Source organism: Centruroides vittatus, unplaced genomic scaffold, assembly GCF_030686945.1.
Source record: "Centruroides vittatus isolate TY-2023 unplaced genomic scaffold, ASM3068694v2 contig_2747, whole genome shotgun sequence".
NCBI classification, from domain to species: Eukaryota; Metazoa; Arthropoda; class Arachnida; order Scorpiones; family Buthidae; genus Centruroides; species Centruroides vittatus.
In genome coordinates this window covers 1,787,826-1,932,004 of record NW_027121750.1, presented here as the reverse complement: position 1 = coordinate 1,932,004, position 144,179 = coordinate 1,787,826, and the positions used below count along the sequence as shown (strand labels likewise).

Below are 144,179 nucleotides of genomic sequence, written 5' to 3'. Positions count from 1 at the left end.
TTTGAATCTATATTTTTAGGATGTTTCTGTGATAATAAGTCAGGTGCCACAAAGAGAAAATTGTTTAACACCATCTTTTAGACTCCAAAACTTCCGAAAATCTACTGTTTTTTTGGTTATGTTAGCATTATATCATTTTGTTAGCAAAGAAGAAGGTGACTCGTCTATCTTTTTTGTTCAATTTATAACAATGCCACTTCCAACTCCATCATTTGTCACTGATACCTGAGATAGGTATCATTAATCTGGATGGTGAGAGTGGAGTACAAAGGTTGATACAAAGTCGACCGAGTGCATCTTTTAAGAATGATCCTACTCGCTTAACTCCCCCTTTTTAAATATTTAATGAAGCAATTGACTTTTTTTCATACAGACTTAAGCTCTCTGTTCAAAACATCGTTAAAGAGATGCAGTTTTCTTAAGAGATCTCGTTGTCTTTGTTGTAAAACGATGCAAAATTCCGTTGTCTCATGTGTTTTATTTAATTAAATATAATTAGATGAATCCACTGTCGTCTATTGACTTTCATATATGTGTTTACTTTCAGTCTGCCTCCGCCATTTTCCTATAACTTGGTGATAAGTCTAATTGATTTATCCATTCTATAAGCCGATTATCTCATCTCCTTTACTGCTTCATTTTGCTTCTACAGAAACACTCGAAATAATTCTCATTGAAAAAACTCAAGAGATCTTCTTTGAAAGCGTGAGAATGTTAAAATCTTTTTCCGTCCTTTAATCCACCCTTCAAAATAAGTGGAATTATAGAAAAATGCTGGTGAACACCCCACCCTTTGATATGCTCGTTTCTCTGATGGAGAGTTGGCGAAAAGAGCAGTTTTCGACCTTAAATTTACACTCCAGTTGACAATATCCACTAAATTGGCCCGTTTTCGATCGTTTCCAGAGCTGGCAACACTTGCTAACCACGTTCCGATGTCGATGCTTATAATGGAATGCCACAATCTGCATGGTGAACACGTCGCTTCCTAACGATGACCTTTGACGTCTCGTGACGACTCTATCACATTTCGTACGTGCGATTATCCCAGTTTGTGGGAAACTAGCTTAAGTAGTGTTTAAAGCGACAGAACGAACCGTTTTCTGTAAAAGAACTGATACTTCTTTCCATGTGATGCGGTAGAGAACTCGGATAAATCTTAGGATGCTGTTACAATATCGTCAAGATAAAGCATTTATTCGACGAAAGGGTCGTCGTGAGACCGTTTAAATTTTATAGAAGAGTATAAAAATTCCAAAATACAGTAGCTGTAAACAATAGCGAGACATCCGGAAGCGAGCGGCATTTGTATCCCTGGAATATTCTCATAATCCACATCAGCACGACACTGTTTAATGAGATTTCAAGCTCCAGTAATAACGATATACTCAAAATTCACGAACGTCTCTTATGATGTAAGTTTATTGAAAATTTTCTATCAATTATTAAGGTATATACACAGGTTTATTTATTTAATTACCCCAAGTTTAGATGGTTTACGTAACCAACCTCATGAAGGTTGACATACAAGCCTGAAAGAACACGCGATTTTTTTCATAAAATTCTAAAAGCTGGGGAATAAAACGAAGTCGGGACCCTGCTACTATTCATTTGCAACGCGTATGACGCGAAGGGATGAAAATATAACGCAACGCACGCGAGTATGACGCGGAATCAATTCCCATCCCTCTACCGATACGTCATCATTGCACTAGTCGTTTTTACTCCATCGTCACGTCGTTTCTTTAACGACGAGTCGTTACGAGTCGTTTCTAACGTATTCGTCATCATTACATCACACATATGACCACATTGGTGTGATGGAAACGGCTTATCTTGAACCGTTGCGCATTCCATTAAACTAAACAAAAGGTGCTCCTGTGTAATGGCATATTTTACACCCCATTTTTCCGCGAAGAGTAACTGCAAATTTCGTCTGGTTACACGCTATTGGATGCTGTCAGGCCACTACCGGATGGTGACAATGATGTCATTCTGACACTTAAAGCTAACACGGGAGTCGAGGTCAGCTCCGTCGATGGCTGGTCAGCTGACAGATAACAACGTCACTCCGTCCTACGCTTTCAGAAATGGCAGATAATTCAGTTTCTCATCGCTTTCTGAGTTTACGTTCTCCGATTTAATACACAACATCAAATTCTCTATTCATCCAGCTTTTACTTAGTGAATTAATTTTGTTTCTCTAACGATAAACAACACACTCGAGATAACGCGGAGCAATCCAGAAGATGTATGAAGTGTTCGCATTTAATGGACTATATGTAGTAATCGAACAGGTTGTTGACTGTTAGGGAGTATAATTCTTGACGTAACGACGCCATTTTAACGATTTAGATCATACACGTCGTCGAAATTCTTTCTGTGTCACGCTGCAGAATCCTCACTCATCTGGAGGATCGAAAAGCTTTAAGGTGAAACCAGGAGGATGCAAACTTTATCATTTTTTAATAGGAAATTTACTAGATGTTCACTTATAAACGGTGGAAACGTATGCTTATTACTGCAATCCAGAATAAAGTAAATATTAATTATATTTAGTTGAATAAATTAATTAGATAATTATAACCGAAACCGAATTCTTCACAGAACAAATACAAAATTTAAAATAAATTAGCCACGATACAAATCAATTTATTTATTAAATATGATTATCATAAGAGCTAATCACTCACGGCAGAGTTAGATATCGATCGGTTGATAGATACTCGATTTTCTGATAACCCCCAGATCGATATGTCGTTAATTTTTGCAATTTCTCACTTAAATCAAACTATATTTTCCTTAAATTTACGCATAAGAGAGCATTTAAGATCCATAACACACGTATTTTTTCATATTTTCCAAAGGATGCGGGAGAGCCGGATGCTAGAGGATGGAGATGAAAATTTCATCTCCAGCATCCTTCGGTGTTTATCATCAGTAGTAATTGATGTAGAAGTAATTTTCTTTCATTATATTTCAATTTTTTTTTTTTTAAATAGATAATTGAGGTTTTTCTTTCATGGCTTAACTAAAATTCCAGTTAGGTTTGTTAAAAAATTCAGTAAATGTAGTATCGATGTCAAGATGAGATGACTCGACACGGCTCCTTAATTTCAATACGAAAATCTTAAGAGAGAGGCAAGAGTACCTGGAGTGGAAGGTTTCATCAGTAAAGCATTAATCGGTAGAATAACGATGGTTTTCTCTTTTCGAAATCGTAATTTACTCAAGATGTCCACTGGAATAGAATGTCGATCGAGCTGCAGATGCGGGAGATGATGTATACATTCTGTGATATAAATGGACAGGAAACTGAAGCCGTAATTCTTTTACTTTACTAGAAAACACTGAGCAGGCAACTTATGCTATTTCTCTAAACGATACTGCACAGTTTCCTTGTGTTTTTCTGTCTACTTCCATTACTTTTCTCACCACCAATCGATCGATAGGAGATTCGGATTTTCCAACAAAAATTCCTTATTTCTAGCCATCTTTAACTCTTGATTTCGTGTTTTTATTGTCAAGAGCGACGTAAAAAATGCCAAATTATAGAGAAATTACATTTAAAAAATCTCTCTGTAATTTGTCCCCACGACCTGCTTCGTACCACTGGCGCTCTATGGCTTCGCGAGGCCCAGGCCGATTTGTATTAGGAGGGGGGGATTTTCTGGAGGAAAATACTTTCTTACAAAATATTGTTTTGGGACCACTACGGAGAGGGGCAAACGGAGCATTTATCTCCGAATCGTATAAAAAATCCCACATAGTATCGTAAAAGTGACATTCTATACGGAATTTCTCCAGGCAGTTGAAGATTTTTTGGCATTAGTATAGGGATCCACTGCTCTAACAATTGCCGACATTTAGATTTACATTGGTAGAATTTGAGGTATTCGCCCATACGCAGCGAATAGGAGGCCCGAGAGGAATCCTTTTGTGGAAATATAGTACCCGTTAAGCGCAGTTGAAGGAGAAAATTACGTTTTCGTCGTCGCCGGCACGCAGCCCTTCATCACGCTACAACGTGTTAAACACCCGGTTGGGTACGTTAGTTATAAATCTAGTGTTTGGCCAATTTACGCTTCTCGATTATTTGCTACATCTAACGTCTCCTACTTCACGCATACATTACAGGAGTAATGATTATAAGATTCTTATTGTAAACGAGCACGTAATTTATTTAGCCAATATCTTCCTACTTTCCCTGTTAACCTGGTTTCCTTTAGTGCATTCTCGCAAATTCCGATACCTCGTCCCTCGCGCGCGTTACGCCAGACAATTATCGAGCGCATCACACAGAGGAAGCGCTCGTGTATATTCGTCTGCGCCTTTTATTTAGCCACAGAAGACAATGGCCTTTCCTCAAAGGAGATAATCCCCGCTGGCGTCTTCTTAATTCCCACTACCGAGAAGGAGGAACGCCAGAAAAATTGGGAAACGGAGCGCGAAATTAAAGACATTTCCGCCGCGCGGCGTTAGTAGGCGCCTCCGTCGTCCGTAAACATTTTATTAAATTGTTTTCCTGGCAACACTGCCGCAGACCCGACGGATCACTCTGGGAGGGTAGTCGCACGTGACGGCCGTTCGACGTGTTGCCAGCCGCGGAGACAATTTTTTTTTCGGAGAGAACGAGAGGACGCGGCCGTCTGTCAAAGTGTCGGCTTTCAATTTGCGCAATCGAGTTGCCGCCATCCTAATTGGATAAGCGAAGCGTGCTCGACGCCTTCCATTCCCGGCGCAATCATTTAGCCAACGGTGACGTACACGTCCTCCCATTCTTCACTCTCCTCTGCCGCCGGATCACGTACTGCCGCGTAAAGAATAACCCCCCTTCACGTCAGCGCTAATCTTACGTCATAAGCCACGCGATAATCTCGCGTGGTTATCCGGTAGGGAGAAGAAAAGCGATCCCGGATCAAAAAAAAAAACGACGTGCGGATTATACTACGTTCCGCATTGGCGCTAGAAGTTAATGGCTCCTTCCGTAGCGTAAAAAAACGCCACCAGACGGCAGTTGGTGGAACTTCGTCTGTATGAATTGTGACTGCGATTTGTAAAGGTAGCTGTTGTCCGGACGGGGGGAATCCGCCAGGAAAAGTGAGAAGGAGGAGGAGGAGGAGGAGTTTGCCTCACACTTCCCCCGTTTTCAGGGGATTAACGCCAACTTTCCGGCGCTTATCCTTCCGGACGGAGCGAGAGCTAGCGACTCGACTCGGTCCGGTGATCGATGGTGGTGACAACTAGCAACTGGAGCCGTACCGATCGATAAACGAAAAGCAAGATGGCGCCTCCTGGCTAGAAAAAGCTCTCCTCGTTAGCTTACCCGTCGTGGAGAGACGCACGCCAGCCCGCAGTTGCGAGGGACGGCGCGCGCGCGAGCTACCGGATTACGTTGATCCCGCATCCCTCCTCCGGTTGGAGCGATCTTTCGGATCGAAGGGGGAGGGAACGAGAAGCCATCTAGAGTCAACAAGTGGACCGGGCCGCGTCAGAAGAAATATCGACCATATTCTCTCTCTCTCTCTTTCTCTCTCCTCTCCAGCTTCTTACACAGAAGGGCCCTGTTAGATGTATCCTGTTTTCTTTATCGTTTTACACTAGAAGGTGGAAGATGCGCCAGCCAAACTCTCCATTCCCGGGGTGGAGGGTGACGAATTCCAACCGCGCGGTGGCAACTGCAAAATGGAGAGCTGTCCGAAAAACGATTTGTCACGTGGTTTTTTTTCGCCTCCGACGTCTCTGGAGATGCGGCGCCTACCGTTGTCGTTTCATATAAACAACGACTGCATTAATATTGACCCGATTTGTCGACCTCGTATCAAGACCATCCTTTTGGCGCGCGAGCTCTGTTGTCGGGGCAACCGCGCTGGGAAAATGGCGGTAGGAGAGACGAGACATTCTTGTTTTCTTCCTCATCTCGACCTGTTCTCGAGTGAAGAACTTTCGCCAGACAGACAATTTAGCGAGATGGAGAATAGCTTCCCTCGTGACTCTCGACCGGAACCACCATCGCTGTCTAGATCGAATTTACCGAAATTTTCTTCAGTCTGTCCGGAAATTAAAATAGGATCTCCAAGTTCACTTTCGAGAGAAGTTTATCGAGGATCCGGATTAATTCGTCGATACTCTCGCATCCGAATGTAACATGCAATGCCCTATTTTCCAGCAGGAATATGTTCGGATGAAATTAAAATTGCATCTTCCGAGAGTTTTTCATCCTTCATCCGAACGACAGAAAAATCTGCAACAAGGAATTCTGTAATCTCCTTACACATTGAAGAAAATTTGTTGCAGAATTTTCTGTTATGTGAAAGGAAAACCCAAGCTGCATCCTGTCTCATAATACAATTATCGATGTCCCCCACCTTGCTATCGATCGTTACCTCTCTCCTTGGCTTTCTCCTCTCCGTTCGTCAGATATCCCTGCCCATTCTCATCAACGAATCGACAAGGGTACCGCGTTGGGACCACCTCTAATCAGTCGGAGCTCGGTAACATCCGGGTAGGATGTTCCTGCTTTCGACATCTCTCTTTCCACCCAGCAAATTGCTTCGCATCCAAATGATGCGGACCGGAGCAATCTGGTTCGCATTATCTTCTCGTGATGCGGAGAGCGAGTTAAACGGATCCTAAATTTTAGTATTTAAGTATCACCGCAGCACGCAGTCTCCTTTATATTTATCGTACTTAAAACTCGTAACAGCATCACTAATTTAAATATCAGACTCTGCTGCATCCTCTTGCTCTTCGTTTTCCACAAGCTTCTCCGCACAGCATCTCTTACGAATCTTCCACTCCATTAAAAAAATATGCGACATTCTATAAGAATAATTCTCTTATACTTCACTTTTAAAATTCAGTCTGATTATTTTCCTGGTGCTTCTAGAGAAACTTGGCATCGGGAAAATAATCAGGCTGCATCACCCCATGGAAAAGAAGCTATAAATCTAAGCTAAAAAAGCTCAACCGAGTGGATTTCTTACTTATTCGGCTCCGACTTGGTGTGTAAATGTTGTTCGAATGACGTGATATGGCGTCGTAGAGACGCCACAACACGCGATCCTTTCTGTTTTTTTTCGAGTTTACAGAATTTTTTATCGTGTGTTCGGGGAATCAGAAAAGAAAATCCAACAGTTCAAACTTAAGAGTATTGTATTGACTTTCACGTTTGTAATCTTTCAGAGAATTTATTAACCCCACAGCATCTTCATCTTTTGAATATTTAACTAAAATATTTGTAAAAAAACTACAAGAAAAAACCGTTCTTCTGTTGGAAAACGATGGATCTTTGCACGCAACGAAAACACGTTTTCATTTTTACATAATGTCCACCTTAAAAAAAGGAGACTAACTCTATATTTATATAATTTTTCTTATAAAATCGAAGTTTTAGCGACGGAAAATCTTTCTTTTTTTATTATAAATAAATGTGATTTTGATGTACCGCACTCAGATATGGATTTTTATATTTAAAATATATTTTGAAAATGTTCAAATCTCGATACTCCCTCATTTTTCGCTCTAACATTACTCTCTCCCCAGCATCATTCCTTCATTGTATGTCGTTGCTGCTTATTTGAAACAGCATCGGCATCATGATGCGGTTTCGGATTCCTCAATCTTCTAAGGTACATTCCATTGGTACAGACTGGTACAGAACACTTTGAATGTCAAACTAAGCCAGGCTGTTTCGCGGTTGCCCCGACAACTCTTAAATATTTATAATCCAAAAGGAATTAGTGAGCGTAAGAGTTGTAAAGAGCATGATTCGCGATGGAAGGGGGTGTTAGGTGAGATGTAATGAATGTCTGGATATTTTTTCAGAGTCCAAGCAAGGTCCGCACGAGAAAAGACTGCTCAACAAACTGCTGAACGACTACAACGTGCTGGAAAGACCCGTAGCCAACGAGTCCGAGCCTCTACTACTCAGCTTCGGCTTAACGCTTCAGCAAATAATTGATGTGGTAAGTACTCTTTCCGTCCGTTCGTTCGTCCGACTAATAGACCACGCGAAACTAAGTGAGTCGCGCCGATTGTGTTGAAAAAGGATGCGAAAATGATTCTCGATTCTCTTCCTCTTCTTTAAAATACCCCGTCTTTTGTTAATCTCGTGAATTTCCTAGAGATGTCAATTCCAGATTCTTGGAGGAAGAACTTGAGAAGCAAAGTGGAAGAGGAAGAAAAGAATCATTTGGCAGATCCTCCGAGATCTCATGAAAAGTCGAATGTTATTGCAGAGAATGGTCTGCTTCTTTTCCGCCATCACCCGGCTTTAATTTTTGAGTTAATTTCTACCTCTTATGAAAGAAACCATCGATTTTTCTCCTCATTATCTGGTAGAAAATTCGTGGAGAAAATGAAACAAAAATATTTTCCATTTCGCTTCCGTTAAATCCATTCTAAGATATACGATTTCAGAAATGATACGAAAGAGAAGACGAAGCGCGTGCAACATCCGACATCCGTGGGAACGTCGAAGGATAATTAACAACATGCCACCCGCTCGACGACCGACATCCAGGTCAACTGGTTCTCTCCACCTTCTTACCACGTGCCAGAATGAACGAGGAATTTATTGGTCTGAGAATTCTTTGGCGGATAATCCGATGTTTCGACGTTGGACATTTACACGAAGGAGCGGGAAAATATTTTCGTTTTATCCACTTTTCTGCCAGAGAGATGACCGTTGAGTTTGGGAAAATGTGCGCGAACGTGAACGTGAACTCTTCCTAAATCCAAATTTTGAATTAATTTTTATATTTCTCTCGATATATTTGCTGATTCGAGCCAAATTAAGCAGCAACTAATCAGAAGTTGCACTCGATTCTTCCTACTTCATCACATATTTCACTCCATTTTCGTATGCAGAATTTTTCTATTTTCACTCGGAATATAAATTAAAACGATAAAAAACGAAAACACCATCCATTTTCATTAAAAAACACTCGTAAAAATTATTTAATTGCTTAAAATTTACCGCAACGAAAGTTTTTGGTTAAACAATTCAGCTGAAAGTTACGGCTCTAGCAATATTCTTTTCGATCTTCACGCTGATTGGTCGAAGCGAAACGTTTAACCAATCGGTGCTGCGGACGATCGACGTCATTCGAATAGTCTCGCTCACAATAAAACAACGCGACCAAAAACATTTTATTGAAGATTTTTATGTCAAAATTCTTCAAAAGATGTTAATTTTTCGGCTTAAAACTTTATATTATTTGAATAATAATTTGTGATTTTATTCAGAAAGTTACAAAATTGCAAAAAAATCGGAAATTTTGAAGTATTTTCTGCATTTTTTCCTGTTATACTTTGCTGAAATTCGAGGTGGATGAAGAGGAGAAATTCTTGAGGGATTTAAAAATATTCCGTAACATTAAAAATCAATTGATTAACATAATCTTCTGTGGATTTCTCCATTGATTTCTGCCTGGATCTTATAAAAAGATCAATATGTTTAATGGGTCGCGTTTGTCAATATTTTTTCCATCCGATCATCCATCATCAAGGTTCTTTTTTGAATATTTATTACCCATCAAAATAATATGGAGAGATGTTAAACACTATCATCAAATTTCATTCTCTTTTACGTGACAACAAGTGTAAACTGAGTTAGAAAAATATAGAAAGTTAACAAATAAATATGCAAAACATTGAGTTTTTAAGAAATGGCTACTTTCTATTATGGAGATTTTCAAATTATTTTAATGATCTTTAGTTTCTGAAGATATCAAGCAAGAAATTAACGTTTTCGAGATCACAAAACTGCCATTTACAGAATGTTTTAAAGATTGAGTGCCACGTCTGTGATGTTTTCTAGATGAGTTATCTCTCTCGATCTCTCTTTGCGTGCCATATCAGAACATCCTGACTTCGGCGAGCACCTGGCACAGGTTAATGAGTGGTTAGTAACGCGCCAAGGTGTATCCTGAGAAAGTTACATCCAGAGTGGTTCCCCGTTGCCTTCTCTAGAACGAGGCGTTACGCAAGGGGAAAAAATGCCTTCCAGAGGTCTTGTAAGGGAAACTGGCTCCTATTCAGGTGTTACTGATAGAGAGAAAACCCGGAAAACTCCACATGGCCAACCCGTCAGAGCGTGGCGCGAAGCCGCGACCGAACTCCCAGTGTTTAATGACAGAACCGCTCGGCCAGTAGTCGGCACGAGTTATCTCTAAAAGTATAATAAAAAGAACTCATCTGTACTTTTGATTGGATTGATTGATGCAGCACGTAGACGATCTGCCGAGGAAGGGGTGCCTCCTGAAGGATTTTTATGTAAAACTGACCTCATTTAGGTGTTAGAAAGTAAAGAAAATCAGGAAAACTCGGATTTAGTCAGGCACGAATCCACGACTAGTATTTAGTGGTATTATCCACTCAGCCATTCATAAACTCGACCGTGAAAAGTACCATCGTTGCTCATTAATCCAGTTGATACCGGGCGTATATCAAATATTTTTTCTTCTTTTTTATAATTGAAAAACACATACTAACGATCACTAGCCTTTAAATCATTTAAAGGGTTTCCACCAGTGGCCGAGTGGATAAAAACCACCGAACACTGGTCATGGGTTTGCGTCTGACTAACGGGTTGCCTCACGGAGTTTTCCGTGTTTTTTACATTTGTAATACATAAGTAGGGGCTAGTTTCCTTTAGAAAGTCCTCTCGGAAGGCACCCTCTTTCGGCAGATCTCTGACGTGTCGCGTTGACGTGTACAAATAAATCTAACCGTTCGTGAAGCGTGTTGCAAAAGGTTTCAACGTCTCTTGGCATTGTTGAGGGAGCTAAATACGGTGATTTTCAGCACATAACCAACGAAATCCTCACCGTTTACTGTTTTATAACGTGTAAACTTACGTTTTTCAGATAATGTATTCATTTGCTGAAATCTTATGAAATTCTGAGGAACACAAACTGTGCCACTCATGTTATGTCATGTGTTACTTCAGCACGAATTGGATGAGGTTTCAAGTTATATAATGATTCTCTTTTCTGATCCTTTTGTTAAATAATGTCTCAAGAATATATCCATGAATTATTTATTACGTTACTGTTTTGAATGCAATTTGCATAAGAAACGAATTCATCTTGGAAGAGATTGTTACATTGTTATTCACAGCTTCCTATAAGGATTTTCTTATATAAAAATATCATATTGTTGTATTATATATTATATCGTCAGCTCTAAGATAATGAATTGCCAAATTTTATTCAAGTTTAAATCGTACGAAGAACATACTCTTATGGACGCCATATTGAAAACTTAATATTGTGAATCGCATATTGTTTGCTTGTATATGGCAGATCGACACGAGGGCGAACTACCGAGGTGAGATACCTCCCGAGGGGTAAGCATTCCCCTCAAGATGGATTTTCTATAGGAAACTGATCCCTATTTAAGTGTTATAAACGCGAAGAAAACCGAGAAAGCTTCACGTGGCCATCTCGTTGGTGAGGCGCGAATCCACGACCAACTGTTTTGTAATTTTTTTCCACTTGGCTACTGGTGGGTTCCCGCATATTGTTATCATTCTAAAAATTTAAATAAAAAAATCAAGATAAAATTCTCAGAAAATATAATTAAGAATATGAAAGTATACTGTAAAGAATGTAACAATGCTGTCTTAAAAAGCTTGTTCTATGCCCCGAAATGGATTGGATTGACGAGAGAAGGCAACACATGGGCGTTGTTTTCCAGAAATCACCTTTTGTCTCTAATTAGGTGTTAGACACGTGAAGAAAGTCCGGGAAATTCCACGTTGGGAGGCGCGAACCCACGACCAATTAAACAATATTCAGGAACTTTATAAAGATGCTGTGTTCAACAGCTTGTTTTACGTCTACAAAATGACGAAAGCTAATTGCGCTGCAATTTGAAAAAAAAAATGTAGACGTATAAATTCTCACTTTCGTCCGTCCGTCTGTCCGTCTTTACTTAATCTCGAGAATGACAACAGAGAATTAAAGCTAAGACTAAGTATGGAATGCTTGGAGGCAGTAAGTCCCGATTAACTATATATAAACTTCCGATTTTAAACAGAAGTCAGATTTTAATTCAATAATTTTTCCCTCAGCGGAGTTAAATACATGACCGGCACGACTCATTTGTTATCAGGAGAAGTATAACGCAAGCCACTACTAATTTAAGGTGGAGAGCATATATATTTTAAATTAAATAAATTTAAATAAATATGATTAAAAACTGCAGCCCGGAATTGTGACTATGTCACAATAAATAATACGTTTCTTATACGTCACTTTTTCTAAAGTAGAAAATAAAAACAAATCAACAATTGAGATTTTTAGTTTGGTGCCGAGCCAGAAGCTGTGAAAAAAAAAACAAAAAATTGACGTCAGCGAAGATAAAAATGTAGAAAGGAAAAAGAACGTAGAACATTTTAAAATGCCATGAATATTATTTCAATATTAGAAAGTGGAAAAGAGCATTTTTAAATTTTATGTATCATATCAAAAATAATTCTGTTAAGTCCTTCAACGCGAGAAATCAAAGTTTCCCTCCGAACGATTTTCAACTTATCTTAAGGATGGGGAAACAAATTGCTTTTGACAGCCACGTGATCCAGAAAGTAGTATCTTCTCTCCCCTCCATTTCCAGCGCATGCAGTGGATACAGAAAACATTGGCGAGTCAATCTGATAAGTCAAAAGTTAGTGGAGCTGCCATTCAGAAATATAGCAGACATCCCATCTGGAATCATTCGAGAATTTAAATTCTCTCCAACAAGAAGGCAATGGCGAGTTTATTTTAACTGAAAATAAAATGGGAAATTTACAAACCGCGCAATAAATTCACTCCCTTAAGATTTCGACTCCCGCTTCGTATCGATTTTGGATCCGTCCGTAAACAGACTAACTCTTTGAATAGGAATGAATGCTTGCAGCGTGCCGACGGGAAACAATGCGGAATTTCGTCTCCTATCGACGAGTAAAATAAAATTGAAATGACGTTTTTTTAATTAAAAAAGAAAAAAAAACGTTTACAAAAATGTCTTACAAAAACAAAATACCGAGATTTTCGTGGGTTTTTCGGTCCATCCTAAAGAGGATGAACCAAAAAACCACGAAACGTGGTTGCGAGACTAAGCTTAAACCACAAACATGGCCGCCAGATTGAGTTGAATGATGACGTATGAGTGAATTCGGGTGAAAACGGGGTAGTAACTTCCAGATCGAGTTAAAAATTCTACAAATTATCGTAAAAGTGATATTCTATACTAAACTGGCCCCTTATTTAGAAGCTAGGCAAGCGAATAGCATACCCGTGAGCACGCGAACCCACGACTTCAGTAGTGTTATCCGCTAGGCTACTGGTTGGCATGTTATATTTTGAACTTAGCTCTGAATAGATCTTTCAAGTTTGATTTAATTTTAGTGAAATCGTCACAGCTTCGATCACACATCTCTCGTATACTTGGCACGAGACGTTACCGCAGCTCAAGGCGATTCAATTTTAGTATACTTTTAAAAACTACGAATTTTTTCAGATTTGTTGCCATATTTAAGGAGAAAATTAAATATTTTGAACGTTTTCTTTTTAAAATGAAAATTGGTGAGAGGTTGGATGCGGTGTAAGTGAGGTCGAACGGCGCCATCTGTCGCACAACATTCGAAATTCTGTTTACTAGGCTAACGATAAGCATATTATTAAAATTATCACTCGATATCCTTCAGTAAATATTGAATATTTTTAAATATAATTATTTGGCTTTAAATATTCGAATTTTTTTAAATTTATGAAGGTAAAGTTTTGTGGAAACGTTTTACTGCTTTGTATCGGTGTTGACAGGCATTTAAGTATACAAAAGTGAGGATAGGAGGGTGAAGTAGCTTAAAAATCGATCATCTTCATCATAATTGATAAAGAAATTTGATTAGATGCTACGCATCACTCGATAGATCCAAGTACAATGAGGAGTCGAAGAGGTGTTTTGGCATTGTTAACTCGATAAGCGATCTCGTAATTGTAACATTCACATTTATCTACCAAATTTTGTCGAAATTTAATAAGATTTTAAACGAGAGAAAAATTCTGCCAACGAGAATTGGATGAAAGAAGGAAGAAGCTGGATAAATATCAGCTTCTTCCTATTCCAGAAGCATCTTTGGATTGAACATCGTTGTTTAAAGTGGAATAATTAGATTAAAAGAGGAAGAAGACGTAAACATATTCGGAAAATAGGAAAATCTCAAACAAATTAAGCAACGTTTTATGTGAAAGCTGAATAAAAGAGACTCGCTGATTTTCCACATCATAAAAGTGATAGGAGGAGAAGTAAAAGACGGGTGAGGGAGGAAATAGAATGGGGTAAAAACGTATATAAAGGTTGAGAGAAGCGTCATTTACTATTTTAAACGTCTTCCTCTATTTCTATTCTATAAATAGGAAGAAAAGTCGCGTGAATAAAGTGAATAAGTTTCACTCCATCCCTATCGACAGTATTGATAAGATGGAGTTTAAAAAATGAGGATGGTGGGATGCGGGGAAAGATAGGGTAAGATGAGCGGAATTGATTACTGTACACCACCATAAAATGAGGTAAGATGAGAGAAACGTTTGAAAAATATAATAGTGTGGCCCCTTTTTAGGGCCCTTCCATAAAAAAACCGCCGTCGTTGTTAAGTTTACGGTACTTAAAATGTCTTCATTTGTTTTTTTAAAAAAGTGTCATTCTGTTACGAGTTACGTCATTTAATGAACAGTTACGAAAATTTCAATTCAATTTTTTTCAATAAAATCAGGTAAAGTATTCTTTTTAATGTGGAAATAAATTTTCATTTTATAATTATTATTTTCAATAAACGGAACCATTATTTATAATCGATTTTTGAGAATTAAACGACGGTCTAGAAATTGCTGACGACAGAATTGCTACGTCTTTTTCTCCTTTTCTCCATTGAAAATTGCTGATTGTGAGCAGTTGGAAGCGATACGATCGCAAGGAAATACAAAATTTTAATGAATAATTCACATTTAACGATATAATTTCTTAATTTCATGGTCCTAAAATGTGTTACGCATCTCGTTTTCCCCGTTTTTCCCCGCTTTCCCCTGTTTTCCTAGCGCGGATGTCCGGGATGAGATTTCCTCACGTGATGGACCTCTACGTTAATAAATAATTTTTCTAGAGTTCTAGAAAGGTGCGAGACAATATAAAAAGTCTTCACTTCGTTTAAAGAACTCTCCCCGTGTTAAAGAGCTAATTTTATAACTTAATTAATTATCAGATTGCGTAGGGAGATGACTCGGTATCAATCGCAGAAAAACCGGAACTTGTCATCCCACGCGCTTGCGAGTGATACGCCGTCGTCGCTAAATATAGAGGGAACGGACGATGATAGATCGCGACTCGGTAATAAAACCTCGTGGGCCATCTGACGTCATTCTTTCGTGGCTAGAGACGTGTGACTCGAACGGAAATTCCCCGAGGGACCAATGAGAAGCGAGTTTCTAAAGAAGATTTCCGCTGAAAGCCGGTGGTTTCTCTTCCCCCCCAAATCTTTCTTCCACCAGTCCTTTTTTTCCTTCCTCCACGAGGTTTTACCGTACGATGCCCAAAGGGCAGATTTCGATTCGCTCTCCCTCGTCGGTGCCTAAAAGTAGACGCGTTATTGGGACCGGGGCAGAGGAAAAATTCGATTGAATGGAGAATTTGCCTCGGGAGGTTATGTAACCGGAAGTTACGTTTTAACACATTTCCTGTCACGTTTTATTTGTGACTAAAAGCGTTTAGATGGACGGTCTACGTCACTGATGGAAAGAGGTGCTTCTTAATGGATGCTGCAACCGTCTTCTTATCTGTTTCTTACAAACGTTTGTAGATGGATTTAGCTAATCCTTGATCTTTAATCCTGAAATAAAGATATCAGAAGTTTTATTCAAATCCCGATTAAAAAATCAACAGAGCATCTTACATACTTTTCGGATGCTGATCTCCCACATCCTTCTTATCCAAACTGTTCTTTTAACCCTCAGAAAAAAAATTATTGGATTTATCTGATTTTTCATCGATTCTAAAACTTCAGACGTCACAAATATTAGACCATCGTGTGGGCTAATAATTTTTATTTCTAGATAAAATTTATATTATGAGTTCAAAGAAGGAGAGATTACGATAAAGTGTGTAGCTCTGTCTCATTTCTTATCTGTAGAAAATGAAATAAAATGGAGTAAGTATTTTGCTTATTTACTATATTAAATATAAATAAATAAATAAATATATATATATATATATATATATATATACATATTCTGTTAATATGTGAAAGAAAATATACCATTCTGTACTTAATCTTTAAGAAATTTCTCATTTTATATTAAAATATACCGAAAATATGGTATATAAAACGAAGAAAAATACATGACATAATACACGAGTCTTTCCAATAAGGTTCTCTGTCCTGAGACCTATTATGACGTAAATTTATAGCGATATAAACAGCATTCCCTAAATGATAACACGTCAACACGAACCTTGATCCAAATTCCTATAATTTTCTTATTTATCTTCAGAGACAAACGTCAAACGAAATTTTGGATACAATTCTCTAGTGATTGGCCCCTTTGCAACATCCATAAACGTAACGTATCCTTGTCTATAATGAGATGTGAAATATTTTCTTCTTCTTTTATTCTTCTCCCTCATAAAAAAAAGTCAGGATATAATACAGAACAAAATCTAAAAATAAATAAACAAAATTAATTTTCGACAGTTTCTTTTCTCCATTTTTGAGTTTTCACGCGAGCAGCAAAGCCTTAAAATAAGGTAGAAGACGAATTTTTATAGGGAAGATGGCCTACAGTTTGATGACGTCTTCGTCTCTTAGTGCACCCTCCTGAAGAAGCAAGCGGGTCAGAGGTCAGATGACGTGGGAACAAAACGAATTTTTCCTCCGCCTCTCGGTTTCTTAAGAGTAAATTAAGAATTAAAATTAAGGCCAAGTGCCGTAAATTAAAAAAAAAAGAGTAGTATACCGGCTGACCAATAGGGAAATGTTTGTTATGTGGTTTTTTGTCTTCCGTTTAGGATGAAAAGAATCAAATAATAATAACAAATATATGGTTAAATCTGGTGAGTACCGCAACTGTTTATGGCACAAGATATGTCCCCCTCCCAGCCTCCTTCCCTCCTCCTCTTTTTTTCATCTGAATGGAAATGATTTTTCTTCTTTGCTTTCGTTTTCTCTTTAGGACGAAAAGAACCAACAAATAATAACAAATATCTGGTTAAAATTGGTAAGTTAAAGCTAAAATATTGATTAAAAAGTGAAATCTAGAGGATAAAAGATGTTTCCCCCGATTAAAAACCTCTAAAAAATAACCTAAAAAGTATATATATATATATACATGTATATATAAATTATGATTTAAAAATTAAAAAAAATTAATAAAAAATACTTCTAATAAAAAAATCCCCTGTAAAAATAACCAAATTTAAAACAAAACTAAAGCAAAACTAAAAAAAAAAATGTCTTAAACTCCAACTTTTATCCTCTACAACGCTTAAAATATCTGCATGAATTTTTGTTTCTTAAATTAAAAGATTAAAATCCAATTAATTTAATTAATAATATTTCCTTCCGGTTTTAAATATTTTAATTTATTTTATTTGATAAAACAAAACTGACCATTATGTCTAAAAAAAGAGAAAAAAAAAGTTTACTTTAAATCGTCTCGTAAATAAAATTTCATATACTTAAAACAGGAACTAAAAATTCGACGGGTGTGACTCTAAAATAAAACCTTGAATAACATTCGAATTTTAACATTCGTGACGTGTAAACTTTTCTAAAAAAAAGGAAAAAAAAAAACAAGCTCGAGACGTCCTCCAGTGTGGAAGCATCTATAATGTCAGTTGTGTTTCTCGCTCACCCCTCTCCCGCAGGCACCCCCCTGCTCTTTTGTTGTATCCGCATGTTTCAACACTATCTAAACTCCTCCTCCTCTTCCTCATCCTCCTCGCTCTCCCTGGCATGCTTCTCTTCGTTCCCTTGCATATTTTTCATATATTTCTATTTTAAAATCAAAGTAAATTTAAAGTGCTATTTTCTTAAAAACCTAAACTTAAAGCCAGAATATCAAAAATAATTTTAAAAAAAATTTTAATCCCTCGCATCCCGCCGACAGTTGCGCGCGCCGCTTCTCTTCCGCCGCTTTCGCGCGCGCGCCCGCACTCTTCTCTTCCTCCTCATCCGTGGTTCGGATGTTGCAACTGTGGCTGGTGAGCAAAAAACGGAATGGGCGGCCGAGAGAAGCGACTCGGAGCCACCTGTCGGCGGGAACGGCAAAACGTCACACCCGAATTAACTGGCTCTCGCACGTAGGAATGGGTAGATATCAACCTACGATGGAATGCCTCGGAGTACGGCGGCGTCAAGGACCTGAGAATTCCTCCCAGTCGGCTTTGGAAACCAGACGTGTTGATGTACAACAGGTGAATGATTTTTTCTCTATCCCCTGCCAAAGTACGAAACGCCGTCTGCTGATCGTCATGTTGAAATTCGCATCCATCACCGCGTGTGCCTCCATATTAAATGCGGGAGTTTCTTACTTTGGTGGCACTTTCCTCCATGGTCGGAAAGAAATTCAGGAACCGTAAGCGGAGAGCCAAACCCTTGTGACGTAGTCTTTCTTCTTAATACCGCAAACACAGTTCAGTGCACGCGCGTTACTCTAACACCCACCCAAAAGGTAGGGGTGATTCAATGTATTTTCTTAGATTTCGGTACAAACTGATCATTCTAAAATCCTGCAAAGTGGAAACACTAACCTCACGAATCGGCTCCCACCCCCCGTGCTAAAGATCCCGATTCGAATCCCCGATCTCGAACGAGTTCCGAAATTTTTTTCCGTCCGTAATTGATCATTTGAACGAGTGCTGAACCCGTGACTTTTCCAGCGCGGATGAGAAGATTGATGGTACGTATCCCACCAACGTCGTGGTGCGTAACAACGGAAGTTGTACCTACATACCTCCGGGAATCTTCAAAAGCACGTGCAAAATCGACATTACCTGGTTTCCTTTCGATGATCAGATGTGCCAAATGAAATTTGGATCATGGACCTACGATGGAAACCAGATAGATCTCAGGTTAGCCAGCGAAGACGGCGGAGACCTTTCGACGTACATCATCAATGGCGAATGGGATCTCATCGGTAAGGTGGAAACACTCGAAGAGTTTGAAGTCTCGAACCCGGATCCAATCTAACCCCCCTTTGTATTTCAGGGTTACCGGGAATTCGAAATGTAATATACTACGCATGTTGTCCGGAGCCTTATGTAGACATCACATTCACCATTCATATTCGTCGAAGGACGTTGTATTACGGATTCAATCTTATCATCCCCTGCGTTCTAATCTCTTCGATGACGTTACTGGGCTTCACACTGCCACCCGACTCTGGGGAAAAACTCACTTTAGGTAAGTGGTTCCTCCCCACGAACCGCGCGTAACCCGTTTACCGTGTTATTTGCAGAAGGAAGGATCCCTTGTAGGAGCATGATCCCCCGTACTACGTTTCCAGAGAGACGACATCGCTCCTACAACGCATTGCTCCGTCAACTGAAGAATTAAACCAAAGGTACTGGTTCCATTGACGAGCGCGGAAGCGGATTTTTGATTGGTAGAGGGATCATTCACGTTTCTTCCTTCTAAGCAAATCTCTGCTGGCCTTTCAAGAAGATGCTGAAGAAGACTATGATCTTTGCACTATCCTGGGATTTTCATAAAAATATATTCTAGGTCTTAAAAGATTTGATGGCCGGATGACCAGAGCGGTTAATGCATCAGTCTACCTGTTTAAGGAGTTCCTGGTTCGAATCAGAGCTAGAACTCCCAAGAATTCTTAAAGGATGGAGTGTACAAGATGTGTCAGTCACCATTCTTCAATACTCAGCTTCCCCATAGAGGTCCTGGCCGAACCCACGATATCTATGGCTAAAAGTGGCCATCTTAGTGCCCATAAAACACCAAAAATATTCTTAAGGATCCAAGTAAAATCTAAAAGTATCCGTGACAAGTAATTCGAATCATTCTTTGTATTTTACGGAAATTTTTAGAAGTTGTAGCCGCTTCCGCGTCGTTTTGAGGGACCAGTATCCACCATTTAGATCCACGAATGAAAGTTTGTCGAATGGTTAAACTATTCGATGGACATTCATGCATGTATTTTTAATTATTTATTTATATTTCAATTATTTAACTAACGAAGCCATTGTAAACATTAACGAAATCTCTTCCCCTAGAATCTTTAGTGGTGAAATGTTTCATCTGATTGAAATGCACCACAGCTCGCTCTCTTCTGCTCCTCACGCTTATGAATTTCATATCCATAGACACAATTACAGGAACCTTACAAGAAACTAAATCTAAAAGCCATCATTAACATTAGATTGATAAAGTCACGCAGCACTTGGGTACTCTAACAAGATTGGGTGTTTCTGAGAGAATTTCTATGAAAAACTGGCGTTAAAAGCGAGAAAACTACACCTGACTAGCCCATTAGTGGGGAGCGAACTAGCGACTACCTACCAATATTCGGTGGTGTTAAGCGTGTTGCTAAATGGAAGAATGGACTGAAGAAGTAAAGAGGAAAACCCCGAATTATCTGGATCAAGTCGTTGTTTTCCGGAATAATATTTTCTGGATTCTTTTAAATGTGGATGCATGCACAATGCAAGAACGAATAGAAAAGAGTAATTCATGTGCGACTCCACATTCTTGAATAGATGTGAAGAAGAGAAAGAAGAAAAGGAAAAAGAGGAGAAAGAAGAGGAGGAAGAGGAAAAAAAATGAAACCATCAGATTTTCAAGTACAGTATATGGAAAAATACGAAAATATTTTAAAAATTGAATTATTAAATTTGACATGAAATAATGTATTGATAATCTATCTTTTCGAATTTGAATTATTCATATTTTTATTTTCACCATTAGTGAGGATAATTAAAAAGCTATTGTTTTGGAATTAGCATATATTTTAATGTATTATAAATTCTACAACTTAAAGTTTTTCCTTAATTCAAATTTAAAGTAAAACAAATTGATGATTCTTCTATAAATCATTAACATAGCTTCCAACATGAACAGAATTACATATTATAATACTTTTCAATCATTTTCAAAAGAAGAAACCTCGATATAATGTACAGTACTTGTTAATGCGAATTTGTAACTGGATGTGATGTAATTTACAGAACTCGAAACATAATTGGAAGCGGTGTAATGGGAAAATAAAGAAGAAACTTTGTATATAATTATTGCGAAGTAAATCTACAAACAAATTGAAAGAGAAAAACAATGCGATTTAATTAATTAAACAGGCGATTGAGGGCGTTATGTGTTATTCAATAAACTGAATTAAATCATAGATTATAGCATATTCTGTTCTCCAGACATATTACAAACACAAGTATAATCCTGTATCAAAAGTAATAAACAATCATCAAATACGATCTTACTAGGAAGAAACACATTGGACTTTCAAAGAATAGTTGCAGCCAGGAAATATATTAGGATAGTTCTAGTAAGGAGATGTATTGAACTTGCGATGGAGTTTCTAGCAAGGAAGCATGTTGCACTCACGAAGGAGTAGCTTTAGCAAAGAAGCATGCTGCAATCACGAAGGAGTAGCTCTAGCAAAGAAGCATGCTGCACTCACGAAGGAGTAGTTCTAGCAAAGAAGCATGTTGCATTCACGAAGGAGTAGTTCTAGCAAAGAAGCATGCTGCACTCACGAAGGAGTAGCTCTAGCAAAGAAGCATGTTGCACTCACGAAGGCGTTGCTCTAGCAAAGAAGCATGTTGCACTCACGAAGGAGTAGCTCTAGCAAAGAAGCATGCTGCAATCACGAAGGAGTAGCTCTAGCAAGAAAACATGTTGCACTCACGAAGGAGTAGCTCTAGCAAAGAAGCATGCTGCACTACGAAGGAGTAGCTCTAGCAAAGAAGCATGTTGCACTACAAAGGAGTAGCTCTAGCAAAAAAGCATGTTGCACTCACGAAGGAGTAGCTCTAGCAAAGAAGCATGCTGCACTCACGAAGGAGTAGCTCTAGCAAAAAAGAATATTAAATTAAATTCATCAAAGAATAATTCCAGAAAGAAAAATAAGGAAATTATGTAACGATGAAGCGATATTCAAAGAAGGAATTCGTCAAAATAATTTAGAAAGGATTTTGATCGAAAAGAAAACAAACAGCGTTATTCTTCGTAAAAAGAAGATTCTTAATACTGACAAATTATAGAGCAAAAATTCTAATTATACGAATGTTACAGATGTAAATTACAACAATACAGCAATAGATTTTATTACAATAACATAAACCATTGTAAAGATTCAGATATCCTTCATCTTGGTAGAGGACCTTTCGTATTAGTAACAAGACCAAAATATTTCAATTAAATTACGAACAAAACTCTTGATTTTGCAGCTTTATTTTCCATTTTTAAACAGGATTTATTATCATCTAACAAATAGCATGACTGTTTGAAGGGTTTTAGTGTATAGAAACACGTGGAAAATCTGCCAAAGGGATACCTCACAGCTATGGGAAACTGGACTTTAATTAGGTGTTAGGCACGTGAATAAACCCGGAAAATGTCAAGAAGGTACCTCCCAGGAGGAGCTTCTATGAAAAACTGGCCTTTATTTAAGTGTTTTTCGGAGAAAATCCGGAAAACCCCACGCTATTGAAGCGCAAACCCACGACTAATTACGAATATTCTACGGTATTATCCACTAGGCAAATGGCGTGTATTTAGTGTTAATTCATTGATGCACGAAATAACGTATTACGTTTGGTAAATTCTGCTTAATTCCAGGTTTGGAACCGTAGAAGTTCCTACCAAAAATTCCATCTGTATAATTCTTTATACAATTCTTCTATATGTTGGCAATTCACTTTTTTTTCCAAGAAATGCGGTGATTCAACTGAAACCACAACAAAAGAGAGCATTACATTCAGATGTTTATGAGTACCATTCTACAGAAAGTGGATCTTTTTAATGCAAAGTACAGCACGAATCATCTCGTGCATTTAAAGTAGTCGTTTCTAACCAGTGGGTAGCATCGCTCGCTGTCAACTTAACACGAGGATACGAGAGATACTTGCAAATTAGTTAGACATAAATTCAAAAAATTCAATTGTATTTATTCTTAGAAAAACAAGTAAATGAGATGTGGAAGTGGAACAAAGTTTCCAAAGCTGTGTTAAGAGCAAAATATAAAAAAAAAGAAGTAAGACGAAAAAAAATCGAACGTGATTTTTGTAACTATCATCGTTTTGTTGAAAATCAATCTGCCATACGTCACAGAAACTGGGGAGTTTTATCACTTGGAAACAGCAACGTTCTTGTTTATTCGGTCTAAAAGTTTTTTTTCTGAACACTCGCATCGCTTGTTCTCATCTGGTAACAGTTTTGGAGTGGATCGTCTTCCATTTTACTTCCATTTAGAGAAAATATGGATGATGTCATAAATACAACAGAGTAAATATAAGCGGAAGTGACGCTTTACTGTTTACAATGGCATTTTAACGATGATATTGATTAATATAATTGAGAAAAATAAATATATATATATATATATATATTAATATATAAATGTATATATAACCAGCACTTTCCACGTGACCTTTTCGTGGTAACTGTATTAGTGACGTCGAATTAACACATGCCAGTCTTTACATGCTTACCTCTTTGGGGTGTTACACGCATTTAGTAACTTTTCAATTATGACATTGTCACGTGTTTCCAATTAACAAGTTAATAATTAAGTGTGAAAACACGTATGGAAATCGAACCCCTGATTATGTTGTCAGAGGTGCTGATTCTTTCTTTTTCCGGATGCGGGGAAGTGCTGGTTAGACTATGAATGTCGAGAGTTGTCTTCCACGTGGACGGGAAAAGTCACGTAGAGGAAACAATCGGCGAAAGAGCGCACGCGTGACGTAGTCACGCGTGCACTCACACTTCTGATGCGTGTGGCTTGTTTCACCGGTGTCGAGGTAAGTAAAGAAAGCGGCCGGGACGAACATTGCCTAGATTGGGAGGCCGCAGGGGGGGAGAAGTTATTTATCCACTGATCTAGATAGACGGTGGAGACTTTCCACGGGACTTTCGGGTATTATAATTCGATACTAAATTCCGCCTCCCCACTCCGTCCCGCCCGCTCACTAGTCGGCGGTTTGGGGGTAGAGTGGAGGAAGAGGAAGATCTAGGCAGTGTGTCCCTGAACTTTTCATCATTCTGACATGATTGTACTTGTCGTCCATAGGGGTAACCATCCTGCTCTCTCTGACGGTGTTTATGCTGCAGTTGGCTGAAGCCATGCCACCGACATCAGATGCTGTGTCCATCATAGGTGCGGACAGTAGACACAGTATATCCATGTTTTAAACGAAAAAAAAAATAAAAAAAAGTGCATGGGATGGAACAGAGTAGTTGAGACTATGGTGTAGATGTTTTTTTCTTTAACAGACAGGAACGAGAGACTTTATAATATTGCACTCCTCCCTAATTATCGCACGGTTTGTCCGTTCACAGGGATCACCATTCTTCTGTCCTTGACTGTGTTTAATCTGCTGGTCACAGACACCCTTCCGGTGACCTCTGATGCAGTTGCCATAATAGGTGCGAACAAAATAAATAATAGATAACTACACTGATGCGCTCTCTCTCTATCTCTCTCTCGACACGTATTCTTTTATACTTAGAATCTTAAATGTAAAAAAAAAAAATATGATGACTCGAGGCAGGACTGAGCTACTTTTCCTCCAAGAGAGCGATTTTTATGCAGGAGTCACCGACTGTTCGCTATATAACGCACCTAGCTTAAACGCGTCCCTCCTACTTATCCCTTTTTGTTAGTATTTATACGTTACTTTCGCCACGTTGCTTGTTTTATGTTCTTGCACCTCACCCACGTTTGGCCCAGGCTGGCCCCCCTTTGACCTCTCGTCTAAAAATCCTGCCGCGCGAGAAAACAGAAAGTACGTCTGTCGTCCTGCTCTGACCCGGTTCCGTGACCTCCTAAATAGAAAAAAAAAAGAAAAAAAACAGATAAATAAATAAAAATTCGAATACCCGCTTCCATTTTCCGGTTGGCCTACCGGAAGGTTCGATATCGGAAGTTACGAAAGCGCTACGTCAGCGTGACGGAACTTCCGCATTTCGTAATTTCTGACATCATCGAGTACTCGAAGAATTAGGAGGCCACGGACCCGTGCTTAACTCGAGTAGATCTATCTCTTTCTATCTTTTTAAAATTCAATTTTGTTTTTCTTAACTTACAAATTCCAAAAATTAACGTTTTACCCTGTGTTAGACACTGTGTTTTTTGGAGTACGAAGACAACAGAAAAATTTAAAGCCCCCCATAACCGGATTGGCAACCCGTCTAAGGTTTTAAGATGACATCTATAGTGGATTTATGTATACTGTATTTATTATATGTGTATACATTTACTGTCAGTCAGGCCGTTCCCGCTGGTGAGTTGCAACCGCTAGTTCCGAAAATTTACGACCCTACACGAGAAGTTTCGATTATTTTCTGGTGGCAGACAGAAGAAAAAAAAACACGACTTTTCCTATTGGTTTAAACGTACACAATGCCGGACGACCTACTTTTTAGGACGAAGGACACGCGTCACGCAGCGGGGACGGTGACGTAACACAATAAAAAAAATATGGACATTTGTCAAAATTCCATTACTCTTCGATGACGGATGCTTTCATCCCCCCTACTCGTCGGCGACGAAACTCACTTCCGGGAACGGCCGTGTGCAAATTTCCTATATTTCCCTGCATAAACAGTGACGTCACTTTAAAATTTGCATGAATGGAATGAAAAAAAATAAATAAATTTAATGATAATAAAGCATGCCGTATTGCACAGGCGCTTCTTTGTGTGTTGCGCACCTTTTAGATGCATGTCCACACCGAACACTTGCACATATTGTTTCTTGTATGTCGTGAATTTGCAGTCCTGCCGCTGTAATAGTCTGTCGTCAACCATTTTTTTTTTAAATACCAAACTCTTATAAATATTCTATGTGCAGAATTTGTTTTTTTGTTTTAGTATTTTAGTTGTTTACTTGTGAGTGGTAAGTACCTTAAGTTACGTAACTTAATTAAAGAAAAAACACGAGCTTACCTATTCCAATTTTTAATTAGAAATGTGGAAGAGGTATCGATTACATACGTTTACACCTTTTCTTATTTTTAGTTTTGATTTATCAGTTTTTTATTGTAGTCCGTTTGTTTTTTATTTCTTAATTTATGTCATACTTTTACACATCGTGCATTTCGTGATTTACGTCTTCCATTATTTGTTTTTTCGAAGGGTTCGTCTGCTGTTCTGTTGGCTTCTTCTTCGCACCCTTCTCGAGCAAACGCCTCGCCAGAAGGGAGATTTCGTCACACAACACCCGTCCACGTGATTGCAGAAAACGTTTCCACCCCTTAAACGTCTCATCACGGTGGCCATTTATAAGAAAATTGAATTTATAAACTGTAAAAGTGATGCGGAAGGGAGCATCAAAGAATCTTATTCATCGGCACAATAACGGGTACAGAAGCAATCCGTTGGTGGATTCTATATCTTGCTGATGCAACACGTTTTCGGTTATCCAGTTATCCGATAAAGCGGGTGTAGTGGTAAGCAGAAAATTCGTTCGATCCGAGGATTTCAAAAATGGGTCTTTCATTCGTTGTTGTAACGATCTACGGGCGTTCTATCGAAGCGAACAGAACGACAGACGGATGATTTTCGTTTCTTTTTTTACTGCACGTTTAAGTGTTCTTTCCCTCTTGAGTTATATATATATATTTTTAGTGCACATAGTTAAGTAATTTAAAGAAAAAATAAAGGAGATGACCATTCGGAATTCTATATTATCCTCTGTTGTATTCCAGGCACCTACTTTGCTTGCATCATGATAATGGTAGCCTTTTCTGTGGTAATGACCGTGGTAGTGTTGAATTATCATCACAGAAGTTCCGAAACGCACGATATGCCACAGTATGTGAGTATCGTTGGATGTTTAGAGGTGCTTAATTGAATGTGGAGATGAAGGAACGGCGCCGTAAAGTCGCCTAGTAGATAAATGATATTTATATAATATATATATATATATATTTAATGTTTTTTTTGCTAGGTGAAAACCATCTTTCTTATCTGGTTGCCGTGGATACTGAGAATGGACAGACCTGGCAGGAAGATAACTAGAAAACAGTTATTTATGTCGACGAAGATGAAAGAATTGGAACTGAAGGAAAGATCTTCGCGAAGTCTGTTAGCTAACGTTTTGGATATAGACGACGATTTTCGCCAACCAAATAGTACGGGTGGATATATTCACATGCCGGGCGGGGAAGACGCATCTACTCTGCACACGTGCATCAGAGCGCAAAGAGAACTGAGTTGCATCCTGAAGGAATTGAGGTACATCACCACTCGAATGCGAAACGAAGACGAAGTGAACGACGTGATTGCCGAATGGAAATTCGCAGCCATGGTCGTCGATCGAGTGTGCCTCATTCTCTTTTCAGCATTCACCATCATATCTACGTGCGTCTGTCTGTTTTCGGCGCCGCATCTCATAGCCTAGATACATCACCGAAGCCAACTAGCAGCAGTCTCTACCCCTAGACCTATACCACAGACTGAGAGCTTAGTGGCATTCTCCACGAGTCGAATCTACCTACTCGTGCCAAAAACAAAAAAAAAAAAAAAAATAATAATAATACCGAATCGGCTAGACGACTCACAACGCGCAGAAGTCTGCCAAAGATCTTTCATATCATAGTTACATTATTATTATTATTATTATTATTATCGACCACAGAGTGTTGGCTCAATAATCGAGGTTGATTACAATAGAACCGGTTTCGATCCTTTTTTCTAGAATTTTAGCGATTCCGTGCAGTTTACAATGATATACCTTCTCTTGCTCAAAGCTACCTTCTATCTTTCTTCTCGTTAAGGAGTCGTAGATCCGAGAGAAACCAAAAAACAAAATGTTTGGGCCAATCATTTCGCACGAAATTTCTCATATCTGGCCACGGACGATAGGATCTAGGCGAAGATTTTTCGCCACCTTTACTCGTGCCAAAAGTATGCCTTTATCGAAGCATACCACTTCAATCTTCCATAATACTCTTTAACTATTAGTTACATTTTATCGGAAGGGATCGGTAGAATTCATTTCCTTCTCCTAGATAGAAAAACAGCCGTCGAGACTCTTACCTTTATTTTCATTCTTTTACTAGACGAGTCAAAATATCGTAGAGCAGTCGTTTCGGTTACTATGCAAGATGGCGGATGCGGAGCGAGAGGAACGAGTAGACCTTAGACTCTTAGAAAATGCAGACGTCGGATCCGTAAATGATCAAAAATATACTGATACGGCTTATTATTATCAGCTCCGATAGAGGTAGATCCGTTCCCCGTACGTTTTTCCATCTAAATTTTAAGGACAATCCCGACTTGGTCGCAGCCTCTGGCTGATCAAACACGTAAACTGCCTAATCATTTGCTCAGCTCTTCATTCAGAGAATAATTCTTCAAGAGGTCTCTCGAAAGTCGATTCTCTAGCGAAATGTCTTAAAAGTTATGTCTTAGTGGACGAAATAAGTTCGGAATGTACGATAATAAGGTAACGAATAAACCGAGTCTTTTATAAATCGTTTGTTTTTTGCCTCCATTCTTTCTTATGTATCCCCTGGTTCCACCTTATGACTGGATTACTAGTTTAGCGAAGGAGTGTGGTGTAGCTAGAGAGCGTTTAATTAATTACGTTTTTTTCGGTCCGACGGCTCGTCACAAGGAAGATGGCGCTATCGCTATCGCTAGATGGCGCTACTCTGCTAGCGAGACATGTAGCGCCACCTGCTCTATCAGAGAGCTACATAGCGCTACCTACTCTACTAGAGAGCAAAGTAGCGCCATCTAGCAGTAGCCATCTGTAACTCAGGTTTTTTTCTACGGGACCCGTTCCAAAAATGTTCTAGCATTCGATTAAGGAGAGCGGGCAGTTGGCCAAAGCGCCGATCAAAAGAAAACATTCCTCGACGACATTATTTTTAAAATAGCTGGCAGATGGCGCCAAACGTATCGAGGAAATGGAAAAATTCCGATCTGAAAAATGCGACTGCACTCCCGTTATTGGTTCCTAACGACCGGACGGGGTAACACGTCGAAAGACTCCCTTTCGGCCATTTCCTCGGAAACAAATCCACTCCAACATCCACCCCTGGAGTAGCTGGGGTGGAAGAATCATTTTCTCGGATCGTTTGTCTAGCAAACGATACCCGTTCGACGATTGTTGGATATTGTAGTAAAGACTCTCCCGCCATGCCAATATTGTGTTTCCACAATGCCATCGACTGCACAAAGAAGTGTATGAGTTTTATCCAAAAAGAAAAGAGAGAAAATCTTTACGTAAGAAACGATGTACAATAATGCACATGATAATGGCATCCGAGATTGTGTACTCTACGAATGGAGACACTTAAAACGCCTTTTGTATACCACGATTTAGAAGATTGCCGAACAGTTACCCAGTAGGAAAAGAAAACACAAAGTAATGCGGAAAATAGTATCGTTAGTATTTTCCAAAATGGATTTATCCTTTTGCTCTTTCGTGTAATGCGGTGAAGGCGAACTACAGCCATAAAGAATACACGAGTAAATCAGTTTTGTTGGGGATATAAGTTATAAAAACGAATTAAGATGATGAATGAAGATGAAATTTATCATTTAGAATACCTTCGTGGCACGTTATTAATAATTAAACGATATTCTCTCACCTTTCCAGCTTCGATTCACTCCTTTGGTGAGATGATGCGAGAGAAGAAAGTGATGGCTTTTGAAGATCTTTGAGAAGAATTGCTGGAAGATAACGATTTAATTAATGAGAAACTTGAAAGTCGTTCGGTTTAATCGGTAATTTTATGCAGAAATTATAAAATTCGACTCGAATTACTATTAAATTATTGCAATGACGAGTCGATAAAACTTGAAGTTTTCATTTAAGTTATATACAATTGGCGAAACGTAGGATTTATTTAAATGCAGAAAATTCATGCAAATTATCTAAGAATATTACATTCAACTTCAAAATCGTATCAAAAAGGGTTTCACGGGCTGACGAACTTAATCAAAAACTGATTTGTTTATTCGCGTGTCCACATATCTTTTATCAAAAGTGTTATTTCGTTTTAGTCTCGATTATTCCCAGCTTCTATTTGTCACTCGAACACAAGCAATTCAGGAGAAAAAAGTGAGTGAAAATTCTAAAAGAAATCCGTCGACAGAGGAAAGAAGAAGAGGAAGAAGTGGAGGAGGAGGAGGAAGCCGCAAACCAATCTTAGATTTTTAAAGAAATTCCTTTCTGGAACAGAGAAATAACTGGAGTGTCTTCTTTTTTTAACGTGCTTTAAGGAAGATAAAGTTCTTACAACGACAATGTAAGAAGGGGGAGATATCTATTTTTCCAACCAAGATATAATACAAAGTTGGAAAAAGGGGGCTTTTATCTGTAGACGGCATTTTCTTCATAAAAAGGAATTATTTCCTTTTTTTCTACCGACATCGTGGAGGCATTTTCTGCATCGTGCCACTCCCATAATCCTCTATTAATTTCTCTGTACTGGAGTGGTTTTTGCCGGTTCGATAAACAGTTAACTTTCTACACGTTACGCGCTTTAATTAATTAATTAATGCGAGAAACGTGTAGAAATATGGTGACTAATGACAGATATAATTTCACTTCGATTGACGAAGATGATTTATCAGAAGTGTTATGAATTACAGAGTAAAGTGCACGTTTCGTCCAATTAGAATGAGTTCGTTTTAAGAAACGTCACACGTAACGACATCCAACACGTGGATTTAAATTAAATTAGTAAAGGAACTTTCAACATAACATGTTAAAATTTTCGGATTTTGTAAAAGTATCTTCAGATAATTATTTCTAATATAATTCTTTAGTTTCAAGATACTGGAAAAGAGAAAATTCCTTCATCAGATGCGGGAGGGATGAGACTCTCTTCATAAGATGCTGAGAAGAAAGAATCCTTTCATAAGATGCTGGAGAAGTGAGACTCTTTTCATACGATGCTGGAAAATAAAACATCCCTTCATAAGATGCTGAGAAGAAAGAATCCCTGCATAAGATGTTGAAAAGTGAGACGCCTTTTATAAAACGCTGAGAAGAGAGAATTTCTTCATACCATGCTGGAGAAGAAAACATCTTTATAAGATGCTGGGGAAGAGAGAAGTCCTCCAAAAGATCGTGGAGAGAAGAGACTTTCTTAATAAAACGTTGAGAAGAAGAGAATACCTTCACGTGTTGCTGGAGAGGAGAGACTCCCTTCATACAAATGTAAGAAAAAAGAGAGTCCCTTTATAAGATGCCGAACAAGAGAGAATCTCTTTTGTAATTCGAAATTTTTAAAGAACATTTTGAATATTACAGTAAAAAAATTAATGATCAAGTATCATTTTTTAAGCATCACTAATGCGGAGGAAGAAAAAATATTCGAGATAAACATAAATACGTTAAAAATATATGAGAAAATATACTTGATAAAAAACATTTTTAGTTTCAAAGCAGTGAATTTCGTAATATATTATCCATTTTGACTAATTTTGACTACATTTATTCATTATTCAATGCGTTACTCATCAATCTTTCGACAGTAAATTGTCGTTCTTTCATTAAGAAACAGCAAGAAACGAGTTGATTTCGTGATAAATCACCAGAAAAACTAAATAAAATCATATTAAACATAGTAAATTTATCAAAAGCAAATATTATATTATGTATTTTCATTTCTACACAGTCGAAATTTAAATTTTTATTTAAGTTATTAGTTAAAAAGCGTATCTCGCTGTTAAAATATAAAGAAAATTTAGATTCCAGATACTGTACATTTTTCCTTACACAGTCGAACTTACAATAAGGGCCACCTCTCAACAACGGACACCTTTAAAAAACCTTTTTCAAAATAGAAATATGTACAGAACAACCTCCAAAGAATGGACACTTTCCTTTCCAAGAAGTGTTACTTTATCCAGGAACATTTTCTGTTTTCTGAACAGAATGCATAAAAAATAACCTGCAAACAACGGCCTTTTTAGTGTTTCCGTCAGTGGCCGTTGTTGAAAGGTTTTGATAAACGACTGTTTAATTACATCAGAAATCAGGCACGTAATATATTTATTGTGTTACGTGAATCCACTCCGTTCTCCTCTAGAAACTCGGAAGAAATAACCAAACAATTAATCACTTTTCGTGATTCATCGTGTCAAAAGTTTAAATTATTTTCTCTCGAGTGCCGAACTTCAACACAAAATTGTTCTCTGTCTCTTTACTCTTTAAATTATTACACTTCTGTAACGTGGACAGATATAAATTGTGCAGCACAACAGCGCGTTATATCCAAGAACCATATCAAGATAACGAGTTAAAGCAACATCCAATATCTTGATTTACTAAGAAAACACCAAGTGATTTACTTCTATCCACGTCACATCAATTTAAAAATGGTGGAAACGTATAGAACAGGTGAATAACTTGTTGGGCTGCAATTTAAAAATATTGTAAACCTATAAACTTCCACTGTCCTTCCTTCTCGGTGTTAGATAAAATTCGAGATCAGATATGGAAAGTTTGGTGACAGGAGGCCCCCGATTAACTAACTATACATGAACTTTCGGTATTTACCGGAAGTTACGTGATTTTAATTCAAAATTCTCCCCTGCACGGAGTTACGTAGATGACCGGCACTACTCTGCTGTTATCAGAAAAAGTATGATTTACAGTGGCAAGCCATTACTAATTTGAGGTGGAGAGCATATATTTTAAATTAAATAAATTAAAAATTGCAGCCTGGCTTTTGCTTGAATTCTTTCTAGGTAAAAGATGTTTACAGGATGTTAAAGTAAGTAGGGAGGAACTAATTGCGTATATATCCATTTGTTCCATGTGTTTAATCAATTATATAAACAAGAATTTACTACCTTAGAGTCGTTTCTGTCAGCTGAATTATAGTTTAATTATTATAGTGTAACATTAAGAATCGCACCCCTCGCTGCTTAACACTTATTATACTTCATGTAAGACATTAATTCGACTGTTTCTCCGAATCTTACTCCTAAAGTTCCGTATAAAAGTATTAAGAAAGGAATAAAATTCAGTTTATGAGTAATATTTGAGGACTTTTCTGTTTATTTATAATGTTTTTTAGTGAAGCAGGAGGCTTATGCTTTCCTTTATCGCCCCTTTATCTTCGAAAGTAGAATTACTAGAGGATGGAATTCTTATTGACACTTCATAACTCTTAAAAGTTTGGTCAATTTAACATTGATTACGTTCGCATCATTTCCTAATGATTAGGTAGAGACAGAAATGTAATTGGATAACAGAGAATGCTGCCCTCATTTTCCTGTTTTTAGTGTTGATTTATTTTTTCTATTTTTGTAGGATTTGGCTCCAGATTCACTTCTTAAATTAGCTAAATTTGGCGCCAAGCAGTTAAATTCAGTATACACAATCGATTTTAAAGAGCGAGAAGTAGGGATGCGGTGGATGAGGAGTAGGGCTGCTCCATCTGTTGCTAACTAAACGAAACAACAGATAATTTTTCAATTATTCTGTTTAGTTTTCCGCTAAAAAACGAGAATATTTCATCTCTTATCTTACTAAATTGTCTTTTTTAAACTGAAAATAGAAGATATAATAGAAAAGATGCGGACAGTCTGAAAAGAAGGAAGATTAGATTATGTAATTTACTTATAATCTAGAAGATAAGCAAGATAACTGCAAAGAACGAATTTATAAACACTCCGTTTAAGAAAAGTTATAGAATTTTTCTTATTTAAAAGTAGAGAATAAAATTAAATGATCGTAACAGAGATGCTGCAGAAATAAAATAATCAGCAACCAAGAAGAATAAGAGAGAGATGATAATCAACAATTTTGAATAAGTTATTTACTAAAATTCTTTCATTTTAATCTTTTATAAATATGTATCAGTTGTTACAAATATAAATATCACGCACATCACAGACTTCTCTGAGTTTAGATGTATAAAATGCAGAGAGTGCTCTATCAATAAACGTTGAAACTCAGCTTGTGTGCCATTTTTAAGCTCTATCTTTGACACAGTCTCTACTCCCTTTCAGTTCGAGTGACGATAAGAAAAAAAAATATGTCAAGATTTCAGATAGGATATAAAGAAACAGTCAAACATTCAAGAAAATGCCAAGGGACGACTTTCATTTCTGTACGTTATGAATGAGTGAAAGTAGCAATATTGTATAGATGTTATCAGAAAATAGCTGCTATCTTCCATCAATAAAGACGTGCAAACTCCAAGTAAATAAATTTAAATTAATAACTTCTATCTCTCTTTTCTGATTTATCTTTCATCTATCACTCAAGGACGTATCATTCTGTATCTATAGAAATAATGTTTGTGTTATTATGTTGGGTATAAAATCTTGCCTGTGTATACTCGTGTTTCTTTTGAAACTCTAAGATTTTCAAGAGTTGCAAATTATCTACTAAATTCATGTTGTAATTAAAGATGTAAATAAGAAAACTTAATTTAATTATGTTATTGTAACGAGGATGTTACTTAAAAGCCTGCAGTATACAAGTAATGTTCCAAATGGAAGGGGTTTTCCTACAGCACACAACTGATGAGGGGAAAGATGCTCTAGATGGAGTGCTGTTGTTACAGGTTTTTCTAAACATTTCGCTTGTTCAAGAGTAAGTAAGAAATACAAAATGGTTCCTGAGATTTCGTTTCATTAAGGAGCCACAAATGCAGTTACGTTGATTACAGTAATTTTACGTTTTCTATTTTATCAATAAAGCAGATGTAAATTAATGATTAAAACAGCATTATTTTTCACGCATTGTTGTAGATCTTTATTATAACTTCATTAAAATACCATTTTATCTAATGATAAACAATTTAAAATGTTTAGCATAATGCTATTTGTAATTAATTAAATCTAAGGTACGTGATATTCACATTGGACGGACTCGAAGCTTAACTGTGCTCTCTTCCATCCTTTCCCGTAAGGAGAAGCTGCATGGGGTCGAAGGTCAAACCAGCTGTATCCGGATCGGGCCATCTGCACTGACCATAAAACCTTCATCCTGGAGCAAACTGTCGCATTAATGTCGTTCTCTCACATCTGGAGATACTTTTTATCGATGATCGCTCCAGGACAGATTTTTCTCTCACGTAACAAGTTACTTATCATGTTATCTACATATTTACTTAGATAAAACGATTAAAAAAATTTGCTGGTTATCAAGAAAATTAATAAAATCACAACAAAAATGCTGTAAAAATGGAAAAATTTATTATATTTATTTAATTCCTGACATCCCATGGCTCATTTATGCAAGAAAATTCTATGTGACATTGCAATAAAATTAAGAAAAAGTTTTCCATATTATTACTTTACAGTGAAGACAACTTTCATCCGCATCAAGGAACGAAAGACCAACTGAAGAGTCAAACTCTTGTAATTGTAGCGGTTTTAATTGTACTAGATACTGCAGTAATGATCATAATTTATTTCATAAAACAGTTCCTTAGCAGAGCGAGTCTTTTGCCTCAGTTTAACACGTATGTTTTTCTATCTTGGAAGCGATAAGAAGATAGCGATAACTACACTTTCCTTATCGCATTTCTTATCTTTCTCGCGTATAAAATGATAATCTGTCTTGTATCTGTTAGTTAATGTTTATGTAATTCTGTAAGAATATTAAATTTCCTTATTGAAAATAAATGTTTTTGTATTGAGAACCCAAAAATTTACGTATATCTGACCATAAGTTATCGAAAGTTTTTCCAAGTCTATGTCATTTATTCTTTACAATACCATAGAAATTGCTTAAAATCATCAATAAAGTCGTGTATAATTCTTTAATTCGAAAAAAAATAAATAAATTTAGTAAACTAAACTCCATATATTCGAAGGGCTCTTAGAGATTTGTGTTCAATTATATTTTAAATTATTTTATATAAAATCCTAATTAATCTGAATTAATTAATATTAATCCAGGATCTCTCCTTTATCTGGGGACACGAAATAAAGCATAATATATGGTAATTTATTATAATTTAATAATATTTCTTTAATAAAATCAACAAATTGACTTCTTTGACACTTCTAATTGATTTAGTTTTAAATCTTGTTTATCACAATTAAGTGTAAATGGATGAAAATATCTTATTTTTAATTGTCAAAATATGTAAATTAAGCGTTTAAATGATGAATTTATAAAGTAACGAAGCTTATAAAATGGATAAATCTTATTGTTAAAGATAATTGATTGATTTTTACACCTCAAACGAATCACCTTTTACCTTAATTGTAAATTTATAATTATTTTCTAATTATAATTAAATATTTTACTAAAAAAATATTATAAAAACGTAAATAATAATAATTTTAAAGTATTTGTTATCTTGTAAATTGCATTAAAAATTACACAGTATTATTAATTTAAACGTAAACATTAATTTAAAAAAAAAACATGCTTAATTAAATTTTTACGTCGTGTAAATATATAATTACTTAAAGTTACTGTGCCAAAAATCATTATTTTCAGCTACACGGGTTATTTTTTTTAGAAATAACGAAATTTTTAGTAAATTTATTCTTGCGAAAGTCATTAGAAAACGTTGCCCCCTGTAAAGCTTGCTTTGCTGCAAGGATTCAGAGCTCGAAGGGAAATACCCTTCGGCTGATTAATGGCTTATTTAAATAATTTAACTGTTTTAAAATATTTTTATGTGATTTATTATGAATTACATCAACGAGAAATATCTTTTAAATTATTAAAATTTATTATACAAATCAATATCGATAGATAATATAAGGTGTTTAACGTAGATGTACTGGGAAGATGAAGACGTGATAATCTGAGCAGTTTGTAACAAATTTTCGCAAATTATAATTATTCTACACTTCCAACAAATATATTTTACTTAATTTTAAATACGTAATTGTCTAAACCCACGTCAATAACAATCCTAAATTAATTTATCTTACATATTTAACAACTAACAAATATATTTAATTTTTTTTTTCTGTTACAATTGAAAAATATTTCCTGTTTTCTAACTCGAAATCCGCTTCCAAATTAATCAAATTTAGAAAATTAATAGTAAAGTAATGGCGATGCGACCAGAAGCTCATCAGTGTCCGCCGCCATGTTTGTTTCCAAAGCGGCAGAAGTCATCCCTCTGGTGACAGTTTTTCGCAAACTGAAATTCAATTTTTTAGTCACGGATTAATAATTGAGTTAGGCGCGAAAATAAGTCTTTAAAGTGACTTAAAATTTATTTATAAAGGAGTAAGATTAGAAAGGAAGTATATTTAAAATTATTATTAAATCCGTTATCTGTGAGGATTTTTAATCTTTCTAGATCAATTAAAACGTTACTGATATTCCAGATAGGAAAGTATTAGGAAAAATAGGAAGATAATTGAACAGAAATTTATAATTCCACGAATGGTATGCTGTGGATGACAAAACGGCATTGTTCAGTGAATTACCTATCCATTTTCTCTATCTAATTACATTCTCCATACTGTATTTGTCAAGAATATGGACACTTCTACCGCATTTTATGATGCCCCACAGCTAAAATCACGTGATACATCCATCCAGTAGGTCTTCTCTATCGAATACAGCGCGATAAAATGCTTACAAGATGCTTAATCGAAGCGACAATCCATTTCACTCGCATCAATCCCCGCATCAGTTTAGCATCCTTTATCAACGAATCTGTTTCTGCTGTCAACAAATTGTTTTCCTCAATCAATTCTCTTCCACACAAAGTGAGAAGGATGGAGAAGATGAAGATTTGTATAAGTGTTAAGGAATTCATGTCATAGCGCGTGATTCCTTTGACAGTTGTAGTGACGTAGGTAAATATTTACCTAATAAAACAATAATGGCTGTATCGGAATTTTATAAAATAGAGAAGTGCTACGATTTACTTTTACGTTCGCTTCACCTAAATCCTTGGAGGATTTTAATAATATAGAATCAAACGAAAGATAAATAATGGCGTCACGTCACGTTGGGAAACGGTAGAAGCGACAGAAACTACAAGGAATACAATTTTTCCAAGCTTTTCTTTTGTTACTTTTATGCGGAAAATCATTGAAAAAATCGTCAGAAAATTAATCGATAGACGTTAATCGCTTAAAATCACAATTAAAAATTGAATTAAATTATACGTAAAATTCCCTAGAATTGAATATCGATTGAATTCTTAATGGGAAACGAATCGATATTCGTCAACGTTTCATGCGATTTTCGTAAATTATAGCGATTTCTTCGAAATATATTTGCTTCAAATTGTCTAAAAATCAAAATTTGGTTCCTCTGTTGCCTAAATAAATAATCATCATCTCAAAAGACAATGTATTTAGATAAATAATAGAAAAATTGAATACGTTAGGAAGCGCACAACTTTATTTCATCCCGCTGCTCCAGCATCATTTGCGGATCTAACAGTTAACTTCTCAGAAAATTTAGAAGCTAGCGTATAAAATCGACAGATGGCGACACGTAAGTCGAAATTACATTTTAGTAACGTCGCATTTTTGTCTACATTCCTTCGTTTTTCTAACCAGAAAGGTGGAGGAAGTACTCGTACGTCGAAAGATGGAGAGGATTTTCATCACCGGTTTCATTTCGATTTTTCTCCTCTCGTGTATTTCTCCTATCTCGCCACAGATGGCGACACTTCGGGCAGCCCATGTATCTGTCACGAGGCGGGAAAAGTCACGTCGTCGTCGTTCTTAAGAGAAATAAGTAGGGAAAGTCGACCCGGTCTCTTCGACTATTTATTAGCTTATGTAGAAGAGGTCCATTTTTCATATCTGAAAGGATTACTTCCGGATTTCCATCATTCGTGGAAAGTCCTCCAAGAAAGTGGAGAGATTTTCTGAAAGCTTCCCATGCAGAAGAAGAGTGATGCTTTCTTCTCTTCTTAATAGCAAAGCAGAGAGAACCAAGTGATTTCCTCTTCGAAATCTGAAAGATCTTCACACATTTCTAATACTTCAGATTATTTTCCAGAAGCTTTCCTCCGCATCCGGAGGAGAGAGAGAGAGAGAGAGAGAGAGAGAAAGAGATCTTGTTCCTTCTCCATAAAGAAACGAAAATCCTCAAAATTTTTTGAGGGGAAAAATCGCGAACCGTTATATTCTGCAACTGCTAAATCCAGAAGATTAGAGGAAATCCAGATAATCCCCTATGGCGGATATTCCGGATATCCGATTTCTATTTTTCAACATCCAGGAATCTCAGGAATGTATTATTTCTTCCCGTAGAAGAATGTAGCCACGCTTACAATTTAAATTTACTTTCGTTAGTTAATCTCCTCCTTGTCTTCTTTTGTTCATTCACCAATTAACGGCCCTTCTCCTCTTAGTATCTTAGCCACTCAGCATCTTCTTCTTTAGTAGTGTAGATGAGCTCTGGCAAGAGTTATCTATCACCTTCGACTGGTGAGGAGACAGTTCAATATCCCTCTAATTAGACTAAGACACAACCGTTCCGTTGATGAAGAGGATACTTGTGGCATCTGAACCAACAAGTTATACTTCAGCAATCTCCAATTTATCGGCCATATTTAATTGCTGGATTATAATTAACCTAACAATGAATACAATAAGTTTTGGATGCTGAAATCTTGATTATCTCACGGCAAGTTTTCTTAAGATTTTAATGAGAAATTACGTTGGAAACGAACAAAAATTTTTTGTGACATGGTCACAATTTCCGGCTGAAATTTTTAATCATATTCTTAATTTATTTAATAAAAAAATAAATGCTCTCCACCTAAATTAGTAGTGGCTTGCCTCTGCACATCATACTTTTCCTGATAACAACAGAGTCATGTCGGTCATCTATCTAACTCCGTTCGGGAGGAAAAATTTTTCGAATAGGAATCGCGTGACTTCCGGTCTAGATCAATAGTTCGTATGCAGTTAATCGGGGCCCTAAGCTTTCCATATCTGGTCTTGACTTCCATCTAACACCATTCTTGAGAGTATATCTACAATTTTCAGCCCAATTAGCTTTGATTGAAGGGTTTAGAAATAGTCACATATAAAATAGTGAGCACGAATATTTTGACAAAAATTGTATACCTAAAAATTCTCACTGACATCCATCTGTTTGTCTGCCCTTCCTTAATATCGAGAACGGTGTTAGGTAGATGTCCAGCAGGACTCTGTTGTTATCAGGAAAAGTATGATGTACAGGGGCAATCAACCACTAATCTGAGGTGGAGAGCATATATTTTAAATTGAATAAATTAAAAATATGATTAAAAATTGCAGCCCGAAATTGTAACGATGGCACAATAATTTTTGCTCGTCATTTAAAGCGAATTGGTTGAAGAAAGAATTTGTGTTGTAAATAGATGAGTCATTTGTGATTCTGGCGACAGTTGGATCCACTGTCTGGAGATAAGGAAATGTTAAGAGGAACAGAAAGTTGGATGGTGATGAAGAACGGCTCTTCTACTTCAAAAATTTAGGTCGTTGGGCTCTCCTTCTTATCCTATTAACAGAAAGATTTCGGAAGATGTCCAAGGAGAGGAAAGACACAAGAAATAGCGGTTGTTAGTCTAACAAAGCTAATTATTGGAATTCCGTAAACTCCGAAAGCGGCTCGACTCGTAAAGTTCCTTCTCTAATTGAGATCTTAACGGTCGATATAATTGCTGGAAGCGCATTCCGACCTCTGGCATGCATCCGGGTCTCTCTAATCGAATAAATCCTCTTCGTCCTCCTCGGAATCTTCCTCCGGCACCGACTTTTCAAACGAGTCACGCTAATCACCCTTTGGAATTTTGCATTATGCAACTAATTATTAACATTCGCTGGGGGAGTTCTGCGAGTTTTCATCCTCCTCTCGACCTTCCTCCGCATCCTTAAATCTGCTCCACCTTTATGAAATCGTCTACGCTCGTAAGGATGCGGAGGAATCTAACGCCCAATCATGGGGGTGTCTTTCATTCGTTTCTTGCCGCACCCTCACTTGATATTAGCCACGTTTCGTTCTTTCTTTGAATAAAAAATATTTTTTTCCTAGTTAAATATTAATTTTGAGACAGAATATTCAGTTCTTGTTAAACTATTCAGGTGCGGTTGGGGAGGATCGTCAAGAGAAGGAGGAGAAAGATCACAAAGATTGGAAAGAGGAGATTAAGAAAGAGGTGATGTTGGAGGATGCTAGAGGAGAGAAGTTTCTAATTTAGGCTGTAGGGCTGTAAATCGAGTTAATTTTTGTAGCTTTACTTTGTAAAAATTGTATTAAGAAAGTGATTCATGAGAAATGAGGATCACGAAGACGAAAGGAGGTAATGGAGGAGGATGCTGGAGGAAAGAATTTTCTAATTTATATAGTTAACTGAGCCAAACTTCGAACTGTAGAGCTGTAAATCGAGTTAATTTTTGGATGGAGAGAAAGGAATTTATGTTCTCTACCAGAGAGATTCTAGGATTAAACCGAATTTCTCATTTGGAAGATGCAGCAGAGGATTAATTCCGGTTACGTGTGGTCCGGATGGAGTTACGTTTCGATCGGTATTTAGTTATAAAGCTCCGTTTTACGACGAGAGGTGACGGCTAATGGAAATCCGATCGATGGAAGAGAATCGTCTGTTCTTCGCCCCTCCCCCTAATTAAGATAATGATTGCTGTCGACCGAAAACCTGGCAATCTTTCGTGCAAATGCTTCAGGAGATTTAGCTTCATTAGGCAAAGTCGAATCGTGTAACGTTAAGAGTTTAGACGAACGACCTTTTGTAAATACGCTGTCAACTTCACCCACGTGACCTTTAATTCGTATCCTTAATTCACGAACGTAGACAGCATAACTTACATTCTAATACACTCGTTAACGTCCTCCAACGGCTGTTATTAAGTAACAAAATCAATAAGATAACCGAGAGTTTCCTAATATTCATCCTGGGATAACTCCCTCGAGCATCCTGGAAAATCTTACTCGCAAGGATAACTATAGCTTATAAATCTAAAATAATTAAAAATTTTTAACTGTTTATATTTATTAATTACAAGGAAAATGTACTCGAAAAGTGCAGGAACCACACGAAATTTGATAAAACGCAAGAGGTAGATGCGAATTTACGAGTCGGGAATCGAGTGATACTTAGCATCCAACTGGCTTATTATAAAGGTAACGAATTGCTACAAACTTCTTTACGTGATATTAAAATTTAACAGCGTTAGTCGTGGATACTTTCCTATAAAAGATTCGGAGAATAACGATAAATTTCAGGAGCCGAGACGAGAAACTTTCCATTCAACACGAACAGTTTTTGATATTTTGCCAGCATCTTTGCTGGATCAGCATCTGGAAACTTAATTAAAAGAACAAAACCGTTTTATTTCCTTCTTACAGCGAAAGATTGATATTGTAATATTTCATTTTTACTTATTTATTTATTTATTTATTTTACCTTTTTCCATGATTTCAGCTCTCCTAAAACCGAAATAAATTCGTATAACGATTTACCTTCGTTAAATGAATTGTTAGAAGAAAAATTCGAATTATTTTTTTTTTAAATAAATTATTTAATAAATTCTAAAAATAAATGTTTTTGAATAATTTTTAATGGGACTATATTAAATTTTTCATATATATATATATATATACATATATATTTTTTTTCTTTTCGAAGTTGAAGGATGATAAATGCGTTTAAGATAGACGTAATTCGGAGAAAGTATTTTCTTTATCAAATTTCTTTCTTTCGTTGAATAAAAATAATATTTTTTTCTAGTTAAATATTTATTTTTAAAGTCAGAATATTCAATTCTTGTTAAACTATTCACGTACGGTTAGAGGAGGATCGTGAAGAGAAGGAGGAGGAGGAAGATCACGAAGATGAAAAGAGGAGATTGAGAAAGAGATGATGCAGCAGGATGCTGGAGGAGAAAAGTTTCTAATTTAGGATGTAGGGATGTAGGTAAATCGAGTTAATTTTCGCATCTGACGGGCTTTAATTCGTAAAAACTGTATTAAAAAATGATTCGTAGTTCGTATTTTCATCTGGAAACGTATCAGTAAAGGAAAGTAACACCGTTAAAGACTGCATTAAAGTTCTACTTGTTTCCAGATTCTTTAATCAAAAAGTGAAATGGCGATAAGATAAATGGGATTTTTAAAGAGAGAGAAAAGATAAATTGATTTTCGAAAAGGTCTTTGATGGATGGAGATTGTCCGCATCGTTTCTCTTCTATTTTGCAAATTATCTAAGTAACCGAATGAAATTTTCAATAGAAAACACGGAACCGAATCCGTATCGTCGTAATACTTAATTAAATTAAATGTTCGAGTAATTAGAGTACGAACACGTGGAGTGAATTCCGGCAACGAACACCGGAAATCATGTTTATGCGCGAGATTTTTTCGTAACCCTTGCGCGTGGAATTCGTACAATAGACATAAAATAATTATATTTTATACGGTGTTTAATTCGACACTAAAAATCGTTCAGTCGTAACAATGGCTCCTCCATTTATAATGGATAAAATCTTCGATAAGTGCCAATCAGGAAGGTACTCGGTTTACAAGGGTGGATTGTGAGCTGGAGTGTTCGATTGGTATACTCTCGTATTACCTTCCCCCTTCTGTAATTGCCAGTTCTCTCTTCACGCAATCGCTCCATTATGCTAATAATACGATCGATACACCAATATGCAACAAGAGTGCATAAAAATAAGTGGGGTGACGTAAACAACAATCGTATCCGGAGCATCACTCCGACGTACTGTACTTTTTTTTCGTATCCACACAGGACTGTACAATCAATTTGTACGAATATACAGGAAAATTGAAGGGGGTGAGCATCGTAATTTGATATATTTAACAAAGTTTTCCCATTTAAGAATCGAGATCTTGCTGCGGAATGTATTTTTTAAAGTAACAAGATTAGGAAGAATACGGGATTTTGGATGTGAAAATTCTGCATTCTGCCTTAGAAAGTGTCTAATCTGCCCCCTTTTCTGACGCAGAAATTACGCAGACGAAGGAAATATTCCCATGCCGAATATGTTACGTCACGCGAGTAGGTAGAAACGTCACGCGTGACGTTTTTCGAATAAAGGGTAAACTCGTTGGAACCTTCCTATTCGTGGAGCGATTTACCAAATCGATCCAACGTCGAATGAACGATAAACTACAGACTAACGTTTCGCATTTTATCGATCGCGTGGCCAAGGAAGTGGCCAAGTAGAGAAAGGAGCCAGTTTTAGTTTATTACTTCCGCATTTTAAGCTTAACGATCTTTCGAACCCGAATGGTAAATCGAAATAAAGGACGATGCCTGGATTGATGACGTCTCCTATCTTTCCCGGAGATTCCACTCCGATTCGGCAGCATCTTCACCATCCGGGAGCACCGGGAGCGGTGAAGATAATTCTATACGAACGTCGCTAGTATAGAGAGATGGCAAGAAGACAATTGTATTGGAAGAGGATCTCGCTTCTTATCCAACATCCCAGACAAATAAATGGAGGTAAAGAGAGGAGAGATTACCAGGAAAGGGAGGAGAGACGTCTCTGTAACGAATTCTCTGACTTTCTGCAATGGAACTACACACGTCGACAGCGATAAAACGTAACAACTTCGACTAGAAAAAGAAAAAGAAAAAAACAGTAGAGAACGAGTGTTTATCGTCGGTGTGCGGGTGTGACGTCACCACTCTTTTTTACTTTTTTTCGCTTCTGAAAGGGGAAGAGGTAACTGTCGGGGGTCTTTCTCTGTCCAGAATCGAAATGCGACTGCGCGGAAGAGGTTGGAGTGACGGATCGATCCGGCGATCGATAGAAAAAGTCGATTATTCTCCGGGGGACTTTCTGCTTCGGATGGAAGCTTTAACGTCCCCTCGACAGTCCACGTAATCGAAACGTGCTGCAACTCTTTCCCCAAGCTTCTCCTTCACGACGTTTTCTTCTAGAAACACTTCGATCGCCTTCCTCTCGGGATGAGACGCTCGTTTGTCGTTCGGGATGGCCTCGTCTTTCACCCTCCTTTCCTCATCCCTACAGGAGAGTAACTTGAGATTCATCTCCTATACCGATTTACACCTCATCGTTAAAACTCTTCCCGCAATTTTCAGCTTCCCAACCTTTTTCGATCGGTGCTCATCTTAGCATAGAGTGAGCGGGATAAGCGGAGTCCGCGATCTACCAGTTGAGGGATGAATGTGGTTTATCTAAGAAAGGAAAATCATACTGGAAAAGTTTTTGACAATCCTACCAAAACGAAAGTTGGGAAAGAGTCCACGGGATGGCGCCACTCTCTCGTTCCTCATCCGGAGGATGGAAACGAAGGAACAGAAACGGAAATCGTACATTTTAAGGCGTTTTAAGGAGATGGAAGATAAATTTATGCAGAATGGAGGATCCGTTTGGATGAAGAATGCTAAGCTTCCGACAATTGTTCATAAATTGCGAAGAAGAGGGAGAGAGGGGAGTGAGAGAGGGGAGAAGAAGGGAAAAAAAAGGAGAGGGGGAAAGTTGCCAAGAATTTCGGAGATTCCGCATTTTAAAGGGTAATAAAAGAGAGTAGTTTTAAAGGGGGGAAGGTCGTCGGAGGTCGAGGCGATTTGTAGAGCGGCCAGAAACGTTGAGTCGGCGGAAAAACCCGGCCGTTTAATAATCCCCTTCTGGGAAATTGCCAAAAACTCGGGACGCGTTCGGAGTACAAAAAGAAATCCCTCGAGATTTTTATGGAACAAAACACAAGGAAAAAAACACAAGACAGAAATATTACTTTCGTGTGACGTCAGCCTAAACGACGTCCATCCCTCGTCTACTAAAAGCAGAATTTAATTTTATGACCGATTCAATTACTTTTGTTGGCACGTCCGTTTGTCTGTCACCCGAATTACACTCTTTCTCTCTCCCTCTCGTGATTTTCTCTACCGGAAAAATAGGTGATGAGGGAGGATAAGACATTCTCCATCATCGCTGGCGGTGTCACGTGACACAACAGTCCATTCCATTACAGATTATAACCTCGAGGAGGGGTGGAAAAGTCCGAGTCTGGCTCGGTGACCGTCTTTGGCGACCTACTTATCGAACTGCCGAGTTATGGACTAAATTCCGTCGTAAGTCGAGCGGAACACTTTCCACCCCATCGACGTATACGGGTTTAAATTAAATTTCCTACCACGTTGCATCTCCCCCCCGTTACCAGGGAGCGGAAAGAAGTCAGCCAATCAAAATGCGTGCGTAAGATTAATACCCCACCAAGCCACGTGATAAATCGGATGTTGAAATATTCTTGGTGCCCAAAAACCGCACGCGCTAGGGGTGTATGTGGCATAATTACACGCTTTTTCCCCCGTCTCCTTCCCGACTTACACTAATTGGGGGTTGCTAGAGATCTGATAAATCATCACTCATCCTTCACACGATGATGCGTTAACGTTTCGCTTCTCCCACGCTCGCTCGGGGGATGTAATTACATTAATCGTGAGTCTTGACGGATAGACAGTCGTAACGCACCAGAAAGTGAAGGAATGGAATCGGTTTTTTTTTAATTGGTGGAATCAGTACGAACCGCGCTGTCGTATCCTAACGACAGATGGAGCCTCCATCCTCTTTAGTAACAGTCATCCCCTGCTGGCTTTCTCCCCCTCTTGTAGGAAAATTAAATTGACCCCGTGACCCACCGTTGACCCCGTCTTCCCGCTTACTCCGGAGTGGCGGAGCGAGAAGCATTTGAAAATGCTTAAGTCACGTGCTTCGGGATGGAGGAATTCTTTCCGTCACGTGCACTGGGACACGTTTGGCACCGTAAACCATAAAAACATTCTGTAAACGGAGGGAGAATTTATGGGAAGTAAAGATAATCCGGCATAAATTAAACAAGATGGCGGAAGTACGCGCGTGGAATGCCGGATGCTCGAGAGGAGAAAATGCTCTGTTGCGGTCCTAAAGGACGATCGACCGCGCAACCACATCCGAGACTCCCTCTCCCGCAAAAACGGAGAAGTCACTCCCTTCACCATTGTTGAGGAGGTGATGCGGCAACTGGAGGATGCGAAATGTTTAATGTTCATCTCCATCCTCGCTCTCATCCACCGGATACGAGAGTTAGAAAGATGAAGGACCAAATTACGGAGTCGTGGGTTCGAACCCTCGACTCGTAAAAAGCCCAACAGCGAACTTCACTAAAGAGCAACGTCATCAACCCTTCACCTATCCAAAACTGGGACTTCTCCTCCTCCTGCTCCCTTCGTCGGCGCGTGAGGAGAACCGCGCGCCCTTTGTTCAACCAAAAAAAAACAACCGACCTTTGACCTCCGGGTGTTACGGCCGAAAGGATATTCGAGATTAGTATCACCACAGAAAAGGAGTGTAAGGAAGTTTCGGGTCAGCATCGACCGCTTCGATTAGGTTTTTGGGTGGGTGGCGGGCCCGTTTCCGGAGAGGTCGTTGGGTTCATCGATCGGGAGCGGTCCTAAGATGAGGATAATCTATACGCGGGCGCGCATTAATACAAACTTTGCGCCTTCCGATCGATTACCCCTCCTTTCCAATGGTATAAACAAACCTATTCGCAGCCACACACACATTCGCCTCCGACCTCTTTTCTGCCCTGTGTCTATCGAGAATTTAAAGGGAGGGCGCACGTGATAATGTCTCCGAACACGCGCGAAAATTCACGCGATGGTGGCAGTGACGTTTCAAAGCGGATCGTAACAGGAAGGTTTCCTCTTCTCCCGCGTATTTGTGTATCAGCCAACCTTCCAGCTCTTTAAGCTACGTTAGAGAAGAAGAATAGAATAATTAGGAATAATCTTTATTTTATTATTTGTGAATATTGTTTTTGTTTGGATGGGGACGCCTTTTGCTCCAAAATTACGAAGATTTCCGGTGAAAGAATGGATAGGGTGGAAGAAATTAAGGCGAATTGTCCAGCGGCATTCGCCCCCTCTCTCCTTATAAATTAGGCGAATCCTCGGGGAACCGCCGCAGAAACATTGCCGCGGCGTGTAAACCATCCGTCTCCGAGAGAGGTCGCTGCGCGCGTTCGTGTTGCCGGTTCTCGTGTTGCCACCCTTCTCTTAATCCACTTTCTCGCTCGTTTATCGACGGACAACCGAGAAATTGCCCTCGACCTCTCCTCTCTCTCTTCCTTTTCTTCTCTTCCTTCTCTCGGGGGAGGGCATCCGAATCTACCCTTTCGAAGATAAGCAATCTGACCTTCTCTCATTCAATTACCCTCCGGAAGGAAAAACGGAGATGGAAGGATGCCGATTCGGAAGAGAAGAGCGGGATGTAAATCGGGATTCCAGGGATATGGAAAAACATTAAAAGGGAGAAATTTGGAAGGATCTTCTGCGCCGGCCCCGGTCCGAGTGGGTTACGTGCTCGGACTCGGACCCGGAGGAGATCGATGGCATCGATTGTTCGACGGCCATCTTTGCGCCTTCGATCGAAAGCGTTTCGCCAGACGGGAACTTCCGCAAGAAGAATCCTTCTCTCTTCCTTTCCCCCCCAGTGCTCTTCCCGAAAGGGAGAGAAGTTCCGGCCGCCATGTTCCTTCCAGGTTGGACGAGTTATTAAGCGGAATGACAGACGAACTTTTAGCGAAAACTTTCGCATGGTTTCATTTTAATATCCGTATGCGATTTGTATCCCATCTGCCCTTTCCCCCCCCTTTCGATCGATACCCCGCTTGTCCTGTAAATCGGGAGATGCAAATATCAAGCCAACGCTCTATCGGGGGTCGAGAAAAAGTTTAACGCTCGCTTCCCCTCGTTTCTCGACCTCCTTCTGCGGTGACCAAATGTATACATACGAATGCTGCGGTGATTTCCTTCCATTCTAAATGCCCTTTTATGGGCGTATAGAGGGACTTAACGCACGGGAGAGAGAGAAAAATCGCGTGACGTGTCATACGTCATTTCCTTTTGCCGCTCGCTTCCGTTTAATGCGCAGTGTAAGAGAGAAGAGAAGTCGTAAATACTAATCGTGCACGGACGTGGCTTATTTATTTCCTCGGTTTATTGCCACTTTCTCTTTCCTTTTACTTCTCTTCCTCCCCGCATCTTTCGGAATTTACGGAGCTGCATCCCCGCGAAAGGAAGGGGGGACGAAGCGATAGACACGGCTTCTACGCAAGCTCGGTAGCGGGAGATTCCCCTAAAGGTAGGAGGCGACTTTTGACACCGGCAGTGTTTCGTCGTCCGCGGGCGATTACCCGGGCGCGTTGTAGGAAGAGGAGGAGGAGGAGGAATGGTAGTCGTTTGGCTGTACAATCCCGAGGCCACTCACCTCGCGTATCGATTGCGTATTTCTTGTGTGTATCTCCGCACAATAGACGATTGGTAAGACTCGACTGCATCGTTTCGCTGGTCGCACGGGGAAAAAAAGGAGGAAAAATCCCGTAATTTGGTCCTTTATCTGCCGCTCCTCTTCTTCCCTGCTGCAGAGTCATTTGCATAAAGTTCGATCGAATTAATTCTTAGCATAGTAGCTCCTCTCTCTCTCTCTCTCTCTCTCTCCATTCCATGACGAATGAGGTGGATGCTGCTCTACCTCTTCCGCTCGAAAAATCGCCATCATCCTCCTTATCCGCATCACTCCTCTCTCTCTCTCCTGTCTTTAATTACAAGAAAAATTCGGGGTAAAGCCACACATTCGCCATTTTTAATATTAAATTTCTACTCCCTCGTACTGTACAACACTCTCTGAACTTGTCTTAGCAGGAAAACTCACCCATCCGTCCGGGATAGAGAGGTGTTTCGTTAACGTGCACGTTCATTTCGACGCTTTCTATCCGAAACAGGAGACGCGAAAGGGGTAGAAGGAGAGTTAAAAAAGGGGTGTTCCTCCTAGGAGACGAGATAGATAAAGAGTGGGATTGGAAGAGGGGAGAAGCGAGCGCGACGTCATCATTAACCATTCGGAAGTTAACTTATTCAAATTTTTCCCCCATCTTCTTCTTGTGTAAACTAAACAAAGCGTGTCGCGGGGAGTCGGGATGCAGCGACAATTTAATTAAGCCTACTTCGTACCGAGACAAACGCAGTTAATTAAATCCCCCGTCTGTAGACTACAATGGCTCTTATCTGTATAAACACCCAATGCAGTTACTCGTCCGTCCAGGTGCATCCGACTAAGACCCACCCAACTGTTCTTAATTGAAAAATCTGTCGACTTTCTTCCCGTTTCTGTTTATCGAGGGGAGAAAAAAAAAACGGGGGAAAAGGGGAAAGCGACGTCGACATTGTTAAAAAGTTAGGCACGTCCAGGTGCAAGGTGACGACAAAATTCGTTTCTATTGACAGGTTTGCTGCCAAATCCGAGTTTTATGCGGAACGAGACGTGCATTATCGAATTTTTCTTCCTGACGACGTCAATCGACTGTTTTCTTCTCCGTTCGTCTCTACATCTTCTCCGATAATTAACCACGTTCCCTGCTGTAAACGTGTCGAATTTCGTTTGTATCCGGGAATCTTGAGGAGTGGATGATGCTCCCTGCTCTTCCTCATCAACTGGAGGAATGCATCTTCCAGCTGGACGATGCGTTATTTCCAGGTAGAGTCCTGCGTATTATATAGAAGGATTGTTATTCTATTTTAGGAACAGAACTGAAAGGGTGCGTTAGAATTTGCGGAGATTTAAGGGGGGTTACCTATAGAGTTATTGTTGCGGTGTTAAGTAGAGCGTGGAAACCGCTCACCATCATTTGTCATATCGCATTTCTATGTTACGTTTGCTAAGAATTTGGCAACGAATTGTGGAATGGTTTGCCAATCATAGAAGAATTCTCTTCTCGACTTAGATTTTTAGGTGCAAAAAAGGAGGAGTGTTGAATTTATGCAGGAAAGGAGGAGGAAGAGTGATTAATAAGACACAACGTAAGACTTTTAAACGCAGGAAAGGAAGCGAAAGAGGAGGAAAAGTGTTGAATAAGGAAATACAAAATTTTTAGGAACAGGAAAGAAGGAAGAGTGCTGAATAGGACAACAATATAAGATGCTTCTCGGGGTGACTTTTTATAGGAACTAGTCTTTATCCAAGGGGAGCCACTCAAGAGGATTTCTACAGAAACTAGTCTTTATTAGGCTGTTAAACACGCGAAGAAAACCCAAAAATTCCACATCGATGAGGCGCGAACTCAACTACCAGTGATTTTATTTGCTCGGAAACCTCACTCCTATACGCGCAGGCACAAAACACACCATTTTATTATGAAATTTTCATTTATATTGCGTGTAGAAAGATGCTTTCTCTATTGTTGGCAATTAACGTTTGAAGATTCGGATAGTTAAAAGAGAATTGTTCGAGTAGTTTCAGGAAGTCACCCCTCTACTACCATTTAATTAGGAAATAAACTCTGGTTTTTCTTACAAACAACGACGGCGGCTCTCGAATAAATTCAAAGTCTTTATCAGAAACGACCGACACTAATAAGACCCGCCGAATGACTTAAAGAAAGAGCCACACGTTTAAGTAGAAACAAAGCGTGACAGGATGCTCGTCCCCCTTCCCAGAACAGGTTGATTAAGCTTATTTCTTAGCCCAAGTTTGGAAGGAGCCGTTGGACTGCTTAATGATGAATTGGTGGGGTGAAGGGAAGAAAAAAGAATGTCGAACACGTGGAGGAAGATTGGATAAGGGACGGTGAGAAAACAAGGAAAGCTAACGAATTCGAAAGCGCCAGAAGGAAGAGCAAGAGGAAAGAAGAATCTTTGGAAGGTATTTAATCGACCAGTTTCTACTAGAACACCAGCTACAATCCCAAGATTAAATTTTACGAATACCAAAGTTAGAAGTTGTCGAAAACAAGAAACGGGATGAAGGAAAGGATTTGCAGCATCCCTCTCTTCGACAGGGGATGCTGGAGATGCTTCCTTTTCTACGATTACTTCGATTTCTTAAAATAAATCGCCGTTAAATAAATAAAATTTAGATTTGTTACCGTTCAGGAGGGGTCACTCGATAAATTTCATTCATTAAAAAGTAAAAATTAACCGAATATTTCGCTGGAAATAATGGAAAAGTGATGAGGGAAGATGCGCCATTTTCTTTTCGATCGTAATCTTTTTTTTCAAGAAATTAGGAAAAGGATTTATTTATTTAGAAAATCATCTTCACGCCTATAAATCATTTACAAAACAGGAAAATATCCCCCGATATAAGGCTATTTAAATCGATTTAATTATTATTATTACTTTTTTCAATTCCCGAGATTACTTCTGTCTTTATAAATTTCTCAGGGGGGAGAAAAGAGTTTAATCTTTCCTAGAATAAAAGTAGGATTAAAGGAATTATCGTTTGATCGGGGGCTCTTCGATTGCCACTGCATTAGGTCGGACATTGGGTACAATCTAAATCGATACTTTCCAAGTTAACGCCGTCTCCTTCAATCGAAACGACGTCACGGATTCTCTCCTAAATCCTACAATTAAACATTATTTATAACGTAACATCTTCCTACTCCCATTTCCGAGTTTTCCTCTCGTTAAAAAAAGAAACTACTGAAAAATTCTTTAATTGCTCTTCGTTATCCCGAGATTATTTTGCCTCGTTACGCACTAAGCGGGACCCCCCCCGATATAAGCGATATTTACAAGCCCGAAGCGTTTACTAAATCGCGACTTTTCCCCTCATCCATACCGATCTGTCGTGTGGCATAAGAGGAGCAAATCTTATCCCAAAAGGAGCATTATTCCGAGGTCCTCCACGGATTCTAAACGACGTTTAATTACGTTAAAGCGTTTATAGGGGGAATAAATTTTGCGCGTGTAATTTCCTTCGTCGTCTAACGTCCAGACACGTAACTAGAATACGAGTGCAAAGTACAGTACTTAGCCTCGTATAATTACGTACGGGAATAAATGATTAAATAAATATACCTACAAGGGGGAGAGGATGCTGCACCACAAAACTTGCTTAAATTCCGACTTTGCATGGAGAAATGTCTTCGATCTTCTTCACTGATCGATAACCTCTCCCAAATAAATGAATTTATTTAAATATTCATACTAGATACACAATTACTTCCATCGATCTCACCCCCTTATCGATCTGACACTGTTTATTTTTCTTTTTTTTTTTCTCCTATTCTTTAACATTGCAGATTACGTCGAGGTTTAAATTATTATTTATGACCCAGGATAATTCACGTGTTTTAAGCTAGTGTTTAGCAATTTGCAACACACAATTACTTGTAAAAATCGGTGTTCTTTCCGCACGTATTTTAGTATTTAAAAGCGGAGGATGACCGGAAACTTTGAGGATAATCTTGATGCTGCAGAGAAACTCTGCGTGCTGCAATGGAGGGAGAGACCTTTTCAAACAGTTGTCAAAGACAGATACTCTTAAACGAATATTTTTCTATAAAAGGGAAGGATCCAATTTTAAACTCGACGTTTCCTACCCCCCCGTTCAAAGTTTCCAGCTAACAAATGACGCAGACCACCAAAGGCGTTTCTTCCCAATCTCCGCGTAACAATAGATTATAGAGTAACTCGATACTCGATAATAAAAATCACTTTTTTAAAAGTAAATCCTCTTGTGTTACGCTTTTAATATTTACAGAATTATTACTTTTTTGCGGATTTATAACAGTAAATCATTAATAACTTCTAACATTTCGTAGCGGGGGTTTTTGTACGTCGCGTGCGAGAAGTCTCCATTTATCACCTTCTCCGTATGTGTTAACGTGGTTTTAAAAGCATCTTGTGTATAAATACACACACACACCTACACAGTGTGCAGTTGTGCTACTCACTCTCTAGCGTAAAATTCCAAAATCCTTATAGAAAGAAATCCAGCAACAAACGGGAGATGATTCCCCCTATCTTCCCGTTACGTCGATCTTTAACCACCAAAATTTAACAGCTCCAACCCCTCTAACACATAAATCTCCCTGTGAAATTTCAGAGAATTTAGACAAAGGGAACAGGAGTTATTAATCTACAAAGTAGAAAACACAATCGTGCCCCCTTATACACTAGCATCCATACATACAGGAAAACCCCAAATGTTTTTCAATTTTCGAAGTTTCAAGGTCTCCTTTCGGTCTAAGATCTTGGACCGAAGACACCTCGAAATTTTTCTTCAGTTATATATGACAGAGTGAGTAAAGGAAAACGAAAGTATAACCTTTGACACTACTAACGTCACATAGAAGTTAGAGAATTAAGGGCTTGAAAATTGTTAGGAGTGAAGCACCAATGGTACTGTACTGTACATAGGAGTAGAATACACGCCGATTTTCATACAACCAGAGAGTTTCCGAGTTAATTTAAATTCAGAGTTGCATAAAAGACACGATTCTGCAACACTGTGTCATATACAATAAGCGAGTCTCGAGCTAGAGATAGAGGAATGACGCTTTCATTCTGGTTGCCTCCTGTTTATCTGTCTCGTATTGTGGCATTTGCGTGGCTGATGTAAATGAGTTGGTCCTCGAGAATTTTCCTACAAATTAATTCACTGCGGGGATCCACGGTGACGAGTTAAATTCCTACTTATCTGAAGGGTGCAGATTTAAGAAAATAAATTAGAAATTCTTTCCAGTGTTATTCTTCGAGATTTACTTTAAAAACTTAAATTCGTAGTGTTATAATTTCGGAATTGGTAACGTACACCGTTAATTCTGTATCGTAGTAAGTGTGAATTTTCTGATAGAGAGAGACAGAGAGATGAGAGAAGAGAATGAGAGAGTAAAGAGAAAAAGAGAAAAGCAGATGAACAGAGAAAAAGTGAAGAGAGGAAAAAAAGAGAGAAAAGATACAGAGAAAAGATATAGAAAGAGAGAAAGAGAGGAGAGAGAGAAAGAAATGAGAGAGTGAAAAAAAAGAGAAAAACAGAGTGAACACCGTATAAGAATGAGCAGACAAAAAGTGAAAAGAGAGATGGAGAAACGATAGAGACAAGAAAGAGAGAGAGAGGAGAGAGAGAGAGAGAGAGAGAGAGAGAGAGAGTGAAAAGGGGAAAAGTAAGAGAAAGACAAAAGGAATAGAGAGAAGAAAACAGAAAAAGAAAGAAAAAGAGAGATAGATAGAAGACAGAAGAGAGAGAAAGAGAGATTGAGATAAAAGAAGAAAAAGAACAGAGAGGAGAAAACAGAAAAAAAAACAGAAATAGAAGAGAGGAGAGAGAGAAAGAAAGAAGAGAAAAAAGAGAGATAAGAGAGAGTAATTTTAACATCTGTGACACTTGGAAGCTGGGACTCTCTCAAATTATAAATTCCGTATAGAGAAATCAATAAACTGATAGAGTAGAAAAAGTATTCTGTCAAGAAATAAATAGGGATGCCCGAGAGAAAAATTTTACACTTATTCTCTATGCTTCAAGCTAAATATATGGGAGATTAACATACGAACACGTGGAATAATAAAAGCTGATGTTTAATTTTCTCTCTCCTTTGCATCACCGAAGGTTATTGTGTTTACTTAAATCTCACTCCTAATATTATCACGTGAAAAAATTTCCATTATTCTATCACACACGATTTAGAAGTGCTAATTATTATGTCACACAACAGAGAAAGGCACGAAGAAACTCGAATTTATTATTCATTCGAAGACACAATCGATCAATGTAACTGTCAGAAACTCTTACGATAATATCGTCGACAGAATTAGTGTAATATTTATAGAATACGTCATAAAACTAACGAATAATGCTGTTTGGGGGGTACGTTAAAGGTTAAAATCATAATTACTGTGTTAGGTTTTGTGAGTGACATCTCTCGTAACGCGTAACCAAAGCGTTAAGTAGCTTCTAAAAGGGGAAATTTAGCAGTTACACTGGAAAATTTCACGAGAAACTCGGCTGATACGGTGTGAATACGATAGTAATTAAGTTATAAACTTTGAACGAAATCAATCTTGTGAAGGTGAAAGCATAAAAAAATACACTTTACATCCTATAAATCAAGGGAGGGAGGATGCAATTCATTAATTTTGTCACTTACAATCGAATTATTTTTACATTTTTCTGGTCAAAGATTCGGATCAAACAGTTTCAACTAGCTCCTAAACTGCTCCATCATCGCACGAGTTTATTCGGAACAATTGGGTTCGGTACCGGGACACTGTGTAATTTATGTGTTCATTAATCAACAGTCGTAATTCCTGGATGATACTTATCATATTTAAATAAATATTAAAGAATTTAACAGTCATTTCTAATATCTACACTGTAGCAAACACTTTACCTTTCCAGTTGTTATATATTAATATAACACAGGGAAAGTATGGAGACTGGTAAAAAAAATGACCCCTCGAGATTTCTATATTGTATTTTTGAACTCGGAGACATCGATACGTCCATAAATGCAAACAAAATTTGGGAGTTTTTCTGTATGAATGGCCGTTTTCGTGAGTTCATACACACAAAAACGGCCATACAATTGGGGGCACGATTTTGTTTACCCCACTTCAAAGCTTAATAACTCACGTGCCCGCCGACAAAAATTTCTGAAATTTTGCAGGGTGGTTTGCTTTTTTGGTAAGTTTACGCTGTTAAATTTTGGTTCTTAAAGGTCAAGGGGGTGGGGAGATACGAGAGGGCCAGCCTTAACGAAGATTTTTACTCGTTATTAGCATATATTGTTGTTTATAAAATTCCTCCCTACCCAAAAAATTAAGCTGTTTTATAATAATTAATTGTATAAAACGTTTTATTAATCAGAGATGGCGCCACGCACAATTTTAACTATTGCCGGGAAAGTTAGGCAACTGGTTGCTGCAGTTCTTTTTCTATCTAATCGAGTGTATTTGCTGTGGTCCTGTTCGGAAATAATTGAAAAGAACGTTTGAAACACCTAAGAAACAGATAAAAAATTTCGCTCGGTAGTAAAGTTAAATAAATAATGTTTAATTTTTAAACAGGGCCTTATCAGACGAGACGTTGTTTACTCTTTACAAAATGCATTAACTCCATATTTCAAACGTTGTTTTTTCGGGTGATGCACGAGAAGAATGGCTCCGTTACGTCATAAACTTACAAAAAATCCGGTGAAGGTGAAGACGTAAAAAACGGATTCTAAATCCGGTAAGTTCGAGAGACGGAGGAGGCAATTTCGTCATCCCCCTAATCGAATTATTTCTATAAAACATTTCCTGACAGAAGATTCAAATCAAAAGGGGGTCAACTCGAACTTAAATTGCTCCATAATCACGCGAGTTTATTCAGAACAGTTTGGTTTTTCGTATCTTCTAAGATTTCCTGAATAATAAATAATTACGAAGCTTTAAAATTCCTTAAAATGTAAGAAAATTAATGCGCCTTATTGGCTTAAAATGCTGCACAAGCCTTATAAATTAAGGATGCGGCGTGTCGTACAGTTGAGTACGATGAGTTGAGTAACTTTCCCGGTAATAAAGTTAAACTTGCGTGTGGCGCCATCTGTTATGAGATTTTATTTTAAAAACTTTTACATTATTGGTATAAAATGACAAAAGGTTTCATTTTGAGGGTAGAGGGGAGTTTTATGAAAATTTCTAAATGCTAATAACGAGTATAATAATCTTCGTTTATACCGACCCCTCTCTATCTCCCCATCCCCTCAATCTTCAACCACAAAAATTTAACAGCATCAAACCCCCTAATATGCAAACCCCCCTGCAAAATTTCAGAAATTTTGGTCGGCGGGCACGGGAGTTATTAAGCTTCAAAGTGAGGTAAACAAAATCATGCCACCCACAGAAACATCCATACCTACAAAACCCCGCATTTTTTTGCATAGTGTTTTTAGAGGTAAGTTTTTGACCCCATCGCGTACTTTAACAGCCCGGAAAATGTTAAAAAAACGTAAAATTTCAACGTTTTTTTTACAGGAAACGGCGAGAAAAATCATCCTTAGAATACATAAAATCGTGTTTTAAGCCTTTGATGGAAGTGTTGAACACAAACACCACCCATGAGGAACAATAGTTATTGACAATTTAATAACGTAATTGAACGATTGCTGCATTGACACGAATGAAAAGAACGAGACGAGATAAAACTAGATGATATCAGCAAACACTTCCCTCTTTCACGGAATTAATGGAAAATTAAGAACAAACACGCTTCAATAATAATAATAATAACAATAATTTGTTTAGACAAGAAACGAGGAAACGTTTTAGCAGATTGACCGGGCCGAAGAGTTAAAAAGATAATTTAAATGTTGAAATTTTTACTCGGAGAGCGAGTTCGATAAAAATTAAATTATGTTAAATGCGACGATGTTTATACACTAATTTTAGTGTAATTATAACAAGCGAATGATCATGAATATGTTAAACTTTGAAGACGATAGAGGCAGAGAGCGAGGAAAATTATATATAAAAATTAATATTTATGACGAACGTAGGCGGTCCTCTGAGATATTTTTGAGAGAGAGTGCATTAAAAATTATTAAAGTTTTAATATCTGATCGGTGCTTGGCTTTGCTAGAAATTGATTTGATTTGGAGAACGATAATTGACGTATTTTTAAACGTCGAACGTTAATTGGAGGAGAGCGATTGATGTATTTTTAACCTTCGTACTTTAATTGGAGGATAGATATTGAGGTATTTTTAATCTCCGGATGTAATTGGAAGAGAGAAATTGACGTAATGTTAATCTTCGAATGTAATTGGGGGAGAGAAATTACGTAGTTTTAACCTTCGAAGTTCGATTGGAGGATAAAAATTGGGGTAATTAACCTTTGGACTTTAATTGGAGGAGAACAATTGACCAATTTTTAATCTCCGAACGTAATTGGAAGAGAGAAATTGACGTAGTTTTAACTTTCGAACTTTAATTGGAGAAGAACAATTGACGTAATTTCAATCCTTTAACCTTCTTCAACTCTTGGATTATGCATAGTACGACCTATGTTCGTGAATATTTTAAATTAATTTATTCTTAATCATTTTCCAAAATTATGATCTTTAATATTATTCGTCTCGTATAATATTAGAATGAATTAATACCGAGAAAATTTGCACGTATTTGTCACTAAATTGGAAACATTTGTGTCAAATCTCGACAGAGAATTAAATATTATTGTTACGTAGTACGTGACGCAATTTTAATGATAAAAGGGTAGACTAATTGCAGTAACACGATAGAAATTACGTAACTTAATGTAATAAAATTATCTTAATTATAAAAAATTATCCTGAATATTGGCGAAGGATTATCAGTTAACTAATTTTTGCATGATTTAGTGGAGTGGCGGGTGAGTTAAATTATGGTTTTCTCCGTACATAACGCCTTAAATTAAGTTTCTAAATAGAGAAATACATGGCCAAACCTCTGAACAACGGCTATTAAAATGAACCGTTGTTTTGAGGTTACTTTGTGGGGCTCAAATAAATTTCCGATGTTTAGAGGTAGCCGTTATTGGGAGGTGTCCGTCTTTTATACTCATCCTGTTGAATATAATATTTAAAGAAGTAACTAGAAAGAACTATAAGAGGGGCTATTGTTAAGCAGGGAAGAGATCGATAACAATTAATTTAAATTAAATACTTAAAATTCAATAAGTGTGTTGAGGAGCACCGTGATTAAATCTATGCTAAATACAGCCATGTAACTTTTTTGTGAAAGTAAATTACCAAGCAAATAGCATCCTATTCCAGCTATTTTCTGCAGACACTCTATAGGATGCAGATAAAGTTATTCACTGCGAAGCTCTTGTATTAACATATCAAATGTTCTCATCTGGAATTAGATTTTCCAAGTCGATTATCATCCAAAAGTATGTTCTATTAAGGCATACTTTTCGGTGATAACAGGTTTCGTGTTTTATTGATTTTTTTTATTCCTACTGGGGGTTGAACAAGCGCTGAAAGACCGGGTTGTATGCACGTGAGTGACCTGCCGAGGAGGGATGCCTCCCGGGAGGACTTTTTACGGGAAACTAGCCCCGCAGAGAGTCTTCCTGGAAGGCATCCCTTCGCGAAGGAAACCCGAAAACTCCCTTGACACTGGTGATGCGCGAACCTACGACCAGTATCAAGCCCGAAAGACAGGGAAGGTCTTCGTTCACTCCACCCAATAGGAATCAAAATGAAAGCTGCAAGAGCATTCTGTGGAATGAGACTGCGAATTCCTGTGACAGGATAAAGAAGACGTTAGTGTGAAGGTCACCTCAAGGTCACGTCACGATACGCGGGCGAGAGAAAGAGAGAAAGAAGGGAGCTTATCGTACTGGCGTCAAATTACTCGACCTTATTCTTCCGTGTTAAAATATCTCTAGACAAAGCGTCACGTTTAACGTGCAAAGTGGTCGTCACTCTGTGGGGCTTCCCATTCAAGTGGAGCGGAAAATTGGAAAATTGCATTAAACGTGTTACGTGTAAGGGAAGAAAAAGGCTGACGTGGTCTTCCTCTGTTAATTTCTACGATGACAGCGCCATCCCTCGTAGACAACGGAAACTTTGTAACGACCATTAATTTCGGGATTTTCTCGTCGTCGTCACTAATTCATAAAGCCAGTTTTTGCCGAAGTGTAAAGAGAAAAATAGGGGAAAAAAATCCTTAAATATTAATAGTCGTCGGTGGCAAAACTTTATCTGTTATAAATCTGTAGCATTCATAATTTACCCTTCCAGATAGATAAATAAATATATAATGTTTTTAGATCATTCGATATTTTCAGATTTTTGCCCTCCTCCCACCGTCATCATTTATATAAATTACACTTTGAAACATTCTTCAAGCTCCTCTCTCCTGTCTGAAGGTTCTTCTTACCTTAAAAAAATGATTTTTTTTCGAAAAAATAAGGAAAAGTCGAACCTACTTTGCTGTGTACCAGGAAATTCCATTGATCTTGACAACCGAGATACATCTTAACTGCATTTACTTGCCGCATCGGAATTTTATAGAAAACATCGCGTTATGGCATCGACAAATTTCTTAAAATAAGAATTGTCATCTAACAAAAGAGAAAAAATATATATATATATATATTTCTAAAGATACACGTGAAAATACCTTCACTTTGACCAATGGATCTTTATTTTCCGTGCGCCAAATTGAAGCATTTCTGTAATGCTCACCAGTGGCTGAGTGTATAAAACACCCGAACATTCGTGGGTTCGTGCCTGCCACGTGGAATTTACCGACTTTCCTTCACGTTTCACTCTACACCCTCGACAGATCCCCACGCGTATGCCCCACAAAATAGACCGGAAAAAACCTATAATAACTTGTAAGAATGGTTTTTGGGTCACTTACCTCTTAACTCATCCAAGGAATTTTACGTATCTCGAGCGAAAATTGTCGTGATGTCGTCGTATCTTTCGCGGTGAATGTCAGTATATTTGAGAGTTCTCGAGAAGACTTTAAAACTGACCCTTCTTTAGGTGTTATACATGTGAAGATACGAGAAACTGATCCTTATTTAGGTTTTAGACTCGTAAAGAGATCTCAGCTACTATAAGTAACGTGTAAAATTCCGTCAGAGGATTATGATTTAGGAATGGAAAATAAATGGGCAATTATGCCAAAAGTTCTGTAAATGGTGCTGATCCCTCTTGCTCAATAATTGCGAAACAAGTTTAAGAGTCATAATTAAAAACGAAATCATAACCTTACATTATTTTGCCTCAAAATTGTTAATGAGCAACAAGAAGGGGGATCATCACTCCATATATTGACACGAGCGATCTTCAAAAAGAGAGGACATTCTGTGGGGTTTTCCACAGAAAATACTCCAAAGAGTACACCAGTGGACGAATGGATGACATCTCTGAACACTGGTCGTGGGTTCGCGTCTGGCCAACAGTCTGGTCACGTAATATTTTCCGGGTTTACTTCACGTTCGTAACACGTAAACAGGGGCCAGCTTCCTATAGAAATGTCAACAAGTGAAATACAACGGGCTTTATCCCATTACTCCACTCCTTTAATGAGGTACCCTTCTACTACGAAAAGATAGATACAAGACGTGTAATGTCTACAACTATTTGTAGAGTCGTTACGTCACAACTATATTTCATGTATATTGAATGCCAATGACTTACGGATCTGTAGAAAATGACCAACAAAAATTGTCATTGGTTAACCTAGCGTTATATCGAGGGTGAGTGACGTAAAATTGTTTATGCAAATTACGAAAATTGATAAGCGCATTGAACAAAGGAGTAATATACCAGAAGCCTAATTTAATTCTATGAAGTATGGGAAAATGGCGGGCAGTAGACACTAGTGTGGTGTAGAAGAGGCACTTTAACACGTTCACACTCTCTCCGTAGTGAATGACGTAACTCAGAAACGCACTCCTCTAGTGAAAGGAACTTCGAAACTCTTCAAATTCGATAATTCCTCAACAATGATCTCGATTATCGTTAATTAATTATCGCGAATCTCTGTTAAAATGTTGAATACGGAGCTTCAAAATGGCGGAAGAATTATATATTACGCGCAAACACAAAACGAAATTAATCAAAGAAATAGTAAATAAACGACACAATTTTTAATCTATTTAATTCGAAATATACGCTCTCCATTTCAAATTAGTAGTGTCTTGCCCCTGTACATCATACTTTCCTGCTAGAACTAGAGTCGTGCCGGTCATCTATATAACTCCTTTCAGGGGGGAAATTTTTGAATTGAAATAACGTGACTTCCGGTACAAACCGGTAAAACTTTTTCAAATTTCAGGCCAATTACTGAATGTTTAAACTTTGGGGATATTGTAAACCACGTGACACGCAAGAGAGGAGCGTGTTTCGGACATGGAACTAGTTTAATTGATTTTTATCTCTAAATGGCAATTTTCAATTAATTTTCCTTCCACTCTGCTTCTTGTTTCCTTATTTTTTTCAGTTTTTATATCATCCTCGTCCTCGTCTATGAAGTCTTTTTCTGATATATCGAAGGGGGGAAAGTTTCGCCAGCTGTTACGAACAGCTGTCGCATCTTGCCCCTCGCATTGTTGCGACTTGCTCCCATCATTGTTTTATGTTCTCTTTTCGAAACGAGCGTCCATAACGGTTAAAAACAGCAAGGACAATATTAAGGACGGAAAATATTTTTTAACTATTATATAAATGATTTATATACCCCGCTCTTATTGGTGAAAGAAAACCGTTAACCCCGGACACCCGCCTTCTAGGTTAATGGTTCCTATTAATCCATATTTATAAAGTTCTCTTTACGGAATTCCGCAACTGTAAGGTACTGCAGAGCCATCGGGCCCGAAGGGACCCGAGTTAGAACGTTTAAATGTACTGTACTGTACATTCATCTCTATACAGTGCCACAGGTGTGAATGTATATTTGCACATTCTAATTCGGACCCCGTTAAGTTCAATTATTATTTTTTCATTATTTGAATATATAAGACAGTTTCATAGGGCCTAGATGTTACAGAACTGGTAGATCGTGCCGTTATCTGTTTTGTTATTACAGTTATTGATGTAGCAATATGCCTGGCGTGATTTAGGATGAGATGTCATCAACATCCGGGAGTAGATTCAAATTTATGGCTCCCTCGATCCTTGGATCTTACTCTGTTTGATTTAAAAATAGAGTTTATGTGTCATATTTAACGTGAACACTGATAGTAGGTTCGAACCACTCCAACGGGCTGGAAGTGTGGAGTTTTTTGATTTATTCGCGTTTATAACATTTAAATAGGAACCCCTTTTCTCATAGAAAACAGATCGCCCACGTGTCGAGTTGCCGTAACCAAATAAACCATTGGCAAGTCAGTCGCGAATTCGGGACCCACCAACAGGTTGGCCATGCGGAGTTTTCTGGGTTTCCTTCACGTGTGTAACACTTAAATATTTTCTCATAGAAAGCTCTTCCCTTTGCAGATCGCTCACGTGTTACCGCATACCATGAAACCAAGCCATCTTTTTCCATTTTCATTATACATTATACAACAATAAGTTTCTTTCCTTCGTACTCAATTTTACAGAATAAAGTTTCATGCCAAAATGTCGTGTTAAAATGTCTCATTCTTCATATTTCCACAACACCAAAGCATTTTAATCACTTCCTTGTATGAAAAGAGAAATAAGAAGCTCGGACATTCATCATACGGTAGTGATATTTATAGTGCAGACATCACTGGTATTTGATTAATACCCAATTACTTGAACAGCAACTCGCTGTGTTATCCATCTTACCAGAACACACGAGTGAGTGACTTCAACCGCTCGATTCATTTATATTACACTGATTTCATCAAACTTTCTCTGAAATCATCAGTGTTTAAATTGGAAATCACTTATTTACCGTTTTACATTTGTAAATTAGTTTGATTCTTTGCTTGGTGTTGAGTGACTCGGTTCCTATCCCTTGTCTGTTTGATACATGCCGATTTCCGGAATACCAGAAGTCTAGTGGATAAAACTGATGAATACTGGTAGTTGTGCCCCGCCACACGGAGTTTACTGAGTTTTTTCACGTGTCTAACTCCATTATCACACAGAAATTCCTCCAGGAGGCACTCTTCTTGGAATATCGCCCATACGTTGCAATTCCTCCTGAAGACACCCTTCCTAGAAGATCGTCCATGTGTCGCATTTCCTCTGGGAGGTATCCTCCTTGCAAGACCACCTACGTGTGTGAAAATTATTAATCGTAAACTCTGTAAAAAGTTAACAGGAAAACCTAAAAAGGACCAGAAACAATGCCTAAGAAGTTGGGTGCAAACAGCTTGAAGGGCGCTTTTTTATGCAAGTTTCAACGCCTATTTCAATAATACATTATTCATTGACGCCATACATTAGTGGTATTCAGAAACAAGCCTTCAGCTGACGAATCACTGTCCCTCTAACTCAGATTTCCCTCTGTAGTTTGTCCTCTCGGTTACCATGTAACAAACTAGTTACCCGAACACTGAAATCCATACACCAGAAATATAACAGAAATACTTACGCGTTACGCGCCGAGAAATTACTTTTCCGAACAAGAATAATGAGAGATTTTTAGCAACGTTGCTACAATAAAATAAGTAAAACACTTAAATAATAAATAGTGGTCCACTCTAATACGTTAAACCTAGATTAGCCGGACTAAAAAATTCATTTCCATTAGTGATAATAAGAAAATTAGATTTAACAAAAGTCCGGCCGAACAAGGGAAAAGTAGTCAATAATTTGGGGTATTTCTTTCACTCTTTCTGCTCTGTGAGCACTAAGTGGGTCTTTTTTTCATGCTGACGTGGGTTCGGCCAGGGACGGAAAAGGTGGCAAAAACATCGTTCGATGGCAGGATTAAAGGGATAAGGCAAAGGGGTCTCCCTCGGTTAGAGAGAAATTTCTACGGGAAACTGCACCCTATTTAGGAGAAAACTCAAGAAAATCTCTTTGGCGAGGTGACAGTCTGCGACTATATACCACTACTTTGTCCAATAAATGGTGGACGACATCAGAAAAATGGTGCATTCGTCCTTCCTGAGAGAATTTTGTATAAGAACCCTCCCTTTTCAGGAGTTATACGTGAGAAAACCCGAGAAACTGCGGCTAGCCGGTTGGTGAGGTTCGAACCCGCGACTATTTACAAGTGTTTTTACCAAACGCTGGTGGGCAACAACAGAGGAATGGCACAATCTTGGCAAAATGCCAACTGGGGATGTATTTGCTCGTGGTGGTTTACAGATTATCAAAGAAAACTATCAATGGGACGTTGTAGAATATATTTTAAAGATAGCGCGTGTTGGAATTTGAAATTTATAACGGTATTAATGCAGTCATTACCCAAAAAAAAGGTGGGGGAGAGTTTGATTCAAAAGGTCTTTGCAAAACGTCAAATTAGAGGGAAGGAAGTTTACTTAAAGCAACGTTTACACGTAATTAATGATAAAGTTTATCGACTGCGAAAGAATATTTTTATATTTAAAAAGAACAATGAAGGCGATAACAAAGTGCGATGCGAGTAATAAATTTGAAATAAAAGGGTGTTGTGACAGTTTGGAGAAATTGCCGAGATGATAGAAAGTCCTTAACAGGCTGCCTATTTATCCTGGCGGGTGGTCTTATCTCCCGTTGCAACTAAATACCAGTTTCTCTGTTACTCCTTTCGCGCGGAGGTCGAATATATGAATCTCGTTAAAGTACTCTTCCATTGTAAAAAAAAAATTCCGGTAACGAGTTGCTTAACTTTCACGGCAGCGTTTTCAAATTCTACGCAAAATCTTAGCTTTAATTTGCCATAAAAAGGCTAACGGTTACGCTTAAATGCCTACAATCTAATCTAAGCGTAACGACGAATTAAACGAATGAGAGATTAGACAATGGGAGTAAAACGTTGTATAAGTTACTGATATCCAAACGTAACCAAATCTGGTATATGACGTTACGGAAAATGCGGTAGGGCATTTTTGGCGCTGCAAACAAAGAAAATACAGTTTTATTTGCGAATAAAACGTGTGGTCTTTCGAGAAAATTTTGCAAATTCGTCAGACCTAAAAGGCGGTATCGCACTATTCATCGACATCAGGTTTTATACTTTCAGAATCAAGTTCAATTCTACATCTCGAGCATCCATTTGCAGACCTACATCATCTTCCTGAGCATTCATTTGCAGGACCGTACACTATTATCCTGAGCATCCACTTGCATTACCTCCATATCATCCTTCTGAACATCCATTTGCAGGACTGTACACTATCATTCTGAGCACCCATTTGCATTACCCCCAAATCATCCTTCTGAGCATTCATTTGCAGGACTGTACACTATCATCCTGAGCATCCATTTGCATTACCCCCATATCATCCTTCTGAGCATTCATTTGCAGGACTGTACACTATCATCCTGAGCGCCCATTTGCATTACCCCTATATCATCCTTTTGAGCATCCATTTGCAGGACCGTACACTATCATCCTGAGCATCCATTTGCATTACCCCATATCATCCTTCTGAGCATCCATTTGCAGGACTGTACATTATCCTCCTTAGCATCCATTTGCAGGACCGTACATTATCCTCCTGAGCATCCATTTGCATTACCCTTATATTATCCTTCTGAGTATCCATTTGCAGGACCTTACATTATCTTCCTGAGCATCCATTTGCGATACCTCTTAAAAAGTTTTCTATATAACAGAATATCTCATACAAATAAAATATTTGTTGCTTTAATCGCCAAAAACGCCCTAGCGAATAGTTTCGGTACTAATTTCTTTTACTGAAATGTTTTCCTCACGTTCTAAACAAATTTAATTGCATTTGGATTGCCAAAAACTCTATAAAACGTGGAATGGGGGTACTTTAATTACGATCATCGCGGATAAACACCTATTGTATACATCAATATGTAAATTAAATACGTCGAATTATGAGATGTTGTGTTTAAATTATCTTCGATAGAAAATCATTCAATGAAATTTCCGATATAAATAATAATTTTGCAACGAGCAAATAGATAATTTAGGCAGATAATGATGTTTGTAATAAGTTAATTTGTAGGTTGTATTTGATGCAACCATTGTAAAAGGCACGTACTGTACAGTACAAGAGGATCTTCAACTGGAATATAATTAAAGTACATACAAAATGCACATATATATCATATAATAAATGGAAGAGATCTGCTGAATATTTATTATTTGAATAAAGAAATAAATATTAATTATATGTGTATAAATTATCATCCATTACTTCTGACATCGATGATAATTGAAAATCCTTAGAGAATTTCTATCGATTTTTATAATATTAATATTATTAAGTGAAAATTTATATTCTTAAAGACGTTTTGGCATGATATTTCTCTTTTGTTTTTGTCAATATTGGAATTTTATATGATAATAAATTAAATTTAAAATAAAAATGGAGAATCAAATTCTTGGAGCAAAATTGTGTTAAGAGAAATCGAAGGTAATGGGCTCATCCTATAGTCTTGTAAATGGGTTTTGTTTGGTTACGGCGATGCAACATGTGGCAAGGTAATGGTATACCCCTCTGTAGATGCCAAGAAAGTGCCTCTCTGAAGGACTTTCTATGGAGTACCCCTCTTGGCAGATGTCAAGGAGGTACCTTTAAAAGAAACTTTCTATTGAGTACCTCTAATGGAAGATGCTAAGGAGGACCCCTTAGAAGGACTTTTTGTGGGGTATTCCTCTTGGTAGATGCCATGGATGTACTTCTCAGAACTTTCTATGGGTAACTGCTCCCTTTAAAGTGTTAGACACGTGAAGTAAACCCGAAAAACTCCAGACGGTCACCATGTTGGTCAGGCACGAACCCGCGACAACCTGCTAGCATTTTATCCACTCAGTCAATGGTGGGCACTTCTGTAAACTTTACTAAACTCGACACGTATCTATATGTATTTCATGCCCTTAATTTCCAGCGAGTGTAAGTTTTCAAGAAAGAACTTTTAAAGGAATTCGATGAGTGTTGCGCCTTTCTAAAATCACAAAAACCTTTCGTGCACTCGAAAAAAACGTACAAAATTTCGATTCTATCGATATTCGTTCGCTTAGAACTTCACATTTTCGATTCGACACCGAAAAAAACAGAAAACTCTCAATTCTTTTTGAAGAATAATATCAAAATAATGCTTACTTTTATTTATTTCTAATAAAACTAACAAAAACAACTGGGGTACGAATGCCTCGATCGCATTCATTTTAACAGTTCGATTCTAAATTTAACACTTAAAATGGGAGTATTGGGAAGAGCCCAACGTTCCATAAATCCGTTTTAATATATAGAAACCAAACTTAGGCAATTGGGAAGAGGCAACGTATTCTACTTACTACACTATTTCTATAAGGAAGTAGAGCCCATCCCGGATCCCCATTGTAGATTGGGCTAACACTAGTGGGCCAAAAACACAAGCTTTCACTCGATTTATTGATGGATTTGTAGCTCAAATTTTGCATTAAGAATCTGCCAGTTTTCTCAATAGTCTAAACTTACCACTAAGCAAGGCGGTGTGCCATAAATCCGCCTGCACCTTCTTCTGAAGTAAGCAAAGCCGTGTACCTCAAATAGTAGAGGATTTTATAAAATGTATTGTTTCCTTCTTGCATCCCCCTGTAAAAACTTTCGGACCGTCCATTGCTGTAAGCTCTTCCATTGTTTCAAACTTCTGGTAACGAAATCAACTTCCGATCTCGTGATATTATTTTAAAGTAACCGCTTCAATTCTTTCCATTTATAGAGAGAATTCTGTAGAGGAGAATCTCTCGCAATTTCAACATATCGTATGATGAAACTTATCTTTTCTTTTCCAAATCTTCTCGAATCGAATGTGAACCGAATTTCCTACAAACTAATTTTATCAACCGAGCGAATTCTCAAAACTTGCTAAAAATCCCGGTGATTAATTACTAGAATTACATTTAAACTCGTTGTAGAACGTCGATTTAATCAGGAATTTCTCTAGAATTAATTTTGTTTCGTCTGTTACATCTCCGTGGATTGTCTCTCGTCTCTTATTCCTCGTGAGGACGGAAACTAAACATTGCCCCCCTCGTATTTAGGTGTTAGACTGTTCTTTTTATTAAAATATAGCTCCTTTTTAAATGTTAGAATCGTAAAGAAAACCCGAAAAACTCCACGTTGGAGAGATGCAAACCCACGTGGTTTATCCACTCTAAAGGATACCAATGAGGAGGAAACCAACGACCATTATTAAGTGGTTTTATACACTTTAAACGATGCCATTTTCATTAGCATTTATGATAATATAACATCTTCAATGTAGAATGTCGATTCTATCATCTTCAGATCATCATAATCATCATCTCGCTCAACTCCTTTTACACTGTAGCAACATACACGGAATTAATTATTTAAGCATAAGGTTTACTTTAAAATTTCATATCGATCCGTCTAACTCCATGCCAATCAAGCTTAAGAGAAATTCCTTACAAGTAGTAATTCTAGTGTCGAAAATCCTTAGTTTAATATGGAGATGTCCTTCAAGATCTTCCTGTGTATATATAGAAAGTTAGAATAAGTTCGAAGTTATCTGTTCGTTTCTGGATTTTATTGGTGAAGAGAATTTTATTATATTATATTAAATATTTGGAGTTCTGTATTATTGAATTTGAAGCCAGATTACGTTTCTTCGTGTTGAGTTTTCTTCTTTTTTGTATTCCTCCTGCCATTCCCCTTTTTCGTAATTTTATTTTATTTTATTTTTTCCTCTAGTTTCCTCTATTCTTTCCAACTCAAATCATCTGGAAATTTGAAATTTGTGTGATTTTTTTAAATCAAAATTAATTCGAGAAACCGAAATTCTTCGTTCAAAAACTTCAATCTTTAAGGTATAAAGACACTCGCTTTACCTTATGCCAAGTGTATGCCAAGGATCTGCTTTATTTGACAAAGGTGATGGCACCTTCCTAAAGGGATTTCTATAAGAAATTTGCTTATATTTAAACAAATATGTGAAGAAAATCCACGTTGATGAGGTGCGAATCAGTGACCATTGTTTATTTGTTTTATCCACGCATCCATTGTGATGCCGGATTAAAAATTGGATGTAGAGACGGTTTGAAAAACACTGGTTTTACCTTACTCCAAAAATGAGCAAAGGTTCTGCATTATCTGCCAAAGATGATAGCACCTTCCGGGAATGATTTCTCCACCTATTTAGGTATGTATATGAAGAGAACCCTGAAAAAAACCACGTTTATTAGGTGTGAACCCGAGCCACCTGTGTTCCATGGTCTTATCCAAGCATCCATGGTGGCATCGCAATGCAGAGATTAAGAATTTCATGTCGATTGAGACAGCCTGAAAAAACTTATAGACAGTCGAATTAAGGCATGCGAATACTGAAAAATAGTTGAAATCCAACAACGTAGGAGGCCTCTTATTTCTAACGAGGAGGCCCTAACTCGAAATAGGATTACGTAGGTCTTAACGCCTTTGGAGGAATCTAAAGCGGTACCAAAAGATTCATATAATGATAGAATTGTTAAAGCAACGCCTTCCACGACTTGGAAGATGATCACGTGATCAACAATAGAGATCACGTGATCGCGAACACGAGTCGACAGCCAGATTTTCCTATAATATTAAGGAGTAGGGGATGGGAAAAGACGCTTGTATGGCGTCAAAAACAAAGGCCAGACGGCTAATTTATTGTTACTTCAGGTGAGGATCGAGTGGGCGGTTGGCTAATAAGTAAACAACACCAGAAAAATAAATATTTGACGAATAAACCAACACCCTCAAGAGCGGAAACTAATCATTCCATTGTCGTTTTCGGGTGGGCGTTTAATTTATTCCTCGACCTTTAACCTCTAGGAATTACCAGTCTGTTCACTTAAGCTCGTTATCTTTTCCTTGTTTTTCACAGGCGAATTGTTCTGAACGCATTCCTAATTTAAACACCACACGGTTTCCTTCCCCCTCTTCGAACATACACGTTTCTAAGGCTTATAAACCCGAAATTAAGCCTAAGAATTACCATTTATTAAGGTCTGAGAACCTGAAAAATTAACCAATTGTTCACAGACAATGGGTAGTTTTGCTGGAAGATGTGGTAGATCTGTCACAAACGTTCTACGCGATCGTTAAGCAGATGTCCGATAATATCTGCCACCTGCTTCACCGCAGCGATTTTAATATTGCATCACTCTATTCTATCGTATCATTAATTCGACGTAAACTAAAATGCGAAACACAGAAACAATGACATTCTTACAAGTCGATGTGTTACCAGATCAATAGGATGAAAGTTGAATACGTCACCGTCTTCAAAGAGAAGATCGGGCTAACCGACACTTCCGAGATAATCCCGAAGACACTTTCATTGTAAGGGGAGGAATTATAATTCAATTTTAAGAGCATCCATCACGTGCGGGTGCCTCCTAAATGCAGGATTATTGTCGTGTTTTTAAATTTAAATAATTGAATTATTGTTACTTTACGGGGAAATGTTTAGATGGAAACACTAAAAAGAAAAAAAAGACTGGAATTTCCATGGAAACGGAGGGATGTACATTACGAATTGTACACGAGAGAGGTATATGTGATAAACACTTGGAAAATGTCGTGTTATTTATTCCTTTATATTAATACAGAAAAAAAAAATGCTCAAAATAGAAGACACTCCTGGTGTTTTATTGTTAATCAAGTGTTTTCTATTGTTAATTAATAAGATTGAATCGTTAATTAAGTAAAAAATCTTACGTATCCCCTTGTGTTTCTTAAGTAACTTCAAATCGAAACACACCATTGTAATGTAAATGAACAAATTACGAAGTGACTCTAGTGTTTACTTTAAAAATGAATATTCCACACAAGAAAACACAAAGGAAAAAATCGTTTCGTGTGTTGTTTTATATATATATATATATATATATATATATATATATATATTTAGAACTTAATTTCCTGTAAAAGTAATTATGTATTATTGCTTATGACCTTTATGTAAACCTTTACGTAAACTTGTGTGTCTAGTGTTTTATTATTATTGTATATATATATATATATATTTTTTTTTTTTTAGTGTATTGACACTGAAAATCTAGGTTAGATAGAGATATAATTGCGGAAACATCGTGTAATCGAACGCTTCAGTGCCAAAATTTCCATTAGTTCCGAGCCAAGGAACATTTGGAACGACGTCAGAATTATACGGTGTCAATTTTGAATTACGTTTCCGGTTCCCGTATCAAAATCATCGACAATTTTTTGCCTGGAAAGGCAAGCAATTAACCCTTTACGTCATCGGGTGTAAGGTTAAAGTAGAAAGAGGGTGAAATCTACTCCGAAACTAACCCGTGTTTCCGGTTAACAAAATCGAATTTCTTAAGAAAGTTTCCGGAAATCGAACCCATCCGATGGCTAGATTTCGGTGTGGTCTACGTAACAATATACAATTCGCCAGTCTACTGTTACGCACTCCTCTGTTACGGACGTTTATTGTTTACGTATACTGTAATTCCGGATCGAAATAACACCGATTTTACCAGAGTGCAGCATGGAACACGACGTAATATGTTACGTTTAAAGAAAATATAATTACGTCTCTGAGCGTTACGGCGATAAAAGCCAATTTCGAACATTGTTACTATATAAAAATCTCGAGTTACGCGCCGATAAATTAAGCTAAACCTGCGAGAAGTGAAAAGGAGAGAAATCGCGTAGTAACTTCTAAACGATTTTGTTGTTACGTTACGCGATTTCATTAAAATTGACTTTAAAAAATTCGTTGCGTAACACGTCTTCCGCTTTATAATTAATCGATTATAGTGTTTTGATGGAGATTTCTCTCGTTTATATCTGATGACGTCGGCAAAGTAGGAAAGGTCACGACCCCTTTCGTGAGTTGAGGGTAAGCTCTATATGCAAATAAGGGGGGCGAGTTCGATAGCCATTTTAATGACGTAATCATTCGATTCCGCTTGCCCCAAACCACGTTAAAATCTTATTCGCTCCGCACGCTAACGTTAATTAATGTGTAATTCGAGAGAAATCGTTAACACGCCACGTCATCGCCCCCGGGTCCAGATGCAAATCGGGATCATCCCCCAAATACGCAGCGAGTAGGGATGATAATTATAATCCGGGTAGGAAGTATAGGGTATTTCCAGACACGCAAAACGAGTGCCGTTACCAGGAAACATGACGAAAGAGGGAGATATTTTTTCGTAAACACTTCGCCCGTGTTTTCGAATATACACAGGAAAATATTAAATTACGTTTGATATTTAGGGAATTAATTTCGGGGGAGAAACACGCGACTAGACGGTAAGTGGAAGCGTGTGTGTTACGCGCGAGCGACGTCAGATCGGTTACGTTCCACGCGTTACGTTTTACGACGTAATTCCCGTATTAAAATAACAATTGATTATAATCTGAGCTACGTCATAAACAATCTTCGCGACGCAATCGATACAAATTGTTAACGTTTATTTACACCCCGAAGTGGCAGAGGAATTCCCCCGTTTCCGGGCCGTTTCACGCTGGGAAGCGGGGGACGGAACCACCCCTGTCGGCGGGTTTCGCCCCGGAACCGGAAGCGAAAAACGTTCCCGCCGAACGGGGAGACTTCCGAGCCCCGTAAAGGAACGGCCCGCCTCCCGGCCCGCCGGAAGTGAGAAGAGAAACCGAAAGGAAGGCGGCGCCCCCGCCGTTCCGGCCCGGAATTTTACTCCCGCCGGGCGCGGGGGGCGGGCAGGGAGGCGGGGGAAGGGCCCGGCGGGCCCGGGAGGGACGGGAGGGACGGCGGGCGCCCGGCTCCTCCGGCCGTCTGCCTCCACTCCCCCGAACGAATGCGAAGAGCCAGCAGGAGTAGCCGATTCTCCGTGCAGTCGGAGGGCGACCATCGCGCCACTATCACGTCAGCGACAATGCGGAGACAACGCTAGCGACCGCGCCGAAGGAGTGGTGTGTGTGTGAGTGCGTGTTCACGTAGTCCCGGGGAATGACAGGACTGTCGGAGTAATGAGGACTGCGGGCTTCTCGGCCGTCTGGCTGTTGACGACGGCGTTGGTATTTCCAGGTGAGTCTGATTCCTCTGCCCGCCGATCGATGCCCAAAATGGCCGATCGTCGGCGGAGGAGGACGAGCGGCCCGTCCGTCGCGCCGGCGCTTCTCCCACTCGGCACCGCGGAAAATTCCCTCGGACCCGTCCGCCTCCCCTCCGCGCCGTGTGTGCCACCGGCCCGCACCCCCGCGCGGAAGGCGCCGCCCCGTCCGGCCCCCTCTCCCTCTATTTCTTTTTTTTTTTTTTTTAAATTTTGGCCCCGGTCCCCGGCGCCCGCCGTCTCCGCCCGACCTCGGCCGTTTTCGGGCCTCCCTCTACCCCAGCCGGGGCTCCGACGACGGCGGTTCCTTCGTCCCCGCCAAAGATGCCGGAGGATCGATAACTGCCTTCTTCCCGCATCCCAATGTCAGAGACGGATCCGGAATTCTCCCTTCTTCTTTCCTCTTCCCGTCATGCCCCGCGTGCGGGCCGCTCGGAAGATTCGGGCCCGAGAAGTAGCGCGCGCGGCGCCGAGTCGCGGGCCGACTGGCGGTCTCCGCCCCGCGCGCCGCTGCCGATCTGAAAACTAAGCCTTATCCGATTCTCCCCGCGGTAGAGAAATATCTTCGAGTTCCTCCGAAGGGTGATAGCTCGGGGAGAAAAGTTGTTTCCTCCCCTTACCGGGGGCCGGGTTTGTGGCCTCCACCTTGGAGTTAAATGCGCTCCTCTCGACCGAGAAGCGGCGCTCGCGCTCAGGCCTCTTCCCCTCGAAAATGGACGAAAACGTTGATTTTCTAGAAAGCGTGGAGAATAATCGGAATTTTTCCCGGATAATTCGATCGAGGGGTGGAAAACGCGCGCGCGTGACCGACCCGTTTTATGGCGGACGATACGGGATTTTGTTTACCGATACTTTTATAGGAACCGGGAGGAGACGGAGGGATTATCTTCCCCCGATTACTCGGATCATCCTCGACGGATTTAATTATGCTCCGGTTAAAAATAGGAGGTCGATCGATACATCTCGGCGTCGCCTCTCGAGAAGTCACTCTCCCCCTCTTCTCTTCGCGAGATTTGCTACCAAAACTGCAGTTTCGTCCGCTCTCCCTCGCGCCGTCCGAATAGGAGACGAGGGGAAATTGCCGGATAAACGGGAACGCCGACCGGTTAAAGGGGAAATGGGAGGCGTCGAACGGCGTCGGCGAAGGTAGCGGTGTGGCCCGACAATCGATACCGACGGCGTAAGAGCCGGGGTCGCGACCGGCGTAGACCGCGTAGCGCGCCACGCGCGCCGTTCCCGTATTGCGTGACTTTTGCGCCGTTAAATCGAGATTATCGGCCGGCGCACGCTCCTCCTTCGGGGTCACGAACCGCCGACGCCTCTGGCCGTGGCGCTCGGCAAAATTTGTTTGTAATTTAATTACCGTCGCCCGCCAAACTTTCCGACGGCGCGCTGAGCCGGCGTGTCGCGTCGCATCGCGCGCGCGCCAGAGTGAGAGAGGAATTAAGGAGAAATTGGTTTGGTTCCTTTCAGCGAACTGTTCCGAAGACGAAGAGAGACTGGTCAGAGATCTGTTTCGCGACTACAACAAGCTCATCAGGCCCGTGGAAGTGATGAAAGAGACGGTGGAAGTGCAATTCGGTCTGTCTTTCATTCAGCTCATCAATGTGGTAAGTCCACCCCTGCCTGTCGCGTCGTGCGCGCCGGAAGCGGAAGATCTTTCCACTTCCTTCCGCCGCCGGAAGTGACGGAAATGAGCCGGTGCGGGGTGTCGGGAACCCTTTCCCCCCGACGGGACGTCACGCCCGATTCCGGTCTGAACCGAATTCGCCCTTTAGACCCGGGCCAAGAAAGGAAGGATCCGGCTAAACTCGACTTTTTTCTCGTTTTACCTAATTTTTGGGGGAATCGATTTCCGCCCCCTCTCTACTGTTAACCGTCGACGCGCCACCGATCCAGCAGTATTGCGTTACGGACAGACAACAGTTTGGGATCTTCCTTTCCCTCTTCTAATACGTCACTTAAACGTCACTTCCTTTTTGTCACCACCTCGTAATTCGTCTCGGAATTACCCATTTTACAGGCTACACGACACTACCTTCGAGTAAACAGAACGACCTAATTTCCCATAGTAACTTCGCGTAACTCTTACATTATACACTATAAAGAGAGGTGACGATCTCGTTACGTGTTTACTTAGCAAACTTTCCCTTCTTTTATTACAAAAGTGTAGTAACTCGGGTGGGGAAATCTCGCTATTACTTACAGCGGGTGCCGAAAAAAAGCACGCGCTGTAATCCGCCATGCTGCATTTCCATGTAAAAATACTTGGGCGTACGCTTCGAATAAACCGAAAATTGGGTGTAAAATTGGCCCCATTCGAATTCGCAGCTATCACAGAGGATGTCAACCGCAGAAAATAACCGTAAAACACACTTGTCCTGTATATTTTCGCCCCATTTTCGCACCCGATATTGTAGAAAAACAGTAAAATCTATGTAAAATTTGTTGGCCAATAAAAGGGCTTCTTCGTCACCCATTCACTAAACACAATAAATAATTAATACGCGTGCGTGAATAAACGAATATCCTCGAGATTTAGGTTAATTGTTAATCGTAAATTCGTAATTTTGATTGTGTATAAATAAACAAGGGGAATCACTCCATCCTATAAGAAAACAATAGAATACTATTCGCCTCAATTCAGCAGTAATTAGTCAAGATTTTCATTGTTTTCCATTACACAGTTTAATTGGCAACACTGTTTGTATTGTGCGTTGTAATTGGCAACACTGTAAACGATTGTCTCTGGCGTAACCGCTGTCGAATCTAGCGGGGTAGGCGCATCTGTTACGTCACACCCTACGCAAATTATCGTGCGGTAGGAAATTAAGGAGTGGAAACGAATTTCCATAGAGAATGGCGAGTTTTTTTTTTGTGTGTGTTACGGACGAGGGCGAAAATTTGTCGCCTGTCGTGTACAAAACTCTCTTTTATATTCGGGAGTTAATCTTTTATTTACAATGGCATTACACGAACACTCCGCGGCGCATCATTTTTTTATTACGACGAGTAATTGTCCGACCGTATCGATCGTAACTTTTCCTAGTTTCGTAACATCTTGAATATTTATGAACGTCGAATCGGTTACGCTCTTTACGAACGTGTTCGGGGGAGGGTTGCCCTTGCATTATTTCCCGGAGACTCCGGTGAATGTGTTACGCTTTCGTCTTACTTAAACGGGGTCGTGTTACGATTATCCGTGGGGGGTAGGCGAATTAATATTGGCATTTCGAGTGTCGTGACGTTGCCGAAATTATGTTTTTCTCGTGATATCAAGTGTGCTGTACAGTTCTATACGGTACACGTACAGGTACGTATATTATTCATGCTTGCAAGTGTACTAACGAAGTTACGTTCGGTTCGTCCATGCAAATTTCATATCCCTGCTAAACGTGACACTATTTCCTAGCAAATAAGTCATAAATAATTTTTAAAAAGTCGCGAGTAGTGTATAATTAACCCTCCCCCCTCTTTTTTTCAGTAATTTCGACTAGTAATTAAACGGGGTGAACGTGCGGGGTGAAGTTATATACGAAAGTTTAATGGAGCATTTTTGCGTAGATGCAACCCGCTTAACACTTGGACCATATGAATTTTAATAACCGAGAGTTATTTGTATGCTTACAGTAAATGCCGGACAACTGCAATAAAATTCCGCGTAATTCCGCGCGGAGAAAGGAGGGTTACCCTTTCTCCGCGCGGAATTACGCGGAATTTTATGAAGGACTTAGACACCTCGTATAATTTAATACACGCTCTACCGGTGTTTACACCGTGCAAATGCGTCACAGATACGTACTTCTTACGTGTGTTTGTCATACTGTTTATCGAGTTTCTACGCATTTAACTAATGGATATTGTACGAGTAAAGTGCGGAATTATTCCTAGTGTCTTTATTTATCTTCCCTTATTAAAGAATAGAATGGCAAACACTTTCTAAATGATAATTCTTCTCTCGAATGCTATTGTATTTGAATGAAAGGGAGAGGATATTTATTCTAGTTAATAGGCACAACGTAGAAAATTCCTAAAGAATAGATTTTTCTCTGTACGAAACACAATAGTTTTCTTTTATAGTCGAGTGTTTTACTTATTTAGCCAACTTTTTCCGGTTTCTAATTAATAAATTACACTGTCTTTCCGGTGTTTTATACAATACGACTGACAGGTTTACACTAGGAACTTTCACTCGAACCGGGCGTTAAAATATATATTACGATTAGGTTTTTGTATCCCCTTAGGTGGTAACGTGTTAAACAGTCGGGGGTGGATGATGACGGATGATTTAACTTCGATAATTCTCTACTGTTGTAACACGTTTTCGAACCGTTCGGAATGACGAAGACGACGTCTTGTGGAATATTGATGTTTATTTTTGCATAACTCAACCCCTCTTTTACTTGATTTTGAGCCCCTCTACTTCTGTGGAGGGTGAGGATTTCTATTGTAAAAGTTGTTGGAACAATTATAATGTGGGTGATACTTCAAATCTGTTTTGTTTCTATTGAACACCGTCGTGGGTTCGTCCCTCGCCTAGGCCATGTGTTTTCCGGGTTTCCTTCACCCCTGTAACACCTAAATAGGGGTCAACTGTATACAACTCTTCACTTCTCTAACACCTAAATAGGGGCCAGTTTCCTTTTAAGCTCCATTTTTGTTTAGAAACAGTGAGGATGACTCGATGTTTGCAGTATTTTAAAGTAGTGACTGTGCCAAAGGAAGCTCAGGGTGGTGACTACTTATTACATAAAAAACCCAATGAATAGTGTCATTACAGGCAATCTACTGTGGCCTTTTATAAGCGAATGGGTTCCTCTGCAGGGGTGCAAACTCTGGGACAATTGTTGCAAAAATATAAACGGAGGAGGAGAAAGATTCGGAATAGGTTCAAGTTTATGCTAAACCGAAAATATTTTAGAAAAAAAACACTCCTAAATTCTAAATCTTTTACAGAAATGGAAGCAGAGACCATCGATTGGAGTCTATCACGTGCTACATGACACTAATTCGGGATTTAGTGCCCAGATTATTGCATTTATCTGCGTAGGAGCATCTTTGAGAACGTCGTTAGGATTTTATGTTGGCATCAAAGCTGGTGACGGCAAACATCAACAGCAAATACGGTTACGAAACGTAACGTAGTCGAAAGCGCGTGGTCATTCGGATAAAAATATTGCAATCTGGAAAGGATCCTCAACCTGTCTAGCCGTAAATCGAGATAGAGATTTTAAAGGAAGAGCGCGGGGGGGGGGAGATTTTGTGGCGCGTGGCATCAGATCGCACTTATTTTTCTTCATTTACATATTTTAGTGGGAGAGGAATTTACGTAATAGCTTTCATACGTTTCGATGTAAGGTGGGCATCAACTTGTACTTAGGGAGGAACGTGATCGAATTTTCCAGGATCCTTCTCTTTACTAATAAATTAAAGAGGGATTTAAGAGGTTGCAGGAGTAGAAAAAAAGAAAAATAACTTCTTTAACCTTCAGCGATTCCGAATTAAATTTTCGCTTCGATCACCTTCTCGCTAGGTGATAAAATGTCGCTTTATTGTGGAAAGAATATGGCGCGTGTAGAACGATTGACCCAAGATTTTCAGAATAAAAGTTGGGGAATTTTTAGCGCTCGATCGACGTAATGCGAATTTCCGTTTGGAGGGCCGATTTCGGTGGCCGAAAGACAGACAAATACTTTGATCCGAGCGCGATTTCGTGCGATAGAAATCGATAGGGATCCGGATTTTCTACAACAAATCCTCTTTTTTCTGTCCGGGACTCTTTTAGATCCGGGAAAGAAATTCCACTTTTTTCTCTCTTTCCTTCCAACACAATTTCTGCGACCAATTCGGTTTTCGCTTTCCACAAAACACTGCTACACTCGACACTACTTTTTCAGTCTCTTCTATTGTCGTCGTCTTCTCACTGTAGATTTAAGGTAGGAGTTTTTAAGGTCTTTTATTAAATTTCGTGTTAAAATATTAAATATTAACCAGTTTTTTAGGTGTAAAATTTAAAAATTGTGCCGAAAATAAAGTTGCAAATTCAGAAATCGTGCTGAAAATTTAAAAATTGTGCTGAAAATTTAAAATTGTGGTGCAAATTTAAAAATTGTGCAGAAAACAAAGTTGCAAATTCAGAAATCGTGCTGAAAATTTAAAAATTGTGCTGAAAATGAAGCTGTAAATTCGGAAATTTCGCTAAAAATCAAAGCTTTTTTCAGAGCTTTCACGATACCAAGACTGAAATTTTAGGTTTTATTCGGTCGAATAATTCGGCGAGTCTCGCGAGATTAAACAGGAGTCTCTCGTATATCGAATGAGGCAAAGGATATTAAATCGATATATTTAAAACAGTTCTTCCTTCTGTTTAAATCTTTTCATGTTCGGAGGGAAAAATATTCTAGCAAATCTTTTTCGCACGCGACTTAATCTTCTACTCCCCCTTCTTTCGGCCGGTAACGGTCCCCCCGCCCGAAATAATTACTTTTGGCAGTTTCTATGAGTTCGTGCCGGTTAACTTTACCCACCATTTGATACGGGTCACGTGACTGCGATCGGTAACGTCGCGTGGTAGAGCGTAGTATACGAGAATCCCTCAGATTTCGTAGGGTAGAGGTTACCGTTTTAGTATTCTAACGCCAGACACGAATAATCGGGAGAGACGTACGTTACGTCATACTGGCGCGTGGTGGAAGAGTCTTCGAAGCTTATTACTTTACCCTGTAGACGGAATGACGTAATTTGCAACTCGTACACTAAAAGAACGGGAGGGGGTTGTGTTCTCGCTCCATGTTTGCAGAACGTGACGGCGCACGCGAATTACGTCTACTCCCGAAATATTTCCTTCTCTGTAAATTGCCCCTTTTATAGACAAATGAAATGTAACAGTTTTACATTGCTTCTATCCGGTTGTGCTGTTCGATACTCTCTATTGTTTGCTTGTATGTAGAATTAATATTGGGAAGCGCGTGTCGTTAAAATTTCGACCCCCATTATAAACACGCGTGATAAAGCGCGTTTAGAGAATACAAAGCTTTATCTTTTGGCGTATTATTTGTCATTCTGCGACCCACGGTTCGAATCAGACAGACAGACAATCAGACAGATTACCATTGCACTTATGAATCAAAGTGCAAAATCGGTCCTCGTTCGTCATCTTCCCTCGTTTTGGTGGTCGTAACGCGCGCCTTCCTCCTTCGCGACTCTTCTTACTTTTGGGGAGTAGATGGGGAATACGTCTACTGGCTAGGGAGTAGCCGGGGCTATTTCATCTATCAGATGAGTTACTTATCCCACTCCTGACACCTCAACTAAGTAAAAGATGAGAAAAACCGCCAAGTTTATTAATTTATAGCACTTTATTGTGTTCGAAGCAGCATTAAAAGTTACTATGATCTACATCTTCTACCAGATGGGGAGTAGCTGGGGGCTACTACCACTACCAAATGAGGAGCGGCATCCTTTGTCCTTACTCCCCAACCATTCTTTACTGAGTCGAAAGTAGAAAGAGGGAATTTTCGATGGTTGCGCCACACAATCGATGCTACTCGAATGCGGAAAAACGCGATTGGCCCGCATGAGAAGGAATCCACGACGTCCATCCATTATTCAAACTCGCTTTCAATATCCATTAAACAACGCCCAACTTGTTTCGCTACCAACGCAACGTCAGCGTAACGCGAGTCGGGGTTAAACGCTTCCGTACCGTCGCCTCCGACGTCACACAGAACAACACCGGGTGGCGAGAACGTCATTGAGAGAAATTGGTAAATTGCCAAACTCTTTTTCTACGTAGTCGAAAACTATCCGAAGTTTGGAAAAAAGAGGGGGGTTTGGCATCGATCGCAATAAAAATCGCGCCGTTATTTATAGCGGAAGCGCATTATTTTATTGTATCTTTCCACTGGCGTGATGTTCTACGACGTCACGTGAATTGGAGGAATGGGGAGAATAAAAGAATCTGTTAGTCACAGAAGTAATTCACTGACACGTTTTAAAGCTCGCTTCCCCTCCGTAAATAATTCCCTTTACATAATTTCTTGTGTTAAATTATAATTAATCGATTTAAACCGATTCTTTTGAAGTGTTTCCTATAAGAAAAAAGGGTGGGGTGGTCGGTTACGTGCGAGCGTTTTAGCGATTATTATAAGAAGTAACGTCGATAACCCGAGGGAATTTGGCGGTGTGTTGTTAGAAAACGTGGAAGCCATTAAACACTGCTCGTTCGATTCGAAAACACAATAAGGCAATTGTCTGGCATCACAATAAAAGCTTATTTCTTAAATTCGTTACCGATTTAAAACGCTGTCACGTGAGTTTAAGGAAGAGCGGTTTTTTGGGGGTTGAAGGATTGATCCATCTATGGCGACAAATCGAAACAAATTATATTAGCGTGGCTTAATCGGGTGTCGTCACTCCCCGTGTATTGTCGAGAAGACGAGGTGACGTTTAGTTTCTATCGCTAATTGATCTTGTTCTTGTTACGCCAAATTGACGAATCATTTTTGTCTTTCACGCTGATGATACGTGGAAAGTACAGTTCTGGAATATTTATTATCCAATCTTTAATTACGTTGCTTGAAATGTTTCGTAAAATTTTAACTCTTAATAAAATCAATTATTCATCAAACGGGAGATGGAGGATCATCTGGATGATAATTCTTTGGATAACTTCAAGCATCGAGGGTTTTCATTTTATGTGAAGCTGCAAGAGGGTTTCAGCTTATGTGAAGCTGCAATAGGGTTACAGCTTATGTGAAGCTGCAAGAGGGTTTCAGCTTATGTGAAGCTGCAAAAGGGTTTCAGCTTATGTGAAGCTGCAATAGGGTTTCAGCTTACGTGAAGCTGCAAGAAGGTTTCAGCTTATGTGAAGCTGCAAGAGGGTTTTCATTTTATGTGAAGCTGCAATAGGGTTTCAGCTTATGTAAAGCGCAAGAGGGTTTCAGCTTATGTGAAGCTGCAAGAGGGTTTCAGCTTATGTGAAGCTGCAACAGGGTTACAGCTTATGTAAAGCTGCAAGAGGGTTTCAGCTTATGTGAAGCTGCAAGAGGGTTTCAGCTTATGTGAAGCTGCAAGAGGGTTTCAGCTTATGTGAAGCTGTAACAGGGTTACAGCTTATGTGAAGCTGCAACAGGGTTACAGCTTATGTGAAGCTGCAAGAGGGTTTCAGCTTATGTGAAGCTGCAATAGGGTTACAGCTTATGTGAAGCTGCAAGAGGGTTTCAGCTTATGTGAAGCTGTAACAGGGTTACAGCTTATGTGAAGCTGTAACAGGGTTACAGCTTATGTGAAGCTGCAAGAGGGTTTCAGCTTATGTGAAGCTGCAATAGGGTTACAGCTTATGTGAAGCTGCAACAGGGTTTCAGCTTATGTGAAGCTGTAACAGGGTTACAGCTTATGTGAAGCTGTAACAGGGTTACAGCTTATGTGAAGCTGCAAGAGGGTTTCAGCTTATGTGAAGCTGCAATAGGGTTACAGCTTATGTGAAGCTGCAAGAGGGTTTCAGCTTATGTGAAGCTGTAACAGGGTTACAGCTTATGTGAAGCTGTAACAGGGTTACAGCTTATGTGAAGCTGCAAGAGGGTTTCAGCTTATGTGAAGCTGCAATAGGGTTTCAGCTTACTGTGAAGCTGCAAGAGGGTTTCAGCTTATGTGAAGCTGCAAGAGGGTTTTCATTTTATGTGAAGCTGCAATAGGGTTTCAGCTTATGTGAAGCTGCAATAGGGTTACAGCTTATGTGAAGCTGCAAGAGGGTTTCAGCTTATGTGAAGCTGCAAGAGGGTTTCAGCTTATGTGAAGCTGCAATAGGGTTACAGCTTATGTGAAGCTGCAAGAGGGTTTCAGCTTATGTGAAGCTGTAAGAGGGTTTCAGCTTATGTGAAGCTGCAACAGGGTTACAGCTTATGTGAAGCTGCAAGAGGGTTTCAGCTTATGTGAAGCTGCAAGAGGGTTACAGCTTATGTGAAGCTGCAATAGGGTTTACAGCTTAACTTGAAGCTGAAACTGTCTTACAGTTATTTCTCATTTTATGCACTGTACATGGGTAGATGCTTTAGTACTTTTATACGATATTTTACTGTAAGTTTCCAAAATTAAGTGCGTTTTTACTTATCATTTATGAAAAAATCCCCCATTTTTTTATTTGTTTACTTAATAAATTCAAACATTTCTCCCGAAAGCGAATACTTGTTACATTGTTAGCAGTTATTTATTTATTACATAATACCTGGGCTCTACGGAGGATTTAGTAAGCATTGTAACTCTTCGTCGCTGTGTTCGAGCGGAAACGAATAAAAGAGATACTTACCATTGACGTTTCTTCCGCCGGAAACGATAATAATTAAACGTTCGCTCGACTGTTACGTAACAATACACGATGCCGTCGCGTGACAGTTTCGACTTCACCTTAATATTGTTAAGATCGGGTTAGAACCGCAAGTTAGTTTTTCGAGAGGAGTTCTATACAGATCGATATTACTTTCTCCCTGATACAAAGAACTGAAGGGGAAAACAGGCAACAAAGAGCAGGTTTTTAACTACTCCAAATACAGGAGAAGGTATTCAAAGAAAGCTCCTCATCCTTCCTAATTTATGATGTCCGCCGGCGATTACTACAAATGAAAGTGTAGGAAAGTAACAAAAATAAATCGCCCCAGAGGAGAGAATTTTCTAAATTAAGAAGATTGTCACTTTGGAGAAGAGGAGGAGGAATTTCTAACCAGTCGGTGGACATCTTCGGCTTCCTTTCTTTAAATAAAACGACTACTTTACCATAAAATATACATACTTTTAAAGTATAATGGCCGTTTAAACAAGTTCTACCCCGGGGTATGCATTTACAATATCAGAAAATCTCGTATCTTTGTCGAGATGTGAAGGTTCCTCCAGGGGGTGGGTGTAGCTAAATTTAGCCTGTAAGATAACTTTTTTGTGTTAATTTGGAAGATTCATTAACATAAGTACCGAAATTTGTGTGATTTCGGGGGAATGACACGGTGTTTTCAGTTTCTGCACACAAGAAAGTTTCCTTTCATCAAAAATTCAAGAGATTTCTGTCTTCAGATCTAGTATCTGGCCCAACTTTGTACCTTTTCAAGAAAAATAGAGGGTCGAGCAGCCGGGAAATAGAGCCAAGTGTGGGTTTGATTAGGGAACAGAACTTTTATGTGTCCGACGCGTCGTCCGCCATCGTCCGAGGCTGCGGAATCCCGCACGAGGTCGAAAAATAACCCAGGGCACCGAGAAGACATGACGTTAAAGTTATCGATTGACAAAACATGGCGCGAAAAGCCAAATCTTCAACGTGTTCTACGTCATAAATCTTCGTTCTTTCGATTCCCTAACCCGTGATTACGTCACAATACGGGAAAGGAGCGATGGGAGATAGTTTCCTCCTACACAAACACGTAAACCCCGACGATCAGTGGAGGGGGAGACGTCCAGTTTTTTCCAGACTTCGCCCTGTGTTTACTGTGTAATTTACGAATATTTTAGAGGGGATAGGAAGCCGGAGAGCCGGTGTAAACAGATGATAGAAACACAACCCTTTCCGCTCTTTCTTCACAACTTTCACATTAGTGGATGTGTTTCCTCTAAATCCCGACGTTAGTTGTTTTTTCCATTCTTGTTATTTGTGTTATTAGAAAAAGCAAGATTTGTATTGTTTTATTTTTTGTCTACATGAATAAGTAATGGCCGAATGGTAAAGAGAAATTCTCCATTAAAATCTGCTGTAGTGTACGTAGGAGGTGCGGTGGCGACGGACGAGGGCGAAAATTCTAGTTTCTAAGGCAACCGCCTCTTACGACGATCGATAAATTGGCGCGCCACATTCGAATTTTGTTCAAATTACACGGCAAAAATCCCCATTGTTTGAATCGGGATCGGGATTTGTGTAATAATTTCGGGGCGGGAATCGATTCGTTTCGTACGTTCGTCTCTTTTGTCTGCCCTATTTATGCGCGATTCAGAACGCGCGATTCGCAAATCCAGGGATGTTTTACGTTAAGAATTGAAAATTCGCACGTGTGGGTCCTCGGAATAACGTTTCCAACGTTATTTCGAGGGCCCACATCTGCTGTAACGTAAGTTTTTACCGTAGCATCTTTCTAGAGCATATTTTTTTCCACTGATGCGGATGGTGCAGGATCTCTTCATCCCTGCGAATGGATGATTCTATATAAATGTGTGTATGTGTGTGTGTGTGTGTGTGTGTGTGTGTGTGTGTATTGACCTTTAATGAAAGAAAAATTAAAAATTTTGTAAAGTACTGCGAGAGCGAGAGCCCAATAATTGTAGCGTTATATCGATTCCATACTCTTGCATACTGTTTATTTTTTTTCCTACCTCGAAATATCGATTAACGGCGGGGATGATTACCGTTGGTGGACTTTTGTCGCTGTATTTTATTCGTATTTTCGATCGGTCTTTCGAGAAAATTTGAAATTTGCTACCGACTTTTTCCTCCCGCCCTCCCTCCCGTGTATCGCGAATTTACTTTTCGCCCAGTGAAATCGAACAAAAACGGGTCCTTCGCGCCTATTTTGGCACACGCTACACCTCGAAAATCGAACCCGATTTATCGAAAAAGTTTCGGTATAGTTACGCAGGGATATGGAGTAATGTGATACGAATAATTATGTCGTAACGTCGCTTCGTCCAATCTGCTTTCGTTAGATTAAAGAAAATTCGATGGAAACGTCGTTACGATCGTAACAAGAAGAAATTTACTAAGAAGAAAGCCGATTTAATCCGAAGAAAATACAGAAATGATAACAGAGAAAAAAGAAATAAATAAATAAAAGAGATAACGATACGTATGATACATATTAATGAAAGGAATACTTTTACTAGTGTCTTTTCTATTGTTCCGAAATATTAAGGAATAATCGTTATGCAGAACAAGAGGGAAGATTTGACCATTATTGTTTTTCCTATTCATAAATATCGAGGAGAAAACATGACGTAAAGTAACTTTGATTACCTTACTGTATTACGTTACACTGCGGCCAGCCAGATAAAACCAGTTTGTCGCGGGTTCGAGCCTCATCGATGGTCGAGTCACGTGGATTCTTCACGTTTCAAACACCTAAACTGGGGGGCCAATTTCTCGTAGGGAGGCATCTCTCCCCCTCGGACGTGTCAGGCGTGTCGCTTTGCTTAATTTAACCCCCATCGATCCCATTCAACCCGCTTTCTGCACGGTTACGGACGATTCGGAGCTAATTGAGCTTTAATTAATTATCAAAAATCACCCCGAAATATTTAAAATTCTCTCTCAATATCCCGGGAAACCTCGTTAATGCGACTATTAGATAGGTAGAGAAGGAAAGGGGATTGCCCTAATTCACTGATAGATTGCTTCAATTCCTATAATTGGCCTTTTAGTGTTACGCTTTAGTCACACGTTCGCTTAAATTATTAATTACGTAACAACGAGAAAACACTAATTTATAAACTATTAGAAAAAGGATCATACTTAATTCCTTTTAATTCCCCTTTAACAACGATAATGACGCATAAATCGCTTAATTTTATTAGAAATTTCTTGTTTATCGTTCGAACGTTAATTCGAGGGCGTCAAAAGAAAATAATTAATTAGTTCGGCCATGCGACATTCAAATTCTTAATCAAGTTTCCCGAACAACTGAGATAATATAATCACACCGTGTTTAGCGTTAAATCGAGGGTGTAGTAGATTTTTAAGCAGCCACGATTCTTCTCCAAAGTTTCAAATTTTCCAAACCTCGATATAGCGCAACATCCGTCAACGTAACCTCTTTATAACGTACTGATTGTTATCATCGAATTTTAAACTCTTAAAACACTAACTCTTTGTGTAGACTTAGGTTACTTCGATTTAGCATCGCACTATAACGAGGTTTGGCTACCCATAAAGGAAAGCATTTTATCAACAGGCCTAAGGGAAAGAAACAATAATGCTCCTATAACAGATTCGTGAACAATACTCCCGTGTTTAATGTTTTTCTTCAGTTTATCCGATTGTTATTCTCTCGAAGTAACGTAAACAATTGGCAATCCCGAACCCGAGTGGCGAGCAGGGTCCATGTGGGTGGGTGCAACGAGATGCCCCACCCACGTGAATCATCTTAATTCTCTATTGCGGAAACACGAAAATAAACGGTAATCCAGCAACCGAGCGACACACACACACGGAACAATTTAAGTGGCTCTGGAGCAATTTTATATTATTTTTTACGAGACTGCTCCCGAATGTTTTAAATTGGATTGTGATGGGGGTAAAGTAGTGGAACAATCGAACTTCACTGGTGGGTGTGCATCGAGCCATAGTTGAAAAAAGAAATCTGGGATCGTTGCAGCAGCAGCAGCAGCAGCAGCTTGAAAACTGAAGCATTTTGTGGAGCAGTAATGAAGTCCCTCCTTGTTAAAACTATATTCCAAATTACCCTTCTCATTGCCATTTGGAAAATGGCAATGAGGAAGGGTAATTTAATAAGGGCCCCCTTCCTATCCTTTGTTCTAATTATGAGATTAGCCATGAGATTAAATTCTTTGCAATGGTTTCAGATAATTCTTTTAATGTTTTGCGCATGAAATTTCTTCTTTAATCATCCTAAATGGTGTAATTTTTATAGGATTAGAGATTTGTCTTGCTCATTCCATCTGGAAAATTTTCTTTCCTCTCATCTTGAGAGTAACAAAGTCGATTTTCACGAGTTCCATTAGTTTCCTCCTGAAGTTTCCTAATCGAGACGAAGGATTGGCCAACACAACAAATGGGTGGTCTGACGAGAGGGGTGCCTCCCGAAAGGAAATTGACCCCTATTTAGATGTTAGTCACGCGAAGAAACACGGAAAACTCCACGTTGGTGAGTCACAAACACGGATATTGGTGGAAACTTCAGGAGGAAAGCTTTTTGTTAGTCCTTTCTTCTCTTATTACAGGTTCATCTCAAGATGTGGGACACGAAATCCTTCATTTTCATCTTTTCATTCTTTTGTCACTAAGACGTGGGTTCTAGCCTCACCGACGTTAAGTTTTCCGGGATTTTATCCCACCGAAAATAGGGGTACTTTCTGGGAATTCGTGGGAAATTGTCCCATTGATCCTACAACTCCGTTCGGCTTCTTCGGGAACCGAACAATTTCAGTACTTTCACTCGAATTTTAGGGCAATGAATAATACTTTTAATCGGTTCCATTATTTGATTAAGAGCTGTTAAAGTATAAGGAGAATAACCCAACTGATATGTAGTGAATACCCTTATATACCGTCGCGGTACCTCGATTTAACGTAGGACAAAACTGAGATACAGTGCGGCGTGGTTTTTCTTCCAGTTTTTATAGCACTGTTTACGCGTGATAAATTGCTACAGAATATTTTATAGGCGAATTATTACTATTTTTTCAAGAAAATACCCGAAAAACACTAGCAAATATTGAATTTTTCATGCAAGAATTCCCATTTGGAAGACATTTTCCAGGCTCATCTCGCGTTGACAGCGAGCGACTGTCGCGTATAACCCGCAGAAGATTGGGCGTAAAATAATGATTTTTTGTGTGTGTGTTTCTGTATATCGCAGGCGGTTTAATAAGTGGAGAAATGGGAAATAATGGCGTAGTGTTCGAGGACGAATACTTTCTTAGAATGATAACTTTCATTAAGGGATAATTTGGAAAGTGAGAGTAACAAATGGAGGCTTTACAGCAACATCCGTTTAGCGGTTTCCTCTTCGGCAGTATCCGAGAGGCATTCACAATAGTATTTTGTAGTGTCGTTTCTAAGACGATAAGAGCATTAATAAAGGCCATACAGAGAAATTTATCGTTTTTACTAATTAATTGCGTCGCAGTAGGTGGGAGGAGGGAAGAACGAGGGCGAGAGAGACGAAGTCTTTAAGGAAGAGGCAGAGCATCGATTGCCGAAACGCAAAGAAATGCGCTTCTTTGGAAAACCGAGACGTCGACGGGGGGACGAATTCTCGAGAGGGGGGTCGATAGCTTCTTCGACCGGTTTTGGGAGCGAGGAGGGAGGCCGCCTGGTTTAGTCGGCCGCGGATCGACGACCGTTTCTTTGCCAGGAGAGAGAGAAGGAGAGAGCCACCACGATCGATACCCTTAAGCGAACGAATTCCTTCTTTTCTACTTCCACCCCCTTCGGTGGATCCCTTTTAATTATCGAACCGACCGAAAATTAATAACGGGCTCCATCTGGCTCCGCTGCTCTTCCTCCTCCCCAAAGGAGTAACCGGGATTCGACCGCGCTTCCTCTCTCCCTCCCTGTCGAGGGTTCGAACCTCAGGATGTTCGAGGCGTCATCGGAGAAGAATCGATCCCCCGGGCGATCGATGGCCAACTCGTTATGGTCTGGCTAGTCGTACAGCCTCACCCAGGCTATTAAGAGGTGGAAGAGGCGACCCCACGTCAGAAAAATGGCCGGGGGAGGAGGGGAAGGAAGAGGAGGAAGGAAGCGCCACCGGTGTGTCGTCCGGTGGGGTGAGTCGAGTGATGAATTATATCGACATCGATCGGAATCTGGTAAACACCCCCTCCTCTTCTCGGATCGGGTTCTCTTCCTCCTCTTCCACCCCACGCAACGTTACTCTCGCGTCAAAACACGCTCCCTCGTAACTTCTTCCGGGATGTAACGCGAGATGTTACTCGAAAATCTTCCGAAATTTAAACCGTTAAGCAATTTACTTCCTCCTCCGAAGAAATTGAAGTCTCCTTATTTTTCTTTCTTGGCCGTGAGAAACGTAACTTATTCGTTACGCCGAGTTTACGGTCGGAGAGATGATGGGAAAAAACGGCTTCTATATATAGTATCAACGGTTATTTATATATATAATATGGCATGCATTAGTGTTACTCTACACACATTAGTTTCTTTTATCGTCCCGTCGATTCTGGTTACGAGCAGATGAAAAAACGTAACGGGAAGTAGACTCAATTCCGGATGGAAATTAAGAAGATATTGAGCTAACTTGTTACGCCAGAATATCGTAACAACACGCTCTAAATCGTTTTTATCTCTCGTTACTCAGTCACGTTAACTTTGCCAATTTCCCACTTGTAAACGTTTATATCGCCGATTACTTCGATGTAACGTTATTCGACCCCGTAATAACGTAACTTACGATCTTTCTGCAACTCGATTCTGTTGTTTTTGGTAACTTAAACCGCCTTAGAATTGGTTGAAAACTCGAAAATAATTACTGTATTTGTCCAGTTTAATGCCGCTTGATTACCGATTTGTTCTACTTTAAAAAAATAATAATTATAACCCCTCCCCCCTGTAATTTCAAATTTTAATTAATTTCCAAATCAATATAAAGTAATTTAATAAAGTAAAGTAGTTTCGGCATCCTTTATATGCTACTCGATTTTGTTTTCTCGGATGAAGTAGTTTTATCCGACTCATTTGGAGATTGATGCGGATGTAATCATCGTTTCTTTCTTATTTATTTATTTCTCCATAAATTTTCCTCAAAGGTGCAGCCAATTGCAGAAAATCGCTTAGAATCCGGTGCAAAAAGTATATAAAGTTAAACCTGTTATCTACGGATAAGTGTAGTGTCGCGATAGAACGTTCTGGACAGACGTTTGTTTCTTCGGATAGAAACGTTTCTATGGGAAATAACGGGCTTTCGTCGTCTTTCTAACAATTTTGTTCTGAGGTCTTAAGGCTGTTCGTTCGTCTTGTCTGTTTGTTTCGCCTGATGTGTGTCATTTCTCGATTTTTCCTTGTACTTACACACCAGTAGACGAGTGGACAAAACCTCTGAACAATAGCAATTCTAAAAATAAAAGCTCTTAGCACCGGTTACGAGTTCATCCCTCAACAAAGTAGTTTCCGGATTTTTCTTACTTCTCTAACGCCTATCCGAACACTAGTCGAGGGTTCACGCTCACCAATGTGGTGTTTTCTGGCTTTTCCTCACGTCCCTAACACATATCTGAACACTAGTCGAAGGCACCGTGGTGTTTTCTGGCTTTTCTTCACGTCTCTAACGCCTATCCGAACATTAGTCGAGGGTTCTCGCCTCACTAAAGTGAATTTTTTCGGGTTTTCTTCACCTATCTATCACCTAAATTTGGGCGAGTATACCATAAAAAATCTTAACAGTTGACACCCCCTTGACAGATCGCTCCTTGTGTTGCGTTGCTGTATCCCATCAAACATTTTTTTTTTTTTTTTAACCGAAACAATAGAAACTGAGGAAGAACAATTTCATACATAACACATTCCATTATCACAAATAAAATATGAAGAAGCAAAGAAAAAGCAATCGATAAATTGGTGTTTACGAAGATCCTTCTTTGAAATTGAGCGATTTACGTCATCCCCGCCAGATTTCTTCTCGTAAACAATATAAATTACGTAATATAAAACAATTTTTCGTACAGTTTTACGGTCCCTAACCTTTGACCTTCGTTCCGATTTTGGGGGTAGCTTTAGTACAGAGTAATGTCTTCGAATATTAACAATATTTTTACTATTATTAAGTGGAATAAAAAGACTTTCGGCTAACATTTCTGTTTATTTATTACAGAACGAGAAGAACCAGATTATGACGTCGAACGTCTGGCTCCAATTGGTAAGTTCTGGTGTCCGCACGTCACAATTACAATTGACTAATAGTACAATTCGTATTTGAAGTTATCTCGGGAAACGAACGTCCGACGAGGGGGCGAAAGCTCTAAGAATTTTAAATTTACAAATAAACTCGAAGACAAAGGAAAGAAGTGCGTCATAATACACAATGCAATTACCGCAAGACACCAGCTCCCTGTTTATAAGTTCGTAAAGGTATTGTTTCTACCTGGATTCGAAGAAAAAACTAATGCATTCCTGTTGTTAGTAAAAACTAATGGATAATCCTAAAAACAGGAATGCATTAGTAAAAACTAATGCATTCCTGTTGTTAGGATTTTAATTAGATCAACCCGCATATAACGCTTTTTACAGCGCGACAGGCACTCGAGAACACGTAACAACTACTCGGAAACAATTACAGAAGCTTCAATTACAGATATTATTATCGCTTCGCCAGTAAGTAGGACCCTCTTTTCGTTTTTTTCCTATAAGACAATACTGTAGTGTTGCCATCCCAATCGAATTTGTCCGTCGTCATTATGAAATTCGGATTTACTCCTCTCGAAAAGTTCTTAACAAAGATGTCGTCCCTCTTTTTTTCTTATAGCCAGTTACTTTCTAAGATCGATTCGAAATCGATTCTCTTGCTGAGAAAGAGAATCGATTTTGAAACTCACGAATACTTCAATTGTCCAACTTATTGTACTTTCTCTAATTTCTTTGTTAGTTGAAAGTATTTCTTCTCTATTCGATTTGCCAGCATCGACTCCAGACATTTTTCTATTATTCTATAGTATTTGTCTGGTGTCTATCGTCGATAAGGAGCCAAACCGATTATTTTTCTAATATTTTTTTAGAATAACCTTTGACCTTTCGAATTTCGAAATCGGTACTCTTCCTCTGTTCGTAAATAGTTCAGGAAATGGTTTCTTTTTGTTGTAAACGTACGAATGTTGTTATGGTTTCGGGTGATTCTTCGCCGTTTATTTTTGAAACTGGAGCCAAATTTTTGTTTCCGTAACAAAAGAAAAAAACTCGATACGATTCGAAGAATTTCCTTTTCCATTTCGAATATATTTTTGACTACGCAATACGAGAGACAAGCAGATATTGAAATCTGGACCCCGGGGACCTCTCTCTCGAAATCTCTCATTTCACGCGGTTTGACTGCTAAGGGTCAGTTAGATAAACAATTCAGAGATTCGGAAATTGGGGAAGTTAAATATTAAATGGTTCCTTCCTCTTCGGTGGGCACGGGAAACGTTTATATTGATACACTACTCTGCATTGTTTGGATAACGAAGAGAATATACTTAAATGTATAGGAATACGTGGAGACCTCATTTAAAAAGGTGGCTCGGTCGCTGACGATCCTTTCTAAATACGAGGGGCACGAATAATACAATGCACACGTGTTAAATGATATTTATCTAATCTATTGTTTGGTATTGTGTAGCTGTGGAAGAGTTTAGATTATAGTTCTTCTGCTACACAATCACGTAGAAATACTACACTAAGAAACACTACAAATAACACACTGAGAGGACCACCACGAATAACACACTGAAAGGAACACCACGAATAACACACTGAAAGGAACACCACAAATAATACACTGAAAAAAACACCACAAATAACACACTGAAAGGAACACTACAAATAACACACTGAAAGGAAACACCACAAATAACACACTGAGAGGACCACCACGAATAACACACTGAAAGGAACACCACGAATAACACACTGAAAGGAACACCACAAATAATACACTGAAAAAAACACCACAAATAACACACTGAAAGGAACACTACAAATAACACACTGAAAGGAACACCACAAATAACACACTGAAAGGAACACTACAAATAACACACTGAAAGGAACACCACGAATAACACACTGAAAGGAACACCACGAATAACACACTGAAAGGAACACTACAAATAACACACTGAAAGGAACACTACAAATAACACACTGAAAGGAACACCACAAATAACACACTGAAAGGAACACCACAAATAACACACTGAAAGGAACACTACAAATAATCGTTAGTGCCTTCCACAAACGCCTGTACAAAAACATATGCAAATTATTGCAAGTGTATCGACAATTGCGCGTGTTTTTTAGTCGGCATAATTAGATGTTATGACGTTTCTGTTTGTATCGTCGAGAAAACAAAACATCTCGACGGGAATGTTAATAACGATTTCATTAAACATTCATTAAGCTAAATATTTAAACAACAAAACGAAAAGAAGCATATTTACTTTGTATGACGTAAACTATTCGATTTACCTTTGTTAATTGAACGAACCCAACCAAACACATTTATTAATTATACATTAATCTTAATTGTTTCAAACGCGTGACGCTTTTATTAACGTAGGAAAGAAGTAGAAGAAAAAGAAAAACTCTCTTTCCTCCCGTTAATTTCCTCCCCGCACCCCTTAGTAAATACGGCACGGATCATTACGAGGTGGGGTGTTCGCGTGGCATCCGTCCTGCGCCTCTCCAACCCGTAGTTCGCGGTTTACCTTCCGGGTGGGAAGAGGAAGAGGTTCTTCTCTCTCTTCCTCCTCTCGCTTTCGGAGTGGTGGCATTTTTGCGCGCGACTAGAGAGCCACGCGGGTGGCGGCATCGATCGTAGCGACTTTCCTTCCTCTACCGGAAAAATCGATTTCTAAGAAAATTTCCGATTGTCGGCAAAAGGGAGATTTATGTGTGGAGAAATGTCCGCGGCGCCGGACGGATGGCGTAAAGGTTTCGTGTGTTTTCAGATGTGGAACGACTACCAGTTGGTCTGGGACGAGTCCGACTACGGAGGTATTTCGGTGCTGCGCCTTCCTCCCGACAAGGTGTGGAAGCCGGACATCGTGCTCTTCAACAAGTAGGTATTCGGGTGCGTGACGGCGCGTGATCCTATCAGCCGCTTAACCCCGTGTTCTGTTTTTTGTCTTGTTCTGGCAGCGCCGACGGCAACTATGAGGTCCGATACAAATCCAACGTTTTGATCTACAACTCCGGACAGGTGATGTGGGTGCCGCCGGCCATCTACCAGAGTTCGTGCACCATAGACGTCACTTATTTCCCCTTCGATCAGCAGAGGTGCGTGATGAAATTCGGCTCGTGGACCTTTAATGGCGACCAAGTGTCCTTAAACTTCTACGACGACAGTCATTGGGTGGACCTGTCCGACTACTGGAAGAGCGGGACCTGGGACATCGTCGAAGCTCCCGCTTTCCTCAACGTCTACAACAACTCAAAGTGGGGTCAGCCGACCGAAACCGACATCTCGTTCTACATCACAATTCGGCGAAAGACCCTCTTCTACACGGTCAACCTGATCATGCCGACAATGTTGATCTCTTTCCTCTGCGTCTTGGTCTTCTACCTTCCGGCCGAGGCCGGAGAGAAGGTGACGCTGGGAATATCCATATTGCTGTCTTTGGTGGTATTCCTACTTCTGGTGTCCAAAATCTTACCACCCACATCGCTAGTTTTACCGCTGATCGCCAAGTACCTGCTCTTCACCTTTCTGATGAACACGTGTTCCATTTTAGTCACCGTAGTCATCATCAATTGGAATTTTCGCGGTCCCAGGACGCACCGAATGCCAAATTGGGTGCGCGTGGTGTTTCTCAAGTTTCTGCCGGCTCTGTTGTTCATGAAGAGGCCGAGGAAGACCAGATTGGTCTGGATGATGGAGATGCCCGGCGTCGGGGTGCATCAACACTACCACGGATCACCGGAGCCCAAATCGTGCGACGTCAGGCAGAAAACGGATTTCGTCGAACTGGCCGACATCCATCATCCGAACTGCACCGTGGCACGAAAGTCTTCGCTGGATCAGGAGACCCACGGAGACGGAGGGGACGTGCTCTTCCTCTCACCGGAAGCGTGTCGAGCGACGGAAGCCGTAGAGTTCATTGCCGAGCATCTTCGCTGCGAAGACGAGTACATACAGGTGAGTGCCCTCCTTCTTTTGCAAACTCTTTGCCGTGCCACGTGCGCCGCGAAACAACTCGCGAATTTCGATCGATTGGCGGAAATTTAAGTAAAGAATCACAGGGTGGGAGGAGGCAAAAACTACCAGGCGAGGAATTAAACGCCAGACACAACAACAAACACTGTTAATTCTCGGAATTAATTAAGTAAAAAGAAAGAAAATTAGAAGGAAGACCAACGGGGGTGGAGATCGTCCCAACGGATTTCTGGAGAGGACAATTGGCAACAACATCCCGGGGCCAATGGCGGGAGCGTCAGCTTTCGTCGGCGTTCCATCGATCCCGACTTGGATCGATAGTCCGCAGTGCGCGGGTCATCCACGGTCCGTCCCAAAACGGAGCGGGTCCCGGATTTCTATTTCATTCGCTCTTTGGGGGTCGCGATCCCTCACCTTACTTTCCCTTTTCTTCATTTTATCTCCTCGAACCATATAAGTAATCCCTCAAGAAAGCTCGAGCCGCAAGAGGAATCCCTCAAGAAAGCTCGAGCCGCAAGAGGAATCCCTCAAGAAAGCTCGAGCCGCAAGAGGAATCCCTCAAGAAAGCTCGAGCCGCAAGAAGACTTCTTCCTGAAAGCTCGAGCTGCAAGAAAACTTTCTCGAGCCGCAAGAGGAATTCTTCAAAAAAACTCGAGTTGCAACAGGAATCCCTCAAGAAAGCTCGAGCCGAAAGAGGATACCCCGCGTTTCCTTGCCACTCGATTTTCAGTTGGAATTACGTCTCTGCTGATCGATCTGTCAGAAAGCTTAGAAAAATGTCAACATTCCTAGGCGGCGTAATTAACATTACAAACGAGATTCCTGCCGGTGGCGCTGCATGTCTAAGTCAAAAGCGTCATCACCGGAAAACGTTTCGATTTTGCGGTTTGGTACGCTTCCACCAATACGGAGTCCCTGGACAGAAGTAAATTTCCCCCTAAATTTCGGCAGCGGTAATTGTTGGCTGGAAACTACATTTTGGCAGTGTTCTGCGCCGGGCAACGGAACGATTTAGACGCGATCGATGCGCTGCTCCTTTTCGGTCACCCCCTTCCCGTCACTCCTGTAAAAAATGGTTGACTCGTCCTTTCCGTCCCTCTATTCGATTTTTCGGGTCGATCGCGATCGACCTCGGTTTTTGCGGGAGATGGGCATCTTCGGCCGTGTGAAAGATTTCGCGGACAAAAAATTGATGCCGTTTCTTTCTTTTCACGACTTTTGCTCCTCCATTTTTTTTAAATGTAATTTCTGCCAAATAATACTTAGGCTAAAATTCATTGCATGGTTGAAGAATCTTTCTACAGAATTAAGTGGTGCAGCTCTTTCGTGAGTGTCAATAGAATCACAGCAGTACCTGTCCAAAACGGTAACCTTCCTAACGGGATAAATGTCCGATTTACACAGGTTTTATTTTATCTAAAACGTAGGGCTATAGTTAGAGGTTATCTTTAATTGCGGGTATGAAGTGGAGTGCCAGCTTTCAGACGTTTGGTATTCCTGCAACGTATTTTGGAGCCGAGTGTTTACAGGATACGGTCGCTTATTCCGCGCTTGGAGCTGAAAACTTGGCTAACAAATCAAAAGATTGTTGAATATTTTCCTCCTCTCGCAGGTTCTTGCGCCATTCGTAGTCTTGCGATCGATGAGTTATCGTCCTCTCCGTTTTATCCTAACTTTACAGGTGGGAGCCCGAGCCTGTCTCAATACCGGGAGTGAGACCCTCGTTTCCTTCGTAAACTTCGGGTTTAGCGATTTGGAAGGGAGAAGAGAACCTCCTTTCGACGACCCGTATATTAAAAATACCATACGGTCCTTTCGAACGATATGGAAAGTTATAAACTGAAACATTTCCACAGCGACTTCTAACATTCTAACTTTCTATTAATGGAAACAAATTATTGTCATTGGTGTAACGTATGACAAACGGTGCGCGCAACACACGTAACACTACCCACAGAGCAGGCTTTTATCAATTATTTAAAGAACAAGCGCGACACTACTGAAGAGTGGATCTCTCCTACATTTGCATAACGCGCAGCCACTGATCCCTCTCGTTTTTCCGTTTCATAAAGAAACGATTGTTACGAGCCTACGTTACTTAAGATTAGCGTAACTTTGTAAGTCATCCGCAAAGCTCAGGATGGCTCGAAACGAAGCTAGGATTAGCGATTCAGTATAGAGTGGTCCACTGTATCGAATGCAATTGTAATTTCCATGTAGATCCGTGTTACGTTTGCTGGTGTTTTCGGATCGATATCCCGCGTAATTCTGTTTGGGTAACCCCAAAGGATGGAACTTATTAAAGAATCCTATTACTGTAACAGATGGGAGGGATCTCAACCTCGTTTCCTGTTCTCGTTTCTATTCTTATATCGAAGTTTCGGGCAAATTACTCGAGAAGTTTGTTACCGTTCCGTAACACATAAAATGCTGCGCGTAACATTTAATTTTCCCTCGCAGAAAGTCAATAAGTAAACACATAATTTGCTTCTATTCGTGAAAATCGAAGCTGGTGTAGACGATGTTGTTACGCTGTCAATAATTGGAAGAGTTTTTTTGCGGCGAGAAGGACGTAACCAGAGACCTTCTTCAATTGTTAAGAGAGTAACGACAAATCTGAGTGCATGCTTCTGCTACAAGCAGCAACTTTTTAAATCTAAAACAGAGAAAAAAATCTTATTGACTTTCCAAAAGAAAACATTCAATTTGGGGGGTAATTGTGGGTAATTTTATTATAGATTTTTTTTTCTTTTTTGCTTTCCCGTTTGTTATTTATAACGGAGGGAAAGTATTGCAACCAGTCGAAAAATCACCCCTAAGATTTTTATATTTTTGGATTCAAGGAAGGTTGAAACATCGATAAATGCAGTTAGGGGGGTTTCTGTATGTTTTAGTGTGGGGTAACACGATTTTGTTCACCCACTTTAAAGCTTAATAACTCCCGTGCCCATTGTCGAAATTTTCTGAAATTTTGAGAGGAAGTTTGCGTATTTGGGGGTTTGACACTGTTAAATTTTAGTGGTTAAAGACCGATGGAGTGAGGAGATACAGGAGGTCGAGTGTGGTATCCCGAGTGGAGTCGTTATCATCATTTACAATTTTTTTATTTTTTATAAAACCCATCTCTACTTTGAAAGCTAAGCCTTTTCCATTTTATAATATTTAACAATATAGAAACCTTTTAAAAATGAAAGCTGGCAACAGATGGCGCCACACGGAATTTTAACTATTGCCGGGAAAGTTATGCAACTCGCTTCAGGAATTATTATTATTATTTATTTTTTTAACGGAAGAAATTTCACGTATGCTTAATTTTATTATATTAAGCGAGTGCTTTCATGTTGACAATTATTATATATTAATTAGGAAAATCAAAAGCTTTATTAAAACGTCGTTATTTTATGACATTAATTTCAAATTAATTAGTTTTAATTTAAAATAAATTCGGTCGAACGTAATTTCGTTAATTCGACTCGACGTACCCGTAATATTTTATTATTACATTAAATGAAAACACATTTTCATATTTTCTGCTGACAAATGAAGGTCGTAGGTCGAGGCAAATCTTCTTTTCTTCTATTTTCTTTTTTCTAGAATTCTAGAATATATCAAAATGACAATTCTTTAAGAAATTTCGTGTTAATCTGGCGGAGATTAATTTTGATTTTTATTTCATTTGCATGCGACAGAATCGAAAAAAGGTTGTATTTTTATATTTTGGTAAGGCTAATTGTTCGTTTCGTGTAAAATTTAAAGTAATTTCTTGCCTCTAGAATGAAAGACCGAAGAATTCTATCGATCTTCCAATCGTTGGAGTAGAATAGGCACATATTTTCTTTTGGCTTAACGTTTTCGCTATTCTGTAGTGTGTAAATTTTATGCATCCCCACCCTGGCTGAGTGGACAAGACTACTTGACAAATGGTTGCGGGTTCCTGTCTCTTCATGCCAGCTATCTACGTGGAGTTTTCTGTGTTTTATTCATGTGTCTAACACCTAAATAGGTGCCAGTTTCCCATACAAAACGTTACCATTGGCAGATATTTAACACTTAAATATAGGACCCACAGAAAATATTCCCATTGAAAACATCTAACACCCGAATAGAGGCGTACCGCACAGAGAATGCCTCATTGGCAGGTATCTAACACCTAAATAGGGTCCAGCTTCCCATAGAAATTTATCCCAAGAGGCATCCCCCCTGATAGATCTCCATGTGTTGCTTTACCTTACACCATCAAACCGAACCAAACTCTACATATGGAAAAATAAAGAGAAGGAATTAAGTGACCATATAATCGATTTTCACTTTATTAGTCTAATTTTTATTAATCTACATTCGATGACGGAGAAAAATTAATATTTGTCGCCATTAAAATACATAAATATATTGAAGGTAAACATAAATTACTGCTCGTTATACATTATTACGATTACGATGATCAATTATCCGGCAAACAAAAGATACGATGAATGTAAGTTATATTTACAATTTGCTCGTTAGAGAATTTCCAGCTACCAGTCGATATTTATTGATTTGCATAAATCTTTGATGAGCAAACGTTGAACCGTGCGCATTATACATTAAATTACGACCGCGTAACACGAAAACGAGTTTCTTCTCACTTCCAATTTTGCTTAACAGGAAAAAAAATACAATAGGGAGGGGTGTGAAATCCTCATTCTCAACCTTTCCCGATCAGAATTCGAACTTTCACGTGGAAAAAACGAAGAGAAATAAAAAAAGACGAACAAAAATTATTGTACTGGGATGCAATTTTTAACGTTCTTAATTTATTTGAATTAAATTATATGCTCTCCACCTCAAATTAGAAGTGCCTTGCCCCTGTAAATCATACTTTTCCTGTTAACAACGAAGTCGTTCCTGTCATCTATCTGACACCGTTCTTGAGAAAACGAGGGGAAATTAAAGAAGACAAACAAAAATTATTGTGCTGGGCTACAATTTTTAATCATCTTAATAATTTATTTAATTTAACATATACGCTCTCCACCTCATATTAGTAGCGCCTTGCCCCTGTAAATCATACTTTTCCTGTTAACAACTGAGCCATGCCGGTCATCTATCTAACATCGTTCTCGAGATTAAGGAAGAACAGACGACAGTGGAAGTTTATAGGTAATTAAGAAGGAGAAGTTTGAGTAAATAAACGACAATTTAAAAGTTGGAAACGAGATCAACTTTCGCGTAACAATAATTTCGAGTTAAATGGAAAACAGGAGAAGAAAAACACGACTCTATGATGGATAATCATCATCCGTCTTCACACTCGGACAGCCAAGAGAATAACGTCATTATTAAAATAAAAATTCTATTTTCTGTTTTACATCGACTCAGACACGATTCTTAAGATAATTCCAATCTTTTTGGCTTTCTTCCATTCAAGAAAGTTTCCACTCGTACGATTTTCTGTCACCGAATCGGGGACGTCCTTTCTTTCTAACCATGTTCAATCCCGTTTGCTGGAAAAGATTACTTCCGAGACACGTAGGTTGCAAAATTTCGGAAGGTTGTCGGGAAATATCCCAGACAAAATGTCGTCTCGAATAAGAAAAACTGATTTCGTTCCGTGTTCGGAAGAATTTACGGGAATTTGGCGTTGTAGCCGATAAATTAATCGTACTCTAAAAACAGTTTAATATTCTTCTAGCTTTTTACTTCGCATTGCAGTCTAATTAGCCATGTGCTAATCTTTTACTTCACGTTCTAATCTAATTTTTCTGATATAATTCAAGGCTCCTGCTAATCTACATTTAAGTTTCTTCCTAACATTCATTAAAGCCTTTATCTAACATTCATTAAAGTCTCTAGCTAACCTTCATTAGTCTTTTGCTAACCTTCATTAGTCTTTTGCTAACCTTCATTCTAGCCTTCTGCCATCCCTCATTCAAATCTATGCCAACCCTCATTCAAACCTCCTGCCAACCCTCATTCAAACCTCCTGCCAACCCTCATTCAAACCTTCATTCAAACTTTGTGCCATCCCTCATTCAAATCTAGTGCCAACCCTCATTCAAACCTCCTGCCAACCCTCATTCAAACCTCCTGCCAACCCTCATTCAAACCTTCATTCAAACTTTGTGCCAACCTTCATTCAAATTTCGTGCCAACTTTCATTCAAACTCGTGCCAATCCTCATTCAAACTTCCTGCCAACCCTCATTCAAATCTCCTGCCAACCCTCATTTAAATCTCCTGCCAACCCTCATTCAAACCTCCTGCCAACCCTCATTCAAACCTCCTGCCAACCCTCATTCAAACCTTCATTCAAACTTTGTGCCAACCTTCATTCAAACTCGTGCCAATCCTCATTCAAACCTCATGCTAATTTTCATTCAAGCCTGCTGCTAACCTACATTTCAGCCTCCTGCCAACAACATTTTACTTCGCATTCTAGTACCAACCTCTTACATCAGAGATAAATCTTGACAAAATGCGTACCTCAAACAATATCCGTACCAAAATCGACGTAAAACGTTAAAGAAAAAATAAACAGATTATGCCACTGTCTTTAGCAACACGCGTTTAAGAATGTAAGAATTTAATTCAATGCACGCTTTAACGATCGGCGAAACCAAACTTTAATTATAGGTAAGATCAAATTCTCTTTAGTTTTACAATTCATTTGTTAAACTCTGGTTAAAGCGGTTAATGTATAAGAGGATCTCTACCCAATTACTTTATAACACAGTTATACACTCGACTCGTGCTCGGTAGTGTGAAGCAGTTTCTCCGTTCAGTACTTCAACACCACTCTTCATGTGTGTTGTTTCTTACTAAATACATTATATTTCAGCTGCAGGCAATGTAATGCCCTAACACAGATTAGGGCATTACGTCACGTCATCAGACCTAATTCTGGTGTGTGATCTATGTGTCCCGCACACTAAGATCCGGAAGGAAATGATTTTTTTCACTCTACTGGCTCCTGTTTCTTCGGATGTTTCTGTTCCTTTTGTGTGTATAATTATGTTTCTTAATGCCTTTTCTGTTCAGGGTGACAGATTAAATTGAAGGCATTATCATAAAACAAATAGAAAAAATCACTCATAAAGAGATCGATTCCTCAATTATCTCTGAAGATGGATATTTTTCGAGGTAATTGAGACGTTGCAACGTTTAATATTCGAATAAAGTGACTTAAAAGTTAATAATAAAGCGTAACTAAACACTCGTAACGGTGGAATAATAGCGAAGATACTGAAGTGGAGATGCGTGTGATGCCGAAGAGAAAGGAGGAATTTTTTGTAATAAAATACCAGTAGAAGTGATGAGATGAAGAGGAAGAAAGAGGAGGAATTTAACTGTGTGACGTGTTACGATACGAAGTCAATCAATAGAATTTGTGGGATATTTCATTCAGATGCAGTAACTAATAACGATCGATGTGTAACTCTTCCAATTTATGTAGCGAGAGTAACACGTGACGACTTGAGAGCACGTAACGAATGTTTCGGTATACGGGACCCATTCGTGAACGCCTATTTTAAATATTAGGAACACGGAAAGAAGATACGTAACTCGAACGTCACGCCAGACTTTGTTTTTCACTTCAACGTGCAAAGAGTAACTTTTTCCTCTAAATGGCCGATGCTAAACTTAACTCTCGAATATTTTTTACTTCTCGAACGTCACACAAGTGAAACACAGGTGAGAAGCGAGCCAATTACTTGCCTGGTTTCTTATATAATGGACCACTCGAACGTAACTCAACCAGGCCACTTTAAACACGTGACTGTTACGACGTTTAACTCAGTCGAGACCATTACCAAATTATAGCCTCATATTTAAGCGCGGCTTAAACTGTCTCAAATACATTTTAACGATACTTATATTTTATCCTCAATTAAATTTAAGGTTAAATTATATTTAGAGAGGATTATGTAAGACTTTATTCTCTACGGATTCGAGGGGAGGGAGGGTAATTCCTTGTGTATTAAATCCGTGTAATTTCCCTACTCTTACGTACCATTCCAGTTTCTGCGGAGTTGCTCCTTATAATTGCGGGGGAATGGAAACGACTGTAAATGCACGAGGTGGAGCACGATGAAGACTCTGCACCACAATAAACTGTATTTATTGTGGTGCAGCGCCCATAAATAACATTTATAAAATAATAAATCGTTAACGAACCATTAATGCTAATTGAGTAAATACATAAAGTTTTGTCGGGGTTAATTAAACTTAAATCAATTTTTACGTCGTCGAAGACGTATTAATTCCTCCCCTCCCCCGAATCGATAGGGAAGTTAATCGCGAGGTGGCCTAAATGGAATTTTGCCAACTTGACATAAACGAATTCGGTCGACGTCAATGTGGCGTGTGATTCAATTTGGCGTATTTATTTCGATACGTATCGAATACGTCCAGTTACCTACCACCGTGACGTCATCCCGAAAGCATTATAATTAGCGGGGTAATTTCCGCCTCTCGTTTAACCGGGGAGGAGGTGTCTGGAAAATCGAGTTCGAATGACGTTAGAGAAAGTGACCCGGAAAGAGAAGAGCGGACCCCAAACGCCCAAATTTCGGGCGTTTGAGGTCGCTCTCAATGGAACGTGCTCTGTCTTTGTGTGTGTAGGTGTTTTTAATAATACGAATTTGTCGAGCCCAATTTCGTCTGTGATCGTGGGTTATAGTAAAAATGTGAGTTAATTTTACAGTTTCCTGAATTTCAGTTGAGTCTTCAACTCACTCTTATTGTTAAATTCTGCAGAATTATACAACAATTGTCTAAATTATAATTTAAATAAATGTCATTTAATGGAAAATTTCCGTTTTCTCTTTAATTGTATAGATAATTTGTAGTTTTGTAAGGAAAATATGAGAATATTTTTTAAAACAACAATGGAATTCGAAGGAATTCCAGATTATTCCTTCTTTTCTTTAATGATGAGATGCGGGGAAATTCCAGAATATTCTTTTTTTCTTTAATGATGGGATGCGGAATTCCAGATCATTCCATCTTTTCTTTAATGATGAAATGCATAACTCCAGAATATTCCTTTTTTCTTTAATGATAGGATGCGGAATTCTAGATCATTCCATCTTTTTTTTTAATGATGGGATGCGGAATTCTAGATTATTCCTTATTTTCTTTAATGATGGGATGCGGAATTCTAGATTATTCCTTCTTTTCTTTAATGATGGGATGCGGAATTCTAGATTATTCCTTCTTTTCTTTAATGATGAAATGCGGAATTCTAGATTATTCCTTTTTTTCTTTAATGATGGGATGCGGAATTCTAGATTATTCCTTCTTTTCTTTAATGATGGGATGCGGAATTCTAGATTATTCCTTTTTTTCTTTAATGATGAGATGCGGAATTCTAGATTATTCCTTCTTTTCTTTAATGATGGGATGCGGAGGAATTCCAGAATATTCCTTTTTTTCTTTAATGATGGGATGCGGAGGAATTCCAGATTATTCCTCCTTTTTTTAATGATGAGATGCGGAATTCTAGATTATTCCTTCTTTTCTTTAATGATGGGATGCGGAGGAATTCCAGAATATTCCTTTTTTTCTTTAATGATGGGATGCGGAGAAATTTCAGATTATTCCTTCCTTTCTTTAATGATGAGATGCGGAGGAATTCCAGATTATTCCTTCCTTTCTTTAATGATGGGATGCGGAATTCTAGATTATTCCTTCTTTTCTTTAATGATGAGATGCGGAGGAATTCCAGATTATTCCTTCCTTTCTTTAATGATGGGATGCGGAATTCCAGAATATTTCTTTTTTTCTTTAATGATGGAATGCAGAGGAATTCCAGATTATTCCTTTCCTTCCATGACGTTCACTTCTTTAACAATGGGATGCGGAGAAATATCTCCGCATCTCACCGTTAAAGAAGTGAAGGAATAATCTGGATGTTGCAACTCGGATTACTCGACGTTCTTCCTCGATATAGCGTCAACGGTTTCATATTATTCAATTTTTTTTAAACAATAGTTTTTTACCCTTTATTTATAAAAATTTAGCTATATAAATATCTAACTGCTCGATTATCTTAATGAATTTACAAATTATTCATTCAATAATCATATTCAAAGTGTTAATAATAATTATATCCTTCCGAATCAACTGATTTACTTCAAAATTTTCGTAATTTAATTTAATTTCTCCGTCCAAAATTACATTATTTTAAGATATTTGAAAAAAGAATGTTTATGCGGAATCTTTTCCAATCAAGTTTTACTACATCTAAGTCTAGAATTTTTCATTTTTCTCTGTATTTGCAAAGGACTCGTCCGCGTAGAATAAATAGTTCCTATATTTTCTCACATAACTTATCAATCTGATGTTTTATGCATGAATCTCCTCTCCTCTTTCAACAAACATAGACAAGAATTTATATTATATGCAGTATGGGTTGAAAGTAACTAGGCATTGAGAAATAGCTATAATTTTTGTAGTAATAATGTAATCATAATAAAATCTGGTTTGCATGTGCAACAATCAATGATACTTTATAATTTCTGCATCGGCTGCGTGGGCAGTGACCGAGAGAGGCTGCACGTTCACTGGCAAGAAAGATGGCCGACCGCTTGTGTGTTTTCAGGAGCGAGAGCAGATCGCTACATGCTATGAGATGTGGAAATCAGTAGTTGCTGTATATAAATGGTAGTATTTAGTGAGAGACGTCGTGCCACAATCAAGAATTGTCATTCGAAACTGAAATTACCAGAGGTTCTACCGTGAAATGGTCTTCCACATTCTATCTGAGGAAAACGTGTCATTGATGGATGGCTAAGGTGCCTATATTAATTTTAAAGTACGCATCCATATTTCCATTCATTAAGGTACAATATCTGTAAACCATTATCTTTTCTTCACAAGTATAGAAATTATACAAATATTTCTAAATGCCTAGTTACTTTCCATCCATACTACATCCAGTTTTTCGCCCGGAAACGGGTAATTGCTACATACATTTCCCAATTATATCACGGATTTATAGTTCTAATCTACGAGAGTAAGCAGTAATTCCTCCATTTTTAGTCCCTCCCAGTTACTTAACCGTTACATTATTAAATACAATGCATAATTTCGTATTCTCTATTGTTGCTTCGAAGCTCTTTTTCCACTTTAAATAATGGGGATGCGCATTTTCTACGACTTCGTGACGTCAGTTATTGGGCAGTTTCTGTCGTTTATACTCGTACCCAACATTTAAATCAATATGTATATTCCGCTTGTGTACGCAAATACGTAAAAGACACTACACTATCCCTCGTTATAGCGCTCATTCGGATATATTGCATCTTTTCTGTGTTCCAAATGTAAATATTTAGCCAATATATCGTTTCCTTACACGCACGATATAACAAGAGGCTGTATTACTGTTAGAATTTATGGTATTGTAACTATTAGTGTCATATTTAGTAGACCGACATACCGATATTAATACATTCCAGGAATGAGTGCATAAGTAACACAGCTGGAATGAGTGAGGAACCTCTCTGTAACCTGTAATTGTAATGGTTAATTTAACGAAATCCACGTGGATTGGGGAATTCTTCTTGAGAGAAATTTCCCGATTGCTCATGGAAATCGCCGGGCGCGATTGCTGGAAAACCATTTATTTGGGTACCTTATCGATTTATTTACGAGCCAGGAAGGTTCATTCCGGCTCGTTCTTTAATTATCGACCCTCACAAACGGTTGAAGTGTGTTTCGCTTTACCCGCAATGCGAGTTTCCATTCGCTCCCTCCTCCAATCCCATTCGAGGAGGAGAAATCTGATCGATGGAATTTCCTCCACCCGGCGGGAAAATTGAACCTCCCTCTGAAAGACCACCCCCTCGTAACGGTGGCGGCCGAGTAAGGGTTTTACTGTAATTCCAATGCAACCCTCTCTTCGAGTGCACCCTGATGTATTTTAGTAGGCCATAAAGACGGATCGATGGGATGCGGATTTATCGTTAATCATCCCCCTGATGGTGCGCCATACCCCTACACAGGTTTACAGTATATTAAATTGTTCGGCCAGTCTGGCTAATCCCTAATTGGGGTATGGCCGAAGCTCTCTCACTCAATACGGTGTTTTGCCATTGCCGGAATGCCCGTATCCCGTGTGAATCGATACTAAATCCCAAACGAGTATTAAACAAGTATTATCAAACGAGCACGGAAAAGCGAGTTTCGAAGCTTCGTTTCTAACATAAGGCCGGTTAATCGAATGGAATTGGCGTATTTATGTAGTCCGGTTCCTAAATTATGAAGAGCAATTCGAAAAGAAAGCGCTTTTCTGCATCCCAATCTCCTCCCCAGGCTAACATTAAGCTAAGAACTTTTCTTGAAATGTATGACGAAAATCGACAGTTTGCATATCCGGAGCATTACTATGATTAAAACAGGAGGAGAGGGGGGAAATTCGCATCTCTGACGAAATGCATTCTTTATATTAAAGTAACACAGAGAAGAACACGAGAATATCCTAAGAAGAAAGCGAAGTTTGACTTCATTATAGTGAGCATCTAGAGAGGATGATGTTTTCTGCCGGTGTTTTTTACGCGGAAATTAACACAGGAGAGGTGTTATTCACGCGAATGTTCGCGCTCTTCCTGGCAGAAGATCGCTCGCACCGTTTAATTTAAAGGACAAGATAGGAATCGGCGTTATATGCGGGAAGAGAGGTTTAACTTATAGGTTATTAGGGGGAGACATTTCTGTATCGAAGCGCATCTTCATTTCTATTCGAGTCTTCCAACAATTTGCTCTTTTAGTACGATCACGTTTCGAGTCAATATCCGTTGACAATGTTTACCGGCATCTCAAATTCTCACTAAATCGAGTGGAACCAGAAAAATTTGTTGGAAAATCCACGTGCCAACCCATTCTCAAGCCAGACACGCGCTTTTTTTTTTCCTTTTGTATTAATAAGGAAGGGGTTGGAAGGGGTTAGAAGCCGAGGAGGATAATCGAATTACCATTTTACTTTATTTTTTCCGGTTCCTGGTTTTTTGGAGAGAGAGAAAACGTACGAAATCGAAACGATTTCTAGAAATGCACCCGCAAGAATTCGATCTTATCTTGTAAATAATTCATATCTGTCGAAAGAGAGAGAGGACCACTAACAATACTCTTACGTAATCGAGTGGTAGCCGACGTATTAAGCTATTTATAACCTTTGCGAAAAAAAATCTAATCTACTAAAAGCTTTGCCGGCAATTTTAAAACATGCCGATCAAAATTATCATTTGTTTCTTCCTCCGCCATTTTTTTTTCTTCCTTTCTTTCTTTATCCTTTTCCTCCTCTCCATTTTTACAGAAGTTAATAAGTTGAGGAATTCGTTTCGAATGTTTTCACCCATTTGAAATGATTTGAAAGCGCGTGAGGCTGTGATTGGTAATGCGGGATGGCGTAGGAATTTCGTCATAATAAGTCGATTACGTAGATTCCGGTTGTGAAAAGTCGATTTTTATAGCGCTGGGCGTATTGTTCGAAGTCATTATCCGTATTTATAAACCTCTCACGTCGTCTCCTTCGCTGGTTTTTTGACAAATACGGTTCTTATACAAAGGTAAAGTGGCTTTTTTTTCCGATACGCGGGACTCGCTATTAACGACTTCTTCGGAATTCTCTTCATCTCCCCCCCTTTGCAATTAGTCGTAACGATCTTAATTGTCCTTTCCTCTGTTCGATTCTGTAGAAGGACTTTTGATTGTTCGAAAATACTTCCCGTTTCCAGGAAGATTTGACTTGGAAGGGGTAGAAAGATTGTATATCTCGCCCACGTATCGGCGAAAATATTCCTTTTTAGCTTATTTTCTACAAGGGAAATGCAATCTTGTGTGTGTGCACACTAGTGGCACAGTCGGATAAAACCACAGAACACCGGTCGTGGGTTCGCGCTTGGCCAAGGAGCGAATTAGATGGAGTTTGCCAGGTTTTCTTCGCTTGTCTAACACCTAAATAGGTGCCATTTTCCTGTAGAAAGTCCTTCCTCTCGGTAGAAGTGCCGGGTGAAACGAACATTTGGGACTCTTCCACCTCGGTTAACCTGCTATAAGCCAAACCGTTTCTGATGGAGAATAGAAATTTTGGCCCCGTTTTATGTGATGATTTCCTTCCTGGTACGAAATTCGTTCCTCTTTGAAATAAGCGATTTTAATGCGCATTTTGCGAAAAAGAAATTAATATTTTCTGAAGGAAACGGCAAAGAAACATTCATTTAATCCTCTTACATCCGGACCTTGACATCATTATCCTATTTCCCAGGGATTAACTGCATTAAGAGAAGGACGGTAACTCACTTCTCGGATCGTCAGTTGCATCTCGATTCTTTTGGCGCTTTCACACGAGTCGACTTCGTCTCCTTGCAACAAATCGCGTTGAAGAGCCGACCAACGGTTTGTCTCCCTTCAACCGTTAAGGAATTTTTAGTCCGGTGGTAACCGAGTTAAATAACGCGAGTAACGGGAACTATTTCGTATTTTATAGAAAATTCGGTGACACCAGCTTCGAGGCAACACTGGAGGGCACAGGGCGCTTCTCTACTTATAAATTCCGCTTCCGGTCGAGTAAACGGCGATTTTTCTACATTTAGGGGCGATTAATCTTCACCCTTTACTGTAGGAGCGTGCGAAAAGGCCATTAAGGAGCTACACTGATACAGGTTCGAACTGCCAAAGAAAACGGGAAGCCATCTTCTGTAAACAATCTTTCATGGTGATAGATTCGCAACCAAACATTAATTAAATGGATATTTGTTCGCCTCCGTTCTTCAAACAATTCAATTTAACTTCCCTCATTTGTTGTCTCCCGCATCGGCGCACAATTGTTCCATTTCCCCGAATTTTATAATTTGGTGTTTAAAGAATTACTTTGTTAAATTTTCTTTTGAGGTGAGGACTCTTCCCTCGTTTTCGTGTAACACGAGGAACTTCTGATCGGATCTCCCGACACCTTACAAAGTCGTCGTGAGACTGCGTAGTAACTTAATTTTTGACAAATAAACTGATGTTTATATCCTTAGAGTCCGGTTAAGGGGTGGAGTTTACAAAATTGGACAGAGACGAAGAAAAAGAAAGGGAAGTGAAAGGAGAGTGAGTAGGGAAGAGAGGGAAGAAGCAGAACAAGAAGAGAAATAAGATTAGTAGAGAAGAGAGAGGTCAAAGAAGAGTGAAAAGAAAAGAGAAGAGAGGGAAGAAGGACAAGAAGAGAAATAAGATTAGTAGAGAAGAGAGAGGTAAACGAGAGTGAGAAGAGAAGAGAAGAGAGGGGAGAAAGAAAAGGAGAGGAGGAGAAGAACAAGAAGAAGAGGAGGAGAAGAACAAGAAGAGAGAGAAGTGACAGAATAGAGAAAGGAGAGACACGAAAGAAGATAAAGAGTAAGGAGAAGAAGAAAAAGGAGAAAAAGAGAGAGAGAGAAGAGTATAGATGAGAGAGAGAGCGGGCGAAAATCAAGTATAAGAAGCAAAGTTACCATAAAAGGAAAACAAAATAAAGCCTTGGACGAAAGGACGAAGGCAAAAGTTTCGGAAGGAACCAGATTTGGAGTGAGAGTAGAAGGTTGGTAAACGAGATTGGACTGAGCAATCGGAGCGTTACGTGTTGTTCTGTCAACGAAAGCGACGGGTTAATCGAATACCGAAATTCTGTTATTAATTTAATAAAGCCATTTCTTATCCACGTAACATAGTTACTATCTAATTGATCTCTCGATCGATGACGATTACGAACGATTGTCACGTGTTTGGACGTCACTTATCCTCCTTTCGTCCGATCCGAGTATACAAACTGCCAAAATTTCGTGCAGAAAACATAACAAATCCTTCCTACCTCTTTAGTTCTACACGAGTTCTTAATATCCCAAAAGAAAGACATGCAGGTAATTGTTACGCCCGTAACGGCTTCGTAAACTACAGACTCTTACGAATTAGCTTAAGATTGGGACGTAACAAGTTTCTATCAACAGACGAATTGGTAGTGAGCACTCCCCTACACACACATAAATGCTTTTTAAGAAAGTTTATCGATCAAGAAGTCGAGTTTATCTTCCGAAAATAAATCGATATTCGATTTGATATTTTCTGAACGTAACGTTAAAGCTCGGTAGACGAAAAGTAAATGGCCCTGCGTCACGAAAAGGAGATTTTCGGCCTCACCCCATAAATCTTTCTAAGGTTTTCCTAGACATTAAGCACCACCGACTTTACTTAAGATGTTACGCCGCCATTCGGAATTACGCTTTGTTACGGCGCGATTTTCTAGAATTCAGTCGAGTCGTAACATAACTTAGTAACGGCTCCCTCCCGGAAAGCACTAAAAGTCATCCGCGGTCGAAGGGTCTTCGAGTTACGTTAAGATCAAGTAAAAGAAACGTAACACGAAATTCCGGTGTTACGAAAACCCGATCATTAACGAGAGTTACGTTTATCTACGGTCGGAATGAGGCAGTATCTATCGTACAATTAGCAGATAAGAGGGCTAAATTTCACCAAAATACTTAATTAGCAGCGACGTCGGATAGAGCGCGCGTCACTGTCGACGACCGTAACTGACGTAACCGATAAAAATACCCTGCAAAAGTTTGGAGAAAGAGAGATACTCGAACTTTCGATAATTCGACGGTGACGTAGTTAATTAGTGACGTAGTTTGCGTAACGTCCAAAGGAATTTCGGTGGTTTCTCCCCAACAGAGGGGAACCAATGAGACTTTCATCTCCAATTTGGATCTTTTCTCCCCCTTTATTTCATCCCCCGAAAGTCCCGTGACAAAACTTATCCCGTTTCTAGAAACGGGACGGGTTTACGAATATAAAACGGAAAGGGCGGAGGGCCATCACCGACGTCACCGAGTAGCATGGCTGCCAATTACTCGGCGTGGATTCGGACCGTTGGGGGCGGCGCGCGCGGACGGCGCGAGTGCCGACGCGCCGGGGACGGGGCCCGGCGCGGAGCGTAACAACGTATTGATCGCCATTTTGGTCTCTTGCAGATCCGCGAAGACTGGAAGTACGTGGCCATGGTGATCGATCGTCTTCAACTCTACATATTTTTCGCAGTGACGACCGCCGGAACAATAGGGATCTTGCTGGATGCGCCTCACATATTTCAGTACGTGGATCAAGACAAGGTGATCGCCTTTCACAAGAACAAGTCACAGTGAGATGCCACCAACCCACGGAGGTTGCATCCGGCCGCCAGGGGGAGCTGCGGATCACCACCACTACCACCCCCGCGGACGGCGGGCCAACGGCCACTTACGTAAGTATATAGAGCGGCCGGCCGGAAAGACAGTTCTTCCATCCATCATCGTCACTCTCCTTCCTACCCCCATCGACACGGGGCGAAACGGGGCGACCACTTCGAGGAATATACACAATGCTCAATCTTCTTCGTACGCGCGTGCGTCCTTCGTTCGAGCTCCACCCGTCTGCGGAAGTAGCCCGGACCGACCGGTGACGTCGGCTTCCGGCCCGCGCCGAAGACCCGCTCCGACCCACGCATACAACGACCTTTCTTTTTTTTTTCTTTTTTCTACGACGGGCGGCGGCGCGCCGGCCCGCCTCGCGTCGTGTCGAGCCGCGCTCCGCTCGTCCGAACGCTTCCGCTCCGGACGTCGTCGGCGCCGCGCGCGCCGCCTCCATCATCTCCGGTAGAAGAGAGGAAGAAGAAGAAGAAGAAGAAGAGAAAGTCCGGTTTAAGGCGGAAGGGCCCGGAAGGAAATAAAAAATTAATAATAATCAACGAGCGGACCGGAGCGTCGGCCCGAGGACGCGTCGCGCCCCCTGTTCCTAAACGCGCAACGTCCCGACGTCGACGTACCCGGTTCGAGCGCGGAGGGCGACGCCCCGTCCCGAAGGAAGCAAAACTTTTGCGCCGGACGACGAGAGGAGGAGGAGGAGGAGCAAGAGGAGAAAAGCGCTCCGCGCCCGGAGGGGTCGACGGGTCGACGGCACCGACACTAACAAACGGGTCGTTTTTGTCATTTGTAAACATTCGAATATTGGTCTCGACATAGAAAAAAAAGAAAAAAACACAAAAAAACAAAAAAATACAAACAACCGAGGATTGTTTAGTCGTACTTGGCGCCGCCCCACCCGGCGGCCGTTTTAAACCATCATAATGTAACGGTATTTAATAGTGTTTTAATAGAAATATAACAAGTTGTAGTTGTACCGAGTCTCTTTTCTTGCCTCCACCTTCGTACCACCCTCCGGGGGGACCACAGTCGTCTCCACCCTCCCGCCATTCGGTTCGAAAGGCGGAAAAAACCCACCCCGCCAAAGGCGCGCTCTCGCACGTTCTACCACGCGACACTCGTTAAGGAGGAGCAGGAACCGGGCCGCGAGCACGTTCCTCCCCTCGTTAGTCGCGGGATTTTTCTTCCACCAGCGCGAGCACTGGAATGGAAACGCCCCGGGAGAAGCCTCCCTCGTCCCAACCACCCCAACGGGTACGAACCCCCTCCTCGATGCTTTTATACTCGAGATAATGTAGGTTTAATGTTCGAAGTACCACGATTTTTAATCCCCTTAATTCGTTAGTATTCCGACCGTGGCGCCGAAAGATCGCCTAGCGGATTATCCGGAAGCGGCAACAACGAAGATTTTTTTTCTTTTTCAAAGCTCTAAAGAGTTCTCGTTTCTTCGCCGGCGTGGTTCCTAATTTTACCCTTTATTAAATGTAGAAAATTACAGAAAAAGTTCAGGGTTTACGGAGAAGACTATTTAAAAAAATGGGCGTTAACCAATGAAAAGACGGGAAAGAAAATATGTAAAATTAAGTGTTTAAACGTAAGAAGTTTTAATTAAAATAAAAGTTAAAATTTGAGGAGGAAGACCGAAGAGGAATTAAAAGGAGAATCTCTGTCTTTATTCTAAGTCACGTGCTCTTGTTTCCGGTTTTCGCGCCCATAGTTCGTCCTCCTAAAGTAGGACCACGATCGTATCACGTGTTTATACGCGAAGTGGCGCCGAATCCGCGTTCGAAAAACAAATTTCGTTCGGGTTTTCCACAGGCGAATGAAGGAGTCGACGGGGGAGGGCCTAACCCCCTTTCTTAAGGTCAAAAGGTCGCGGCCTCTCCCGAAATCTTTTTTCAAAATTATCGTCTACCTTTCTATTCTCGTTACTGCGTCGGAAAATTCGGTAGTCTTTGGATTAATACACTATAAAAAGAATAATGCCTTTTATACAGAGCTTAAAACACTTAAACAGTTTCGTCTGACGTCATAAAAATCAACCCGTTACGTAAGAATATCAATTCATCTTTCTGTGTTTCCTTTACGAAGAAGGTTCGTAATGACGAGGTTTACGGCTACGACGAAACAATAGAAATTCTCGCATCTGATTGGTCGCCCAAAACAATGAAGTTCCGACGTTTAAGCTAGGTTCACACCTTCGTACGAACGAACACAAATCAAACCGCATCTCACTGCACCATACAAACTGTATTTGAACGTGATTGGTCGAAAAGGTTTCAAATACAATTTGCGAAGACTTAATTGGTCGAAAGAGTCGAAGTTCGTCCCGTTCGCATTGCCAGTGTGAACCTGGCTTAAAAACGGAACCTGTCGAGCGTTCCGGCGCGTTCGGAATTTTCGAACGTGGCCGATAAATTCGCCATTAATTCGATTCGACGGGAATTTTTCCACGTCCGTTCGTAGTTCGAGCCGTTCTTTGTGGCGATTACGTGAGTTATTTGTCAAGTGGGAGGGTAAACCGGAGGCGAAAAACAACTGATTTCATTACAGATGCGATCCAATCGCGCGATTTCTTATATAAGATTGGCGTGGGCGAAGAATATCGAGTTGAAGAATGGATCGGGACGATCTTTTTAGCCTATAATTCCAATATAGGAGAGTCTTTATGGGCCATCAAAAATTCCGGACTGGTTTCTTCCTGACTCTAGGTGTAAACGACATCGAGTTACTGCATTTCAATTGGCGGCCGTTTTATTTTATTTTTTACATTTATAGAGCGTTTGGCTCTGCATTACGTGAACCTCAATAACCTCAGAATTTTCGATATAATTAAAATGTAATTACGCAAATTGCAGTGGACAGCTTTCGGCTCGCTCTTGATCTCTCGACCTTTGACCCCATCGATTTACTGCTCCGAAAACGGCGGGTTTCGCGCCTCGTCCCTTCTTAATTCCAATTAATTTATTTTCCCACATTTAACGAATTCTTTATCTTATATGCGGGTTTCTACCTCGATATTTGGGTCACTAACGAATAATGAGGAGACGTTATCAATGGCGGATCTACAGGCATATCTTACAATAATCTAAAGTAATCTGTAAAAATCTGTAGGGGAGGGTGCAAGTGCGCCCTGCCTACCCCCTAAATTCGCCACTTTGATTTCATCGCTTCATCCTTACGTGAATTACCTTCGAAAAGTACAGATCGACCGTTTCTGGGGGGGTTAACAGAAGAAACTGTAGAATTTATAACTCAAATTTCGTATGTAAATTAGGTAAACACGAAGATTTCGCTCTTTGTATTTGTATAAATCGAAAATTTGTATCGAATTTCAAAAAAATAAAAGCAATTTCATCGAATTTCGTAGCGGTTAATCGTCAATGTGTGACGTTTGCCAACACACTACAAAGCGAAGAAGCGAATTAAAGTAATTAGTTTCGATGGTGCACGAGCGTATTGCTGCCAAAATTCTTCGATTGGGCGAGTGATATAATAGACTTAAAAAGTTTTTCGGTAATTAATACGTGACGAAATTTGAAATCTCGAGAGCACCATCATTTCTAAAATGAGTCGTGCCGCACGTTCTCGCGTTGTCTTCACGTGTCTAACACCTAAACACGAGGAAATGGCTCTGTCTAGGTGTTATAAATGTGAATAATACCCGGTTACTGAGGTGAGAAACCACGCCCAACAATGGTTCGAACCATTATTGGGCAACGAATTCGCGAAGGATTTAGGTGCTGATCTTTCGCGAATTCGTTGAAACAAACAGTTATTTCAGAGAACAAATAAGACACTCGAAAAGAATTCCGAATAAACAAAGAACTTTTCTTAATTAAGTAATTAAATTTGATCAATTAGTGTTATTTACAATTAGAAATAAATTACCATCGTGGATTAGGTACAGCACTTGCATTTAAAGAGCTCGGTAAAGAAACACCGTTAGACAATTCAGTGGTGTGTTCACATCTGGGACACGGCAAACACATAAAAAATATGGCCAAAACGAAGGCTTCACACATCTATGGATTCGTTTTCCACAGAAAATCTTTATGAGATGCATCCTACTTGACAGATCGCCCACGTGTTGCGTTTGCAGCACCCCACCAGAAAACAAGTGCTTCAACACTTGCGTGTCGGTTCACACGATGAATTGGGGTAAGGTGATACGAAAATAATAACTTGCTTAATAAATGGGTTGATTAATTAACACAGAAGATTCTGAAGGATCAATGCAGGATCAATACATTAAAATCAATCTTCCACATAAAACGCAACAATGAAGAACAGGAAGCGGTATCAATAACGTTCATCCACGATATTTCCTTCAAACCGGAAGTAATAAAAGGAATTCTTCAGTCGGGATTGATGGAATAAGGCGATCTGCCAAGGAAGGAAGACTTTCTTTGGTGAATTGTCCCCTATTTAGGTGTTAGACAGGTGGAGAAAACCCGGATAAATCTACGTGCTAGATCATTGGTGAGGCGCGAACCCTGGACTAGTATTTAGTAGTGTTTATCCTCGACTAATGGGCTCTGTTTATGAAAGAAATAAAAAAAAAGCATTGTTAATTAAATAATGTAATTATATTCAGTCTTCAAACCCGTTGAAAATTTGACAATCTTTACATTTAAATGGAGAGATTTAATACTGTATTTTAATTCAAACGAACGGCCTGAGGATTGGTTAAATTGTATTTATTTAATTACGAATAATTTTCATTTCCTTCGCAACGGAGGTAAGTTTCACCCTATCAAATTGGTGTTTCCTTATTTTTATCGAGCGCTAAGTCAATCAAATCGTAACGACGTTACGTTCAAAGGAAATTGCAGTATTAACCGTTACATTGATGACGACACTTCACGGTTTTATGAAACGTTCTTAGGAAAACCTTGTGTTAATTACTCCATCTTTTGTTCATCCAGAAAATTCCCTATTTGGGAAGGTACAGTACAGTACAGTACACTTTTATTTTCCTTTTCGGTATACTAAATATAGAAGAATTGAATTTTTTTTAAAACACTACGCGGGTAAATGAACGGTGTGGCAAGTGAATGATTACATAGAACTTAGTCCACAATAGAATTCCTCACTGACTACCAGCACCGTGGACAGTGGGAATACAGGAGGCTTTAAATCTGCAACTCCATAATAGAAGTTGTTCATTTAAGCCCCCAAAATGGACAGGAATTACTTCTCCTCAGTGTGCCACCGAAAACAAAGATCGACACACACGAACCCATTGTTCTGAAAAACCAATTCTTGAAGTCTACATTCCCCAGCTCTATCCTAGTGAAGTTCACGAAACTTTCTTCCACCACGACTGCTGCAATAACACGAGAGTACATCAAATCTGTGTATGGCCAATTACGCATTACCTTTATTAATAATGAAGATTCACGCACGTAAAGTTGTCGGATTCGAGTCCAATGGACTTTTTTCGCTTTGGCCACCTTAATAAGCACTGTTTCTGTGTAAAACCTGGACAACGAAAGGTTTGCAGAAAGTAGCAAAGAGAATATGGTGTGAGATATCGCCAGATACACAGCCATTCATTAGGTGTGGAGATGACAACTTTGCACTGTCAGCAGAAACGATGGTGAGCATATTGAACAAGTAAAATACAAACTGTCACATTTTTAATCACTGAGCAAATAAAGACGTACAGTACAGTACACCCTCTATAATACTATATACTAGTTGTTTTGTACTGTTCAATGTTCTTCGTCTCGAATGACACCCTAATTAGGGTGGCATAATGGCACGAGGCAACAAAACGGGAATTTCAAAGTCCATAGTAAGACCTCGAGGGATTGCTCGTGGCTGTCACACAACGCGTAATGATGTGGAAGGCGGAGTGACATCATTGTTTCAGGATATATCGTTTATGTACCGTACTTCACCGTGGTATGAGAATTTTACTGTACCAACGAACACAGGCAGTGGGTTCGCGCCTCGTGGAGTTTTTCGAGTTTTCTTCACGAGTCTAAACACTTAAATAAGAACCAGTTTCCGATAAAAGTCTTTCCGGGAGTGATTTCTTTTTGGCAGATTGCCCGTACGTTGTGTTGCAGTAACCCGCCAACACGTATGGACCGAACTAACCAATATAATAAATGTAACTATCTTCTAAAACGCCACCCCTGAGATCTTTAACGTTGCAGTAATATGTCGTTGGTTTTCGCATCGTTGTTTGTGAAGAATCTCTATCGCGTAGACTGAATCATAATGGTAAAAAAGCTTTACTGTTTGAAGGCTCTCTTGTCAACTTTCAGCAGATGGAAATCAGCTTCAATAAGCCAAATTACAGGAAGAACCTCGAAAAGATCCTCCTCTTCGATCGATCTTGTCACAAATGTCTGTAAAATTGTTTACTATTTCCTTGTACGGCAGAACGATTGCCATTCTTTGAATAATTTTGCGTTTTCCTGAAGGATTTTCTGTGACTATTCAACTCAAAATCCTTCAGGAATACGCATGAATGTGTTTGCATAATCAAATAAATTTGTCTCCTTTCTTTTCCACTTCAACAAAACGATCTTTTTCAGAGATAGGATTTCTATTGGTTTTTATGGATCGAGCAATCCTATTAACCTTTCAACGATTTTATCTCGGGGCTTGTTTAGTAGCATTGAGACAGGAGTGCCCATTATATTTATTATTTTCATCTTCTACGTAACAGTGCTGGATGACACGAGGCGTAAATTCTAGGCAAATGATTACACTTCGATGTGTTTGCTGAAGAAGTATGCCCAAAGTTCAGAGCATAAGGCGTAACTGTGTGATAGAAATATGCTGTATTTGGATGATTCATTAAAGAAACAAACTGCTCTGATATTGTTTTCTCGTGCCACATGATGATCCTAGGGATGGGGTCTCCCCTTAATGATGTTTTAAGGAGAGACCCCATCTTGAAACTCGATCATACCATGATCATAACTACTCTTTTAGTAACTTTCAGAATTACTTCACTTCACAAGATGCTAGCCAATGCTCACAAATTTCAACCAATCACTGCGATTAGACCTTCGGTTCCGTCCTATAAGAGGTCTTCTTCTATCCCCTATCTCCCCTGGCAGATAGCCCACGTGTTGAGTTTCCTTATCTAATTAAACCTAAATCTGATTGGTGGTTATTCATGAGCACAGGGGTGGTAATTTCGTTCTCTTTGTTTGTCCACGTACAGTACATTATGTATGCCATAGAAATGAGGAATAAGATTTTACCGTTTGTTTTTATTCACAATAGCTTGGAATTGTTTTCGAAATGTTCCAATTTTTTGGGAAAATCACGCACGCAAACCACTTTCGTTTTCAATGTTTAAAGACATTTTATGCTAAACAATGTATGGAAATTTTACGAAAGAGGAAGGAAATAATGCTACTGTAATGGTGGACCTTTTATTAGAAATGATATAAAATTCGTTCTTTCAGGGTTTTAGCCTGCTACAAGATAAAAAGAGACTCATGAGGATATGACCAAGACCCTGGATGCTACGAACAAAGGAAACAGTCAGAGAAACGTAACAGCAGGTTTAGCACTCTTCGTAGAATTTAGGGAACCATTTAGAAACAGAGTGAGAAAAAGACTACTTTTGTCGGAAACACAGGAACATGAAATGATACAACGAATTCTGAGTTTTTCCCATTGAAGTTTTCCCTGATCCCACAACTTCTAGACTAGGAATAGTTTTATTCGTCTCTCGTGTTTTCCCTGTTAGAGAAAACACGAGAGACGAATAAAACTGAGCCTCACCAACGAGCTATCCCGTGAGTTTCCTGGGTTTTGTTCACGAGTCTAACACCTAAATAGGGTCAAATTTCCCATTGAAACTCCCCGGAAGCATCATCTCCCTGGCTTATAAGTTTTCTGTTGTCTGAAAGTACAGTACTCGCTGCTATAAGTGTTACGAAGTAAATACAACGATATTTCTGCTCGAATCCTGCAGCAACATTTTCGTTATTCCTAAACATATTACTACAAAATAATTCTATCAACAATACCACAAAATCTTGCATGACCCCATGGATCCTTTATTATTCCACGCTCGTACTCCGTGGGGATTACGAGCATGGAAAGCGTGGTTAACACCACTGTAGGGAATTTCTGTATAAAATTCCTCAATTCGGGGAGAATTTGATTGACTCTTGTATGGCAACCTGGGTGTAGATTAGTTCAAGAATGTACTGTACCTCCCTTTTGATTCCCTTTCTGTTTATTGTTCAAATTCCCGTCCACCTGCGTAACTAAAAGGGTCAGGTGGTAAAGTTTCGATCTGGGAGGATGAAAATTCCCACCCATCCCCATGCACGGTACGACGAATGTATATTTTGTAATGTATATCTCGCCGTTAAATCAACAAAATAAAAAATTTAAGGAAGAGAATAGAGTAGAAAGGAGATCAGAAGACAAATAAGGAGATAGAAATAAATATATCGAAGCGAAATCCACCCAGAAATAGAATCGAGAAATAAGCAATATAGTCTCATACTTCTCCCTCTCTTCGGATAAAAGGAAACGAAAAGACAACATCTCGACAGAAGAGAGCAATCGAAAGGAGAGAGAAGAAAGAAAAAAAAAGGGACAACCTCCCTCTCCAGGCGGTTTGAAAACTTGCGTAATTGAAAATATCGTAACAATTCCAGAAATAGAAATTACTGTAAGGAATTTAGACCAGAACGAGCAATACTTTTAACAATTAAACGGCCTGTCCCAACGGGTTTTGCTTCGGACTACCGAAACAATTTTTCGGTAGTCCGAAACAAACGGATAGAGATTCGTGTTTGAAAAGCTTCATACTACCATCGGATTTTTTAATATAAATTCTAGTAAGGGTGAAAGAAGTGTTCATAGTTCGTCTTCCAGATCTTCCTTATTCTATTTCCCATATAAATACTAGTAGGAGTGGAGGAAACTTCACAAGAACATCGCAAGAATCCTTATCCTATTTCCAATTCAAATCCTAGCGAGGGTGGAAGAGGTTCACACAAGTGGTCTTCCAGATTCTCCTTATTCTACTTCCCACATAAATGTCTTAGTAGTAAGGATGGAGAAGATCTTCACAAGAAATCTCTCTTATCTTATTTCCCATACAAATCAAATTCTAGTAAGAGTGGAAGAGATCTTCACAAGAGATCTTCCTTGCCTGACTTCTCACCAACTTTTAGTTACAAATCCGGAATTACGTACCTCCAAGTCCTTCTGCCTATATGTTTAAAGCGTATAAAGAACAATAAGACTTGAGGGGTGAAGAAAACACTTCGAAGAGTCCTCTTCACACCACCCTGCAGAAATTAATCGATATCTGTGCAGTTTTGTGGCAAATTCAATGTTAGCTATCAATAAAAGCGACATAAATCCGGTTTATCGCCTATACACACTCTTTATTCGGGTGTAAATTACGATCAATCTACCAATAGTTAAAGTTCTGCCACCGGAAGACGAAGAGTTTCGTGTTAATTACTTTAATTGTTTCCAAACAATTTAATTTGTTACAGAAAAATTCGACAAAATTCGTCCGGGAGATGGAAAAATTAACTTCTAAATTCCGCTTCAAACAAGTCGCAAACCGGAAACTCCTCTCTTCCTGTCCGCCTAAGACGAGTTTTAATTTGAAAATATTTCTCTAATTTTCGCTACGTGTAAGCAGAAAGACCGGAAGTGACGTATTACTCCAGAAAATACGTAAATTCTCCATCTCCGTCCCGTCCTATCGGAACGATAAGAGTTTCATACTCAAGATCTTACGTTTAATTGGTTTTAAACGCTGACGCCATCTTTTACGTCACACAGCAGGTATACGACGTTTTACAGATGGGGGTAGATTCCGCTTACAGTAACAGGAAAGTAAGAAAGAGGAAGAAGGAAAAAAAAGTAAATGCTAATAACTTCTTTATTTTATGAAGAGAAGGTTCCATAAATCGATAGATGTCGTTATTTTAATGTGACAATATTTTTTCCTTGTCGAAATGGTTCCCTCCGATAAGACGGTTACGTGTTACGCGGAACGAAACAGCGACACGTCACCTCCCATTACTCGTTTCCAAATTTCTATTTCCCTCCCGTTCGCGGAAGAAAAGAAGTGTGTTACTTCGACCCACTTTTGGTAAACGAGTAACAATAAGCGCAACGGCGTTACGTCTCACGCCAAGCGGAAAGCGCCCTTTCTAGAGAGGTTGAAAACGCTCTTCCCGGAGGAGGGTCCTGTTACGGGGGTATCGTTCTTCACCGTTTTACGACTCTGTTACGGAGTTACGAATCCCGTCCTTAACTAAGTTTCCGGTCGTAACTCGACGGAGAGATCTCTTATTTTTATCTCTTAACACCGTTGTTTGTAATAAAACGACTTTTATTACGGCACGACGTTACGTCACACGGGTTATTTATGTTATCTTATGAATCATATATGTCGCTTATAAGCATCTCCCGCGAAAAAACCCGAGATTTGTCGTCGGATTTCTAACTTCTCCCCCTCTTCCCCGGTTGCATTTACGGGGAGGAAGGAAGAAAGGAGGAACGTCCGTCCACCCCGTTGACGTCGTCTGGGGGAGGGGTGATGGCGGGAGGGGAGAAGATTTTCCCGGGAAAATCCGATACTCGGACGTCGAGCCGATCGATGGATGGAAGGGATTTATCGAGATTAAAGCGACTAATTAGGGACGACCTCTCGGCTAATTAATCCGCTCTCGGAAAACTTCGTATCCTCCGGGATTTGGCGTCACCGGACGAGATAAAGCTCCCGGAAACGGAAGAGACGAAAATGACTTCCCCATTTCGGAGGGACTTTTTTAACAAAAGATCGCCACGTCGTCTCGTCTGCCGGGATAAAATACGGCTTAAGAGGGAGGAGGGAACCCCCTCTCCCAGTAAGCGCTTAAAAATGACGAAAGGGAGGTTAATTTCGCCAGTCGGACGCTCGCAAAGACAGTCGGGAAGTAGCGCATTTTGGCGGCGATCGGAAGGAGGAGAAGGAGGAGGAGGAGGACGAAGAGGACGACGTTTTCTCCGATAGAGCGCGGGCTCGGCGCCTCGACGCGCACGGCTGCGGCGCCGTTATCGATCGCGAACCGGGAATGGTGTCCGCGGTAGGTGGACGGAGGGAGGGAGCCGTTCGGTCCCGTTCCGTCTTCCGAGACGACGTTCGGCTTGCTTAGCGTATGCCCGACGTCGCCATGCCTCCCCCGCGACCGCTAAACGGCGCGGGAATCTTCCTCGTCCTCGCGCTGCCACCGACGCTCTTCTTCCTGGGATGCGAGTCGCACATCGACGCTAAGCGCCTGCACGACGACCTCCTCAGCGACTACAACAGACTCATCCGACCGGTGGATAACCACTCCAGCAAAGTTACCATCGTCGTCGGCCTCAAGCTCACTCAACTCATCGACATTGTAAGTAATCCCTTCCTTCTCTCTTTCTCCTTCTTCCTCATCCTCGGCCTCCGGATCGGACCGCGGCTTACATCCGCGCGGCGGATTCGCCTACGCGCGCGACACGCGAGGAGTTTTCGAAAAGTAACGAAGAAACGCGCTCCAAGAAGCGGAAGAGGCGCTACTATACGATTCCCCCTCTCTCTCCGGTTCGATCGGCGTTGCTAGGTTACCGACATCTCGAGTTGGCGACGCCACGCGACGCGAAGGGGAGAGCGTTTCGCCTCGTCGCTTCCCGTCCATTATCGCCGGTTAACGCGACGCGACGCTATCGACTCTTCTTCACGCGAGCGTCGGCCGTCCGGGTGCCGTCTTAATTTGGATCGTCGCCACACTCCGTCGGAGGCGTGGTGGGAAAACCATGCGCGACGCTTCCGATGTTTGCTTGTCGTTCGCGCGCGACGCGGAGGAAAACCGTCCCCCATCCACCGCGCTTGCGCGTTGTGGGCCGAGACTTAAGAATGATCCGGGAGTAGGGCGCCTTCCGTCGGTTTGAGCTCTCTCTCTCTCTGACGGTTTCCGTCCGCGGAACTCTTACCCCCCCCTCACTCGCTCTCCCTCCGCGCGCCTGCGCGGAAGATGAGAGGTATGTCGACCGGATAAAATCTCCCGGCTTTCCTAGGAATTTCGCGTAAACGGCGAATAAAAATGCAATTCCGACTCGCGAAAGGGAGCGCGGCCGCCTAGGTTTACGAACTTGTTTATTGTGGACACGTTTTAACAATGATTAAACCTTTCGTTTTAAATATGCGCCCGTTAATTCTTCCTTCATCCAAGAGAGGGCAGCAGGATCGCGCCGAATTCCAGAGTGGTCCCACTACTCTTCCTCGCATCATCCGTTAAATAGGGGTCGGGGAGAGGAAATCTCCGCGTAAACAACGCAGAAAACGGTCGTAACCGCCAAATTAGCCAGCGTAAATTACGGAAGGAAAATCGCTCTGGCGTAACCTCCTATAGTGGACGAAGTGACGGGAATTATTTAGGGAGCGCGAGCGTCACGACAGGTGTTAAAACGAGCCTCGAAACTTTCATAGCGTGACCGAAGTTTAATTTAGTTTTTAAAGGGCCTCATTAAAGCTTCAAAATCTCTTCTTTTATACTGCCGAAACCACAGTTTTTCGACTCTGTTACTCGCGTGTCCAAACGAGTTACGCGATCCCTCTTAAAAGGAGAGGTTCTCACGTATACAGGAGTAGGTTCTTCCCCGTTTTGGGGGGCGAAAATCTAGTAATTCTGCTTTCCGTGTCCGAAAGATAACTCGGGATGCAATTTCTCTAACTTGGGAGGGATGCGGAAGAAAACGGGGGATGGAAGAAAAAGAAGGATATTCGTGCAGGAATGGAAAAATTCCGAAAGGACGTCCAAGACAGATATACGATGTAATTGTGTTTTATCGTGTGTTTATCGACAGGAAAACACAAGAAAACAAACGAGACTTTGTCTTCGTTCGATGGAGACGACGTGTTACGAGAGAGAACGTAACTTTCGTCTCCAATTGTACGTATGTAAGAAGCGGGAAGCGTAACCATGTTTAGGGGAGCGTAACCCTTATACTTCTTAGAGAATTTATGAATTGTTTTGTGTAGTGTATTTGGAGATGGGAAAGGGGAATATCGAGTGTCTGGAAATTTCGACCGATAAATTACGCGTAAGACGAGTAGGAAAGTTGACAGTGATATATATTTGAAAACGCTCGCCTCGTCAAATAACCCCTCCTGTAATAACTCTGGGTGTTGCTCTAATTTTAAAACAAGCTTCTCGGCTCGCGCGTGACGTTCCGACTCGTCATTTATCTTCGTTCTTTAAATTAGTTTCTCTTTCCTTTGTTTACTCTTTTCTTTGTGACGTTCGTCCGACATCGGGTTACGTTTCCGAAACGTCGGCCGATCTAAATTGTCGTTACTCTTACCGTCGATCCGGTAACCGATAAGTGAATACGATTTGTTACGTAATAAATCGCGTTGCTTCGGGAAGTAACGTCGTCTTACGTAGACGTAACGAATATTCGTGAGTATCAGGCGGAAGTTTCTACGTAAATCTAACTTATCGGTTGTGACGTAATTTTGGCAGTGGTTACGCAGGAAAAGTTACTTTATTCGTCTGTACGGAAAGGATGAACGAAGAAATAACGTAACGTAACGTAGACACGTGAAGAACACTCAGAAAACCCGTCAGGAACGAAGTCGCGATCGGGGTGACGTTACGTTACGTCCGGCCAATTAAAGAAGGCGTTATTTAAGACGTTACCAGGCCTTCTGCGATTAGCTAGACGTAACGTAACGTAACGTAACGTAGACAGGTAAAGAATACTCAGTAAACCCCACCCATTGATCAGGAACGAACCCGCGACCAGTGTGACGTTACGTTACTTCCGGCCAATTAAAAAAGGCGTTATTGAAGACGTTACGAAGCCTCTTTTGATTGGCTAAACGTAATGTAACGTAAGGTAACGTAAAGCACGTACGAATGCATTCTAAGTCGGAGCGTATATAACGCGCATCCCCGGTTACACAAAGGTTCCGTCGTTGGAGCGAGCGGTTTAAGAATAAATTTAATTAATTTATTCGATTAAACGAATTATTTAAATTATCAAATATTTGTCTTCGACGTCACAGACGCTAACAGAATTAATTGTGACGAAATCATTTTTATTTTACCGTTAGTTCGGCGCCGCTCCCTCCCCCTCCCCGTTACCTTTAATCATATTTTAATAAATTACGGGCCCTTAATTGGAATAATTCGCTTACAATTAGCCAGGGTCTAAGTCAGGAATTCCCTAAAGAGGCCCTCTTCCCCCTTTTTATATTTAAATAACGGCAGAAGCAATAAAGAAGAGAAGAGGAAAGTAAACGACGTTATAAAGGGGCTTAATGTTAGAAGATTAGCGAAATTACATTTTAGAAAAATGGATTTAAGAAAAAGCGAAATCATAATAATATACAAAAAAAAAATATATTTATAATTTCCGAGTTAAAAGGCTTTTAGGGAAAAATTAAAAACTTAATCGAAAATTTTAACGACTTAATCGCTCCGAAACGGACAATTTACGAGCCAACCGCCACCAATACGAGGAAACAAAATGGCTGCCACGTAAATCTCCCTCTACGGGAACGACGTTGGAAAGATTTAAATGACGTAATTAACGAACCCGCCGCCCTTCTAGAGAGCTCTCTTCTACTGCCTGCGTCATACTGGCACTCTTAACTCGCGGGTTCGCACCCGGCGTGGAGATTTTAGCGTGCCAAACACCTAAATAGGGGCCCTCCTGTTAGGCGTCTTCTCTCCCTTCCAATCCAATCCAATCCTGAAGTAAACGGGGGTTTTTCCTCTAGAATTAAGCGATCTTGGAGGAAAATATAAATTTTTACTCCCGTATGTATAGGGCCTGGCGCAAACACGCTGTTCAGGGGGTAAAGAACCCCGTTCTCGTGAACTATCTGTCTTGTATGTGTAATAACCCATCCCTCACCATCCGTCCTCTCTATTTTTGTCCACAAAGGCCCCAGAAAAAACAAAAAAGGCCCCCTTAGAAGAGTCGGAAAAAACACTAAACGTCTTCGTCCCTCTTGACCCAATTTTCGGAATTTTCTCCCCATCGATTTATGGAATTTCCCCCCTGTGAAAATGTTTTTCCACCCACCCAGAGATCGGCCGGAAGTGACCTTGCTGGGTTCAAACCACGTGAAATAAACCGGAAGTGGTGCTTAGCCGTAGGAACCATCCGAAAGTACGGCTTAACTATCTAAAAGTTCGAATTTTTCGATTATCCGTTCTGCACGATTAATTTTAATTCCTTCAGCGTTATCTAGCGGTACGGCAGATTCTATAAATCCCGGTTAAATTCCCTTTCTAATTTACGGCCGTTGGGCTAAATTGTCTGAAAATTTCTTGGGTGGAAGACTTCACCCTCTTCTAGAAAAACAACAGAGGAACTTCCTTCTTCTCTCAAGACAAACACTTGATTTATTCGCGTTTTCTTTCCTCTTTCGCTTTCTCCGAGTAACTTGGATGGAAAATTTTATTGTTATGCATGCCAACGGAACTCCGTAACTATAGCTAACTATGGATATAGTTACGGAGTTTGTCGACATACGTAACAAAATAATCCGTGACGTAACAACAGATGAAACGCCAGATTTGATTCTTTATTCCATTATTACGTAATAGATTAAACATGCCGTAACATACTTTACTCATTTATTACGTCGTGGATTAAACACGAGGTTTAATACTTCACTCCATTATTACGTAATAGATTAAACACGAGGTTTGATACTTCACTCCATTATTACGTAATAGATTAAACACGAGGTTTGATACTTCACTCCATTATTACGTAATAGATTAAACACGAGGTTTGATACTTCATTCCATTATTACGTCATGGATTAAACACGAGGTTTGATACTTCACTCCATTATTACGTAATAGATTAAGCACGAGGTTTGATACTTCACTCCATTATTACGTAATAGATTAAGCACGAGGTTTGATACTTCACTCCATTATTACGTAATAGATTAAGCACGAGATTTGATACTTCACTCCATTATTACGTAATAGATTAAGCACGAAATTTAATACTTTATTCCATTATTACGTCATGGATTAAGCACGAGGTTTGATACTTCACTCCATTATTAAAACATTACAAAATATCTGTTACGATTGCAATTAATGGCAAAATCGAACGCTAAATGGAGGTGCGGAATAACCAAGAAATGACGTATCGGTTGGAAATTTCCGGAAAGAAACTAAACATTCAGAACAAAGTTGCATGAAGTTTCAAAGACGTTAAAAGTAAGAGAAAATAGCGCGTAGGATTTGAATAGAAACTGTCTCCTTTCCAAATTACTCCGGAAATAAATGGCAAAAGTTTCGTACGTAACAAGCGTTTCAGTCACGAAATCCTTTCCGCTGTAATTAATTTTCTCCCGCCTCTTTAAATCCCCAAAGCCTCAAAAACGTAACATCTTCGATGAGGCCTGAACCTTTCTCTTAAGGTTCTTACGTTACGTTACTTCTGGTCAATCAAATAAGGCGTTATTTGTAACTTCCTAAATAACGTTTTCCTTCATTGGCCGGGCGTAACGTAATACCACAAATACTAGAAAGTTGTATTACTCGACAGAAAGCAAAGTCTTCGTGGGGTGGTCCTCCGTGACGACACTTCCGGAAGGAGTAATTAGAAGCCCTTTTTTCAAACCGCATTAATTTCCGTTACGTCCCCTAATTTGTTCCTTTTTAATTTCTTACAGAACCTCAAACACCAGGTCATGACCACCAACGTGTGGGTAGAACAGGTGAGTGTAATTACGCAAACTTCCGGTTCCAAAATAATTAGAATATATTTGTGTTCTAACCTTTGTCCTTTCGTACTGCAGACTTGGGACGACTACAAATTGCACTGGACACCGTCAGATTACGGAGGGGTGGAAATGATTCACGTGCCCGCCGAACACATCTGGCTGCCCGACATCGTCCTCTTCAACAAGTAAGTTACGCTCTCTTCTGGTAGTTACGTTAGTTACACCATAAATATCAAAATACACTCTTACACTTCAGGGGGAGCGAATTCGATTCTTCTTTCACTCGGAAGCGTTTTTATCTTTATTTTATTGTCCACCCCTCGTTAGATACTTCAGTTTAAACCCATAATTTCGTAAAGAACGGTCGAAGGAGCATTTAGTTACTTATGTGAATTCGTTTCCCTCGATACAACGATTTTTTAAAGGATTTTTCGGGAGTAATTGGAATTTCTTCCTCGTCTCTTCGTCGCTCCACACTCGACCAGTTCCTTAACGAATTTCCGGCGGGAAAAGCTAATTATCTTCCAAATTCCGGGTGTTAGGAACCAAGCCAAAGGAAGGCAAAAGGATTAAAGTATGGAGCGGGACCCCGGTTTACGAGCACAGGAAGGAAGAAGGGGTGCTGTGAAGGGGGAGAAAGCGGCGAGTGGATCTCGTAATAACGTCCGGGCCACCCCCTTTCGATCCGTAATTCGTTCCTCACGCGCCGACTATCGAATTCCGTATCTTATTACGTCATTCGGAAATTCGGAGAAGGGCGTGAATTACGTTTCGCAGATGTTAGAAGTGTTTTCGGGCCGTGGGGGTGGAAAAGCGTGGCGGGGGGCGTCCGATCGGCGTGGCAAATTTTCTCCGTAATTCAAAAATTTGGAATTCCGCGTCTAAGTTGGAGATCCGTGAAAAGAATTCCGCCCGAGGCTTGCTTCCGAGAAGGTAATAAAAACGTCGGGAAATTCGCCATGTTTTTTTTTGGTATAGTATCGAGAAATAAATTACATTTACTCTCGTTTATTTTTGCTTTTTTTGTAGACAAACATAAATCCGGATGTTTTACGATCTTTATCCTCCCTCCCCTCCAGTCGAGCCAATAATTTTATTTATAAAAAGCCCGTAAGCGTGGTAGAATGCCCTCCCTCCGCTACGCTAGGAATTCGAACTCGGTACCGGTTTCGAAATTCCACTCGGTAGGAGGCGGTTTCGAAATTCCACTCGGTAGGGGGCGGTTTCTCGCTTCGTTCCATAATTACGTCACTCTTTCCCTCCACCGACCTCTGGTGTTCGTTCGTTCCAATCTGTTCGAAACTTCGATAACTCATTCGATTTGTAAGGATGTCTTGCGGTTATTTACCTTTTATTAGTTACAAATGGATTCTCTAATGGAAATCCATCGAACCGACATCTTCGTGGAAAAGGTTATTATCTTATTTTAGAGATATTCTTTCGTTGTGTTCAAAAAAATTAAGGACAGAATATTAATATTTACGAAAATTTTCGTTACGTGGAATGTAGAAAACACTTGGCACAGTGTGTACGTAACTTCGAAATAGGAATCTGATTTATGTATTCATCGTAACAATTTAGTTACTAAATTATTTTGGGTGACGTAACGGAGAGAGTAAAATATTCTTTGATTCTGAGAAAACCAAAGGTTACGGCGAATTATCAATAGTTACGCGCCCGTACAAAACTGGAAAAGGGAATTTCCTCTTCTTTTACCAGTGGCCTAGTGGATAAGACTACTTTTCGGAGGTTTATACCCATACAAAGCTTGGAAAACGGAGTTTTCACTTCTTCCTTCCACAGTGGCCTAGTGGATAAGACTACTTTTCGGGGGTTTATACCCATACAAAGCGTGGAAAAAGGAGTTTTTACTTCTTCCTTCCACAGTGGCCTAGTGGATAATACTGGTTTTCAGGGGTCCATACCATACAAAATGTGGAAAAAGGAATTTCCACTCCCTCCTCCTATCAGTGGACGAATGGATAAAACTGGAGTATTAGTCGGGGTTCATACCCGACCAACGAGGTGGAGTTTCGCGGATTTCCTCACGTGTGTAACACTTAAACAGGAATTCAGTTTCTTACAGTCAGTTTTCGTGTAGGAAACCCCGTTGACCGGGTTCCAAGCGTGTTCTCCCTCCAGTGGACCTAATGAAAAAGAGATTGGGTTCCGTCTTCTCGTCGATACTCGAAGAAATTAATTACGAACGTCGGAAGCGGGAAGCCGCTACTCCCGATCGAACTCGTAACCGCACCGCGATCGATAGAACACGTCCACCTCCCGTTCCTCCTCCCGCTAAAAATATCTAATTTCTTTATTAGCCTCGTCAAAAAAAAAGTGCTTCGTCCACCCCCTCCGTTTATCTTCCGTTTACCAAAAACGTCTCTCGAATTCTTCCACTTGGACTCGGGTACTAAAAACTAAGTTATTTTATTGAATTAACCTTATTTATGGCTATGGCCTCCGACCGCCTCTATCGCTCTTTCTCACCTAAATATTTAATTTTTATTTTGTAAATTATTTAGAAAAGTTTCTAGTTTTATGGCTCTTCTTCCGGTTCGACTCTTCTTTTAATTATATATATCTTTCCCCCTTAATAATTAAATACACTTATCCTCTAAGCCAACGAAGGACATACACGCGCCTGTCTTCCAGAGCAACGATTCGCGCCGCTTTGGTCTTTTTGATTTAAAAAAAAAAAAAGTAGGAAAATTCCCTTTCCCGTCAGGGAGGAAACGTGGAAATTTCCCTTTCCGAACGATTAAATTCACCGGCCTTCTAGCTCCTGATTGATTGGATGAAGAGCAATTACAAATTTTCGGGATCGACGTCTGCCGTGTACTTTGACGTTTGTTAAACCGGGTGTTTTCGTTTGAGGTTTGCAAAAATCGATCGGATGTCGGTTCTCGAGACATGTTTTCGGAATCCGACGGTTTTCGGGTCGACATTCCCTTTCTAATTAAAATTCTTAAGTGCTCTTTCCACGAAATTCTGCTGCCTCTCCTCCCCGTCGTTTCGGAAACGATTTGACCCCGGTGATTTAGTACCAACGGATTTCGCAAATATCTTATTAAAGTTCTGGTCGCCTTCGTCATCGCGCCGAATACCACCTAACAAATTTCGGTGTTCTCTCTGGTGCATTTTCTGAAGTTAAAGTGTTTATGCCTTAGAAATTCGTCAACAGGGTTACGCCGACCCTCGCGAGCTCTATCGTGGAATTTCACCTGTAAAAACAATCGTAAAAATTGACTTATGGTAATTTTCAGTCGTTCCTGAACCGTATTCGCGATTATTGTCGTGAGATCTTCCAATTTAAGATAAATCGCTGAATCTGGCAACCGTGTCTTATGGCCATGCCATTAATTAAATCGTACGAATCTTAGATCGTCATGTTTTCGTTTATACTGAAAACTTTCAATAGTTTATTTAGTAAACTAAAATTTGAAAACTTTGTGCGCTTTACATCACTACTTTACAGGCCGAGCGACCCTGCCAGTTGATATCTTTAATAGTCGTATTCGCATTTATTCGTCGACCAACATTTAAATACAATAAAAATAATACAGTCATAGTACAATGAAATAATACAGAGTAGCAACAGATATATCGTCTTTTTCTTCCATGTTGCCAGTTAATTAAACAGAGCTTCTACTGCTTTTGCAATCTGATTGGTCAAATTTAAATTTCGTTTGAACACCAGATGAAGTGTGATTGTTTCTTGGTCATAATGTAGTTCTAAAATCTAGGATAAAGGAAAATTCTCTGCATAAATATTCGTTTTATTTACTCGAAAATTTAAAAATGAATTGGTAAATTTCCTTCTCAGAATAGACGACCGTTACCGGCCCTCTGGAGGTCGAAGATATTACAATACGGGAAACTTCCTGAGCGAATGTAAAAAAGGAGAGAGAGAGCGTGAGAGATTGTTGTACAAAAATAAATAAACCGCATTTTCTAAATATTTGCATTTAGAGTTTTTGTTTTTCGTTCTTAGAAGTTAAAGACTCGCGGATGTTCTCGTATATAATTTTAGATTATTACGTTGTATGGTCGATGGCGTCGCAAAGTTTTCAAAGTTTAGTTTTCTAAATAAACTATTGTTAAGTTCACAGTAAAAACATAAACCATATAAACAACAATAAACTTTCTGATCTACGATTCGTACGAATTAATTAATGCTATAACCGTAATACAGAGTTGCCAGATTAAGCGATTTATCGCAAATTAAACGATCTCGTAAGGTGATTCGAGAAAACGACTGAAAAATTTTGCTGTAATGTCAGGACAAAACAGAATTACTTGAAGCCAGTGTTTAAAAAAGCGCAAAGTTTGTGTTTACGCGAAGCACTCGTAAGGTTCGGTATGACCATATCGACGCATTTCTAAGGCATAAGAACTTAAACGTCGCAAACTTTTCCCACTTGAATTTGTGACGCGGTATCGGCGCATGTCCTGGTGACAATCACAACGTTCTTAAGGTATTTGCAAAATCCATTCTTACTAAATGTTCATTAGGGGACAATTAAGGATAGCCGGTTACGAAAATATTTATTATTTGGCAGATTTATTTCAGGGACTTCTTGAATTTATCTCGACATTCCGTAAATTAATTAACATTGGTTTGAAATAATTATATCTAATCAAAATACGAAAGATTTTCTTTGACTTTAGCTCATTAATTGCTCTTTACTAGGATCCGAACACTAGAAGTTGGTCACGGGTCGCGCTTGGCCAACGAGCCGACCACGTGGAGTTCCCCGGTTTTTATTCACGTTTATAACGTCTAAATAGGAGCTAGTCTTCCATAGTAAGTCTTCCGGGAGCCACTCTAATTCGGCAGATCGCTCATGTGTCTCGTCGCCGTAATGAAATAAAATAAAAACAAAGTTCTCAATTAGTGCTGGCAACAAAACCGCAGTTTTGGCAAAAACCGAAAACCGGTTTAGAACAGGCAATGGAATTACTATCATTCTGTTTACTTTTTGAAAATAGATTAAAACATATATTCCCGATATTTGCACTATTCGGGAATATGTGTGCACTATTCAATGCCTGTGTTTCCGATTACTTTTGTTATCGCGTTTTCCCAGTAAAGGGTGGGCATTCACATTTTCCAAGCTTACTTTCCTCAAATCTGTCGATGGACCCGTCTTTTACTTTTTCTTCTGGCCTCCTTTAAAAATATTCTGGAGTTAGAATATTTTTACGGCAGCCGAAAGAAGGAACCTATTTGAATCTTAGCGATGCGTAAGGAGACGCCGCCCTCTAGCGGGAAAATATCTGACTCGGGCACTTTAGAAAGTTCTTTATTTACATTTCTCCAGCGATTTTTTCACGTTCTTTTCTAAAGCGCCCCCTCGCCTAGCCTCTGGCATTTTAATGACCCCTTTCTTCCGCCGAATATATCGGAAAGACACACACACAATATCCTTGACGGTCCGCATCGGCGATTTTCTCGTAAGACCTAAAAGCGACCTCTGTCGTCTCGTTTATTTTCCCAGATGATATTCGAATTCGTTATAGGAAAACCGGACTTGAATGGCGATGGCGCCAGGAATTGTCGCCATGCCCGGGACGGGAACGACCAGTAAAGGCAAAAAATAAATTACACGAGCCCTTTAATGGTTTTTAACATTAAGTAAGAACAGAGATTTAGCTACGGGGCACTAAAATATGAAATTTTGTTCTGGTGTTGTTGGGCGCGAGGAGAGGATCAATGCTATTGCTTATTTTCAAGTTCAATCTCCGCATTAATTTCTGTACATTGTAGCATTAAAAATACTCGCAGCTTCCCGTTTATTTCATTAACCTTATAACTTTGTAAGTTATTATTGTGGTTACGACTATGACGTAGTCATTACATCATTAAAGAGCTAAGTATCTCTGCGTGCCGCTTCGCTTCTGTTCAGTTCCAAATAGAATTGTATACCGTAAGAAAATCAAGGTAAATTCTCCATTTATATAGTTACGAGTACTTGTTTTTTCCCGTTTTGCTCATTTATATATCACCTGATGAAATATTTGCAAACACGAGATGGCGACACCAATGTGTCAGCCATTTTCAGGCATCTCAAATAATATTGTCTTTAGAAGCTCCAACGTAATTGTAGATACAAGAAAAACACTAAAATAATTTTAATACTTTCTATTTATTGATTTTTAGCATTTATTTTATACTTTTAAATTCATTTTAAACAATTTATTTTACACTTTAACAACTCCGTGTTGGGTTATTAAAGAGAGTTTTTACAACGTATTTTAACATGAAATTACACCAGTTTTATTGTGTGTCAGCTGAAGTGCTCGTGAAACATACTTTTTATTGCCATACAATTTTTTTAATACCGTGTTTTCTATTTAAATTACTCAAATATTAAGCCCCAAAGAGTAATATTTGTAATCACAAGTAAATGCGCAGCTTTGTGTTCTGCGCATTTACATGTTTGCTCTCTTACTTTTATGCAGTTTTATGCGTAAGATTCTTTGTTAATATACGTTAAGTTTTCATGGGGCAAGTCTTTATATGGCTGCATCAGAGACAAAGTGACTTCCTTTTATACCTGCTTAACGTCAGTTCATACCATTTAATATCCGGTGAAAATATAAGCAACAACTTGCTTCTAGTGTAAAGTTACGGTTCGAATCACAAAGAGAAGAGCGTAGCTTGCAATGTAACTCATTAACCTATTGTAATATTCAAATGCCCTTATGTTCATGTAAAGAGAAGACACAGAACTTACTTTGTCTATTGGGAGCTTACGTAATACCCAATCATTTAATAACATCATACCGAATGCCTGGACGAAATTTCATTTATGTTACACTAAGAAACTGGCACATACAAGCCAGCACTCTCTTCTAAACGTGTGCAGAGAAGAATTGCCAAGTTGGAGGAAAGAAATTCCTCGCACTTCCCGTGATTACCAAAGGTTTTTAAATAAATAAACAATCGTCGATCGATAAATTCACTTAAAATCAGAGAGGAACGTTACGCTTTCGGTTACTTAGAAAACGTTACTTAGAGATATAATTCGAAAAATTTCAATCAACCGATAGCCAGAAATCGGGACGAAACAGGTGTAACAAAAAGATTTTATATAGGACTCGATGACCGATGCGAATTTACACCTCTACAGAAACCAGGATTTTTTAGATTAACCAGGACTCTCTTCAGAAACCAGGATCGCTTAGACAAACCAGGATTTTCTAGATAAACCAGGATTTTTCTAGATAAACGAAGATCATCCAGACAAACTACAATCATCTACACAAATCGGGATCTTCTACAGAAACAAGAATCCTTTAGAGAAATCGGAACTTTTCAAGATAATCAGGATCATTGCCCATCATCCTACCATTCCTATTTACTGTAATTGGTTCCGTAACTTTTTCAGGAGCCTATTTAACTTTCCGGCTTTCAGGCTATAAAAGTCACGTGGTAGAGTGAAAACAATGCGTATTACGACGTTTCAAATGACTCGGAAATGTTTTATTTGACGTTCCAATGTATTCCATCGATTTTTTTTTCCTCCCATTTTCAAAATAATGGAGTATTGCTAGAGAACGAGTGTATTTTCGGAGAATAACGCAGAACTTTTCGAAGTAAACAAAAGAGAAGTTTGCGTGCGTGAAGAAAAATGCGCAACTGTGAAATCAGTCGTTCCTTACGTCTTCAATTTTTGCCACACGTTCCTCCAATAAACACAATTCGGAAGGAAACAAAATAAAGAAACAACGGGGTTGCGAGTGTCTAAGATATAACATATAACGGGCCCTTCCTCTCCACCAAATAATTATACATGTAAATAAGTGGGGGGGCTCGCTTCTGTATTATGCGACTCCCTAAAGTCGCGCTCACACTTAGCAATCATCAGTAGCCAGCCCCAATAAATTCGACCCCCTGTTAATTTACTCACACCGGAAATCGTGCCAGAAACCTTTAACGAAGTGTGACTTTTAAGTCTTCCGTTTAAACGACGTAATCGCCATTTTACGGAACAATTGATAAAATATTGTGGCACAGGTTTTTATCCCGCACCTTAAAAATCCTTTAAAAAACAACGAGTTTTTCCCTAATATAACCGAGATTCTTCTCGACTCTGAAGGCGCATCGATCTTTGTTTTTCTCTCTTCACTTTTGACATTGTTTCTCCGGAATTCCCAGGAAACCAGGAACAGTTTGACTTTGATCCGGCAAAACAACAAGTTAGTGTTTAAAAAAGAACAATTCGGTGTTTACGTAACTTAGAAAAACAATGATTAATCTAAACTTTCCGTGTTTCCTGGGGGATTTACCATCGATATTCTGACAACTTCCAAATAAACGAGGAGTCCCTCGCTCCCGTTTTACCGGGATCGCCACCGATCTAGCGGGGTTACTATAGTAACGCCACGAAATTTACCATCCAGTTCGGTCTTCCTGGTCTTCTCCCCGGTTTACGAGTTACGACTTGGTCTACAGTAAGGAAAAATATGGAATTTTTATGTAGGAAATTTCTTCGTCTCGCGCCATGTTTATCGGACCATCCCTTGTTATTTATGTATCTATCGGGGAATAAAAAGAGGGAGGTAACGACCCGTTACTTCATCGCTCGTCGATGGATGGATTGTTTTCGCGCGTATTCTAGGGGAGGATTCCTTCACGTGCCATTTACGACCGGCGGAAAATATACGTATTTATCTTCCGTAACCGAAAATACTCGTCCTCCCTTCCTCTCTGACGTCTTTACCTCCCCGTAAAGATGGAAGAACTTTCGGAGCCGGGCGGAAGTCTCGTCCTTAACTTCCGCTTTGACTCGGAAGTTTATTCGAATTTCCGGAAACGTAACACAAGAAGAGCACGCGGGACACCCGGGCGCTTCAAACTCCGGGTTGGCGACGGGCGCCGAATAATTATTTAAATATCTCGTTCCGGAAATGACGTAGTGCGCCGAGACTCCGGACGAATTCTCGGCATTCCCTGAATATAGCGGAAAAATCCCCGCTGCCACTTTCAAAATTCCTCGTTTTCTAGCGTTAATAGAAGGAATTATTAAGTTAATTAAGGGTTCGAATTTCGTTGCCAGCGCCGACGGGAATTACGAAGTGACCCTGATGACCAAAGCCACGGTCCACTACACGGGAAAGATCGTTTGGAAGCCTCCCGCCCTGTACAAGAGCACGTGCGAGATCGACGTGGAATACTTCCCCTTCGACGAACAATCTTGCATCATGAAATTCGGATCGTGGACCTACGACGGATACGAGGTAAGTCTCTTTTTTTCCGTTTCCGTGGTGAAGGGAGGGAGATGAGGATGCGGTTTCTTGGCTCTCTGCCAACTTCCCCCCCCCCAATCGGGATGCTTCAGAACACCAAGAGGAGGTTGCCATCCCCTGCTCTTCAGAGGGTAAGAGTCGCTTCCTGTAGGATTTTCAGCGGAAGCGAGCAATTGAATGCCGGAAGAGAATGGAAGAGTATAAAAGGGTGTTTTCTGCGCGTGCCGGTTGCGCTTCCTCCCCCTCTCACGTCCCCGAAAATATGGAAGGAGCTGGAAATAATTACTTCGTCCTTTCCTCTTCTCTCTCTCTCTCTCTCTCTCGTATCGCTTTCTCGCCGGGGTGACGAGAAATCCGCCGTTTTTCACGGTCCGAGGGAATTTTCGAAGTCGAATAATCAGCGGCGCGGGAATTTCGATTAGCGTTCGCGCTCCAGCGAATCGCTACGTCTATCGCGCCGCCTGGCGCAGGAAGATACGGCGCCTCTCCTTCCTTCCCCGCAACTCTCCGAGCCTCCCCGCATTATTCTCGGCTCGTCGACCGCCGATAACTCCGCGGACTCGCTCTCGAGGTAGATTTATTGGCGCGAGATCCACGCCACGCCCCTGTCCTTTCTTTTCCCGACAGGGAAGGAGACGTCGCGCGCGCTGGCGCGGGAGATTGACGAAATGCGCTTCGTAATTAAAGAAAAAGGAACGTTTTGTCCACCCCTCCACTTCCGGTGGCTAGTCCGATCGGAAGTGAGCGTTATTTTTCTTAATTTTTTGCTCTCGTTTAGGTGGATTTGCAACACGTGAAGCAGGAACCCGGGACGAACACGGTGGCTATGGGAATCGATTTGAGCGAACTTTACAAGAGCGTAGAATGGGACATCTTGTTGGTACCGGCCAAATACAACGAAGAATACTACGATTGCTGCGACGAGCCATATCCGGACATCACTTTCAACATCACCATGAGAAGGAAAACCCTGTTCTACACGGTCAACCTTATTATACCGTGCGTGGGAATTTCCTTCTTGACCGTGCTGGTGTTTTATCTCCCTTCGGACAGCGGGGAAAAGGTTACGCTCTGTATATCCATTCTAGTCTCCCTGACCGTTTTCTTTCTTCTGCTGGCCGAAATTATCCCACCCACGTCCTTAGCCGTCCCCCTCCTGGGAAAGTATCTTCTGTTTACCATGATCCTCGTCACTCTGTCCATAGCGGTGACGGTAGGAGTGCTCAACATCCACTTTCGTTCTCCCTCCACTCACAAGATGTCACCTTGGGTAAGACGCGTCTTTATCCACATCATGCCCAGGCTCCTACTGATGAGAAGGCCCCTGCACACCACCGAAGACAAACTGACCGAACCCCCCAAATTTGCGGGCAGGAATTGCAACGGCATGGAGATAAGAAGAGACTCCTTCGTTCGGATGCAAGCGGAGCGCAACACCCCACCGCCCGACGCCTTGCACGTGGATTACAGAATGCGCGCGGGACGCGAGGACTTAGTCCGGGAAAATGCCGAAAATACCGACCATGCCCACTACAGGCACCACTCTCCGGAGATCCAGAAAGCCATCGAGAGCATCCTCTTCATTGCCGAACATATCCGGAAGGAAGACGAGGAGCAAAGCGTGAGTAATTCCTCCCCCTTCCCCTTCCATATAACCCCTTCTATATAACTATATAACGGGGGGGGGTCTTTTCGTTCTTTGCAGGAGATAGAAGACTGGAAGTACGTGGCCATGGTGCTGGACAGGTTGTTTCTGTGGATCTTCACTATTGCTTCGCTAGTAGGAACGTGCGGAATACTGCTTCAGGCCCCTTCCCTGTACGATGATCGGATCCCGGTCAGCGACTCCTAAAGCGGATCTCTTCGATCGGCAGCCCTCATACGGCAGCTACTGCGCGCGCGACTTCTCGCCTCCGGCTTACTTTCCCCACTGTACCCCTCGGGCAGGTCACGGTTCGCCTCTCAACCGGAGTGGTGGGCCGCTTCCTCCTGCCCGACGGTCCGACGCCCCACTCGAGAGGGGGAACAGGCCTTTTTTTTATTCTCTTTCATTTTACCTTCGGCCCTCCCCACCTCCGATTTTCTCTCGTCGTTTTCTATTCTTCGGCGGCCGGAATATATATATTTCTACACTTTTTCCTCACTCGGCCGTTTTCCGAATCTCTCTTCCTTCCTCCCTTTCTCTCTAACTCTCTCTTCACGCGCTTCCGCTTCCGGAATCGCCGCTTCCCTTTCCCAAAACCGGGCGGATTCTTCCCCCAGCACGCGGGTAAGAAGAAACGGCGCCGTTCGAACAGACGGACGAACGGACGGACGACGTTTCACCCCTCATTTCCGAGACGCGGATCCAGTGCCAAAGAGTCTCGCCGAAATTTCTTCCCGTCTCTTCTCGGATTCCGGGGAAAATTCCCTTTCCTGTCTTTCCGCATCCGAGGGGGCGCGGAGCGGATATAGCCGTCTCCGCTTCCGGTGGCGATTTAAGGGGGTTAATACCCCCTGCCCCCGGCGGGCCTCGTCTTACGTGTGTTTTATACTCCGTTAGAACCAATTTCTTTCGGTTTCTTGTAGATAGGTCACCGTTCAATAAAGTGAAAAGAAACTCGTCCGTTGGTTTTTTTTCCCTCCCCTCCCCTCCCCGGAAGTGAACCCCTCTTCACGCTTTTCGTTTCCGGTAGGAGTGTTTCGACCGGCGCCACGCCGAAAAAAACTGTTAAAAGTTTCCTTTAAAATGGGTGTATACGAAAGGATTTGGCGGAGGAACCCCCACGGCGCGCGTGCTCTCGTTGTAGTGTCCGTCGTCACAGGTTTTCTTCTTTTCGGACGGAGGAAGAAAGACGACACCGGGGTCGGCGGACGAAGGAGAAGGGACCGAACCCGCCGCCGCCCGGATGCGTCGAGGAAGGAGGGTCCTCCCCCATCGAAAGGTGCCAAAGGATTTCCGGAAGTTGCCGAAAGAAGAAAGTCGAGAGGAAACGACGAATTTAGAGTTCTTTCCTCCAAATTTTTAACTCCATTATTCGTAACTTTATTAACGTTTAGTCAGAATAAACTTTTTGAAACGAATTATCGAGTTTTCTGTTCTCAAATTTCTATCCCCCGTTCGAATCAACGCGCCAATTCCACTCGAACGGGCAAAACCGGAAACTCTTTCTTCAATCTTTTCACGCGCTACCTCCGTAACCTGTCGGTAGATCAACGAAATTTTCGTAATCGAAGCGGTTCTGGTCGTAACGGAGGGTGGCCAAATTTTGCCAAATTTTACGCGCGCTTCGGAATTCCGTTCGGTAGCGTATCGGCCGCGTAACGGATACTCCGGAAGGGACTTTCGACTGTTACGCACGATTCTCGCATCGAAGGGCAGAGAAATCGCCTATTGTTTAAATACAGGCGATTTCCCTGAATATTAATAGAACCGACGTGCCGGATCTCGAACGTGTATCACTCCGCCTACGTAGCTAAGCAACGAAGACGAGAATTAACACTTCGAGAATTCAAACGTCACGCATTATGACGTGGACTGACGTATTTCAAACTTTTATAATTTCGTATTTACTGCGGGAACGTTGTAACCGACCCGGAACTATTTTTTCCTACGCGCGTGTGGAGCATCGGATCCATTCTTATTCAGTGGCAAATACCGGAAACGGCTGTTTTCTGGCCCCCTCCCGAATAGTCGAAATGCTTTCGCGTTTTTTTGGCATGAATTACTTCCCGTTTTACGCGTTACTTTCGCCATTCCAGGTTGTAAAAATTGAAATAAATACTTACGTAAAAAGAAGTAAAAACGAACGTGTTCACTCGGATTTTATTATCAATGAAAACAGGCAAAAGACACACACTACAAATACATTTAAAGGGTATAAAAATGCGTCATTAACTCAGTTACTTCGTAGAGAAAGTGGCTATTTCTGTG

The 144,179-nt window shown here is 40.0% G+C and overlaps 3 protein-coding genes across 8 annotated transcripts; all 3 read left to right on the top strand.

The window, feature by feature from the left end:
• The first annotated feature begins 7,832 nt into the window (after window positions 1–7,832).
• nAChRalpha6 (nicotinic acetylcholine receptor alpha6) lies at window positions 7,833–28,704 on the top strand. 4 transcript variants are annotated; one of them, XM_067266553.1, is made up of 9 exons: window positions 7,833–7,967; window positions 17,050–17,094; window positions 18,347–18,456; window positions 18,922–19,178; window positions 19,250–19,444; window positions 24,297–24,383; window positions 24,566–24,652; window positions 26,935–27,044; window positions 27,177–28,704. In XM_067266553.1, exons 3-9 carry the CDS (start codon window positions 18,446–18,448, stop codon window positions 27,627–27,629), a joined length of 1,200 nt encoding a protein of 399 aa, XP_067122654.1. In that variant the 5' UTR covers window positions 7,833–7,967; window positions 17,050–17,094; window positions 18,347–18,445; the 3' UTR covers window positions 27,630–28,704. The 4 variants fall into 4 exon arrangements, with proteins under 4 accessions (XP_067122654.1, XP_067122651.1, XP_067122652.1 ...); XM_067266550.1 differs by lacking the exons at window positions 7,833–7,967; window positions 17,050–17,094; window positions 24,297–24,383 and adding an exon at window positions 17,239–17,258; XM_067266551.1 differs by lacking the exons at window positions 7,833–7,967; window positions 17,050–17,094; window positions 24,566–24,652 and adding an exon at window positions 17,239–17,258.
• A 45,582-nt stretch (window positions 28,705–74,286) lies between these two features.
• Window positions 74,287–114,763, top strand: nAChRbeta1 (nicotinic acetylcholine receptor beta1). Its single transcript, XM_067266545.1, has 6 exons — window positions 74,287–74,507; window positions 76,006–76,142; window positions 93,066–93,110; window positions 95,896–96,005; window positions 96,086–97,082; window positions 114,067–114,763. The coding sequence occupies exons 1-6, from the start codon at window positions 74,450–74,452 to the stop codon at window positions 114,235–114,237; spliced, it is 1,518 nt and encodes a 505-aa protein (XP_067122646.1). The 5' UTR covers window positions 74,287–74,449; the 3' UTR covers window positions 114,238–114,763.
• A 10,490-nt stretch (window positions 114,764–125,253) lies between these two features.
• On the top strand, window positions 125,254–143,329 carry LOC136972004 (acetylcholine receptor subunit alpha-like). Of its 3 annotated transcripts, none has more exons than XR_010880264.1 (6): window positions 125,254–125,663; window positions 130,961–131,196; window positions 140,077–140,257; window positions 141,045–141,887; window positions 141,972–142,683; window positions 142,721–143,329. XR_010880264.1 is itself a non-coding variant. In XM_067266543.1 (6 exons), the coding sequence occupies exons 1-6, from the start codon at window positions 125,433–125,435 to the stop codon at window positions 142,116–142,118; spliced, it is 1,557 nt and encodes a 518-aa protein (XP_067122644.1). In that variant the 5' UTR covers window positions 125,254–125,432; the 3' UTR covers window positions 142,119–143,329. The 3 variants fall into 3 exon arrangements, 2 of the variants coding, with proteins under 2 accessions (XP_067122644.1, XP_067122643.1); XM_067266543.1 differs by having other exon boundaries at window positions 130,961–131,005; window positions 131,087–131,196; window positions 141,972–143,329; XM_067266542.1 differs by having other exon boundaries at window positions 141,972–143,329.
• Window positions 143,330–144,179: the final 850 nt, after the last annotated feature.

What these genes read in the sequence shown, in the direction of transcription:
- nAChRalpha6 (XM_067266553.1), top strand. An exon ending in TGATGCAGTTGCCATAATAG is followed by an intron (nt 24,653 to 26,934) that starts GTGCGAACAAAA and finishes GTTGTATTCCAG; the next exon opens with GCACCTACTTTGCTTGCATC. An exon ending in CGCACGATATGCCACAGTAT is followed by an intron (nt 27,045 to 27,176) that starts GTGAGTATCGTT and finishes TTTTTTTGCTAG; the next exon opens with GTGAAAACCATCTTTCTTAT.
- nAChRbeta1 (XM_067266545.1), top strand. Translation starts at nt 74,450, where the DNA reads ATGAGGACTGCGGGCTTCTCGGCCGTCTGGCTGTTGACGACGGCGTTG. An exon ending in GACGGCGTTGGTATTTCCAG is followed by an intron (nt 74,508 to 76,005) that starts GTGAGTCTGATT and finishes GGTTCCTTTCAG; the next exon opens with CGAACTGTTCCGAAGACGAA. An exon ending in CGAACGTCTGGCTCCAATTG is followed by an intron (nt 93,111 to 95,895) that starts GTAAGTTCTGGT and finishes GTGTGTTTTCAG; the next exon opens with ATGTGGAACGACTACCAGTT.
- LOC136972004 (XM_067266542.1), top strand. Translation starts at nt 125,433, where the DNA reads ATGCCCGACGTCGCCATGCCTCCCCCGCGACCGCTAAACGGCGCGGGA. An exon ending in GGACCTACGACGGATACGAG is followed by an intron (nt 140,258 to 141,044) that starts GTAAGTCTCTTT and finishes GCTCTCGTTTAG; the next exon opens with GTGGATTTGCAACACGTGAA. An exon ending in AGGAAGACGAGGAGCAAAGC is followed by an intron (nt 141,888 to 141,971) that starts GTGAGTAATTCC and finishes CGTTCTTTGCAG; the next exon opens with GAGATAGAAGACTGGAAGTA.